At 37.2% G+C, this 124598-nt stretch overlaps 5 protein-coding genes across 7 annotated transcripts; 2 read left to right on the forward strand and 3 right to left on the reverse strand.

The window, feature by feature from the left end:
• Positions 1 to 412: 412 nt before the first annotated feature.
• LOC306863131 (transforming growth factor beta activator LRRC33-like) lies at positions 413 to 4816 on the reverse strand. Of its 2 annotated transcripts, XM_079406332.1 has the most exons (4): positions 4728 to 4816; positions 4318 to 4531; positions 3101 to 3221; positions 413 to 2600 (listed from the first exon to the last, which is right to left on the reverse strand). In XM_079406332.1, the coding sequence occupies exons 3-4, from the start codon at positions 3206 to 3208 to the stop codon at positions 660 to 662; spliced, it is 2049 nt and encodes a 682-aa protein (XP_079262458.1). In that variant the 5' UTR covers positions 3209 to 3221; positions 4318 to 4531; positions 4728 to 4816; the 3' UTR covers positions 413 to 659. The 2 variants fall into 2 exon arrangements, with proteins under 2 accessions (XP_079262458.1, XP_079262457.1); XM_079406331.1 differs by having other exon boundaries at positions 4318 to 4741.
• A 1748-nt stretch (positions 4817 to 6564) lies between these two features.
• Positions 6565 to 13876, reverse strand: LOC306863002 (F-box/SPRY domain-containing protein 1-like). Its single transcript, XM_079406137.1, has 3 exons — positions 13141 to 13876; positions 11497 to 11853; positions 6565 to 7449 (listed from the first exon to the last, which is right to left on the reverse strand). The coding sequence occupies exons 1-3, from the start codon at positions 13471 to 13473 to the stop codon at positions 7264 to 7266; spliced, it is 876 nt and encodes a 291-aa protein (XP_079262263.1). The 5' UTR covers positions 13474 to 13876; the 3' UTR covers positions 6565 to 7263.
• A 1839-nt stretch (positions 13877 to 15715) lies between these two features.
• Positions 15716 to 60525, forward strand: arhgap29a (Rho GTPase activating protein 29a). Of its 2 annotated transcripts, XM_079406497.1 has the most exons (23): positions 15716 to 15820; positions 17282 to 17654; positions 37331 to 37474; positions 41432 to 41528; positions 42591 to 42663; positions 43015 to 43075; positions 43727 to 43873; positions 46338 to 46402; positions 46552 to 46662; positions 46740 to 46820; positions 47643 to 47813; positions 49015 to 49152; positions 49479 to 49669; positions 53852 to 54024; positions 55260 to 55388; positions 55688 to 55786; positions 55944 to 56107; positions 56247 to 56435; positions 56535 to 56672; positions 57141 to 57373; positions 57534 to 57849; positions 58271 to 58382; positions 58466 to 60525. In XM_079406497.1, the coding sequence occupies exons 2-23, from the start codon at positions 17372 to 17374 to the stop codon at positions 59416 to 59418; spliced, it is 4068 nt and encodes a 1355-aa protein (XP_079262623.1). In that variant the 5' UTR covers positions 15716 to 15820; positions 17282 to 17371; the 3' UTR covers positions 59419 to 60525. The 2 variants fall into 2 exon arrangements, with proteins under 2 accessions (XP_079262623.1, XP_079262624.1); XM_079406498.1 differs by lacking the exons at positions 15716 to 15820; positions 17282 to 17654; positions 37331 to 37474 and adding an exon at positions 40283 to 40558.
• A 726-nt stretch (positions 60526 to 61251) lies between these two features.
• Positions 61252 to 101572, forward strand: LOC306863667 (retinal-specific phospholipid-transporting ATPase ABCA4-like). Its single transcript, XM_079407175.1, has 51 exons — positions 61252 to 61389; positions 62671 to 62783; positions 62995 to 63088; positions 63739 to 63880; positions 63964 to 64103; positions 64891 to 65018; positions 68369 to 68566; positions 71119 to 71208; positions 72594 to 72834; positions 72932 to 73071; positions 74242 to 74358; positions 74470 to 74667; positions 75486 to 75691; positions 75777 to 75953; positions 76154 to 76376; positions 77495 to 77716; positions 77873 to 78077; positions 78159 to 78239; positions 78312 to 78527; positions 85578 to 85682; positions 86926 to 87103; positions 87187 to 87318; positions 87423 to 87562; positions 87709 to 87846; positions 88600 to 88790; positions 88870 to 88969; positions 89048 to 89253; positions 89374 to 89428; positions 90409 to 90584; positions 90703 to 90827; positions 90921 to 91019; positions 91104 to 91293; positions 91370 to 91464; positions 91551 to 91583; positions 91685 to 91790; positions 91921 to 91995; positions 92088 to 92257; positions 92395 to 92572; positions 93596 to 93711; positions 94258 to 94405; positions 94567 to 94690; positions 95355 to 95484; positions 95566 to 95686; positions 95769 to 95831; positions 95912 to 96018; positions 96894 to 97035; positions 97123 to 97257; positions 97335 to 97438; positions 100096 to 100188; positions 100315 to 100564; positions 100892 to 101572. The coding sequence occupies exons 2-51, from the start codon at positions 62718 to 62720 to the stop codon at positions 101006 to 101008; spliced, it is 7026 nt and encodes a 2341-aa protein (XP_079263301.1). The 5' UTR covers positions 61252 to 61389; positions 62671 to 62717; the 3' UTR covers positions 101009 to 101572.
• On the reverse strand, positions 101241 to 107374 carry tecrl2a (trans-2,3-enoyl-CoA reductase-like 2a). Its single transcript, XM_079406178.1, has 13 exons — positions 107261 to 107374; positions 104879 to 104929; positions 104734 to 104785; positions 104420 to 104464; positions 103760 to 103863; positions 103578 to 103693; positions 103363 to 103468; positions 103081 to 103153; positions 102960 to 103003; positions 102752 to 102809; positions 102582 to 102670; positions 102449 to 102494; positions 101241 to 102206 (listed from the first exon to the last, which is right to left on the reverse strand). Exons 1-13 carry the CDS (start codon positions 107282 to 107284, stop codon positions 102079 to 102081), a joined length of 936 nt encoding a protein of 311 aa, XP_079262304.1. The 5' UTR covers positions 107285 to 107374; the 3' UTR covers positions 101241 to 102078.
• Between the last annotated feature and the right edge of the window lie 17224 nt (positions 107375 to 124598).

Here is a 124598-nt window from a genome sequence, read left to right on the forward strand (position 1 = left end):
TGTTCTTAAACATTCTCATAAAGTTGAGAAAACATTTTAGAACAACATTCTCAAAATGTTCTTATGATGTTATTTGTTCTTGTATGTTCCAAAAAACATTTTTGTAACCTTTAAATAACACTGACAAGACTGGTCATTTTAACATCCTAAGAATATTAAAGATAAACATTCAAATGACATATTTTGGGTGAAAAATGGGGGGCGAAGGTTAACAGGTTAAATTACGTCATAATCACAACAAGAAAACATTTCAACATTATAGAAACATTTAAAAACAATGTTCCCTTAACATTTTCATAACGTGACTTAATTAGGTTAACTTTTAATTACCTATGATATTGAAATTGCTTTAGATCAAGCTTTTGCCAAACGAATAAATGCATGACTGAAAGTATAATTGCAACTTTTGTTATAAAAGGAAACATTTCTTTCACATTTACAAACCATCCAGCAGCCAAACACTTTTCATGCATTTTAATGATGATAAAATGAAATACATTCACGTTTACAGACCAATGTGGCCTAAATCTTTCACATTAATCTCATATTTCTCTTCCGTTATGTCCAGCTGTCTGAAAGTAGCAACCTTTAAGAGCATATTTACCATGTTAGCCCCTTATATTACAGAGACATTCATTAGTTTTACAATAGCATGCTTCTCAATAAGGAGCCGGCCTCCAGCATCTCTTTTTAATGGCGCGAGGCAACATTCTTGGCTTAAAGGTGAGCATGTAAATGACGGATATACCCATGATGGAAACACTAACTGTTACAAAGAGCAGAATGTACCAAACAACAGACTCCTCATTGCTGGAACCACCACAGTGGATGGTGTCAAAAAGCATGACCTTGTGACGCCTGTGGTTTAAATCCAAGCATGTAATTTCTGAGAGATCTACAATACTGATGCCTTTATTCTCCACGAAGGTCTTGTACCAGTCTAAATGGCAACAGTTGAAGGCATTTCCATTCATATAAACAGTCTGCAGTCCTTGAGCTAACATGCCAGCATGTTGGGACGGGATGGTTGTCAACATGTTATCCCTCAAGTCCAGAAGCTTTAGGTTTAATGCCATTACAGATTCGGGAAGTTCTGGTAGTGAGTTTCTACAGATGTTTAAAGACTTCAAATGGCTATACGGAGAGAAGTCAAAAGCTTGAAGACCGGTATTACCAAGTCCCAAGTGCTGCAAAGTGTTTGCGAGACCTTCCAGAGATTCCTGTTTGAGGTTTAGGTCTGGATTGTTTGAGAGTTCGAGATGGGTTAGTGGCGTGCCCTTGAACGTTAAAGATGGGATGTTCTGAATGCTACAACCGGCAAGATAGAGTTGTTTTAGGGAAACAATGTTGGACCACACAACACATCCAGAGGAACTTGGCAAATAACATACGTCCACAGTGTTGTGACTGAGATCTAATGTGCGAAGTTTCGGTAGACTAGCAAAAATCCTAGTTGGAAGGTTCTGAAGGTCATTTGTACTCAGATTGAGATGTGTGAGATTGTTCAGCTCGCTAATGGAGCGTTGGCTTGCTTTCAGCTCAGCTAACCTGTTTCGGCTAACGTCCAGTTCATAGAGGTTGACTGGTAGAGCTTCGGGTGTCAAACTGAAGGACTGTAAACAGTTACTTCTCAGCCTCAGCCAGTAAAGATGTGGCATCTGTTGAATGAATCCTTGGGGGAAGTAGTTCACCTTGTTTTCACTCAGGTCCAGGAGCTCAACTGAGGAAAGATCACCGTGAAGGTTCTCATTCCAGAGCTCTACTGTGATGCTGCTTATATTTTGCCCCAAGTTGTAGTACTCAACACTAGTGGTCCAGTTTGAAGATGTGTAATTTGATAAGTGCTGGTAAAAACCGACTTGATTATTGGACAACAGCAAAGTTCTTATTCGGTTTTTAACTGGAAGGAATGGAAAGAACAACAAATGGTTGTCAGACAGATCCAAAGTCTCCAGCTGAAAGGTCTCAGTCAAATTTTGATTGGTTATGAACCATTCAATGGAATTGTGGCTGGCGTTTAGGACCAGCAGTTGGGTCATTTCAAAGTTGACCAAACAAGGTAAGCAGTTGAAGGCCAGGTTCAACCTCTGGAGTTTTTTCATATGATCAAACGCTCCATCGATCTCAAACAACAAGTTTCTCTCGACGTTCAGCTCCCTAAGCTGATGAAGGTTTCTGAATGTTGACTCATCAAGCCTCAGCATGGCATTCCGGGACAAGTATAGAGACTCAAGGGAGGACAGATTCTGTACCAGCAGAGACACCATGTCCTCTGAGAGGCCATTACCTGAAAGATCAAGGGTCTTTAGTTGGGACAGAGAGCTTAAGGACTGGGCCAACTGCTTGTGTCCATAGTAAAGCTCATTGTTGGCTAAATTGAGGTTTTCTAAAAGAGGCGATTCAGAGAACACACTCTCTTCCACCGTCTTTAACAGATTGTTCACACAGCTGAATGTCCGTAGAAGAGGATACCTGGAGAAACAACCATCTTGAAGATTTAACAGACGGTTCTTGTTTAAGAAGATTTCCTCAGTTTGACGTGGTAAATGATCTGGTACGGCAGAGAGCTGACAGCTGTTGCACAGAGCTGTGCTTTGGATCTTGAGATGTGGAAGAGAGACAAAAAAGAGAAGGAAAGACCGATTTAGATTATTCTTACACACAATGGAAAAAAATTTAAATAGTATCATAATATGATTAATAATTTCCATTAAAGGTCATTTCACTTGCTAAGCCCATGGAGAACAACAAAAATAGACAAACAAGCAAATTTAGCCCACTTGTGGTTTGCTGATTAAACTTCATAATAATCAAGTAACCTAAAAATGTCCTTCGTGTGGTAACATCTAAATTAAATGGTTTTGTTCAATTTAAAAGAACTTAATCTACCTGAATACATCAGGTTACACCACAAGTAATAGCTTGTTAAGGTAACAATTGTAACATCATACTTTAAGATTTAGTATTTTGAATACATTTTCTGTTTAAAAACTACTATGTAATTTGCTTAAGCAATATGCTTAGTTCCCTTCCAGAGAATTATCATGCGCATCAGTGTTCATCTAGATGTATTTGTACAGTCTTCTCTTTTCTCACATACCAGCCAGCAGGGGAAGACCTGCGGATGACCTGAGACTGAAAGCAGGACCACCAGTAGCGGCACCACTCCGTGACAGAGCACGATGGACAGGCGATCGAACACCAGCATCTTAACATGACCACTGTGATGAAGTAATAAAACAATTGTACATTAATATTTATATTAAAGATTTGATATTATATATATATATATATTTTTTTTAATTATTATACTTTTTTATGTTAATACACTGTTACAAGAACACTTTACAGCATCCATGTAAGGGTGAATAATTATTCTTGGAGTTCTTAAAACATTATTTTGTGGATCTGCTTGAAATTACACATTGCTGTTACAGTTTAATTTCATTTTTATAACATATCAGTACACAGAAACTGTAATATAAACTTTAAATTAATCTCAAATCCTTTAGACACTAAAATAGTTTCTTAAGACACTTAATTTCCAATTTATATTTCATAACAGAAATTACTTTGACACTTAGAGGTCTACGTGTGGCAGGGACTGCAGAAATTTGTGGCTACACCTAACATGAATCTACTTGAGCCAACTGTGATACAGGTTATAAATCAGATCGGTTAGGCACGTTCTGTCACAGTCATTAATCGATATACAGTGGGCCTAAAAACATTTGGACACTTATGTCAAACTTAAAAAATTTATTAATGTCACTGCATTATCAAAATACCAAACCAATTGGTATTTATTCAAAATAAAGATTCACTTCGAACTTAAAAAAAAATAAAAAAAAATAGTAAAAATGTATTTTTAAATATTTTTTCAAAGATAAGTTTTAAATAATATAAAAACATTATATATAGAGTACAGAACTGAAGTTAAGTCTAAAAGGTCATCATTTGAGAGATCTAAAAAGTCATTTACTTGTACTGTAGATGCATGGGCTTGATATTTAATTACATTTCTTTCTTTTTTGACCTTTTAAAGTGTGACCTACAAGTCCAAATACTTTTGGGTCCACTGTATGCATGAAAGGTCATATGCATCAAAATCCTGCAAGCAGTTATATGTTCGATCACCACTAAAATTGATCATATTGCGCCCTTGAGTAAGATAGGACAGGTGACTATCCTTGTAATGAGTGCACTGAAAGTCATATTGAATGAAAGATAAACCAAAATACAAGCTGCTATTAAACATTCACCCTGTCCGTTTCATATTTACACACAATCTCATGTGGGTATAACATGCGCACTTACCCCAGTGGTCAGGATCGCACCCTCCGCTCCTCTGTGAAGTTCACAGAAGACCATTACAACGGTTTGTGGGGAGGTTCTGTTGGCTTGGTCTCTCCTGAGATGCAAAGTGCTTGGCATCTGCATCTCTGCAATGTCTTTAGTAATTGCGGAAGCAAGCAAGCAACGGAAACGCAGTCACATGAAGGCAGCCAAGATCATAAATTTCACACGCACGCTGCAGGGTCAGAAATATGCAAGTTAAATATGTAAAAATCGACCACATCCCACAACAGCAAAAGTATTTCGGTTTCAGTACACTAACGAGCAGGAGAATGAGCATGAAGGACATTTAATGGCTCTTACATAAAAAAAGAAGGAAATAAAAATGAGGAAAAATATTGATGTGATAACCGCTTGAGGTGCAAAAGTACCTGTAAAAGTGTATGTTGCACAAACATTTCAAACTTATTTCTGTCTTGTTCAGTAGACCACAAACCTACCAAGTGAACACACCCAAAGTACCCACTACTGGTTTCACACATCAGATACTACTCAAGAGGAAACCACCAAGAGCTCACACCCTTCCTGCTAGAAAGATGCAGGCCCATCATTTCTGCTCGTTGAAACTGTCGCATTCTTCTCACAAGCTGTGCTATTGTGAAAACGTGTGAAAACGCATGCCACATTGCTTCATTTACAAGCACGTCTCTGCTGATAGCCAGCAACCTAAAAGTGATCAGTTTGTGCACGAACACAATTATTTTCATGACAGTTATATCTCTGCACATCTTATTTTAATTCCCCTGCAGTAGCCTGCATTGCATAGCAAAAATAAAGATGCACGGATTATATTACTGCATATTCCGTGAATAATCACCATGTGAAATCTAATTCGGTCAAACGTGACCTGTTTTAAAGACGTAAACAAATGTGGTATAAAGTGCTGCATGCACTAAAATCTTGTAGGTTCACATAAATAAGACACATCAAGTGCTGAAAATTATGACATTTGTGCTTGCTCGTGTAAAACTCGATGCTAGCATGTGGTTCCCACACCATGGTGTTCCTAAGCGGTTTTTAGTGCGCTTCTATGTGGTTGCTAAGGTGTTGAACCTTTCTTAGTGCAGTGGTGTTTTTACTGTGTTGCTAAGGTGATCCTAGTCATTTTTAGTGTGCTCCTATGTGGTTTTTAAGGTGGTGATTTGTTTTTAGTGCAGTAGTGTTTTTAGTGTGTTGCTCTAGTCATTTTTAGTGTGCTTCCTTGTTGAGTCGTTTTTAGTGCAGTAGTGCTTTTTAGTGCATTGCTAAGGTGATCCTAGTCGTTTCTTTTAGTGCGGTAGTGCTGATGCTGTCAGGGGTCCCAGAACGGAGCACGATTTTATCTGATGTTGATGATATGATGAATATGATATTGAGGGGGCCTGGAAATCATAGCTGCTCCCCTGGATGCTGTGCCCTTGTGTCATTTTAGTGTGTTGCTATGCAGCTGCTAAGGTGTTTTAATTTTCTTTATGTATCTGTGCAGTTGCTAGGGTGTTTCTTGGTCAGAAGTGTCCAAACTTGGTCCTAGAGGGCCACTGTCCTGCAGAGTCTAGCTCCATCTTGCTTCAACTCACTTTCCTGGAAGTTTCTATTATGCCTAGTAAAACCTAGTCTTGCGTAGCTAGACCTTCAGACTGACGGCAGAAGGTCTGCGAACCTTGGCTGCTTTGAATTTCCAAGTACTGTTCAAGAGGCCATATGACTGACAGGTAAAGCAACCAATCACATTTCATTTTGTGCAGCCTCATGTTTAGGGGCATGGAAATGTCGCCACAATTACAGACCGGTGTGTAAAACTCTTGGACGTATTTTAAAGTGACTATGCCGCAAACTTTACATATTTCATATACTTTTGAAATTTCATAAAATGTGTAAAAATGCCAATAGAGTTATAATATTTAATAATTTACTTTTCCAGGTCTATCAATCTCAATTTTAGGCAACTAAAAATTAGGCTACTTTACATATTTCCAGATTTTCTGTTCACTGCAGTTTCTTTCTTTCTTTCATTTTTTATTTAATAAAAAAATAAAAAAAGAAAGAAGTGACATCAACCATTGTTTTGCCTTGTGGAGGAACTTATGATGACGGATGCCACCTTGTGGTGAAATAAGAACAACTCTGGACTTTTCATGAATTCCTAGATACCAAATATGATAGACTATTATACTACCAGATTAAATCAATCCACATTAAGGGCAACAATAGAACAGGCTGAGATACGTTCACAGTCTGGCACAATTTAGAGTTTATTTGGAGTCTCCATAACCTCAGTTATAGCAAAGATAGACCTCAATAAATAAATACTATACACTTCTACATCACAGTTAAGATGTACAGTAACAAACGGAATAACAACATACTACCATTGCCTGTCCTGAAAAATAATAATAAAAAACAGAGGAAGAGACTGGTATACTGCATGCAGATAACTGCTTTGGAAAAAACAATAAGATATCAGTACATTATTTTGGCATGTTTACATCATGTCATTTACCTACACGTAAATTTGTTTTTGTGCGTGTAAGCTTGAGCCGTCCTCGTACTCATACAGTAGCTGCTTATTCCATGCGTTGTGTTATAAAATGTTTGTAATGAATTAGAAAACTTTGCCACTTGTCTTTTCTAGTTTGGCTTCATGTTTTAGCATTTCATAAAATAGAGCAGCTGCTCTCTGTGCGATTTCATAAATTAGATTAAAACCAGATTTAAAAAAATGTCCCAGGTCTTCAAAAAAGATTAAAAGCAAATAGATGTTCAACTGAAATCCGCAGATGTGTGTGTTGGACATCCATCAACAAGCCCGCCACCAACCACCAGTTTCCCCATTTTTTAGTCCAGATGTGAAAAGCCAAAAGTCTTATCTATGTCAAGCAGCAGCTCCCATGATGCTCTCTGGTTCTAATAGTGGCACCAAGATCCTACTTATCCATCCAGGGGTCTTCCCAGATACACCATAGTCACTTCAGTGTTCCCATAGACGGCCGACACAGCTGGAAACAGGCATGTTTTGGGCAGCCCTCGAAATGCCACTCCAAGGAACTCAAAACCTCGCTCAAACGCTAGTGTCTTATCATCCATGTCCAGGATTACACGTATTCTCTCCCCGATCTGGAAAACAAATACAAACATAATATAGAGATACACCTTTTTTTTTTTTTTAAGGAAAAACTCATCGTTTACTCTTCCTCCTGTTGTTCCAAACTTTATATGCGAGTATTTTTCCCATCAAAAGGAGACGAGAAAAGCAGACACAAAAGGAAATATTTTGAAGATTCTTCACACTGTTTATCCCCAAACTAAATTTTAAAGCACACACACACACACACACACACACACACACACACACATGTTGGTTTTTGTGGTTTATGGGGACTCTCCATAGGCGTAATGGTTTTTATACTGAACAAACTGTGTGTGCTATTGCCCTACACCAACCCTACACCTAAACTTAGCCCTCACAGGAGACTTTGTGCATTTTTAGATTTTCAAAAAAACACCATTTAGTATGTTTTTTAAGCCTTTTGAATTACGGGGACATAGGCAGTGTCCTAATAAACTACCTTCATATTGTAATACCTCTGTCATACCCATGTCATAATACAAATTTGTGTCCTCAGAAACCACATAAACATGCACACACACACACACACACACAAAAGGGATTTCAAACATGATTTAATATTTTGAGTCAATTTTAGAACACATAATTTTCATGATTCTCTGTGAATTTGTTATTTTCAGAATGACTTAAAGTCATTTTAAAAAAATTGTGTGAGATGTAGTATATGGCCAGTTCGTCTCTGTAACCATATACAAAGTTGGGAAGTGATGCCTAGTGTTTTAAAATCTATTTTGATTTTAAAAATTGTGTCACGTATTCTAGCCTCTATAGGCTTTATTGTAAGTCTCCTGCAGCAATACAATGCCTTTGTACAAACAACAATTAGAAATTTTAGATTAGAGCTTTGAGACAGGTTCTCATCAAATAATTAATATTTTAGCCAGTTCCTGACATAACGTTAAAGAACAGCTTAGAAAGACTTGGAATATATGGTGTTTTCTTTCCATTTTTGAAGCTTGAAAACTGTGGTCACTATAAATATTGTTGTATGGAATGCACATAGAGCTGCACTAAAAGTATTCAAAATATCTCCTTTAACTAAAAAGATAAGAGCAAAAATAATGGGTTTAGAAAATCACATTTTTCACCTTACTCCACCCCAAAATGAAAATTTTGCCATTAATCACTTACCCTTGTGTCGTTCCAAACCCGTAAAAGCTTCGTTCGTCTTCGGAACACAATTTAAGATATTTTTGATGCATTCTGACAGCTGTTTGACGCTCCCATAGACAGCAATGTAATTAACACGATCAGCGTCCAGAAACTTAGCTAGGAGATGGCTATGTGACATCAAGGGTTCAACCGTAATTTTACGAAGCTACGAGAATACTTTTTGTATGCAAAGAAAACAAAAATAACGACTTTATTCAACAGTTTGTCTCCTCTACGTCATCGTAGCACCATTTTGGAGAGTATCCGCTGGATGCAAACTGCATACGCTCTTCTGTGTCAGCCGCATACTGGATGCACTGTTTTCGTTCAAATCAAAGCGTAAATATACGTAGAAGACGTATCCGCGCGGTGTGGCTGACACAGAAGAGCGTACGCATTTCGCGTCCAGCGGATACTCTCCAAAATGGCACTACGCCGACGTAGAGGAGACAAACGGTTGAATAAAATCGTTATTTTTGTTTTCTTTGCATACAAAAAGTATTCTCGTAGCTTCGTAAAATTACGGTTGAACCCTTGATGTCAAATAGATTATTTTACCGATCTCCTAGCTTTGTTTCTGGACATGGATCGTGTTAATTACATTGCTGTCTATGGGAGGGTCAACGAGCTGTCAGAATGCATAAAAAAATATCTTAAATTGTGTTCCGAAGACGAACAAAGCTTTTACGGGTTTGGAATGACAGGGGGGTAAGTGATTAATGACAAATTTTTCATTTTGGGGTGGAGAATCCCTTTAAAAATACTGTCTGACATCGTTTCCTCAACTTCATGTCATTGCACTTTCTTCTGTGAAACACAAGAATGTTTGAATATTTCAGCTATTTTCAATATACTTTTGACAAAAATAATCCAATAAGGATATACAGGTAGCGTAAAACTCATTCATATGACTAGGCTGGTATATTGTGAGTTACTTTGTATGATAAACAGAAATTCTCAATTTCAAGTAAAATCAAAACATTGATCAATTCACACATACAGAAGTTGTGACACTATATAGACCAGGGATCCTCAAATCTGGGGCCTGTATCATGAAGCCGGATTAGCTGGCTAGCCAGGTAAGTTTCAGTTTAGTTTGCACCAATCCTGGGTTTTAGGTACCATGAAAGTGGCTTGGCTTTTAGCTGCTTTCATTGCCATAGTAACTTGCACTGCACAGCTAACCTGCTCCAGGGCAGGTTATGTTCTGGGTTAGAGATCTGAAACTGAAATTGGACCAATCAGATATGAGCAAAGTGACACATGTCTGAAACACAAAAAAAGTCACTCCCCCAGTTTCTCTTCCTACAAATTAAAGGTCACTATGAAAGTACCTTAAAAAAAAATACAATAAAATTGTCTGGCTTTAAATTACAATTACAATTTACATATGATTTATATAATTATAATATGATTTATATTATTATTATTCCATTACACACAATTTAGTTTAACAATTATTATAAAGCATATATTTTAAATGAATATTAACATATACAGATCATATGTAATATAAATAAGGAGTAAAATCAACAGATAACACTTTAAAAATGGCTACATGTGACCTTACATGTTTGAGTCTCTATCAGTATACAGTGCCCTCCAAAGGTATTGGAACAGTGAAGACAAAATTGCTCTGTTGGCTGTGGAGTCAAGACATTTACAAATATGATTAAAAGTGCTGAACTTCTTAGCTGGTAAAACATCTATGTGTTGAATCACCCAATAATAAAACGTGACATTCTGTAGTTTTGTCTCTATTCATGTTTTAATCATATTTGTAAATGTCTTGACTCCACAGCCAACAGAGCAATTTTGTCTTTACTGTTTCCAATACTTTTGGAGGGCACTGTATATTGTCAACTATATAGAACTAACTTCACAAGTTTCACTTGTGACTGCACTGATAGAGCAAAATAATTTCCTTAATTTGTCCTCTTTCATGGACAAGTACTTCAGTGGAAATGCGTTTAAATTCCTCATATTCTTTAATCTCTTAACCTTTAACAAAAGAGTTTTGAATCTCCCTGGCTCTCTCGCGAGAAGTGAATCACACTTGCTCTGTGTTGTGATTGGCTGTTCGCCGCTGATGTCACACATTCATGTGCACGCGCGCCATTATCTCAGGATTAAGCCTGAGTTGACAGAGAAAGTTAATGATCAGCTTCATGGTACCAACAAAGCCAGATTGGAGTGGTTTGGTTTTGTCAACTCAAAACTTATCCTATAACTCTGAATTTGTTCATCTACCATCATGGTACAGGCCTTTGGACCATTCCTGCAGAGTTTAGCTCTAACCCTAATCAAACACACCTGAGCATGCTAATCAGAGTCTTCAAGATCATTAGAAAATCACAGGTAGGTGAGTTTGATCAGGGTTGGAGCTAAACTCTGCAGCAGATTGGACCTTCAGGGAAAGATTTGAGGAACCCTGATATAGACTATGTACTATGTTTTCTACTATAGTGTATGGATTTTACAAGGACATTTTGTCATCGAGCATCGGAGTCTTATATTGTAAAGTTATCTTTGACGCGGAGTGTCCAACATTTCACACTTGGTCTTTTCAGTTATTTAAATGCATCATCCGGGTATTTAAAATGCATGTTTTCTTTTTAGAACTTTCAGTAAGAACAATTACACTATTTATACTACAAAATGCCATAGAATAGTGCATAAATATGCAAACTGGGATGCACCTAGAGGCTATATCAAAAAGGCGACAAACCTAAAGCATTTTCTCTTGTGTTTTACAGAAGAAAGTCAGTCAAACAGGTTTGGAATGACATGAGGGTGAGTAAATGATGACATATCACTTATCCCTCGGAATAAGTTTGTAATGGCACGATTTTTACATATAGTACATTCTCCAGCTCTGCTACCTGGTATTTTGGTGCGTTGTTGCACTGGGGGAAGTTGCCGTTGACCTCTCCGTTGTGAAGTAGGTTATTATCTACTAGATTCCATCCCCAGCTCTGGTCATCGCTGCCTAGAAGCGCCACATAGCCCTGGCACTGCATGGGAGCCCTCTTGGTCGCGATGCCGATCACCGCCACCGTGCCAAGAGGACCTTCCCACCAGATCTCCCAGGCATGCCGGCCTTCCAAGAAGCCGATCTTCCCACGGGCACCATCGGTGCTTTGGGCGATGGGGTTACGGTGCAGGGTGAACCCATTTTTCTTGATAAATACATTCCTGGAGCAGTCATTGGAGCTCAGAGCGTGCTGGAAAGACTTCAGCTGAGGACAGAAGAAAATGAAAATTACTCCAAACTTACATCCAATAAAATTTTACCTAGAACGAGATTGTAATATTATGATTCCACACTCTCTCTATATACTGGGATATAACGATATGATACACAATAATGGGTTTACAATGATAGCATATCACAATATTTTAAACAACATTAAAAATGTAAACTTAAATTCAAGTAACAGATTTATTTCCAAAACATTAACAATTTTCAATCATTTTCTTTGATGTACATACAAAACACACACATATGCGACCCTGGACCACAAAACCAGTCTTAAGTAGCTGACATATATTTGTAGGAAAAGCCAAATGTGTCAAAATGATCGATTTTTCTTTTATGCCAAAAATCATTAGGATGTTAAGTAAAGATTCTGTTACATGAAGATATTTTGTAAATTTCCAACTGTAAAGATATTAAAACTTAATTTCTGATTAGTAATATGCATGGCTAAGAACTTCATTTGGACAGCTTTAAAGGCAATTTTCTCAATATTTAGATTTTTTGCTCCCTTAATATTGGCCAATATCTCTCGGCCAAATATTGCCCTATCCTAACAAACCATACATCAGTGGAAAGCTTATTTATTCAGCTTTAATATGTATAAATCTAAACTTAGAAAAATTAACCCTTATGACTGGTTTTGTGGTCCCGGATCACAAATATACCATATACATAAAAAAAAGCACAATACCATGGTTTATTTATTTGGTTGTTTTATGCCATATCAGCATCTATTCTAGTGTCACGAACAGGGCAAAACAACTTAAACATAGGTAAATAAATTATTAAACATATTTAGCAGTACCACACATGTTCAAAACACCATGGTAAATGTCCAAGACACTGTAGTACCTTCATAGTTTTTGTAGGTGTGATGATAAATCTTTCATTTTGATATGACCAGTTAATCCAAGACTTTAATAATGCAGTAATTTATATGGAAATGACCAATTTTCTGTATCTTTGTGTCCATAAATTGCAGGCAAGCAGTATTTACAAATGACGTCATACATTGGAGCCCATTAGCACTGTTCTGACGGTCACCTACTAACATAACATAACTGTATTCAAAAATACGTGTTGTAAATACTATTACTCGAAACATAACAGCAATTAATACCACAGTTCAAAATCTAGCCTTTAAAAAAATAAATAAATAAATAAAATTAAATTCCCGTTGACACGATGCATGATTAAGTACTGCATTGTCGATTATATTAGTTAAATGAATGACACATTAACATGAACTATTTTTTAATAATCTTACTTTTGCTTTATATGAAGACAGGTTGCAGAGGATATCAGAGCGCAGCGATTCTTCACTGATCGAGCGGGCGCACAGACTCCGCCACACCTCGCTGTTTTCATCCGCCAGACAGCTGTACCAGTGCCAGCACACGAGCGAGCAGTTCATGAGATCCGGCAGCTCCAGATAGGACAATATATGCTCGAGAACTCGGCTGGGTAACCGGCCCGCGATGCCCGACCCTCCGCCTAATAATGCGGCAGAACCGGCGCCCGACGAGGAGGAGCAGCAGCCCGCGGCGGCAGCGCCCAGCCCCGCAGACTGCGCCCCTCCACCGGCCCCTGCGCCAGACATGTCAAACTCCTCCGCTGAACGCAACCGTTTTTACAACCGCACAGCCGGTCAGAACCCCACCGCGGTCCCGTGAAGCGCGTTGGTCTGACACATCTCCCGGTGTTATTGCCGTTGCGGCCAAATGGATCAGAATCTAAGCTATGTGACTATTGTAAAGGTCCTGGACGGCGTGCGGCTAACAAATCCGAGCTCAATAATCAGCATGGATTGTGCGAAAGTATATCATTCAATTAAGACGCTTTATAAATTAATAATAATTATCCACATATAAAACACGCTGTAAAGCGGCAAACGGGCTACTCTTTCTGTTTCTGTTTCACATTAATGATGATTCGTGATTGAATCGTTCTTGTGAGTCGGATTTTTTCAGAGAGTTGATTGAACTGGTCCACAAAACCGGTCTGAATGATTCACTCTCGAGCTGACTCGTTGAATTGACTCTTTTGAACATGTTCGACTCGTAGCAGTGTTCCAGGTTAACACGGACCGATGAGTGAACCATTTGGAGTGAACCGAGGATTTGACCAATGGATCGAAAGGTAAATTAGCAAAAAAAATAAATAAATATATATATATATATATATATATATATATATATATATATATATATATATATATATATATATATATATAAAATGATTGTATGACTGTGACGTTATATTCAAATTATATTTAAGTTTGAAATTATTTGTACTAACAGTTGAATTTTTTAACAGTTCGTTGAAACGAGTTGTTTGAAAGAACCAATTCGCGGAAATGAATCTATCATTCCTATTTTGTGTTATACACGTCTTTAAGGACCTAGATCACGTATGCAAGGGAGGGGGAAATGCGACGTTACAGGAAAGACCACTAGAGAGCGCCGTTTACTCTAGAATACTAGTATAGCCTAAGTATTAAAAATAAACAATTATAATGTAAATTCACATTTTCGACACAAATTATACATTAAAATTTTTATTTAATCGCTTGTTTAAAATCTGCTTTTGATATTTTACTAGCTTTTGCTGAACATTTACTATTTAAAATGAATAAAAGTTTAACTCACATAAACCTAATAAGGCTCATTAGTTTATTAGAAAAAAAGAAAAGAAAAATATCACATTTATGGTTTATGTAATACATGCCTCCAGTCTGTTTCTCAGAAAAACAGCAGCTGGGATTTGTAATTATTTTACTTCCTAAATGGCCCATTATTAATTATTAAATATTATTAAACCTTCAGGGTTATTTAGTGGCTTGAAATAGCAAGGACTAATGATGTAATTTATTCTTAACACTTAAAAAAAGAGAAGATTTCCTGAAATTCTCTGATGTTGTATAGAATATATGTTTTTTCCATCTTGGTTATGCATCTGTCAGTCTGACAGTTTTCTGCATGATTCACTGCTGCTGCTTGAATGCTGTCAGGCCTGATGGATCATTAGCTCTAACAGGGGAAGGTAGTGAATGCATATATTTTCCCCAGAAGAAGAAAATTATATCAGGCAGCATGGCTCAGCATTGCTCTGCCACATCCTCTGAATTAGCCAACATCTAGTACAATGAGTTTGTTTCTGCATAAAAGATTTTAATATTAATATTTTGAACTTGTAAATTCCATGTTTTCATTGTTCTGTGAAACTGGCTGTCAGGCCGGATTGACTGGTTGACTGGATATGATGTATGCTGCTTTATGTAAATCACCACCACTGTATGCTTGGGGGAATGACAGTATTAGTGTTAATCAACTGTATTGACTATAAATAAGGGAGTAAATCATTTCAATTGTTCCGTCTCCTGCATTGCTTCTGTTTTTTGTTTTTGTTTTCTGTTATTTTAGTGTGGTTAATTATGCAAAATAAGCCAATGCTTATAATTTATGTATTACTGTTAACTAAAACTAAAACCATAAAAAAAAAAAAAATTGTTACTTGAAATAAAATAAACATGAACTCAAATACAATAAAATATAAACAACTTAAACTTCCCTAGTGATTCGTGATGACATGAAATGACCTAAATATGACCTGTAAATTCTGGAAAATTCATCTTAAGGCATTATTTTATATATTCTAAAAGAATAGAAGTCGTGTTTATCTATATCCCTTCCATAGTGCACGTACACCTGTTGTTAGTGGGTGGAGACGGAGACCCCGCCTCTCTTCCCACCGGGGCCAATCAAAAGTTAGAAAGCTGATTGAGGGCGGGGCGAAGCCAAGCGGAATGTGAAGCGCACATAGACAGCATTATTTCGGTTTACAGGACATAAACGGTAGAGCGGACCGGGGATTAAGCGGTATTTCGGATATATTGGGGTTTCCAGTGTACATGCATCTCTGTGCAATGATCGAGATATGCTCCTGAAGTGAGTATGCATGTCTTAATTTCATATTTGATATGACTGAATTGCTTAAATGGTGGGATTTTGATTAAATCTACGTTTGTTTGAAACACTACTTCTGTAGGTGAATTGCTTCAATGCGTGTATGTGTATAAATGATGTGTTGTTTTGGAATGGACTTAATAAGAGCCTTTTGACATTGGGTTCAGTCTGTGTTAGAATTAACTCGTTTGAGGTGTTTGTTTTACCCTTTCAATGCATCTTTATTTTACTTAGACTGTGGTATTTACATTTCAGTTTTTGCACTTAAGGGGTGGATTTGGTACAAATTGTGGTGATGTGGATTTGTCATGTGTGTTTGATGTTTTGGAGGAGATGCTTTAGACTTGTTAACAGCAAGCTATCTTCCAGTCAATTCATGTTTCTCTAAAAATAAATTTATTGTTTCTAAATTAAAATGCTCAAATAGGGACCTTTTTGGCAGTGGCACAAACCAACTTAATATTAATTACATTTCTGATCTTTAAACTGTCATTCTACTCCTCCTTTACTTCTCATTTCCATCATAAGCAATTAGAAACCTTTTTAGGAGAAATTCAGTTGTTCAAACAATTGGTGTGACGGTAATAACAGGATTAAACAGTTCAACACCAGTTCTGCAAAATTGCAAGGCAATTGTTTTTTCATAATTTTTCATTTGTCTGGGTAAATGTTAGTCATGTTTCTGTAAAGTTCTAACTTTATTTTCATTATATAATTAGGAATGTTTTTGATATTGGACTTTCTTAATATAGAATGACTTGTTATTGCTTGGCTGGTTTGGTGGAAAAATAGATGTTTGGAATTCTAACTTGTTCTACAAACCTTGTTTAATCCCTATTTTCTTATGAATAACAACAAGGCACAGCTTTATTTACAATTCACAGTGTGAGTTCTTTCAAAAATGACAAAAATCCTTAACAAAGATAAAATGAGATACTTCATCTTTAATCTGAGGTTAGTAGCATTCCTAAAAACATTTTATTTTGAGCAAAGTAAAGACACTGGGATTGTGTTTACCTGCATTTTTAATTTATAAAAAGAGCACTTAATATGAAGAACGCAAGTCTAATATGTGAAACAATACAGCCTGATGGAGACATGATAGGGTTAGTGGTTTAAAGTGAAATGAAGACTTTTCCCAAGCTTTGCCTCAGGTCACAGTCAAGTTATGCCTTTGAATTCCTGGTTTGCTTGTAATTATAATATCCCCATCTCAAAGTATATCCATATCCCTTTAAGTCTGTTTGAAGGTTTCTTTATTTGAGATGTAAATCACTGTTGAGACTCAGTGAAGGCTAAACCAATTTGGTGTGTAAGACATCCCTATTAGAGCACATCTTAAATTTCCCCCGTGTGTATGTGTGGTAAAGTCCAACAAATAGAAGTGTTCTTGTCTTTAAACATTAGAGGTTTAACCATACGTTGACTGCATTGTGCACACAGGACCAACTGTCATTGGTGAGGAAACTCTTGAAATCTGAGAGTCTCCAGGGAACGTTGCGCTGGGATCCGTTCAAACTGGCTGCAGCTGGGATGTTTGCTGCCGGGATACTGCAGCAAAGCAGCGGAGGACTGAACAAGCGATCGCTGGGAATGGCACGGCTTCCCAGCTCCCACTTTTTCCCCCTCTCTTCGGGCTCAGGGTCGTGGGGTTTGGGCCGACCGACGAAGAGTGGCTCTCTGAGCTCCATCAGCTCGGGGTCGGACAGCATGGACATGGCGGGTGCCAATCCCGACTACATCATGCAGCTGGTCAACGAAGTTCGGAGGTTTGCAGACGTGCTGCTCCACCTCAAGGAAGCTTTTAACACCAAAGGTAAGAGTGAGACCGCACAGGGCTGGTGAAAAGAGCTTGTTGTTGCTGTCATAGTTTCAACCTGTTGTGAGTCAATGTTAGCCTTGGTCTTACAGTCACTAACCTCTCGTTATCTTTTTTTGATAATGCCAAGGGAAAGTTTATTTGCCATTGACACTGAATTCAATTAATTGCCAGCAATCTTAAACAAAGATAAAGTCACAGTCGGAAATGGCTTTCTCTTTATTTAGAAAGGTTAGTCGTTTATGATTTGCAATTTTTTTTGGAGCAAAGGATTAATTCTTAATTAAATTGTGTTATATAATCCAAATGTAAAATATATATATTGAGGCCTATTGTATAAGTATATGTATGTATGTATATACTGTGCTTGAAGTGGGCCGGTACGCACTTCTATATTTTAGCGTTTGGAGTACCTGCACTTTTTTGTGCGTACTGGCACTTCTGACTTTTGCCGGTACTCAGAGTAAAATCGTCAGGGTCTGGGTGATTAGGCTATAAGTTATGATTAGAAATTATATGATTAGAAATTATATAGAAACTATGTAAATCACACTACCCAGGTGGGATCACCTCTCATCTCGTCCAATCACGTGAATGAACGCCAGCAGATTCGATCTACTTCATTGTGTGGTGCGCGAGAGCATGTCAGGTGGAGGCGCGCGGAGGAGCAGAATAATAGTTAATTATTGATTACTAATTTGAATCAGTACTTTATAACGAAAATCATATCTTAAAATGAAAAGAGGCAGGCTTTTGCAATCACATCATTATAAACCGTAAGCTCCTGGAACGTCCAAGGATCCAGTGAACGAATTCAAACAGTAAACTCAAAACAGCGCTAATGCAGATTTTATCAGCGATTACGGAGAGAATAGTGACTTACACTATCGGGTGAGTACCAGCACTTCTTTTTTTCCACTTCAAGCACTGTAATATGTACTGTATATGTGTATATATATATATATATATATATATGTATATGTGTGCGTGTGTGTGTGTGTGTGTATGTGTGTATAGTATGTTTATGTATATGTACATTTAAAATATATGCTTATATAGATGTTATGTTTATATAACTTAAGTTTTGTGTACTAATATCATATACTATATATAAACAATATATATATATATATATATATATATATTAACATAAGGTAATAAATAAAAAATGCCTTGCTTCTTTTTCGAAATAAAATATAGACAGTCATTTCTGACTATGACTTATGTTTAAGATATATACTGTATACAGACAAACAGAAAATAATATTTTATTTCCTGTTTGTATATATATATATATATATATATATATATATATATATATATATATATATATATATGTGTGTGTATATGTATGTATGTATTTATGTGTGTGTGTGTATATTATACACTTTTTTTTTTTTTTTTGTGTCAATAAATGGAATTATTAAAAAACAAAACTTTTGTTTGTTTTCAAACAGGTTTCCAAGTTACTCCCCCATCAGCAATTGGCCAGACAAACAGATAAGCCCCACCCCCAAACCCATGCCATTGGTTAAGCCATTGTTACTGTATTATGACCACAAAAATAAAATTTAATTAAAAAATATTTATAAACGTTGTGGGGGAATCGATAATGGCTTATTAAAATATTAAAATGGCTACTTGGCTGTGAAAAAAATTTGAAAATCATAACATCTTTGATTTTGGGAGTATTTGATCAAATAATGCTCTATTTCATTATTAATTGGCTTTTCCTCTGTACTCTGTAATCTTAAGTGAAGTGTTTTAAAACAGCAAGAAATGTTTTTATAATAGAGGAGTGAATGAAGATTAACAGAATGATTGCTCTTGCATGTGCGATTACTGCATTCCCAAGGCAATGCCGTCCGGGTCCGTTTGGATCGGATCCAGTGCGCTAATCCTTGCCTTTGATTGAGAGTTCCTTAATAAGGAGAGGATGGAGGGGTGGCTTGTGTGTATGTGGTGGGGGGTGTTTCCAGCCTCCCATTGTGTCTGTGCCATGTTTTCTAGGGTCTGTAGGAATCTCTCCTTTTGTTCGGCGGGTTGATGGAGGGTCCTTGACCCCAGCTGGGTTGGAGAGTAACTCTGAGAGCTGCCAGTGTGTGACCGGTGCTTTTGGCCTCCAGGTCTCTCCTTCCCGCAGCTTTGGACCTTGAACTGTAGGAACACCAGACCTGAGAGCGAGGGTGTTACTCTCCCAATCACTGAAGACTTACAAACTATGTGTCAGTCTTACATTGTTGTCATAGTTCTGAAAGTGTGGCGCTTTACAAATCCGTCTCGGGCGTGGAATCTTTCCGTAGAGTGACCTTATTAAAGATCTGAAAAAGACCACTGCCAAAACAGTTGCACTTTTAAGGAGGAGAGGTTAACGGTTAAACACGTGTGTAACATTTCTGAAAAGATCCCTTTGTGTGTCTCTCTTGGTGGTACATATCGGTAGGAATTATGTAAATAAGCTTAGTAACACACTAACATATGAGTCATGGTGCAGCGCTTTTGCTGTATTCGGCTGACATTCAGCTAAATGCAGGAAAGGAGACTAATTGGACAGGAAGCTGAATCTGAGAGAGTGCTGAGAACTCAAGAGCCTCCTTTCCATGGAAAAGTGCAAATAAACAGTAAATCACTACTTTGTAAACTGCAGCAGATGTTTGTGTCGTCACTGAAATGCTGTTGTGAGTGTGAATTTATTAAAACTTTGTAGTATGTACTTAAAACGTTTTGACCGTGTTCTGCTTTTTGATTAATATACGAGTATAATATCATATCATATAATATCATATCATATCATATATCATATCATATCATATCATATCAATGTTTTCAGCCTTTTGATAAATAAATTTTTTATTATATATATATATATATATATATATATATATATATATATATATATATATATATATATATATATATAAATATCTATGTATATATATATATATATATATATATATATATATATATATATTCGTTTTTTTAAATATATATATATATTTCTTAGTTTATTTAAATTGATATATATGATATTTATATTAACGATATTAATATTCAAATGTATATATACTGTAAATGTGTAATATGTAATACTATACATATTATTTTTAGCCTTTTGACAAATGAATATATTAATACTTATGTTTATATCATATTTAAAGCAATGATAAATATAAATATAATATGATATAATATTTAGAGAATATTCATTGAATCAAATTGTTCAAAAAGCAGCGACCTAGTTTTCAGAAAACTTAATGGCCAAATTGTTACAATTATTAATTATTAAATTATTAATGCATTAAAATCGCTTTGAAATTCACACCGCTGGTTCATTTTATATCACCGACAAAATAATTTCGAATATAATGTAAATATTCTATGCATCACCCAGCTCTACTTTAATTTATAAAAGCAGCACACATCTTTACAATTCATCATATTTCTTCCACAGCCACTGATTTATACACAAATCGCACTTCAGATGTCCATTTAAATGAAGAAATACTCCAAGTTTCCATTCACAAGCGGCTCTTGAGCCTTGTTTACACTGGTGTACGTAGGAAATGATCATTATGTGGCCGGTATCTGGGTGATTAGTGTTTTGCATCAGCGCACATCTTCAAAGTGGTAATTGTTGGTAGTGAACTAGGTGGGGCTGAAGCAGTGCATAAAAGAGCTTGTTGGGAATCAGTTGCACTGCTGTGATTGAAAGTGATTTAGATCCTTTCAGTTTATGGCTGTATTGTCTCTGCAGTGCGTGGCTGCAGAAAGACACCCCTAATTTCTCAAAGCCTTCAGGAAAAGAAACCATGGAGCCATTATTACAGTGCAATATTTCGGCCCATTACAAAACAGCTGCTTTATTCACATGCGCTGATGTGAAGGCGACTTCCTTTGTCTCTCGTCCTTAGATTTGTTCTTCGAGCAAACTGGCAGCTTCTGGCAATGAGTCGACTTTCCCATGCAAGAATAGCAAGAACCTTGAGATCCCTCCTTAGGGAGTAGTGGTCTGCTATAGTAGGAATTCATTTTTTTTCTATCTGAAGTCAAGCATGTCACCTTAAATGGCAATTATTGAACAGCAGCTCTCATAGACAGCGCAATTAAGAGACTGAGGCTTGCCACTATATTTTATGATCAGCTTTTAATAGTTTTTATGGGTTTGAATCAAGAAAAAACTTCTTGATGGCTTGTTTTCACATCGTTCCCAGTTATGAGGTCTAGACAGCATCCATAAAGATGTCTTCACAATGAGAGGGATTTTTGAGTATCTTGAAAAGGTTGTGACATTGCCCGGGGGCCACACATGATGGACATGTTGGTAATTGGATTGGATTATTTTGCGGTCTGCGCTAGCCTGGGACATAACTGGAAGTTTGGGCTCTGAACTCAGAGGTCGGTATTGAAGCATGCAGTTTAATGTGGGGGGTGGAGAGTTTTTTGTTTTTAAACTTATTTTAAAGATTAAGAAATTAGATACTGATTTGATGTGTTGATATATGTTGTGTGGAGTTTTTTTTTGTTAGATTTTGTGACACAATTTAAGATGCACAATACATATCAGTACTATACCCTTTAACAGCAGATTTTATTTAAATTTTTTCTTCTTTAAAAAATCAGCTAACTTTGAATTTTGTGAATTGTGATTGTGAATGCTAGTTTGAATAAGTTTTCCCTATTCTTACATTGCTGTCAAGTAATGCTCTCTTAAAGTTTATCATTAAAACATTAATACTTTAATAACACTGTTAAATACAGTAAATATCAAGATAAATATCAATTTTCCATATTGTACATTACATTGTTATTATGTTGCCTCTAATGTTTTGTCGTCAGTATGGGTTTCTCTCAGTTTTTGACAAATAAATATATTTACATAACAATAATATAATATACATTATTATATTTTATGACATATTTCAGCCTTTTGAATTTTTTCATTAATATTGTTAATTATTTATGAATTATTATTATTAAATTATATACAGATAATATTTCAATATATAGAAAATATTTAAACATTTTATGTATTTAAAAATATATAATTTTCATTTCTTATTTATTTAAAACATAATATTACAGAATTTTATTTTTGGCCATTTATCAGCCATACAAATAAAATAATTAGTGGTTTATTGGTATCGGACAGAGTGTTTATTTGACATGATTTGTGAAAAAAACATGCATACCTCTTAAAATATGCCATACTTCTCTATTCGACTACCATAATTTTGGATTTCACAGTTTATTTGTGTCAAACATAGTATACTCTAACTATAAAAGCATGTCAGGTGGCATTTACAGAGCATCCATTGTTGCACTGACCTCTTGTCTTACATTTTGAGACCGGTGTCTTTGATTTTCTGAGCTGATCAGGTGTTGCGTTTGTCCCATGGGCGACTCATTCAAGCAGCAGGATGGTTGGCATGTGTCAGCTATTTTGGAGATGAAAAACAAGACGGCCTGTAATTAATACTGCCCCATTCACTGAGGGAAATAAAGTGTGTAAGGTTCACTGCTCTCTTTATGATGTTTTAGAGATCCTCCATTCACGCTTGCTCATTTCTGACGGGAACCACAGCAAGCTTTTTGTCTTTTGGATAATCATTTGGAAAGTGCTGTGTGAATACACAATTTCAAGTTTCATTTGTTTAGAAGGCATCACTTATATTGCAATTATACACAACTGTCTGGTGTGCTGGGAAATTGACACAACCACCCTCACACAGACCAGAATCCGCTGCTATTGGCTGACGGGTGAAACCTGTTATTCCGAAGCGCAAAATAGAGTTTATGTTTATCAGTCCACAAACTGCTTTAGTCGCCCTAAAGTCTATGTGAACTCAAGGCTTCTCAGAGCAGAGATTTGTTTATTAGCAGCTCCCAAGGGACAGTAAATAGTTTCTATTCTCCCCAAGTGCAGGATGGGTAAATAATCAAATGGTCATTTATATAATTTCCTTCATATTTCAAATGCTTTGGGTTGCTTTATAGCTCACAGATTTTCCGAAGTCTTAAAACTGTTCCGTTTTCCCGCAAACAATAAACAGTTATATCAACTTTAGGAGAATCGATTAATCACAACTCACATACTCAGTATTGTGTGGTTCCTGTTTGATTGTGCTGGTGTAACCTTGAGAGCACCAGCCTGGTGTATTTTTAACTGTTAAATCAATATTGACCCTCTCCTGGTCGGCCATTACCGCAGTCTGGGCTCATCATTTTGATAGGGGTGGGAAACGCAGACCTCTCCTCTCCCATCCCCCCCACATACTCTGCATTCCTCCAGAACAAACGCTCACTTGTTGCTTTAGTGTCTTAGATCAACAGTTGCTGAATGTTGGACACTTTGGACAAAAAGAAGCGGCGTGAAACATTGACATTGCTACTGTCCTGTCCTAGGACAGTGACTTTACAGTCCATTATAATGATTAGAAATGTTTGAAGTCAAAGAAAAAAATTGTTTGCCTTTGTAATAATCAAAATGTGCTGGGGTTGTCACTGAGGCCATACAGACTATTGGATAACCAACAGCCAAATAGCATTTTAGCATGGCATAGAGCATGACACTAGCATCTATATCCATGGCAAGCCTTGTTAGAAGGAATGCATGAATTGATCAAATGTATACTTGAAATGCAATGTAAGTCACTTTGGATAACAGATACAGCTCTGCAAGATACATAAATATAAAAATAATGATATTTATAATATAAGTATAATTTAATACTTTTGTGTTTATTAATAGTTATTGCGTATTTATTAATATTTAGAATTTGCTTTTATTTTTTCAAATTTTAGTTTAATTTTAGGGCTGTCAAATCTTTTAATCGCGATTAATCATATCCAAAATAAAGGCTTGTGTTTACATATTCAGTGTGTGAGTACTGTGTATATATATGTATGTATATATATATGTGTATACATGCAGTGGTGTGAAAAAGTGTTGGCCCCCTTCCTGATTTTTTTTTTTTTTTTTTTGCATGTTTGTCACACTTTAATGTTTCAGATCATCAAACAAATTTAAATATTAATAAAAGATAACACAAGTAAAAACAACATGCAGTTTTTGAATGAAGTTTTTTATTATGAAGGGAAAACAAAATCCAAACCCACATGGCCCTGTGTGAAAAAGTGCTTGCCCCCTAAACCTAATAACTGGTTGGGCCACCCTTAGCAGCAACAACTGCAATCAAGCGTTTGCGATAACTTGCAATGAGTCTGTTACAGCGCTGTGGAGGAATTTTGGCCCACTCATCTTGGCAGAATTGTTGTGATTCAGCCACATTTTGATGCTGAGTGAGATTAGACCCCTCTTCATCCCCAGTGGCACCACATTGTGCTCCAGCCTGCTGTGCATGGGGGGCTTCCTCTGATCGGCTAAAACTGATTTTCTGGCCCCCATTGTGAGATGATTTGGGGGCTGGTGACCCACACCGTTTGCCCTATGAACGTCGACCTTCAAATACAGGCGTGAGGGTCCACATACACCATACACATTTGCTGCTTTGATCCAGAAGAGATTTCAGATGTGTTTAGAGTAGTCCTAGGAAACATAGCTCAACCATTCATTCATTCTGAGTGAATAATGATTAGTTGTAGCACAGCTGATTTTATGTCGTGAGTCATGAGAGTGAGTGCTTTACATTTAAAGTGAGTCATAGCTGCCTCTTAAGTGTTTGGCTGCATAAATCTTTCAGTATTCTCGATGAGTCATGATGTAAAAGGAGTAAAAGGAGCGCAAAATGGTCATTTTCACAGTATTCCTGCATTGTGTTTGGTAATGTGTAACTTGTTGGGTGCTGATAGCTTCTCACCAGGTGTTTCACAGCACCATCATTTGTCACATGTCACTGTGAGTAATTCCTGGTATCGAGCCATGAATGTTTTTAGGATTACGGTTTCTTTCTTTCCCATGTGATACTCTCTAACTGGCACAGTTATATTGCATCCATTTCATCCATGTTATATGAATCAATGAGAAATACAACTTCTCTTTGTCCCACTGTGAAGTTTTATGGGAAAATGTCTATGCACCAGGCCCTCTGAGAAAACCAATATGCTGTTTTAGAGATCATCCATTGTGAAATTCTAGCCTAAATTTAGCCGCACACTGTCATTTCAGTGGCTCGTTCTGGCATTTTAATGCAGCTGTGATCCAGCTGTACTTCTGGTAAATGGCCGATCTCCTCTTATATGGTGTAGACACCAGTCAGTTCTCTAATAAAGATTCCTTCAAGGGCCGCTTTGAAGATATTCTTGTTCAAAGGCACTCGTAAATTAGTCCAGATCATCTTTGAAGATCACATTACACTTTCTTGTTTCATTAAAAGTAGAGTTAGGGCTAGGAATCTTGTTTAGAAGATGTTCTATTCCATATACATATACATACACACACAGCAGTTTAAAACATCAGTCCAACTCTTTTGTTCATTTCTCTTAGACTTCAGTGCTTATCTATAGTGAAGCCTGTTCAGAATTGTTGAATGTAGGGCAAGGTGACATATTCATTCCTACCCTGCAAAACACAGAGAACAATAGATAAGACACAAGTGTGCGTTTTCAGGGCTGGCTGTACCAGTGTACATGTGTGGGCTGTGGATAGCCGTTTACTGCCTGGTCTGTGCTGATTTGTGGAGTTTTAACAGTTAGACCCTGAAACAAGATTTGTAGGCTATTTATTTTTTTATTTTTCTCGTTCTGATCCTGAATTGAGTTTTGTAGCCCACTCGTTACGCTTTGAATTTTTCCAGCTGCAGATTTACAGTGATTTGTTTTCTTAGTGTGGATTAGTTATAGGACAGGATTCCTGAGGAAATTGTTAAACTAATTGGCCCTCATAATGTAACAGGCATTAATTCGTAATTATCTGTATAATTATTTTTTATTTTATTTCATTTAACTTTTATTTTAACATTTGTTATTTTATTTTATTTTATTTTATTTAAGAGATTGCATTAGATTACAGCAAAGAATTTGCCATTTAAGAGCATGATTTCTGACCCATTTTTCCACCTCTATTCCACCTAAATTTCATACCTGATGGCCCTAACTAATTGGCCCTCATGATGTAACAGGCATTAATTTGTGTCATCTTCATAACTGTATCTAGAATTATGGAATGATATCTGCTCCCTCCTGAACTTGTTTATTTCATTTCATTTTTCTTTTAGGCATTGCATTCGATTACAGCAAAGACTTTGAGCCATTTTTCCACCTCTATTGACTTCCTCATCTTAACTATGTAAATTTCTCTTCAACTATTCATCTCAAAATGAATAATTCCTTATTCAAAAAGTCTACACAATTTAAGGAATAAAAAACTAACTAAAAACTAAAACCAATAGTCTCCAGGCTAAATGTATTTTTGTAGTTTATGGGTTTATGCATTTGTATTTTTTGAAACAGAAGCTCCAGAGAGAAGCAAATGCTGAAAGAGTTCAGATTAATCCAAAATCTTAAACATAAGGAGCTCTGGAATGAGGAGAGTTTATAACAGGAAGTCAAGTTTGGAGGGAACTGTAAGATAGTCAAACATAGGGCACAAAGGAATGTTAAACAATTGTTGAGAAACTGAAATGATAATGTTGGTCAGTGGTAACAAGACACCACATCTGAGGGTCCCAGTAGCTTTGTCTTCTATCTCCAAACCAACCTAGCAAATATGGTCTACAGATTAACCCTAATACTATACAACCCCCAATCAAGCCCACTGCTCTGGATTAGCAACTTCAATCCAAGGTGGTAAATTTATCCTGTAGATAAGATTAAATTGGCCCTGGATTAAAATAGTCTGGAAAGCGGTAGATTTAATGTGCCCCCCAACTACTTACCCTCAATAATGTCAGGATTGTATTATTTCCCCCCGCTCTCCTACACAAGCGCACACACACATGAGGGGTTCTAGCGTAGCTTTGCAAGACCATATAGGCCAGTCCACTTGATTTGACTCAAATCCTGTTTTCGAGCAATGGGTTCCTGGTTCAAGATGAGTGGTTGAAGATTAATTGGCCCCTGTTTTGCATCTGAGGCCTGAGCCCTGGAAAGCCCATCAAAGAGACACAGCTTCATGTTGAGAGGGGAAACCCTGTCCATGGCTTATCCTTGGCGGAGCAACGGCTGTCTGGTTTTTTTAAGACAGAATGACATTTTTATGTGTTTCTCAGAATAAGGAAATGCATACAAGTTTGGAACGTCATGAGGGGGAGTAAGGGTGACAGAAATGTCATTTTGACACAAATGTATTGATGTTTGCACACAAATGTAGTGCACGTTTAGGTAATAGACACATAATGACAATAGCATTTAATATCCTTGTCCCGCTTTCTATCCACATCTGGCACACTGCATAAAAATGCTGGATGAATACAGCAAGATGCAAATAAAATGTCCAAAATGTGCAAATGGAACACATTTACCGAATAAACTGAATAAAATAATTAAATTAAGGAATAATTTGTCAGATGATTTACTATTATGACCTGCCAGAACTGTTGTGCCAGATATAAATCGCCAATTGTTAGCAAACACGAGGTTCATAAACATTGTAAACATTTTGTCTGTTCACTCTAAACCTCAAGCAATTTTATTATATAAAATAATTATTGCATTTATGAATTTTAAAATGGTTAAATTTAAAAATAAAAAATTACGAAAAAAAAGCCCCAGTGGTTTCCCCAGTTAGGTGTCAATTTGTCACATTTTGGAATGGCGTTTTGCATAATTCAGCATAAATTGAAATCTGCAATTTAAATCAATACATAGTTATTCACATTAAACTTGACTTTTTAACAGTATGTTATAATATATAATGTAAATTATATGCCATTTTTAGAGGATGAAACAAGTAATCTGTTTAGTATCTTGTTTGGAATACGACTTTTCTGGCACATTTCTGTAGATTATGAAAATTAGGACCTCTGTGAAGCTTTTTGGAAATTTAGTTATTGACTTCAAACTTGATTTTATAATCATACATTATGCCATTTTTAGAGGATGAAGCATGTAAACTGTTTAGTGTCTTGTTGAATATGATTTTTTTCTGGCAGATTTCTATAGATTATGGTAATTAGGACCTCTGTGAAGCTTTTTTACTCTGCTTGACTTTTGACGGACCCCAGCCTCCTTCATTTTTTCTGTTCTCTACCTTCTGGATGTCAGGTTTGGCCGGCCTGAGATGAGTCACAGTAATCCACATGGAGAGCACTGGACTCTCTCTGTGCTCTGGTCAGCGTTGCTCTGTGGGAGATTTTCAGTCGTGTTGAATGCAGCATAGCTGGAATTCTGTGGTTTAATTCTCCTCATAAACGTGGGGAACAGGAGGGAGTGGTGGCTGTGTTTTTTCCCGCTCTCTGAGTGATCGACAGCTGTGTGGACGAATGAAAGAAACAAGCGCATTCCTGTCTCCACGCGAGGCGACTGATTTATATGCAGCAGGAAACTCTGGAGGATAAATACTTGGGAGTATTTGATGCGAGTGAAGATATTATGGTTTGCCAAAATGAATGGATATAGCAAATAACGTTTTCCTGTTTCACAATCAGCTGTCTTTCAGTCCCTCGATAAGTGATTCAAAATCAGTTGTGGAGATTCAAAAAAGTGGAGTGTTTAAGACTCCTCAACAATCAAGACATATCTGTGCCCTGATTACTAATGAACCTTGATGAATAATGAAACCTTTTTGTTTTAGTCATAGTTTTCGTGCTTTGACAAAAACATCCTTTAAATTTAGTCCATATGAAAATCAGGTTATATGCATTAATTTTAATCAGTTGTATTGCATTTTTAGTCAATAAAATAACTTTTTAGTGTGCAAGAGTGCAAAATATTCAAACATTTATGTTTCCAACATGTTTCATATGCACATTTAAACAAATATTCAAGCTCATGCAGCTCAAGTAGGTCAGTTCTTGACATTTTAAACTATGATTAGATTATTCGAAACAATCACACTATTTATAGATTTTTCTTCTTCATAAACCATCGTTATTGCATTATCAGTATCTTTTTTTATTCATATTTTTGTCAACAGTATGTTTTGAATTTATTTGAATGATTTATTTGATCATGATGCACATTTTTGAACTCCTCTTCATTATCCTTAACAAAATCACCAGTCATTTTCTTGACGAGATTAAGGCTGATTTATTTGCTAATTCATTTATGAGATATTTCATTTACAGTGGCGAATGGTCTACCTGCAGAGCATTCTCAAAGTCCCGTTTGACCTCCGAGGCATGTCTATGCGAGTATGTGTGTGTGCATACAAGAGGCTCCTTTAAGCATTGGCCCTTTGTGTGCAGTCATGGGAAAGAGTGGATGAAAGGTGGATCAGCAGGGTACTTTGAGGCAGGGGGAGATGCTAAACGCAAAAGGCCCCTTTACCGTGGAGCATGTAATATCCTGATCCCAGGAGCTTCCCTATCACAGGGAGGACCTGGCCCACCTACCTCAACAGAAAGTGCCCCGGGGTGGGCCGTAAGTGCTGAGGAATGCATTAGACTGTCCACTCTGGCAGCTCTGGTCAAAAGGGCATGTTAAAGGCTAAGTAGTCAGATTTTTACCAAGTCTTTTGACTTTAAAACATAAAGGAAGCATGCAATCAAAGATGTTGATCACCAAATTACTGACTCCTACACTCTGGAGCTGATTGTAATGCTGTTGACCCCTGATCAGATGATGCAGACAATTACCATAATGAGTCTTCTTGCTAGTCTTTGTGTTGACTTTTCAAGCAGGTGGGTGTTGTACATACTGCGACACCATTTTCAATGCTATAATAGCGTATTTTATAATCTTTATGAAGTGGGGTTCACATTTAAGACTATAAGCTCTTTAACATTTGATTAGGACTCAGCATTCATTTACACTGGACCTGGACCAGAAAGCCCTGCCAGCCATCTCTCATATTCTGAAGCTTTATTATTACATTGTTCTCACAATAAGTCATGTATGATTGAGCAGCGTTGGGGTCACAAGAATGTTGCAAATTCATATTCTCTTTGTCTATTTTTTTTTTTTTTTTATTAATTTCAGCAGAAACCACTTATTCTTAAGAAGTTGATTAAAATTGTGATTAACATTTTTTACAACTATTATTAGATTATCAGTATTGGGTAATACATAATTTTTTTATATTACATTTTTGTGCAAGCACATTGATTGATTATTTTCAAATTAAATGATTATAATTATATTTTTATTATATTATATTTAATTATTATACTTTAATTTAAAAATAATTAATTGTTAAAAATTAATTTAAACATTTAGATTTAATTTGCCATAATTTAATAATCGGTTATTTAAAAAAAAAAAAAAAATTTTTTAGCAAATCTCAAAATAATAATATATGCTTATTTATATTGCATATTATAATGCTGTAATGCATAAATTCACTTATAGATTTTTAAAACAATTCATTTAAGTTTTTATTTGATTTTTTTTTTCATTTATTTAGGCAATTTTTGTAAAAAAAAAGTGATTTTAACAGTAAAAGAATGTAAAAATGCTACAGTATAAACCTGTTAATTGGTTAATGGTATGTTAACAGTATGCAATATATAACTAATTGCATTTAATGTAATTTTACAGTAAAATACTGTTCAAATTTGGAAGGTTTTATGGAAGTGAAAAAGAAAAGGCCTCCTACTAGGTTTTGAAGAACATCGTCTTCTCAGGATGAACCTTGACTGCTGTAATTATTTGGTAGTTGTTATGTGTGTACACGTGTGGCCCCTCTTTTCCCACTCCTACACTTGACGAGGCCTTGCCATCCTGGAATGCTGGGTTTCCATGACGCAAACAGGACAAAAATGTGCCAAAGGCTCTATGAGTCCAGGGTGGGTTTGCAGGGCGGTTTTATTCCTAGAAGCACACATCACCCAGGTCTTAACCTAGGTGTTTAGATCCAGAAAAACATTCCCAACTTCCCCCTTCCTTCGCTCTTCTGTGCTCTGTAGAGTCCACAGTCCCATCTTTCGCTTCTAAAAGCCTCCTAGATTTATTGTTCCATAAATGCCTCTTGCTGCAGGCCCCAAAGAAGACAGCCCCACTGTTTGCAAATGGCCCCCGGAGACAAAAGGAAGGTTCCCCCAATCAGAAGGGCTTTTCTTGTCCCGCTGAAAGCTCGCTCTTGATTAAACAAGGTTTCCCGTTATCACCGGTGAGGGGTCTTTTCCCTGCTATATTAATCTGTTGGTGAGTGATCGTGTTTGGCCCCGGTGAGAACAAACTCAGTGCTATTGTAACCATCCCGAACAGGGAAGCACAGGGTTAAAATCATCAACTTCCCATCCTTTCCGCTGTTTCAGTGTTCAGTTGTGCTAATTGGTTGTTTTTTAGGACCGGCCCAAATGAGCAGGGAGCCATTTAAAGTGTTTGATGGCCCTGGGTCTTGTGGCCTCTATTCTCTCTGTTCAGCCACACCGAACAGAACTGAACCCCCCGTCCTTTCGGGATGCGTGACCGTGTGTGCATGTGAATGGGAGCGCTGTGTGGGGATGGGGCCTGGCTTTGTGTTTGTGTTATTGTCATTCAAAATGTAATGTCTTTAAAAGAGGGTTTTTAATTTGACCCCCACCAATTAAGAGATTTAGGCTTGGGCTGGCCGTTACCTTTGACCCACCTGCTTATTATACTCTGCGTCTTCACATCATGGTGTGAAATCCTCTTGAGCTCCTTCTGTTTCTCCGTATATCTCCCTGTTCACTTTCATTCTCTCTTCACAAGATTGTTTCTCTTGATAGTAAAGTAAAAAAGATAATTGTTGCCAAACTGATGGAGGATTTCTTTTGGTAAATGTTCTCGGTCTGACACGCAAGCTTAATATAGCAAGGAACTTTCTGGGTTACACATTTTGCAGACTAGTAGAGCTGTTACAGCATTGTGGTGATTAAGTATATACTTAGTTGGCTAGTTAGTCCCATATTCAGCGCTGAGGTCTTGAGTTTTCTCTCCTGAGCAAAACAGGGATGTGCAGTGTTTAGAATTGATTTGAGAATTAAAAATCTGTAATTTTTAACTAGAAAAGGAAAATTTGTCAAGACAAGCTTATATAGACATGGATAGATAGATAGATAGATAGATAGATAGATAGATAGATAGATAGATAGATAGATAGATAGATAGATAGATAGATAGATAGATAGATAGATGGTGAATTGATGGATAAATAATAGATTTGTCTATTTACTTATTTTTTTCGTTTCAGCAGAAACCACTCATTCTTTAAAAGTTGATTAAAAATTGTGATGCACATATTTTCAATGTATTATTATTATTATTTAAATAATATAATTGCATATAATATATATAAAAGATAGATGGGTAAATAGAAATGGATATGTTTAATAATAATAATAATAATTGTATATGATTTTATATACAATTTTATATAATATAATTTATGTAATATATATATATATATATATACACACACACAGACACAGTCCTGGCCCTTGGTAAATATGATCAAAGAAGGCTGTGAAAATTAATCTGCATTATTAATCCTTTTGATCTTTTATAAAAAAAAAATCACAAAAATCTAAACTTTCATTAATAAGGATTTAAAATGGGGGGAAATATCATTATGAAATAAATGTTTTTCTCTAATATACATTGGCCACAATTAATGGCACCGTTTTATTCAATACTTTTTGAAACCTCCATTTGCCAGTTTAACAGCTCTAAATGTTCTCCTATAATGCCTGATGAGGTTAGAGAACACCTGACAAGAGATCAGAGACCATTCCTTCATCCAGAATCACTCCCAGCTCCATGATGGTGCTTCTTCTCTTCAGTTCACTTCACTCATTTTCTACAGGGTTCAGGTCAGAGGACTGGAATGGCCATAGCAGAAGCTTGGTTTTGTGTTCAGTGACCCATTTTTGTGTTGTTTTTGAGGTTTGTGTTTGGATTATTTTACGGTTGGAAGATCCAAACATGGCCCATTATAAGATTTCTAACTGAGTCAGTCACTTGCCATGTGTCTAAACAAGATGTCCAGGACCTCCAGCAGAAATATAGGCCCACAACATCAAAAATACAGCAGTATATTTCATCGTACACATGGGGTACTTTTTATCCCTGTGTTCACCAAACCAATCTTGAGTGTTTGCTGCTAAAAAGGTCATTTTTTAGTTTCATCTGACCTTAGAAGCCAGTCCCATTTGAAGTTCCAGTCGTGTCTGATTTTTCTTGAGACCCTCCCAAACAACATGTGGTGATGTAGGTGCTGTTTTACCATTTTTTTTTTTAAGGTTTTCTGACCCCGAGACTCAACTATTTTAAAGTTAAAGTTAAAGTAACATTAATCCTCTGAGTCTGCCTCTTCAGCGGCTCAGATGTCGGGAGGAAATGACGACTGCTATATTCATTATTACATCCAACAACAAAACACCTCAATCACTTAATCTGAGACATCTTGTCTTCCCCTGCACCGGAGCTGACGCAATGGCGGACAGCTCTCAGCTCACTCAGGGCGGGTCTAATGTAAGACGCTAGTGTCAATCAACTCTCATGGGAGGGGTCTGTACAGAACTACATCATTCTGACTGGAATCTCAGAACAGCCTGATTTGAGAAAAAAAGGGATTTAAAAAAAAACACTGGGTGGATTTTTATCATTATATGATGGATGTGTACACACACTTCCAACACACATTTATGTTCAAACAACTTATAATGTGAATTTTGCATCCGATGACCCCTTTAAATTTTTCTAAATTGCAGTTAGGTAAATTGAGCCTTCTGTCATTTTAATTAATTTTCCTGAGGTCAAAATGATCAAAACTTATTATATTCCAAAAATGTCTTCAGACATTTTCAGTATAAATAGTATTGTTCCTCAGATACACATAAAACACTCTCTATAGAGACCTCATTGACTCATTTAACTGTAGATGATTTAACTAGGAAAGCATGGTGACTTCACCATCACCTAGAATAACTGCTCTCCCACAGCTCAGAGTAAGACATATAGCTGTAGCAGAACACATCCTGCACACTCCCACATGCAATAACCTCATCAGATGTGTAATAGCACTCACGGCGAGGGGTCTCTGGGGTTGGCCTTTCTCGAACAGGAGGGGAGCTAGTGAAGATTGGTTGCAGAAGATTGAAACAAAAGCTTGGTTCAGTTCTCATAAGAGAGCACCAGGTTATCTCATCAGGAAGTGGTTATGCATGACACTTGATGAAGATGAATGAGTGCTTAAGCTACAGGACAGTGGCAGACCTGCTGTTCATGCTGGTAAGAGCAGCAGGGGTGAACGTCAATGTTATGTAGATATGTCACTCTATGAGCTTGGCATGTTGATTCATGCAGTGGGTAGTATAATTGATCAAGTTTAAATGAAGTTAATTTAAACTTCATTCTCTTTTCTATTGCAGATTTATATTTTTTACATTTATTCTTTAGTCTTTCACAATGTAGATTATCATGTTGTGACACCTAACCTGACATGTAGCTTGACAAATAAGCTTGAATTATTTTTTTTTAGAATGCTGTAGAAGTAGCAGATATTACTGACCATTTAATGGTTATTGGCTGTAACATGAAAATGATCGTCCCTTATTTCAACAGTGGTGCATCACTGATGTATGATGAGAAAATTGTTTTCCTATGACTCCTCTTGCATAACTGTAATGTGGTCAGACAGCGTTGGATCTCTGAGGCCAGAAAGCAGCTGTCATTTCCATGGTAGTCACCATCCACGGCAGCATTAGTTCCACCGCGGGCTCTTTTTGTTGCTTTACGGAAAAGAGATGGAGCGAAAAAAAAGGGTAGAGGGGGTAAAGTCTCCCTGATCCCCTTTTCCATGCGCCGGGTAATCCAGAGGCCACCGTCAGCACAAATGTGGCTTTGATAGCCGGGAGAGGGTGCGACTGAACACGGTGCCCCTGAATGTGTTTATGGGTAAGCGAGTGTGTGGGTTTGTGTTTGTGTGTAGTTGCAAATCTAGGGGGAAACGGGTCAAAAGAAGCTGTATGGAAAGAAGGCCCCATGTGGGAAGTTCAGTTTGAATGTGTCTGGAAAGTAGACAGCACTCGTGTTTGGTTGTCCTGGGAGTGCTTGGACTGACCAGACAGCAGGCTGAAATTACATAATGAAAGAAGATGAATCAGAAATGGTTATATTTCAAGCACTGAATCATTCGGAGGTAATGAGATGTTGTGACGTTGATGTAGTGATCAGACAGGTACATGCTATTGTGTTGATGCAGACCACAGGTTCCTAATCTAAACAAAAGGTTCATTCAGAATGAGTTTAAGCTCTTCCTCCATCAGGTCATGTTAAGTGTTTGATGGCTTGTTTGTTGGCATCAGGTGTCAAAATGGCACATGATGATGATTATTGTGTTACTTAAGCTGAACTTACAGTAGATGTCTGGTATTTGCACTTTATTTGTTTGTATAGTGTGTCCTCTCAGAACATTTAGTTTGCTAAAAAACATCATTATTATTATCGCTCATATCGCTCAAGTTATAAATTTGAACAAATAGTAACACTTTAGGGAAAACATTCACTGTAAACTAAGAGTTTCCTTCAATTTAGCTAACATATTGATAGTAAGTAAGGGGTTAATGGGATAGCTCACCAAAATATTACATTTCTGTCATCATTTACTCACCCTCATGTCGTGCCAAACCTGTATGAGTTTCTTTTTTCTGTTGAACAACAGAAGATATTTTGAAGAATGTTGGTAACCAAACCAACTGACTTACATCATTTGTGTTTTGCAGTACTATGTAAGTCAGTGGCTACTAGCAACTGTTTTGTTGCCAACATTTTTCAAAATATCTTATTTTGTGTTCAACATAAAAAAAAAAGAAAGTCATACAGGTTTGAAACAACATGAGGGTGACGAGGGTAAATGATGACAGAAATTAAAATTTTTTGGTGAAATGTCCCTTTAATGGATTTAGAATATAGTTATATTATATATTTCAGAATAAGGCATTAATATGTGCTTTATAAGTACTAATAAACAGCCAATATGCTTGTTATATGCATGCTAGTAAGCAACTAGTTAATAGTGAATAGTGTTCCCTAATCTAAAGTGGTACCGAACAAACACCTAACTTTAAAGGGATGAAAATGAAAATTCTGTCATTAATTACTCACCCTCGTGTCGTTCCAAACCCGTAAGACTTCCGTTCATCTTCAGAACACAAATTAAGATATTTTTGATGATTTCAGAGAACTCTCTGACCCTCGTATAGACAGCAAGGATACTACCACGGTCAAGGTCCAGAAACGTAGCAAGGATATTGTTAAAATAATCCATGTGACATCAGCGGTTCAACCGTAATTTTACGAAGCTACGAGAATACTTTTTTGTGCGCAAAGAATACAAAAATAACAACTTTATTCATCAATTCATCTCCTCCGTGTCACCTTCGCACCATTTTGGAGAGTATCCACTGAACGTAAACTACGTCTGCTGTTCTGTCAGCAGCACCACGCGGAAACGTTGTTTTCCTTCAGATCAAAGCATCAACAACTTAAACAACGTATCCACTTGGTGCTGCTGACACAGAACAGCATACGTTGTTTACGTTCAGTGGATACTCTCCAAAATGACTCTCCAATATGAAACTGTGGTGTGTAATAGTCCTACACCACTTATACTTGTTTTTCCTGACTGTGGTGCTTCCGTCTGTGTGTTTCAGATCACCAGGACTGTCTGCACCAGGTGGTTCACGAGCGTCTGGGAGAGCTGTTGCGTGTATTAAAAGCTGTGATTTCCAAACATCACTCCCTGAATTCAGTGGAGATCCTCAGCGCGGCCGGGACCCTCATCGCAAAGGTCAAAGGTAAAGCATTGTCTCACTCGCCGCCTTTGACTTTAATATGACACAGTGAAGAAGAATGAGGGAGAGACACTTATTCACTTGAAATCTTGTTCCTCAAACTCCCATCCTTATTTTGCACTCGAGATTGAATCCAAATTGTTACTAGTAATGATAAACCCAAAATTGCTAGAGATAATTTTCCAGCAATGTGCACAAAGCTCTCTGAGATGCATGCAAAAATCAGATCTTTCAAAAAGAGACATTGTTTCTCAAGCTTCTCACAGGGCTGACATTGGAAAAGCAGAACAATGCATGTCTGCAAGTCTGTGTGTTTGTTTGTGTGTGTGTGTGTGTGGGGGGGGGGGGGGGGGGCAAATGCTTGCTTGGAGTACAATGTTCTTGTCAGTGTAGAGGAATCCCATTTCACTCGGTTCCACGGTGAGAGATTAGCATCTCCATGCATGGCGTGGCTTCACTTGGCTTGTGGACAAGAATCTCAGAAGTATCTGCATAGCATCTAAACTCTTTTTTTTGTGAGTGTTTTGATTATGCTGTCTTAGAAGCTACTTAGTTGGATATTTTATTATCTAAATCAAAGACACTTTAAGTGTTGCTTATGCATGTAGTATGCATGTACTTTTTGGGCGCATGCATATGTGTCAGTATTAATTGCATAGACAAATATTAATTTAACCACATTTTCTGGTATGTGTAGCGTCAGAGATGTTAATATTTTCAGTGTTGAAATGGCTGCGGGTTCTCACTTGTTAACACAAACAGAAGCAGGACTTGGTAAATGGCGGGTCTTGGTTTGTTATGTGGTCACTTTACTTACACTCTGCACTGTTATTGGGAACTGAAGCTAAATGCCTTGCTTGGTTTTGACAGTTGGGCTCATAGTGGGTCATGTGATGTTTCTGTATATACATCTCCAAATCTTTTGGTTTCCTCTTTCTAAATAGTTATGCTGCTATGCGTACCTTTTGGTTTTCCTCTTTTTGTGCAGCTAGAGAGTTTTCTCTGTGTAATTCATTTCACTTAAATTTTGCTGGTTCTAGCATACATACATTTTTTGCATGTGTGCATAAATAGTAAAATGTGCAATATCAACATATTGGCAGCATCTTAAACTTTACATATTTATGAATGTATAGGAATGCTTTGAGGTAATATCATATCATTATCAGAATATTAAATTAATAGACTTATTTAGATTTTATTGATGTAATTTCTGTTTATTGTAAGTATAATAAATTATAAGAATTAAAAGATTATATTATATTATATTATATTATATTATATTATATTTGGAAAAAAGTTTCTGGTTTTGAAAATCCTGTCAAAGAATTTAAAAAATGTGTGTACTTTTATTATTATATTATATTATTATAAATTATTGATTTAATTTATAAGTAAATTATGCATTTTAAAAGCCCCAGTATGTCTCAGTGTTTCACTGATGAAGTTTCTCCACAATTTACTTATATGACAATGTTGTGGAAGTTTGTTTTTTTAATATCCTGTCTATTATATTATATTATATTATATTTTGTACTTTTGCACACATTGATACTGTATGTTTTTGTGTTTATTCAAATGTACAAAAAAACCTTTTCTAAATCAATGCACAGTTCTACCACTAGAGGGGCAAAATGCTTATAATATTTCCTTCTCTTTCCAATCTCTCTCTCTGATACACACACTGAAACTTTTGTAATGTGACGCTTGAATAATCAGTGTTCTAGCTCTGTGGCTCGGAGATTAGAATAAGAGAAAGTTGAATATCCGGATCGGGGAGCTCCAAGCATGATAAGAACTTCACTGTGGAGTTTGAACAGGCCTGAGTCTCTCATGTTCAGCCCGGCACATGCGTCCGCTGCAGAAATGTGACACTGACCCTCCTGGCTGGGCCTCAGGATGAGATAGGGACCAGCAGGAGTTTAGGCAAACCTTCACAGAGACTCTAGGGAGGACTGCGGTCCAGAATGTTATGTGAACATCGCAATACAAACTCCCCAAAAGCCGAATATCCTGATGCGAAGATATGTGATGATGTTGACAAACCTTGTGCAACGTGCCCTTGATGATTTTAGCGCTCAGCGTATCGTCCTGTTCTGAGGAAATAAAAATAAAGCTTGTTTTCTTGAACTAAAGCCACGCGGAGGTTTTTCACCTTGCACTTTTCATCCTGCATCGTTGTTACGCAAGAACTTTCAGGCTTTCTCATGCACGTATTGTATTTGAAAAGTAATTTAAGTTTCTCTGTGGTAGGGGGTCTCTCATGGGCTGCCAACAAAAGGGGGTGTGTTTGTTCCCATCAGCCCTGTTCTTCTTTACCTCTCATCACCTACATCCCTCAGGGAAACTCCAAACGCCCTTCATTAGGACCTTTTGACTAAGTACTGCTCTCCTACTTCCCAGAGCCTACAGAGACGAATCCATCGAATTCTTCTTCACACCCAGGTGCATTTTTAACCACCTCTAATGTGAGGACGTGTCAGTGTCATCCTTATCTGAACAGATAGGTCTGGTATCTTCTGTGGGAAACATTCAAACTGGGTCTCCAGGGTCTCAATGTTTGGTGTCATCCATGTTTTATCAGTTCCTCCCTCTAGATTTAGAGGCAAAATTGATTAGCAAGCCTCACTGGTGCCTGATTTCCCAGAGAGAAGGGGGAAAAACGTGAAAAAACAATGCCATTTTTGCTTGATGATGTAACTTCCACGTTTGGATTGTGTGTGGACGGTAAGGGCTGCCATTGTGTTCTTGCGAGCTTCAGGATGTCCTGTTGGGGAGGGGTATGTGGAGGGACGAGAGGACGTGAAGACCAGACAGAACTTCGTAAACGGTGGTAGAAGGACCTTCTGAATCACGTACGCTTGGGAAACTAAAAACGTTTTTTGGAGGATCACAAAGGGTCAAGAAGATCAGCCTGACTGCCTTGGTTTTTCCATTTAGTCCAGGATTGTCTTCAAGCAAAGTTTGTTGGAGAATTTTGAGGAAAGATCTTTAAATTTTTCCCGGAAACTATTAAATCTCGACTTTTCATCTTTTTTTTCCTGGCGGTTTGTTTTTATGCTAACTGGATGGGAAGTGTGGTGATCGGTAAGTGTTCGCTTCAAGGAACTGTTTTGTGTCTTGAAGGGAAGTTCTTTGTTTGCTTTTTAGCCACACTACGATTTTAATAAGGGTTTTTGAAAGTTCCTGAAGCTTTTCAGTTGAATGGGACCAGAATGCCAAACTGAGATTAATGATTCAGTGGTTAGTTAGTAGAGTTTAAACCAGTGGTGACCAGATGGAAAGGGAAACTATGTATATAACAGATTAAATATGCTGGAATGAGGTACCTGGACATCTACTGGCCTTCTTTCTCTTCATAAATCTTTGTTCGCCTACTTTTGGAGGGTGTGTTGGGGTGGATTTGGAGGCAAGGGGGGAGGGTGTTGAAATAGGAATGGCGTCAGTGGTTTTGTCGAGGTCTGCTACTTGTTTATTTTCACAGTGTTTATTATTGGAGTTGATTGTAGCTTATTTACACTGCTGTTAAGTTCCTCCCCATCTTTACCAGTCCAGTGTTTGGACTCAGGAAGCCAAGTTTTCTTTAGATTGCAGACTGAGCTGCAATGTTACTACCAGTCTTTGAGTAGAATTTGACTTGTATATTTTTATGTAGAACGTGCCTGGAAAATTAGATGGAAACTGAGTATAATTTAGCTAGAAATTTTTAAATGTTTAAGGGATTATTATTATTATTATTAATGAATATTATTAATTTTGTTTTTATTATTATTATTATTATTACAGCATATGTAATTAATAATAACTACACGCATAGAAAGACTTTACATAATACAATCAATACATTATATAATCAATGTATATTTATTTGTTTTAGTAACCATGTAATAAGCAAGAAAATGTATTTTAACATTTTCATATCAAACATTTATTTTTCCTTATCTTCTCTCATCTTTACAGGTGTGAACTTCAAGGAAGTGAATGAAGACAATAAGCAGACACTATTCTCCGAGATCTACACTTCCATAGATACATTGGCCTTCACATTTGGCAATGTGTAAGTGCGGCACGGTTGTTTCATTATGTTACTGTAAATTAATTGCTTCGTCATGAAACCTAATCTGATTAGTCATTAAAAAAAAACATCTGAAACATCTGCACACAGGATAGCGACCTCCCTGAGTCAGCAAGTTGAATGTGTGTTCAGCTCATGTCTGTTTTATAAGATAACACGGACTCTGTGTGGTTTAGGTGTTGCTTGTTGTTTTTAATGTCAGGAGTGCTCACGATGGTGTGTGTGAGTCATTAGCTTTGTTCCAAACCCTGTTGAACTTCAGCTTTTTAATGCATCATACACAAAAGCTGTTTCAAATGGAAACTTAATGACACTTCCTAAGATATCTTGTTTTTGGAAAAATTCCAAGAGAGAATTGCATTATTTGCAAGGATTATTAATATTGCTTATTATTTCATTCAGTACTGAAAAGATTCCTAAAAATAATTCAGGGTCAAATCAAATGTATGATTGTACAGAATATTTGTGTATGCTATGTATATTTAATGTGTATAAGAGCACTGCAGTGTTAGCTTAGCAACATGCTAACAGCAAACCCTGTTGGAATTAAGTTCTGTGCTAATTTTAATCGCTATATCTTTGAGTTTCTGTGTATGTAAAGTATTGCTAATCCAAATTCCAAAACATTTGTGAGGTTTCATGATGGTTAGGGCTGTTCACAGAATGTATTTTTGCATTTTACTGCACTGTTTTTCCATTGTTTTTCTGCACTAAACAGGTGTGTTTAACTGTTGTGCGTGCATCTTTTGCAGTGTAAATCACGGCACGCAAGTTAAAAGTAGCTTGACTATTATAAAAGGCTTTTTTTTTACTATTTTTAGTAGGTCTGTATTAAAGAGTAGGAGTATTGCAGTGTTAGCTTAGCTAACAATGTTCCAAATCACTCACTTACAAGGTTCCATGACTGTTAGGATGCTTAATTAGAAGGCAGCTACCTATGTGAGCAGAAGATAGCAGAGTATCGTGCTAGATTTTGGAACAGAGCTGTTTTGCTGCGTGTGTGTTGTTTTAATGCTGAATAAGTTTTTGTCTTGTCTTCCTCAGAGTGTCTGACTTCCTTATGGGAGATGTAGAGAACGGCTCAGCCTCGGGGCTTCCTCAGGCCCGCAGGAGCAGGGTGAGATTTCCCGCTATTTCCTCCTCATCATACACTTTAAAGCAGTCCGATCATCAGGTGGTTGAAAGCCACGTCAGAGTCTGAAGGCTGTGGCCTCTTTCTGCACTGTAGTGATGCAAACTCAGTAAAGAAAAATAGAAACAAGGCCTGTTTTGGAGAAGAGCGCTCTTCCTGTTTGGACCACCCTTGTGATATATCTCATGGAAAAACCCAGTGACATTTTGTCATTGTGATTTGACTGAATGCTCTCAGATAAAGCAGATATGGAAGATAAAACGTGTTTCCTTTTCTGTCTTAGATTGTTTGCTCGTTAGGTTGTCTTTTTATTGTCTCGTGTGTCTTTTATTTTAGTCTTCTGAAAATCTGACAGTGGAGTCTGGTGGATGTGGACCGGAAAAAGATGACCCTCCAGGTGAGAGTGAATCCATCTTACTTTATAAAGAATTCTATCTAAGAAATCTATCTATCTATAACTTGCCTTTGAAACATTTTATTTTATTTTATTTTATTTCTCTGCCACTAAAACAAATTAATTTTTTACCTGATGTTTCCAAGCTTTCTTGGTACAACTCCTCCTGTCCAGCCCACTTTTCATGATCCATTTGATTTCTGATGGATAAAATTAAGTTTGTTTTTTTTCCTCATTCAATATACTGTTTCACTTGGAAAAATGTCACATTACGGAAATAAAAACAGTGGCAAAGGTTTGAATTTAGCAGCACTTTTTATACAGATCACACCCACGTAAATACACATATCAAACAGCTTGTTCTCAGATCAGATTTCACTGATCGTTCTCAGCATGTGTGAATAAGCTCTTGGCTCACACATTTGCTGTCACTTTAAATCCTTGCAGGGCTGCTTAATGCCAATCCACTCTAATACAGCCCCAAGGTCAGTAAACACTTTCCTTCTGTCACTCATACACACTCACTCATACGCAAGCACCCTGCCCCTGGTGTAAAAACACTCATGTCTGGGGTGGGCTTGCTGGGATCCATTCGCCAGGCCCTGCCGCTCACCCTTACTGATGTGTTTGACTGTGTATCTGTCCTCTTCGCAGGTCCCTCTCCGCCCGTGCGGGTGGAGGAGATGGACGGAGCTTTGCTCCGCAGTGACAGCGGGGTGGAGTCGGCCCTGCTCTATGCCAAAGCCTGGTCAAAATACACCAAGGAACTTCTGGCTTGGGTGGACAAACGGCTTAATATGGGTGAGTAGAGCATGTTGAGGGAGTTAGGGAATTAATTGTCTATCAAATTACAGTCATGTTTTTTTTTTCTGTTTTATTGGACAAGTTGAAAATGTGGTATGAAAACTTATAATTGAATATTTAAGTTGGGTATAAGCTCTGCAATCAAGTTAATCAGCTAGCAGTGTGCTATCAAACTAAAACAAACGTTTACAAGAAATTCTTAATTTCACATTCTGTAGGTTTGATTATATATTACTATGCGTAACATATGCATTGGTTATGGTAATATAATTCAGATGACATACACTACCATTCAGAAGTCGGTAAGATTTTTCAATGTTAAAAAAAAGTCTTATGCTTACCTTAAGGCTACATTCATTTGATGGAAAAAAACCACTAAAACCATAATAGTGTGAAATATTATTACTACTAAAAATATGTTGTATATTTTAATATATTTTAAAATGTTATTTATTTCAGTGATGCTAAGCTGAATTTTCAGCAGGCGGTACAGTCTTCAGTGTCACATGATCCTTCAGAAATCATTCTAATATGCTGATTTGGTGCTCAAGAGACTATTATTATTATCAATGTTAAAAATAGTTGTGCTGCTTTGTATTTTTGTGAAAACTGTGATGTATTTTATTTTCATTCTTTAAATCATTCTTTTAAAACAAGAGCATTTTTTTAATGACAAATTGAAAAATAACAGTAAGGCCAATTCCTTTATTTTTGCTGTAGACTGTAAACATTTGGGTTTGACATCAAAAGATGAATATTGGATGAGAGACTAACAGTTCAGCTTTTATTTATAGGTATTTTCATCTGGATCTGATACACAACTTAGAAGATAGCACCTTTTGTTTGAACCCACCCATTTTTCATGTTACCAAAAGTATTGGAACATGTGACTGACAGGTGTGTTTTGTTGCCCTGGTGTGTCCTATTAATGGATTATTCAAACAATAAATAGCCCTGAATATCTGCGCTCAGTTTCAGATCCGTGCAGACTGCATTTATAGTTAGTTAGACGTGTAACCAACATGAAAACCAGAGAGGTGTCTATGGGTGAAAAACGAGCAATTGTGAAGCTGAGAGAAGATGAAAACTCAATCAAACCATTGCACAAACACAATAGCAAGTACAACCATCTGGAATCTCCTGAGGAAGAAAGAAAACACTGGTGGACTAAGTAACACACCTCAAACGGGTAGATCAAGGAAAACATCTGCAGTTGATGACAAAAACATTGTGACAGCTGTAAAGAAAGACCCTAAAACAACTGTTAGTGACATCAGCAACAACCTCCAGAGGGCAGGAGTGAAGGTGTCACAATCTACTGTTCGCAGAAGACTTCATGAACAAAAGTACAGAGGCTACACCAGAAGATGCAAACCACTCATTAGTAAGAAGAATAGCAGACGAGCCTCAAAAATTCTGGGACAAGGTTTTATGGACCAAAGTGATGGAAAGGCTAAAGTTTGGAGAAAGAAAGGATCTGATCCCAAACATACAAGCTCATCTAAACACAGTGCACACAGGTGTACATTATAGTACATATTACACAAGTAATGTAATGGCTTGGGCTTTCATCGCTTCTTCTGGGACAGGCTCATTAATCTCCGTTAATGATGTAACACATGATGGCAGCAGCAAAATTAACTCAGAAGTCTACAGAAATATTTTGTCTGACAATTTACAGAAAGATTCAACCAAACTGATCGGGAGATCCTTCATCATGCAGCAAGATAATGACCCAAAACATAGTGCCAAAACAACAAAGGAGTTCATCAGGGGCAAGAAGTGGAAGGTTTTAGACTGGCCAAGTCAATCTCCTCACTTAAACCCTGTAGAGTATGCATTTTACCTGCTAAAGAAGAGACTGAAGGGTGTAACCCCCCAAAACTGAAAGAGGCTGCGGTGAAAGCCTGGAAAAGCATCACAAAAGAAGAAAGCAAAAGTTTGGTGATGTCAATGGGTCACAGGCTTGATGCAGTTATTGAAAGCAAAGGATTTCCAACTAAATATTAAGTCTTTTTCACTTTATTCTATGTTAATTCTATCTGTTCCAATACTTTTGGTAACATGAAAAATGGGTGGGTTAAAAAAAAAAGGTGCTATCTTCTAAATTGTGTATCAGATCCAGATGAAAATACCTGTAAATAAAAGCTGAAATGTTAGTCTCTCATCCCATATTCATATTTTGATGTCAAACCCAAATGTTTTCAGTCTACAGCAAAAATAAAGGAATTGGCCTTACTGTTCAAATACTTTCGGAGGGCACTGTATATACTAATAGCAAATAAAACACACAAATTGCTGAAATTTATTTTACACAAAAACTTCTATCCATTCATAATTTACTGAGAGTAACAACTTAAATTAAAATTAAAATTAAATAATTTTGTTGGTTGGAAAACTGTATAATTGCCCTTACAATCCACGATTCCATCTTAACCATATCCTTCGCTTTTATTCCCAGACATTGAGTGTGCAAAGAGCTACGCCAAGATGGCTGAATCTGCAAAGGCGCTGGCGTCTCAACAGGTCGATATTTCTGATATGATATGCACTTCATAAAAGTACAATGCAACCTACACATTTCCATTCTGAGGCTATACAATTATTTTCTAAATATATGATGGTGCTATCAAAGCTTTTTATCTGCTTATTCAATGCCATGTGGTTTATTTCAGGAGCACATGCCATTCCGGGATATTTACATCTCTGCCTTCAAGAACGATATTGAATACAGCCAGTTGATCATGCAAACCACAGCTGCTCTACAGGCCAACAAATTCATGCAGGTACGACTACTATTCCATGTTTTGATTCTAATCTTAAGTGTTGATTGTGTAACTGATTAATAGTGTTTGCTTTCTAGCCTCTGCAAGCTCGAAAGAATGAGCTGGATAAGTTGAGAAAGGAGGTGAAGGAACAATGGCAGAGAGAGCAGAAGAAAATGGTGGGTAGATTTTAATGCAGTCTGTCAAAAGTAGTATTTGCAAAATACGTCGTTCACCAAAAGGTCTCTTCTGAAAGCCGAGCTGGCTGAGCTGTCAGGCTGTGTGTTGTTCAGATTCTCCTGCTGATCTAATAGGCACTCAGTGTTAGCAGTAATTACATCAGATTCAATTGCAGAGACTTCGTTCTGTTAGTTTACAGACATGTCTTTGTGTGAGGTATTTATAAGCAGCTGTTTTGCTCCAAAGCATGACTTATTGCTGAGAAGGGAACAAACTAAGTTTAAGGTAGTGCTTATGTGCACCTACGCTCTGAAGTGTGAGTGTTTGTGTTCTAGTGCCTCTGAATGGTCATTGAGTATGTACTTCCTCTAGAGTGTATTTGTATGATTTGATAATTATATAAATGTGTTGTGCTATGGATTTGTATATGTGCAGATTTGTATGTGTGAAGCTTTTTATTATAATTAGTCCACTTCAAATATTTTTTGCACACAAAATAGCTGTAATATATCATTTTAAAGTCAAAATGGAATCTGATTTTACCCTTTATTATTTATTATTATTATTTATTTCAGTTTCAGTTTTGGTTATTTTATTATATTAAGTTAAACTAAATGAAAATGAGAACTATCTGAAAAAAAATGTGTAATTCTTTTTTCATATTTTGTTATAATTCAGGTAACGAATATTTCATTTTATGGTTTTAGTTTGAGCTTAATGTTTTTCTTATATTAAACAGACTCCTTTAAGATTTCTCTGTTTAAATAACTGCTTTTATGATTGGCTAATCATGTGGATGTGTTTATATTGTGTGTTTCCAGCATGAAGCAGACAGTGCGCTGAAGAAGGCCCGGTTTCTGCAGGCACAGAGGCAGGAAGAGTACGAGAAAGCCTGCTGCTTCACCAATCGAGTGGAGGAGGAACAGATCGGATCGGCGGGAGGAAAACAGCTGGAGAAGAGACGCAAACTGGAGGAGGAGGCTCTGCAGAAGGTCAGACACAGATGCAACACACACCACATTCCTTAACACAACCGTTGCTTTATTCAAGACTTGACGATTGAGAAAATTGCAAGACTTGATGATTGCCACACTTTACTGTCATGCATATCTAAATATGTGTAACTTGATAAAAGTAGTGATGCAACTGATGTGATGTTTCAGAAGTGTAAACGTATCTGGGCTGTTCTGAAAATAGCTTAACTCTTCCATTTGCAAGCCATTTTTCTTCAAATAGTGGTGTAGTGTGGTAATAAATTGCTTTTTTGTGTCACGTTGTATCATTGGGAAGTCCAGTTCATTTTAGAGAGTGAATAATTTAAACTGAAATAAACCATTTTTAGAGTTGCTTCCAAATGATTTACTGATTGCTTTAAATTAGAAGTTTATAAAACTTCTTTTTTGTAGCTGTGCTTTACCTGTAAGTTTGATTCATTTATGTGAATTAGGGAGGTTTTTCTTGTATAAGTTGTACATTTAACGTATTTTAATTATAGTAATTTTGTTATGCTTTTGTTTTTTTTATTAGTTTATTATATAGCTTAATTTTTTTTATTTCAATTTTAGTAATTTAGTACTGCAACTTAAATGTTTTAATTAAATTAAATAAATTGCATTACAGTCAGTTGTCAACAGTTTTTGTTTTTTAAGTTTATGTTTTGTATTTTATATATATATATATATATATATATATATATATATATATATATATATATATATATATATAATAGCTTTTTTATTTATCAGTTTACAAATGTTTTATTTAACAATAACAATGCTGAATCTCATTTATGTTTTCACCCTAGGTTAACATTAAGATTCTTTTTCTTTAGTATTATTAAATACAGCTCTATTTTTAAAAAATGTATTATAAAAATTGTTGGTCATATGATTAAAAACATTAATTATTTTATAAATGTAATATATAATATTATAAACTAACATCCCAAAAAGTACTGTCATTGTTAAAAAAATATATATTTGTATTTAGTATAGCTACGACTTTTCCTAAACTATACTACTGTAGTCACAACTATAATTTAACTATAAATTAGTCTCTTTTGGCTAAACAAACTAGTTTCAAATGTACTGTCTGCTGTAAATAATATGTTGTTTTATGACAAAAAAAAGAAATGAGAGGAAGAGGAAGTATCCTGGTCTAAATATAAATGCGTTTGTATTTGTCTGTTTTTAGGCAGAGGAAGCCCAAGAACATTATAAGCAGTGCATCACAGATGTCGGGGTGAAGAGAGTGGACCTGGCCAACACCAAGAGCGAGATTCTTACTCAGATACGAGAGCTTGTGTTTCAGTGCGACCTGACCCTGAAAGCAGTGAGTAATAATGTACACGCACACACAGTTCGATAAAATCTAACTTATTACTGGTCATTCAGACAAAACAGGCACACCTGGGCTCCTTAGGGTGGAGTGTATTGGTTGACCTCACTTTAACAAAGTGACCTCAGGCTGCAGATTATATTTCACAATGTATTAACCAGGAATGTTCAAGTAATAAATCACATATCCTTTAAACTGTTAATTTGAAAACAGAATTCTGTAAAACAGAATTACTTGAAGCTAATATTTTGTGCAGTTACAGTGAGGTGTTTGTTTCAGAGGCCTGATTTGATAATGATCATTTATTTTCTTGTTTGCAGGTGACAGTGAACTGGTTTCAGATGCAGCAGGCACAGGTAGTTTCCCTGCCTGTGAATTTCCAGACGCTATGCGAGAACGCTAAACTGTACGAACCGGGTCTGTGTTACACTGAATTTGTGAAGGGTCTTCCTTCTGACAGGACCAGGGTGGAATCGTTCTCCTTTGAAATCTCTGGGACACAGAACACTGGGTAGGTTTATATCACTATCCATAACTTTTTCCTAGCTCAGGACATTCCCACCAAGATGAGAATCCAGGAAAATCTATGTTTTGGAATCACTATGCCAAGTTCTGCTTCTCAAAACTGGCAACAGCATGCGTGTTTTTTCCAGATCTTTGACTTTTAAATCACAGAGTGATGGAGAAAGAGAGAGAGAAAATGAATTGTGTTGGTGAGAATGTCACACAATTGTATGGTCGCCCTCAGGTCTTCCTGAGGAAATGGCTGCGGTCAGGGTATAGAGGGATACAGGGAACGGGACAGGAGTGAAGGGAGGAATGTTTCTATTTATCAGATCTCATGTCCACACACACGAATCCGAGTTGTTGTTTTGGGGACCATATTTCAGAGCAGCCTCTTTAAAAACACTCCTCTTACTCCTGAAACGAAACTCAAAAGCAGTCCAGTCAAAACACCCACGTTCTAACATGAGGTTCTTTTTTATTCGTGGCTTGGTGAGTGATTTAGGCCTTTTGTTTCGAACTGTTAAGAGGGTTTACTGAAAAAGGTGGTGAAAACTAAATTTCATCAGTCTCTCTCTCTTAAACACATACAGTGCCCTCCAAAAGTATTGGAACAGTAAAGACAAAATTGCTCTGTTGGCAGTGGAGTCACTTTACTGATGACTTAATGTATGATGACAGTAGCAGAATGAATTTGGAAGGGTACAAAACCATCTTGCCTACCAATATTCAAGAAAATGCCACCAGATTCATTGGGAAGTGCTTCATATTGCATCAGGACAATGACCCAAAACACCCTGCCAGTTCAGTCAAGGAATTTATAAGGGCAAAGAAATGTAAAGTCTTAGATTGCCCAAGTCAATCTCCAGATTTAGACATGAATTTCCCCAGCTGAAGAGGAGAGTAAAGGCAGAAACTCCCCAAAACAAGCAACAATTGGAATTGGCTGCATTAAAGGCTGGGAAAAGCATTTCAAAGGATGAGACCAAGAGTCTGGTGATGTCTATGGGTCACAGACTCACTGCTGTGATTGTGCACAAGGGATCTGCAACTAAATAATAGCTTTTAATCTTTTATATCTGCCTTATGTTCAACTGTCCCAATACTTATGGAGGGCACTATGCAAACAAAACTGTTAAATGTCTATAAAAAGCAACCTAAAAAGCAAACATTAGTTGAAATGCCTGTGGACAAGCATCATTTGTATGCAGACATCTCATAAGCAGCACATCTCACTGGTGTTATTGTTAACTAAAACCATTAAAATCATTCCATTATATACATTATAATATGTGATATAATTTTATCAAGTAGTATAAAGTATTTAACATATTAATTAGGGCCGGGACTCGATTAAAAAAATTAATCTAATTAATTAGAGGCTTTGTAATTAATTAATCGAAATTAATCGCATTTTAATCGCATATAAATATTTGACCTGAGAACAGTGAGAAGTACGTTTTTTTATATGGATTTTTAAATTTCCCATCCACAGGGCCAACCAAAGCGGTCTCATCAGCTTCTTTGTCCATGTTCACTGTGGTTTGTTTTTGGCTGTTTCTCAATATGCGTTCTTCAGCGATCTTGCGTCCTTGTGTTCTCGTTCTACGTCATCATTAACCGTCGAAGTTCAGTTCCAATTCTCAAGAATGCAAGTACAGAGGATGCATGAAAGTGCCCGGATATGTTCTTGAAACTGAGGATGCATCGAGTGCAGACTTGAGAGAATCAGCCTTTAGAAATCCCAGAAAACGCTGTGGGTGGCCGGTGTACGGAAGCCTGTAAGCTTTAAAGTCGCTCTCACAAATACTTAACGGCTCTTCAAGTTGAAAGTAAATATTTATCGTTTTGTTTTAGTTAATTTTAATAAAGTTATAAGACCCGGAGAAAGTCTGCATTTTTATTGGCATATTAAAATGAATCTTAACAGTAAAACATATAACGCTCTAAAATAAAACAATACAATTATATGAAAGTAATATCTATAATAGTATGAAATGTTTTAATAAGTTATGACATTTTGTAATATTTATTGTTCATTGGTCGCTGCTTATGCTGAGACTATGCGTCAGTTAAGCAAGAACGCAGTACATCTCAGTTCTCATAAGTGTGCGTTCTGTGTTCTCGCGTCCTTCCGAGTTCGTTCTTCCAAGGCATAGATATATATACTGACTAGATGTCGCCTTGGGCCTCTAAGCATACGTCAACATCGCCGCCATCTTGGGTCGGGGATCTGAAGGAAGCGCCAAAGTTTCTCGGCATTCAGATCAAGCCGGACTTTTGTGCTGTAGTAGATATTTTCATGAACTGGATGTTTTCAAAGAATGGTTAACCTGTTTTATACTGTAGCCTAATCATTTAATAAGCTGTTGTAAATACTGGAAGATGTTTTCACACTACGTACGCACGTTGTGTTTGTTTTTGTGTTATATAACCATTTTACGCTGGGTCATTGTATTGCGGCTTGCTGATGTACATAATAAACCAGTACAATTCAAATGTTTTAATTAACATGAATTTTTAAGTATGGATATCACACCATTGTAGCCATTTTGTGTGCAGTAGACTAGGCTAAGGTAAGTAATAGTTAATTTTAAGTTCACTGAAGTGGAAGAATAATAAACTTACACCTAGTTTTGAAGTAGATTAATATCAAACGCTTCAATTTTCTCTGGACTCGATCATAAATACATGTCTGTCAGTTGTAACAAACCAAAAAACTAAGAAAAATCATTTGAGATTTGGACGATTTATGATGATTTAATTTCTGCCTAGATGCAGATGTTAGGTTCCCCATCCTAACATTCTGAGGTCTGTTGGTCAGGAAGTCCATAATTGTTTTTTTCCCGCTTTGTTTGTTTAACTCGTGCCTTTATTAATTTAAATTTTGCTCTATTATTTATTTATATTTTATATATACTTTATATTATTCATGTTTTTTTCATATCACGATCAGCATCCTTGTAATTGTTTTGTGCATTGTAGAACAAATTAATTAGTTATGTAGGTGTGTCTAAGTATTGTATTGTATATGATATATCACATATTTATGATAGAACATAGATTAATTATTTTACTTATATCATATAAGTAAAATAATTAATCTATGTTCTATCATAAATATATGTCTGACATTTATAATAAACCAATTTATATATAACATTTATAATAAACCAAACGGCTTGAAAATCGGTTGAAAATTAAGCAAATTAAGGTGATTTTAATCGTTGATAGTTCTCTGCCAATGTTAACTAATGCAGAGTAGACGCGGCTTCCCCCGACCCAAGATGGCGGCCGCGCTGACGCATCGTTCCTATGGACAGCAGCGTCAGAGGTGACATCTAGTCTATGCTTCCAAGGAAGCTTGGCAAGACCGGTCTCCACGAGAACGCAAGTCCGTTCTTTCCGTTCTTGGAATTCTGAACGCTAGTTGGTGCTCCAGTATAATCGGTCCGCCGAAACTCATCCAGTGAGAAACGTTCCGCGGTGCAAAAATAAGTGCGATTAAAATGCGTTAAAAAAATTTAACGCGTTATTTTTGTGTAATTAATTAATCTAAATTAACGCGTTAAAGTCCCGGCCCTAATATTAATATTAATATTTGTGTTGTTATTATTAACTAAAATTGTTAATTTTTGTTATTTCAAATAAAGCTGAAATTAAATACAATATAAATATTAGATGGTAATGCTAAACCTAAAGAATAATTAAAGAAATCTAAAAATTTGTAGTTAAATAGAAAAAAGCATGTAAACAATGACTAAAACCTAGACTAAAATTAAAAGGAAAACTGAAAATAAATAAAATAAAAGCTAATAAATATGAATAAATTCTATAAAAGTATGTACAGTAAATAATACTAAAATAACAGTGATTGATATATATTTTGGCAACACTTTAGATTAGGGAACCTATTCACTGTTAACTAGCTGCTTATAATCATGATATTACTAGCATATTGGCTGTTTTATTATTGGCAGTAAACAGTAAAACTGTTAGTTAATAGTGAATATGTTCCTTAATCTGAAGTCTTACCATATTTTTTAACCATTCCAACATTATTGAAGCATTTTAATAGCCACAATCAATATAGTCGACTATGTTCTTTCTCATATCAGGTTTGGGGTAAGCTGTCAAAACTAGTCCAAACTGGTTCTAATTGGTTTTCTGAAATACTATGTTCATGCAGGTTGCCCCTCTCAAAGCGAGTGATGAATAGCAGTCACTCTACCCAAGTTCACTTGTCTCAGGTGTCTCTCACACCTGGAGACTTCCTGAGCGCAGACGAGGTGGAGAGTCACGTTCAAGCACGCTCCGGAAAGATGACAGACGGACGCTCGAACAGCAGTACAGATATTCAAGGTAGCGCATCAAACATCCTCTTTACTAGTGAACAAATGTTCCTTAAAAGTGCAGTGAGATCCAGTGAGGCTGCATCACTGCGGGGTTTGGCTGACTTCCCTGGAATGCTAAAAGTGAATCAGTCCCTCAGGATGTGCCCTCGTTTATCTCTTTCATTAAAAAGTTAGTTCTTTTCACTGATGACAGATCAAACCTCCACTCTGAGATATGCCTGTCAGACCTGCTTTTAGCAGAGATCAATTGGACACATTAGTGTTTTAAGACTTCTCATTAAGGTTTACGAGAATGTGGAAGAAGAAAGGGCAGAGGAAGTGGCTGGCAGATACACATGCAGCAGTGAACTCATAATCTGTGGAGATGTTCTTGACTCTCATTTTCTATTTCCTGAATCAACTTATCCTATTTAATGTTAGGGCTGGGTATCAATACTGATTCAATTTATTTTTGATTAACTGGGTCTAGATTCAGTTGAATTCTGATTTAAATTTGATTTGATTCAATTCATTTGGGTTCGTTTCAGTTATAATGTGCATTTTGCATACAGTACACATGAAGGAAATCCTCTATCCGCTAATACTGTAACTTTTACAGTGAACCCTTTCAAACTAATTGAAACATAGTAACTTTAACTAAACTTTTTAATTAAAATATCCAGTTCGTAAGAGTCAGGGGTTGTTTTTTTTTTCAGAAATTGGGCTAAATTGGTACATTATGTGGTCATGATTTACTAAAAGGAACCAGTTCATAAAAGTAATTTGTTTTGGGAATCTGCCTATTACTGTAATGCTGCTTTAAGGCCTTCTGTGAAAAGAATCTGTCCGTAAGAGTCATTTGTTTCAGGCATCACTGTACACTGGTAAGGCTCATTTGTTTCAGGAATCAGGTAAACTATATATTTATGATTCAATACAAATGCACATTTGTTTCAGAAGTCAGACTGCACTGGTATACTATATGTTTATGATTTACTAAAAGGAACCAGTTCATAAGAGGCATTTGTTTTGGGAATCTGCCTATTACTGCTTTGACTCCTTCTGTAAGAAGAACCTGTTCATAAGAGTCATTTGTTTCAGGCATCACTGTAAACTGGTACACTATATGGTTATGTTTCACTAGAAATGAACTGCGTCATATAAGAGTCATTTGTTCTTGAATCAATACTTTAATCAGTATACATTAAAGCAGAACTTGTGTATTCAGATAAAAGTTTCTGAATGTTACATTGTGTTCGATAGCTCTGAGGATCCAAGGTCCATTCCGGATCTGGAGGACCAGCAGTCAGGGTGGAGGCATGTGCAGTGACTCTGAGAGCGCTGGAGGAAGCAGTGAATCTCGCTCTATGGACTCCCCTACAGCAAGCCCAGGTACAGCAACACTCACTCTTACTCTTATGAATCTCTTTTTGCTTGAGGCCATTCAAAAGCAAGTCAGTAAGACTTTTTCAAAGAAATTAATAAATTTATTCAGCAATGAAGCAATGAAAAATTTCTATATTACAACTTTGAGCTTTCTATTCATCAAGGAATACTGAAAAATTCCATCACGGGTTCCACAAAAATATATGATTTCAACATTAATAATAAGACTGCTTTTTACAATAATCCATTTGTAATAATTGTAAAAAAAAAAAAAAAAAAAACGATCCCTTTCTGCCATTTTCCAGGTGATTTTAAGAGAAGGCTTCCCAGAACCCCATCCACAGGCACCATGTCTTCAGCAGATGATCTGGATGAGAGAGAACCACCATCTCCTTCAGATAATGGTGAAGTTTTGTACATTGAATAATACTTCCAAACATGCTCTCTCTGGCTGTTTGACATTGCTTTCATATTGCACAGAATGTCATCCAAGCATGCTGACAGTCTACTAGAATAGTTGCTGGAAATATTTTTCAAAGTCCTAAACATTTTTTTTTTTAGGTCTGAGCGAAATGATAACGGAGGCAGCCTGCTCACCTGGACCCTTCCGCAACACGCAGATGTCTAAAGCGGCGCAGACACACAAGCTGAGGAAGCTCCGTGCACCATCGAAGTGCAGGGAGTGTGATAGTCTTGTGGTATTTCACGGTGCTGAATGCGAGGAAGTGAGTTCTTACACACACTATTACATTATTATTTGTAAGATAATGTTTTTGCTGCAAATGCCATTTCATGCTTTAAAGGTGAAATATAATTCATGGGGATTTACTTATGCCATCTAATCTTCATCCATGTTGTTTTCAGTGTTCTCTTGCTTGTCATAAGAAGTGTTTGGAGACTCTTGCCATCCAGTGTGGGCATAAAAAGCTACAGGGAAAACTGCATCTGTTTGCTATCGACTTTGCTCAGGCAGCCAAGAACAGCCCTGATGGAATCCCCTTCATCATCAAAAAATGCACCTCGGAGATCGAAAACAGAGCTCTGAACATCAAGGTGTGTACTTCCTCTTTATGTCTTATGCGTTTCCTGGAGGATATGAATTGTAAATGCTGAGCAAGACTGAAAGGAGATGTTTTGTTGTTTTTTAAAAAGGGAATTTACCGTGTTAACGGTGCCAAATCTCGGGTGGAGAAGCTTTGTCAGGCCTTTGAGAATGGCAAAGACCTGGTGGAGCTTTCGGATCTCTACCCTCACGATATCAGCAACGTCCTCAAACTCTACCTACGACAGGTGTCTGTCAAACTTATCTTTACAAATATTTTTTTTGTAAAATGTATTATTATTAGCAATTATTCAATTTTATTATTTAAGAAACTTTTTTTAAAAGTTGATTATTAGCCCTTTTATTTTATTTATTTATTAATTTTAGGGCTGTCAAACCGATTAATCGCGATTAATCGCATCCAGCATAAAAGTTTGTGTTTGCATAATATATGTATATACAAGTTTTATTTCTTAAATTTAACATGTATGTACACACATACTGTATATTATATAAACTCAAACTTTTATTTACGATGCGATTAATTGCGATTAATCGATTTGACAGCCCTAATTTATTTGTGATTATTAGCCCTGCTGTTTTGTAGTTTTTATTTATTTTTTTATTTTTTTTATAAAAAATGATTTATTTATAAAATAAAGTAAAAATGATTGCATTTTTTTAAATAATAAAAATGATCATTTTAAACCCCTCAGCTCCCAGAGCCCCTGATTCTTTTCCGATACTATAATGACTTCATCGGATTGGCCAAAGAGAGTCAGAGTATAATTGTTGATGAGGTAGAGGCGTCAAGAGGAAGTCCCACCTCCGACAGCCCTCAGATCAGCGTAGAGCTCAACCGGGTCCTCTTCAAGATTAAAGATCTGCTACGTCAGCTTCCTTTAGCCCACTACAAAACCCTACAGTTCCTTATTCAGCACTTGCACAGGTGTTTGACTCCCACACAGACACAAACAAACACAAATATGGAAATCTGTCATGTTATTTATGCATTTATTCTAACCAAACACTGTTAACTACTAAATGCTGTGTTTTAATAAGATTATCAATGCTAACAGCATCAGAAAACACACGTTTCTTTTTAATAGGGTGACAGAAAGGGCAGATGAGAACAAGATGACTGCCAGTAATCTAGGCATCATCTTTGGTCCCACACTGATCAAGCCCCGACAGGCAGATGCAGAGGTCTCCCTGTCCTCTCTGGTGGACTACCCCTACCAGGCTTTGATCGTGGAGCTTTTGATCCGCCATTATGAGATGATCTTCGACACTTCCCTGAGTCCTCTTCCACCTTCCTCACCTGTAGCAGAGAGCTCTCCACTCCCCATCAAATCACGCTTCACCCCACAGGAGAAGGAGCAACAGCTTAACCGGCATTCAAAGTCCCTGGTGGACATTAAGGAGGTGAGGTTGTTTGTTGATATTTATGATGATAATAGGTGAAAATATTGTTTTATAAATAATTCATAAATATACTTTATAGCTTGCTATCCTACTGGAAAGTCCTTAAAACCAGCTTTTAATAGGTTTCAAACTGGTCCAACCTTGTCATTACCTGGTCAAGATGTTTGTTTTGCTGGTTGGACCATCTTGATCAAGCTAGTTAGGACTGGTTAGAACCAGCTTTGACCAGTAACAGTTGGGTTCCTTGTGGTACAGTCCTATCCACCATGCCTAATGAAAACCAAGTCCACCAACTAGTTTTTCCAGCAGAAAAGATCAAACCAAATCTTGGAAGTCTACCAAAATAAAATAAAATAAAATAAACTGTATCTACTTATCGGAAACTAATTCATATTTTTGCCTTTGTTTCATTGTCTCACAGCAACAGCCAAAAGCTAAGATGTATAAAAGATACTCCTCCGTAATACCTTCTACACACCTGATGGATGAGGTGAAAGAGGGGAAGATAAGGTCTGACAAAGACTTCGCTGCAGGTAAGTGTTGTTTTTCTTAGCTTAAATCCCATATAGTGATTATCGAACAACCAAACTTCAACTTTTCTCTTCTTTACATGCAGTTTGCGATACAGTGGATATCAACAAGTTCCTATCGTCAAGCGTTCCTGAAATGCGAAACTCGCCCGGTCTCAGCCGGCGTAACCATGTCACTCGAGTTCAACTACGGCCTCCGAGACCCAAGCTGACCTCTCGACCAATCAGCATGCCGGCCGAGCAGCTCCTCAACCTTGCCAAAGTGGATGAATGTAACGTGAAGAACGCCGTAGAGCAGGATGACAACCACGGTCAAGATCCCGTCATCGAGGAGGTGTCCGAAGAGGAGAAGCCCAAGTCCAGAGCGGGAAACCATTACAGGAAATCTTACATCGATACGCAGACGCTACGGCGGACGTGGGACAAGCAATATAAGCATCATGACATCACTCTGAAGACTGTTGTGACCGTTGCTGATTCCAGAACCAAGGACGCCAACGTTCATACTACTTCTCTCACGTCTTCGTTTTTCTCAGAACACACCAAAACCCCCAACACCCTTCTTTCTAACAGACCCTACACCATTGCTGTGAGGCCTGGGCAGACTTTGCGTAGGGAAGGAAATGTTAACGAATACTGCCCGTTTCCCACAGCCTTCAGGCCCCCCAGAACTCTGCAGCCTCCTCCTGGAACGTTCTACAAACCTCCAGGTAGCCGAACCAAATCATTAACAGAGGTTGAACTTAAGACTATTAGAGCAACCGCAAACAGCACTGAGGAAGAAGAGGAGGATGATGACGACGATGAGGAGGAAGGGTTTGGGGTGGAAGTCTCGGTTGATGAGCCTGAGCCAGATTTGGATCCAGAACCATCGCCAGAGCCAGATGCCCACAATACAGAGTCAGACCAACTTCCACTCCCACAGTCTCCCAGCTCTAGTCCAGAGGAGCTCGGACAAAACGAGACCAAACCTGTATACCAGAGACTCAGATCGCGGCGTATGCAGGATCTTGAACATAGGGAGGCTCATTTTGTTTGAGTACGATACGGTGAATGGGGAACAACCGGGAACATTATCCCGGGAAGAGGGGATGCGTATTGGGTCCAGGGAGACTGTGTCTCAGACCCGTGAATTTTAGCGACGACCCCGTTTTGGATATGTGGAAACTTTCTATAACTGTGAAGAGATCCAAGGACGTTATATATATCTATATATTAATATATTTCACATGTCCTGTTTGTAATAATCAAACAAACCCCTTGGACAAGAATTTACATAGTATGCACTTAATGTTTTTTACTTTATCACATTACTTGTGCACCAATGCAAGGTTAAACAACCCGTTTTTGCATTATAACTCCAGAACGTCACTGTCGCTGTGCAATTTCATTTACACTGTATATGGATTGTTTTTGTTTAAAAATTATATAAATTTATATTCTGTGTATTTCTGTATTTTATGTTTTACTCCAAAACCAAATTGACCATGCTGTTACAGTTGAGTATCGTCACTTTATTATAATCATAAAATGCACTTATTAGACTTTGGAACCACATGTATTTTTTTTATTTTTTTTTTGCTACTGAATTGTTGAACTACATGCAGTGTTAATTTTGCTATTCAAGAACAACAGACAGATGTACAAAGGTATTTTTTATTTTTGTCATTTCTTTCTTTTTTTATACAGAAATGTTTATATTATTGTGTTTAGTCTGTTAATAGAGAGTTTTCAGAAATGCATTTTGGCCCACATAGCCTACTGTATTCAGTGTTCATATAATATTGTAACAGTTTGCCCAAAGGTTTTTTTTTTTTCTTCTTTTTTATTATTATTTTTAATGGTTCATATCAACAACAATGTGTCAATATACCCAAAACAAGCAAGTCAAGCCAAAGCAAGTGCCTTCGTTTATGAGAGTCCACTGACTGGTTGTCCAATACAAATTAGCTGGTCTAAACCACATATTAGTCCAGTTTAAGACTCAATCAGTGTCTTTTGTAAATGGCACTCATGTATCTGATGTGATAATAGAAACTGATATAAAAGCATTTTTAATATGTTTTACCTTTCTTCAAGTGTAAAAACAGGTACATGTGAGAATACACACTTGTAACTTATTAAAACCACAGCTGATGTCATATTTGATTTCATGTTTTTACTTGAAATTGTCCTGATCTGCTTCTCAGATTGTGCTACCCTTATGTGCAAAAAAAAAAGAAGCATTTTAAAGCCCTATTCCTAAATTTGACCTATATTCCTTACTACATCACATATTAAAATTAAAATGTGTAAATGACAAATATGATTATTGTTACATAAATAATTGTTTAAATATGATTAGCATAACTTATTATTGGTTGTTTATGCCTCATTTATTATCATGGTAGTGCGTCCTGATATTACGCATCATTAGGTAAATAGAATTTTATATTAAAAAAATTATAATTGTATATAATATTTCATGCAAATATGTTGTAATGTTAAAGGTACTTCATTCTGAGAACATATATGTAAATAAATAAATAAATAAAATGCTAGGACTAAACTATGGCCAGATATGCATTGTAATGTTTTGAGAGTTTTTGCATAAATTAATATTGTTATGTGTGGCGGCCATTGAGGCATGTTGTCACAAAAGGAAATGTCTTTTTTCCTGGACAATGTCTGTGAGAATAACCCTTTCTTTCTTTCTTTCTTTCTTTCTGGTAGCCTTTGTTAATTTGTGACGACTTGCCCCGGTCTCCAACATATATTGCATATTCACCACTAATAATAAATGAGATTGAATTTATAAGACTTCATATTCGCCTCCAATTGGCTGTTAGTTACGTCACAGGTCCAATGAAGCATAGACTGGGCTCAGAGCATTGGCTCTTTCACTGGTGAAAGGAGCTTAAATCAATCAGATTAGAAACCTCTTTGTGTCTGTTGCAAACCTGCAGTCGATTGAGTAAGACGGTCATGAGCTTCAGCAGATGTAAGCATAAAAGACTGTTCTTCACCTGAGGTGAGTTCTTCCAGTTTAATTATGTTTTACATGTGTCTTTTAGTCGTTTCCGAATGAATGGTGATTGGGTGTTACATAAAGGAGCATTCAGGCCTGTTACGTAAGAGAACTGTGTTTGTCTCTGATATGCTGAACCGTATTGACAGCCCACACAATTCATTACTTGTCTCATGATTGGTCTTATGATCTGTCCAGATACACTTTTAACTCTCGTTTCTTAGTCTATGCATTTATTTTGCACCTTTCTGAGGGATAGAAATCAGAAAATGATCCTACATGGCTATAGGTTTATATTTGCCCTATTGCTGTTGGGTTGCTCACTTGGGTTTGTGAGGCACTATTTTCTGTAAGACTGCTTTGAAACAGTATGTATGAAGTCTTGCATGAGGTCTTATGGATTCTTAGGTTGGGATTAGACCACTGGTGCATCTGACTCAAACATATCTTAAAACGAATGCAAAAGTCACTTTTACATATTGCTTGAACATAAATGTGTGTTGGCATTTTTTTAATCCTTATAAATAATATCCCCTTTCTCAAATCAAGCCGTTCTCAGATGCTTGGCTGTGTGACGCCACACAGACCCAGGCCCCTCCCACGATTGTTGATTGACACAGGTGTTTTACCTTAGACCCGCCCTGAGTGAGCTGTCATCAGTCCGCCATTGTTTTGACACCGGAGCAGGTGTAGACAAGAATGTCTTCTCAGCGATTGAGGTGTTTTGTTGTTGGATGTAATAATGAACATAGCAGTGGTCATTTACTCCTGATATCTGAGCTGCTGAAGACGCAGAGGATTACTTTAGTTTTTGAAGGGAATGCGCCCCCCGATCTACCTAAAATCCTTTATGTTCATGCAAATCATTCATGATCCAGCCTCACCTACTGAAGAAGCGAGTATAAGGTTCTTTTGTGAATCTTTGCAAATCGCCTTTCCTAATAACTTGCTAGTTAACAAGTTCCGCGGCTAAAGTAAACAGTACAGCTCATCAACCCACAGAATAGAATGGCGGGGTGAGCAGAGCTCATTAGCATTTAAAGGGAAATGCAACAAAACTGGTTGCTATGAAAAGAGCTGATTTTGACAAGGTAAAAAGGGTGTTTTTTACACTACCATTGAGAAATTGTAACCAAAGTACGTTATAGACTTTTCATTAAAACCATAAAAATTCATATCAACTTGTGGAAAATGGGCATCCAATGACCCCTTTATAATAATCAGATATACAACCATGCTGAAATGTTTGACATGAACTGTGCATGAGGGTTTGGTTTTGTCCAGGTAGGGCACCTGTACGTGACCCCCTGTGGGGGTGAAGAGTAGCAGTCATGGGAACCAACAGCCAGGTGCAGCTGCTCCTCTGGAAAAACTGGACTGTCCGCAAGAGACAGAAGGTGAAAAGTTCAGCTTGTTTCCTCGTGATATGTATAAGAAATCTAGAAAATTACTGCATTTCACTGAGTAAAAGCAAATTCCAAGCATCGAATATGGGTTAAGATTTTGTTCTAGGACTCAAACAGCTTCATGTGGTTTTGTACAGTATACCTATTAACAAAAAGGATCTGTTTACTGCTTTGTAATGTATTTCCTGCATTTTCACCCCAGACGCGGCTCTTTATGGAGATTATGTGGCCTGTGGTGCTATTCATTGGACTGGTTTGGCTGAGAAGAGCGAACCCCCTTTACCGCCAACATGAATGTATGGATGCCTGAAAATTATTTTAATTGTTATAATTAAATATATTTGTAATAATTTTATTTTCTTAAAAAAAATAAAATCTACAGATATTAATTAGTAAATGTAGTTCATGTTTTTGTGCATTTTTTATTAAGAAAAATAAATATATATATTTATATACTTTAATTTTAATACATAAAATTAATTAATTGTATTTATTTGAGATAATTTTAAGTAAAAATAAGTCAATTATTATATATTTTAAAATAATTATTTTTATAATATTTATACATTTCATATAATTTAATATCTTTAAATAGATTTTGAATTATTTTATTTTATGTTATTATTACTATTATTACTTTTATATTTATTTATTTATTTATTTATTTATTTATGTTATATTATTTATACATAATTATTATTATTACTACTACTGTTATAGCATTCATATATATATATATATATATATAATTTGTATTGTGTGTTTATATATATATATATATATATACTGTATATATATTATATAAATGGATATTTATATTAAAGTCATTACTTATACACAATATTTCCAGTGTCATATTCAAAGAGCAGCAGCTCCCACTGATGTTGGCTGTTTGTGATGCATATGCTCCTTTGTTGGCAATAATAACCAATTTTCTCGACCTCAGGTCACTTCCCAAACAAAGCCATGCCCTCCACTGGCATCCTTCCATGGATCCAAGGGATCTTCTGCAATGCCAACAACCCCTGTTTCCAGTACCCAACCCGTGGAGAGTCTCCAGGCCTGGTGTCCAACTACAACAACTCAATGTGAGTTGATTTGCATGTACAAACAGTGCAGATGAACTAGTCCTCCATCGCTCTAATACATACACTCACTCCTCTCTGTTCAGACTGGCTCGGTTTTGGGCAGACGCACAGGAGCTGCTGTTTGAAGATACAGAATTTCTGCAGATGGGACGATTATGGCAGGAACTCGTGGCCATGAGCAACTTCATGGACGCCCTCCGGACCAATCCCGAACTGATCGCGGGTCAGCAAACCTCACGTCACCTCAGTTTCCCAGCCATTCCTTCACTGTTTTCACCACTCCCTCAGATTATATCACATGCTCAATCTGCCTTGAAGAGGTCCTTTCATGGGGAATGCTAAGAGGCTTATGCTCCTTCCATACTATTATTTTTAGAGAAAGCACTTCCATTTGTTTACATCTTTACGGGACACACAAATAGAAGTTGTCTGGGTTTGAATCAGCCATTCCTACGCTGATAGCCCTAATGGGCCTGTCCTCGCTAGTAAAACAAACGCTTGTGGTCATCATGTGAAATGTGATTGATTGTCCTCTGGTGATTGACTGCATAAGTAGGATTGTCTAGAGCATTATGGTAAAAACCTTTGGTTCCTGGCAGAAGAACCTGTCTTAAGCTCAGTCCTACTTGCAGCAGGTTGCATTCGAAGTGTTTATAGCTCTGTGACCCTTGAGAAAAAAGGCCCATGACTTGGTTTTTGTGTCGTGTGAAAGCGACTCTGGCTCCTCTAGGTTCCTGGCACTGATTCACACCAGAATCTCTCTCCTCTTTCACCCCCTCTACTCAGTTTCTTTTAAAAATAAGCATAGAAAGAGCGATATCTTGGCCAAATTTCAGCAGGCCATGGATGCGTGGAATACCAGAGCTGTTCGTCTCATCTGAATAATTGTCATGCTGCTGAAATCCTTCCAGCTGAGCATCTCTTAAGTGTTGAAGTGTAGCATTCTTTCATCTTATTGAAATTCTTCGCTCTGGCATCCTGTTCACACATTTTGTTCATTTCATCTGCAGGTCGAGGTGTGAAAGTGGAGGATATTTTGAAGGACGATGAAACTCTCACTTCATACCTGCTCAGAGATGTTACCCTCACAGAATCTGTGGTAGATCAGCTGGTCCATTCACAGATCCGCCCTGAACAGGTGACCTATGCTGGTTTATAATTATTAGAACCAGCAAAATCTAATTTTCCCTATTAAGTCCACTTACAATCCTGTCAATAAAAGCACAGAATATTTGTAATTGATTTTCCAAAAATTAGTTCTTGATGAGTTTTTTTTTTTTTTTTTACATTTTAACTAGAAAGCAGGGGGCTGTTTTTCTAGTTAAAATGTGAGAGATTTTATTTATCAGTATTACTTAATATATTGGATATTTAATTGTGCAAGTTCATTTCACCGTATTTTTACGTAATGATTATCTTTGTCAGCATTTAACAGTGGTTCTCAACCTTTTTGAGTTGAAGGCCTCAAATGTTCAACACAATATTTGAAGGCATACGATATTTCTTCTGATATCTCTGCTGTAAATAGGACAATGCTGTTAATTTTAAACTTTTTATTAAGAGAATCTATCAAATTTATATTAATACTATATGAAATAATTTATTTTATGGTTAAAGATTCTAATTCTGTAATGTTTTTCAATAAAAATAACAGTTCTTGAGGTGAAAAAGAAATATTCATATTAATTTTATTTTTTCTTAATTTTCTTTTTTGTGTGATTTTAAGTTTTAATTAATAACACTGTTAATTGATCTTTAGAAAAATAAATAATGATTTATTTGAGTTTTTTAATGTTTTAATGTAATTCAATAAGTTTTAATTTTGATAAAAAAAATAAATAAATAAAATTTCAATTACATTTTTTATTTAGTTTAATTTAAATTTATTTATACCAAATCGTTGTAAATTTATTAAGGCAAAAACAAATACAATTTTATTATATATTACATGAAAATAATAATTGTCTCTTATTATCTGTATTTCCCAAAATTGTAATATCGGTGCATCCTTAATTAGCACTATTTACAGTAAGTCTCTGAGATCTCAGAGAGGTCGCTGACCCGAAGCAGCCTGTTTTGTGATTGTCTAATTAAGTCGTGAATGATAAGCAGATTGACTTGGTCACTGAGACAAAAATTAATCTGCTTTCTATGCATGTAAATAGACTTTGTTGGTGGACATGAATGTCTCTGTTTGAGACTGAGAGAATCTTGGCCGGTTCTCAAGTGCCTGTTTGTTCAGCATCAGACTGCATGTTTGGGTTTCTCAGCTCTCGTACAGACCCTTTGTGATGTATATATTTGTCCTCCCAGGCCCCTGCAAGTAATCAGACCCCCAACCTAAGGCAGAACGACTCTGGCCAAACCTGGCCCCCATGTTACCCAGCCCGAGATTCTTGGTGGGTTTATTTTTCAGTGCGAACAAAGCATGGATGGTGGTTTGCACGAGACCACGTCTCCTTTGATCTTGAGGGCAGCGTTGAGGAGGTGGTCCAGAGGAAGTGATAGTACACAAGAACATCAGGGTCCGAGTCACTTTCATATGGAAATGTAGGGAGAGGAATGCAAGGCATTTTGAAGGCTTTCTCAGAGGTGCTGCCAGTCAGCCAGCAGGGGCGTACAGAGGAAGATGGAATGTTCTGGTTGGATAAGTCCTTAGCTACTAATGAAACCGAGAAAGAGAGAGGAACACGGGGAGAAAGAAAGCTGGATGCATGAAGCTGGAGGTTTTCCAGTTGGGTTTTTGCACACTGATTTGGAGTCATGGCTTGCATCCATGTTTCATCCCATTATGCATCTCATTGCTGTGGCAAAGAGACTCGTTTATGTTTTAAAACATAATTTCTCAGGAAGGGAAATATATAAATATTAAATATGTACACTACCATTCAAAAGTTTGGAATCTGAAGGCTTTATGTTTGGAAAGAAGGCTTACCAATATTAATAATATTTATTTTATTATTTATGTCTGCATTAATTTGATCAAAAATACAGTAATATTTTAATAATATTTATTTTATTATTTATTTATGTCTGCATTAATTTGATCAAAAATACAGTAATTACTCTGTTTACTGTATTTTTGATCATTATTATTATTATTGTGAAATATCATTACAATTTAAAACAACTGTTATCTATTTTAATACATTTATAAATGTTATTTATTCCTGTGATATAAAGCTGAATTTTCAGCATCTTTACTCCAGCCTTCATGTCACATGATCTTTCAGAAATCATTCAAATATGATTTGGTGCTCAATAAATATTTCTTATTATTTTCAGTGTTGAAACAGTTGTTCTGCTTAATATTTTTATGGAAACCATGATATTTTCAGGATTCTTTGATAAATAGAAAGTGAATAGAAAGCATTTATTTGAAAAAAAAAATATTTACTGTCATTTTTGATAAATTTAATGTGTCCTTGCTGAATAAAAACATATATATATATATATATATATATATATATATATATATATATATTCCTGATGCCAATTTTTTGAATGCTATAATTTTGTTCTTATTCAAATTATTTCCAAATCAAAATTTCTCAGTTAAAACATTTGTTATGTTATCTATGTTCTATTGTGAATAAAATATTGGTTCATGTGATTTGAAAGTCTTTTAGTTTTCATTTTATTCAAATTTTAAAAAGTCCCAACATTTCCGGAATTTGGGTTGTAGGCCTATAATATATGACATCTACTGTATATATTACACGCATACAGATGGTGGATAATTTAAAAGCATATGGATTATGTAAATTTGTATGTCGTACTGTATACACAGCAGATATTATATTGTCTAATGGTAGCAGGCAGCAACACCTCAAAAGTGTTTTTTCGTGATTTACGACGATGGCTAAAGGTGTTCCAGGATGTCTTGGGATGTTAATAATTTCCTCCAGTTTTGTTGGCGTCCTCTTTTGTGCCCCTTCCTTGAGTTGAAATGCTATTCCACAGGGAACCTGATGGTATTCTTTTAAAGATGTTTGATGAAGGTTGAACAGGTTTGCGTCTTGCTGACTAACTGCATTTGTGTGTTTTGATTTTAAAGCTGTGTGCGTATTTTACGCAATGTGAGGAAAATTAGCACATTTTCAAACCTGCTGGTAAAACATGTTAGCATTGCTAATGCTAATATATCTTTCTAGGGCCACCATAAAATTAGCCTTGATGCTAATAACATTGGTGTCTCTTTTGGCTGCTAGTGTATTCAGTCATGAGATTAAGTCAGTGTAAGTGTTGCTAAAAACAACAATACTAAAGGATTATAGCAATTTATTGGTATTTTAGGTTTGGTATTTATTTTATATCAACTCTAGACTGATGTGTGATGTTTTATAAATCACTCTTTACTGTCTATTTTTTTACATTTTACCACTGCTGAGTGTTTAAGTCCGACTCAGACTGACACAACAGCATTAACTCCCCTCACCTCTTAATCTTTTCATTCTGTTTTTCACTGTCTGTCACTCTCTCTCTCAGTTTGCATATGGAGTTCCTGATCTCCGTCTGAAGGACATCGCCTGCAGTCAGACACTTCTTGAGCGTTTCCTTATTTTCCCGAGCCGTTGGGGCCTGTATGCCGTGCGCAATGCCATGTGTGTTCTCACCCCGCAGCGTCTTCAGATCATTGAGGACAAATTCTATGCCAATCTTGATTTCTTCAAACTTTTCCGCTTGGTTAGTCCACTCATACACTCAAAAAGCACTTATAATATCTGTAAATGTTGGAAATGGGTTTGGGTGTAGAGGAAGTGCTGACACAGATAGCTATGCCAACTATGAGGGAGGTCATAAGAGCTCTTGTTTTGGGTGGAAGCAACAAAGAATTATGGGTCAGAATTTAGTATGCACTGAAAAGAATGACTATTTACTGACTCATGTCGTTTTAAACCTGTATGACTTTCTTTTTTCTGTGGGACACAAAAGAAGATACAGTATTTTGAAGAATGTTGTTAACCAAACAGTTTGGGTTCCCTTTGACTTCGACTAAATGGACAAAAAATACAATGTGAACCAGAACTGTTTGGTAATCAACATTCTTTAAAATGTCTTAATGTGTGTTCAACAGATGAAAGAAAGTCATACAGGTTTGGAGCTATGGCAGAATTGACATTTTTTGGTCAACTGAACGATTTTTGCGTAAAAAACAGTCAGTGGACTTTGCAAAATGCAAGGTCTAGAGACACATTTTAAAAGATGAATTTTAATTTGAGCAGCATGTTTTAAAAACAGTTTTTTTGCAAAATGTATAAGATGTTGCAAAAGACATAAAATGCAAATATGTTCGTCTAGTGCATGTTTGCATAGAAAGACTGTGCAAAAGCAGTAAAGTGCAGTGCAAAAACAGCTTCCTTAAGCCTGCATTAATTTCCATGCAGGTCTTGTCTGGTTTATGATGGTCTAGCATGTTGATCACCAGCAAAACAATGCTGGTCAAGCTGATTGACTAAGGACATTTTGGCCTTGGTGATGGGGTTACTTTATGCTTAATTTATATAAAAAAAAAGTTTTTTAATCTTATAGTTGGGCTTATATACTGTAAATATTATATTTGTATTTACATTTGTAAGTGAAACAAATGTAAAAAAAATATTAATGATTTATTGTGGCATTTTGTTAACATTTTATTATTCAAAATTCTGTATTTGTAAGTAACACTAAAAACAGGAAGACTAGTGATTAATTATAGCATTTTATTATCATTTATTATTCCAAATTCAGTCATTTGTAAATGAAACTGCAAACAGACAGATTGATGATAGCAACAGTAAGTGTTCATTTTTGTACTTCCTGTTTGATGAAAGCTCCTGAACTTTTGTAGAGTTAGTAACAAAATCCTACACACCCTTCCTGGTTGTTCTTGGTAGTTTATGGTTTCAGAATGAGTGTGGGGAGAGGACAGAGGGGCGTTAGCCTGAGTCACCCGATCAGTGTTAGTGGAGCGAACTGACTTGGCCTATTTCAGTAATGAGATTACAGTCAAACACACGTCTGCTGGACTAAACCCTGTGAGAGCTTTAAAGAATAATACACAGATATTTACATGAACACATTAATGTGGATTCATTTGGTTGACTCTTTTATCCAAAGCCACTGTTATTACACAATGACTCTGTTTTTGTTGGAATGTCAGTCATATAAAACACTGATGGCTGGAACAATATAAAACATGTTAGAAGTCAGTTCTTTAGTCTGATAGGAAGGATGTCTCATAATGATGTTTTATTAACAAAGTTCGGGAGGAGCACGTTCAGATAATTAATCTAATTAACACGAGAGGAGCACAATCAGTAATCAACCCACTTAACAAGATTAAAGGAGTGTATATATACACAGCATACTTATCTCTGTTCATTGGCAGTTTTCCAGCATCCCTCCGCTACCCCTTCTCCGCACTTACAACTATTCCTGGCCAAAATTCAGAGCTTGGAGCCCTCCCATTGGACAGCAAGCTAAATTGATTTCGACAGAGTTTAAAATGTTAATACAATTTAATATGTGGCATTTATTTTATACATATATTTTAGACATAAATGTAACCAAAATACCATTTTTCTTGAGAATTCTCTTGTTCTATTATTATTATTTTTATTATTGTATTTATTATTCAGTTACTATTTATTTATTATTGCTTGTATTCACTTGCAAAAATCTGACTGAAGTGAATTTTGTTACTTAACCCTGTAAAGTCCAACATATTAAATAATAGTATAAAAAATATTCCATCAGTAATTTTTTCCATTTTATGGAATAGTTTATTGAAATTTACATAATTAAAAAAAAGAAAAATGTTTGCAAATGACTGTTACACCATATGTAAATAAATATTCCTTAAGAGCCTGATGTATCATATTTGATATTTACATTTTAACATATTGTTTCTAAAAACAAAAACGCATACATAATCAAGTAAACCTAAGTTGCTCAGTCCAGTAAGTGTTCATCTTAAAATGTTACGTTTCCTTTATAATAATCAATCAAAAAAGAGGGACATTTTTTAAAATGATACTAAAAAGCTTTTCATTTGCTAAAAAATTTGACTTGCTGTTGACTGACAAAACATTGGAAACAATGATAATTTGTCTTTCCAAAAAATCCTAAAAACTTGCCTGCAATGTCATTAGGACTGTATATCAATCTGTATATAATGTACTGTATATCTATCCATCTATGCCATCAACCTTGACTAATATAGATGGTCTGATTTCCTTCTCTCTTCTCTTTCCCAGCTTCCTCGGGTTCTTGATAACTACTCCAATGGACTCAACCTGCACTTTTGGGCCCAACTTCTACCTGCCGTTTCTGAGAAGTTAAAAGCGGTACGTGAGGCCCTCTAAAAGTTTAGCTGTATTTTTAGCGATCAGGAAATCACGGTTTCCTCTGCCTGGCTTTTTACGCAAGCATACGGATATGGAGATATCATTCCTGTGTCTGCGGAAACCTAATTCCAGCTGCTTCTCAATCAGATTATAAACCTGAGGTTCATATGTGGTTAGTTTACCGGTGAGGGCATTTTGTACCCTGCTGAAACGCCTCACAGACAGTACAGTAGACGTCAATGTGTGATGGTTAAATGTTGTCAGTGTGCCTGCAGCTCTACAGTGAGGGACTTCCTGTTGGTGTCTTTTGTCTGAGAGGGACCTCGACGCCAGTTATTCATTTTCCGAATTCCTTTTCCATCATGTTCTCCATGCCGTGGGCCAGATGTGCCGAGACCAACGTGATGAAAAACTCTAGGACCTTACAGTCTCCTGTTTCCAAAAATATTCCCTGTTATTAACTTGTGCGGAAACAAATATGCATTTTGCAGAACTTGTTGGCTTTTTTTATGAATCTGACGTTCTCTAGACGCTGTTCATGCAGTACATGAGTGAACTGCCCTAATGAATCAAACGGATTTCTGAACAATTTCACAATATACCGTTTGTCCAATTAGATCAAAAGAGTGATTAATTCGTGAACTTTACTTTTCTGAAGTTTTTTTTGTTTGTTTTTAATGACTTTTAACCAGTTCTGTCAAGTGTAACCTGACTCATTTTGTGGACTGAAGGAATTAACATGGTACAAAATGCATTATTTCCTGAAAAAGTTCAGTTATTTTTTGTTCATTTCATACAGACAGTGACATTTGCACAAAATTCTTAATCAAAAATGATTTTGTGCACAAAATTCCCTTGATTTCACATACACAAGTGTGAATGGGCTTTCCATTTCATGGATGAAAAGTACATTTAAAAAAACAGGAACCCTTTTGAAGACAACTATGTACATATAATGTCACATTATGTCGAAGACATGCATATTTAATTGGAAGAATGTCCATTTTAAAATGTATACAGAAAACATTTTAAGGACAAAATTGCTTTTTGGGGGCCACAAAATGCCATTGTAAATGAATGCATAGTCCCAAGGTATTTTTTAGTGAATGTATTAACTATGGACATGTTCTCCATGTTCCAAGTTTGACAACCATTAAATGATCATAATTTTGAATAGTGTATCTAATTTTGTGCCAAACATTTTTGTGTAATTCGACATAGTGCTTCAAAACAGAAATAAAACATTAAGTAATGCAATGACTTTCATGCAATAAATGTGACTAAAGCATCTCAATAATTTTTGGGGACACAATATTCTGAAAACCTATGTTGAAATCATGTTTTTAGAAAATTAAAGACATTAAAAACTTTTTTTTTCTCAACAGCTGTTTGAAAGACCTAGCTCTCAAGACCTGTTGCAAGTGGTTTCTCCACTGCTTCAGTCCCATGATTCCCCATCTTTCAGCCAACTCATGGCCACCACCTCCAGCTTATTCTGTGGCTACACGGAAGGGGCCTTTTCCAGGGTCACCTCCTTCAACTGGTACGAGGATAACAACTACAAAGCCTTTTTGGGAATCAACAGCACACGGGGAGAGGGGAAGTACAACTATGATCACACGGCCAGTGAGTACCGTACTGTACGAACACTTCAGACTGATGAAGAGGATAAGCGAAGAAGAGAAATGTTCTTGTGTTTCTTATAACTCCATATCTCTTTCAGCTCCGTTCTGTAATGACCTCATGAAGGATTTGGAGTCCAATCCGGTCACAAGGATTGTGTGGAGTTCAGTCAAGCCTTTCCTGATGGGCAAAATCCTGTACGCTCCCGATTCCCCTGCTGTCAGACAGATCATTAAAAACGTAAGAGAAAAAGCTCTTCTTTGACCACACGCACACCTGGAACAACAGCAGATGAGTGTATTAATGCAACGGCTAATCTCGCTCCGGCCTGTCAGATAAATCAGCACATTGCTGCAGACAGCTCAGCGGGTTAGCCAGAGGGGAAATGACGCAGGTCTAACGGGTTCCCAGAAGCTACATGTCTTTTTGCTTCAGAACATATACGACCCAGCTGACTGGCTTTTGCTCCCCTAAATTCTTATGTAAGCAGGACTGCAGGTTTTTCGGCTGGGTGCTTTGTAAATGAGTTTCTTCTCTTGACACTAATAGTGAACCCTTAGCATCCCTGTGGCTCAAAAATTTGAGAATAGTTTTAGCTGATCAACTATACCTTATGTAAACCGCTTTGGATAAGTAGTCGCTTTTATGTATTGCAAATATATATATATATATATATATATATATATATATATATATATATATATATATATATATATATATATATATATATATATTTATATATATATATATATATATTTTTTTTTTTCATGTTCTTATCCATGGCAACTTACAGCATTGTAATTTTACTTACAGGGTTAGTCAGACTTGAGCAATTCTAGAAGCATTTTGATCAAGGCCACAATGGTGTTATAAATCAAATGTAAAGGGGTTTGAACCTACAACTTTTCATGTACAGTACTAGCTCAGATATTTTAACCACTAAGCCATACTGTCTCTCTAATGTAATCTGCAGCTCTGTGTGAATCTTTCCCTTGTTCATCTAACAATTAGAAAAGTGGAAGCAAAAAAAAAAGTGAAAGAGCGATATAGAGTGAGAAGGAGAGTAAGGAAGGAGGTAAGGCCTTTGCCCCTGGGAGGGAGCTCCGGTGTGGACATGCTTGCCCTGGGCAATGGGCCATGGCTGTGGTCCCATCAGATCAGCTTTAGAGGGCTTCAGTTTCTCTGTTTATGCAGAAAGGCTTTCAGTGGGACTGTGTAAACTTCTCCTGGTGGGAATTCAGTCATTCTGTGGTCAAACTCAAAGCAGTTGCCACCACCTGAGCATTGTTCTGTCTTTATTGTTACTGTGCCATTGAATGCTTAACAAACAGATTATTTCAGTTGTTCTCACCTACGTTTATTTGAATGCATCTGAACTTTGTAAGTTTGTGTATTTGTGTGTTTATCCAGGCAAACACTACCTTTGAGGAGTTAGAAAGACTTAGGAACATGGGTCGGGCTTGGGAGGAGGTGGGCCCACAGGTGTGGAGCTTCTTTCAGGATGGTGTACAGATGAACATGCTTCTGGTAAATACTGTCTCTTTTCTTTGAAAAGACGGCACCAATACATGAGATTTTTAGTGCAATATTTCATGCAAGGTTTCATTCAGTTCCATAATATTGTGCTTTATATTTCAGGACTCCATCAGAAATCCCACAGTGATGGATTATATCAACAAAGGCCTCAAAGACACTCCATTCACTGGCCAACACATCCTCAACTTCCTGTACAAAGGCCCTGAGGAGGATCGAGATCTGGACATGCCTAATTTTGACTGGCGGAATATCTTTAACCTGACTGACCAAGTTATTCGCATTATAAACCGATATGGAGAGGTATCACTCATGCATACAAAAGCATACATCTGCTTGAATTAGTTTGCAGTATACAGTATATAGTACATTTTTAGAACAATCATCAAGTCAGACTTTCCAAATTCACTTGTCATTTAGTCCTTCAAAAGAGACACAGATCTGCTTAGAAGCTGTAGGGTGAAAAGCAAGCGGTCACTCTCAGCCAGCTCTGCCTCTCTGATGTCAAGAACAAAAAAAAGCGTTTGATTTCTCACTGAGAGTTTGCCAGTGTGGGAGAGCTCTTTAATGCTAGAGTTCAATGCTGAATGCCTTCAATACAAATCAGGGTGAGCTTAAGGCAGCCTGTGCCAGCGAGAGCAGGACCTCTGCTATCTAAACCGTGTCTTTTAGTCTTTGTCTCTATCTCAGCTAGCAGCTCTTGAGGAGTGACAGACAAACCCAACGAATGAGTCCAATTCGATACAGCTGTCAGTCTACTCGGCCTACACAAAGAGAAAGCACAGGCTGGTTTATGGCAGTGCACACCGGCCACATGGAGAACAATGCCTCCAAGATCTCAAATAGACTCCCACCATCTTTTGCCAAGCTCAAAACAAATTAACAGCAAACAATTCAATTAAGTCTTTATGGATAGTAGTATTGTGCTGAATTCTGATGCAGATCTAAAACTGATCTCGATTCAGTTTGACTGTCCAGCACTGAACTGTCAAGTAAACGTGATCTTATTAGTAATTTTCCATTAGGTTCATCCAGGAATATTGAATTCATGGAGTTAATAGGTTGATTTTGTTTGTAATCAGTTATAAATCCAATCTCTTATATGTCCCCTGTATTTACAGTGTCTAGTCCTGGACAAGTTTTCTGCCATTTCTGATGAGGACCAGTTGACCCATCGAGCCTTGGACCTTCTTGGAGAGAGCAAGTTTTGGGCAGGGCTGGTATTTGTTGACATGTACTCCTGGACCACCAAGGTGCCCCATCATGTTAAATTCAAGATCCGCATGGACATTGATGTCGTGGAGCGAACTAACAAGATCAAAGACAGGTCTGTCTGTAACCAGTGCTGAGCCATTCCTCAGATCTTGATTTTCCTTGCATTTATTTCACTACATATCCTCTTCTATGATCAGATACTGGGATCCAGGGCCTAGGGCTGATCCCATGGATGATTTGCGGTATATATGGGGAGGATTTGCCTACCTGCAGGACATGATAGAACATGGAATAATAAAGACCCACACAGGGAAGGTATGGCCTTTAGGAGTCTACCTGCAGCAGATGCCCTATCCCTGCTATGTGGATGATCTGTGAGTATCACACTCAGTAATTTTAACATTTATAGATAGGGATGAATGATGTATCTCTAGACCATATTGGTATCTGACAGAATTTGAATATTGTTGCATCCATGTTTTATGCACATCAATTTTTTTTTTTTTTTCTTTTTTCAATGTTCAATCATATCAATGATCTGTTTTCTTCTCCTCATTGACGACACATGCTACAGCTTCATGCTCACTCTGAATCGCTGCTTTCCGATCTTCATGGTGTTGGCCTGGGTCTATTCTGTCTCTATGACAGTGAAGAGCATTGTGCTGGAGAAGGAGATGAGATTGAAAGAGACTCTGAAGGCCATGGGCGTCACTAACCGTGTGCTCTGGTGCACATGGTTCATCGACACCTTCTTCATGATGGCCTCCAGCACAGCCCTGCTTACTCTTATTATCATGGTAAGAGATGGTGTCCAAAACCCCCCAAAACCAGCAAGCAAGACCAACTAATACCAGTAAAACAGTGTTTTTGTTTTTGGTTAAATAACAAATGGTTGTAAAATATCATTTTAAGTTGCTTTCAACTACAGTGTGAGCAAAATTGTCAAATTGCAAGATTTTCTAATTTCAGATTACTATACTGACCTCTTGTGGCGACCATCATAATTGACATGTGACGATATACTAGTTCAGACATTTCTATTTCAAATGCTGTTCTTTTTAACTTGCCATTCATCAAAGAATCTTGAAAAACAAATACCACAATTTCCACAAAAATATTAGGCAACTAGCTGTTTTCAACATTGATAATAACACATTTATTGAGCAGTAAATCAGCATATTAGAATGATATATCAGAATCAGAATCAGAAAGAGCTTTATTGCCAAGAGTGTTTGCACACACAAGGAATTTGTCTTGGTGTTATGAGCTTCCAGTACAGAAAGTACAAACATAGTGCAGACAACATATAATTAAGGTGATAAAGAACACTAATGAAGAGAATATACAATAATTAAGAATAACAATAGTAATAAAAATAAAAATATACAGAAAAGAGACATATGAAGGATCATGTGACACTTAAGACAAAACTAGAGTTAATCAAGTTAATCAAAGTTAATCAAGACTAAGTTTGAAGCTGGCTTGAAAAAGCTTTATCTGAAAATTTAAAGTTTTATGATTGCTGGAGTAAAAACAAACAAACAAACAAAAAAAAAACCCAGCCAGTGACATGTTTCTAGCATTGTTTTAATATGTAGCTAACATGCGTTAGTTAGCATGTTAGCCACATATTTAAAACTTTAACATGTTTGAGATAATGTTAGCATATATTCGCATGTTTCAGCTCATTAATAACAACTTTTAGCACATTGCTAGTTTTAATACAATGAATGCTAACATGTTTTATTACAATGCTAGTATGTTTTTAGCATGTTTCATTACGTTTCTTGAAAGTTTAAGCTTAACAGGACAAGTTAATGTTTGGTTTCAAAACCAGCAGAGTAATCTCTAATAGTGGATCGGTAGGCTAAAATACTTGTAAAGAGTATAAAAGAACATCTTTGTTTTCTCACAGGGAGGAAAAGTGCTGAACTACAGCAATCCCATCATCCTCTTCCTATTCCTGCTCACTTTCACCACAGCAACCATCATGCAGTGCTTCCTCATGAGTGTGTTTTTCAACAAGGCTAACCTGGCAGCAGCCTGCAGTGGAATCATTTACTTCACCCTGTACCTGCCGCACATAGTCTGCTTCGCCTGGCAGGACGGCATCACCAAAGATATGAAAATCATGGCGGTATGTCACATGATAACACTTCCCTGTACAATCTGAACAAATTATATACAAAACTTCTTATAAAGGTTATAAATTTGATAATGCAATACACTTTCATTAAGAAAACTCATACTTATATGTGATTTTCTGCATCTAAAATTGTTTATTGTGCATCAGAGTTTGATGTCCCAGGTGGCTTTTGGGTTTGGGACGGAGTACCTGTCCCGTTATGAGGAGCAGGGTCTCGGTTTGCAGTGGGATAATATCCAAACCAGCCTTTTGGAAGGGGATGAGTTCTCCTTTCTCATCTCAATTATTATGATGGTATTGGATACAGTCCTTTATGGTGTTCTCGCATGGTACCTCGATAATGTCTTCCCAGGTAAACTACTGTATATTCAAGTTTATTTGATAAAACAAATACAGTGGATCATAATGACATTAAACTTGTGTTTATCAACAGGCCAGTATGGTATTGGTCGGCCTTTTTACTTTCCAATCCAGCCTTCTTATTGGTTAAACCGACCTGAGCCTCTAAAACAAGGTGAGTGAATTTTTGGCTTATTATAAGTGATGGCATCAGTTTTTTTTGATTGGCTAATCTTTCTTTACACAGTTCCTGGAAAGCCAGCAGTGGAGAAACCTGCTTTTGATAATCTGGTGAACCACACTGATGACAAGGCCAAGAACCACACAGCACCCGAAAAACCTCCGGAGCTGCCACGGTCCTGCAAACATGGAGACATACGGGAGAAACTAGAGAAAGAGAAAGAACTAAATAAGGTTGATGAAGAGGAGACAACCAACAAGAGCGTGAGCACAGACTCCTCAGGTGTGTTGTAAATGCTACTGAGAAAAACACAATTTAAACCAGCCTAAGGTAGGTTGCTGGTCTTATCTTGTTTTTCAGGCCTTGTCTGCCTGGTTTGGTGAAGTCTAGGTCAGCTAATCCATAAAAACTGACCAGCTAAACACCAGCTGGTTCTGCTGGTTATTGCTGTTGTTGTAAATTATTGTTGCTGCTGCTGCAAATAACTGGCTACTGCCAAAACATATGGCGATACGGTGATGTGAATATTTAAGACATACTGCTGCTGCACAAATAGCATGTTAACCCGTAGCAGATCTATACAGGTGGAGCTGGGGAAGGTGGAGGCTTTCAGAGGAACTCTGAAAGTGTGCTGCGAACTGCTCTAGTGAATGCTAACCAGCCATTTAAATGTAAAGCAGTAATTCATTGGCTGCATTTGTAACATGAACCAATCAGCTTGTGCCAAGTAGTTTAACTTTGTGAATATCAACAATTAGCGTTAATGACCTATCAGCCTGCGCCATCTAGATTTTCATGACAGAACTTGGCATTTTAGTCAGTCTGAGAGACCATTTTAAATGTTCAAGCCAGCTGGTTTTAGCAGTTTGTTTCAGCGTGGAACTGCTAAATCAACTCAGGTTTACCACCTTTATTTACAATGTATAGTGCTTTATAAAATGCTAATTGTTTCAAAGCAGCTTCACAGTAATAAACAAGAAAACAACAGAATCAGTGATGCAAACTTCATCAAATATAAAGCACATTCAAATTCCGCTCTTAAGCAACTTATTCAGTTCAAGTCAGTTCAGTGTTAATTCAACTCGGTTCAATAATTGGCAAAATTAATTATTAAATGTAACAAATTTAATTCAGTTATTAAGCAACTCTACAGAAGACAATAGAATCATTATTCAGCTTAGTTTTATTCAAGTTTTGTTCTCATCTGATAGTGTCAGTGCCAAATCAATAACATACCAAACAAGCCAAAGGCGACAATAGCAAGGAACCAAATCTCCATCAGGTGACAGAAATGGAGAAAAAAAAAAACACCTTTGGAGAAATCAGGCTCAATTACTTACTTGTAAATTCAGATGTATTGTGGGTGAAGTGGGTGAATATTTCTTTTAAAATAGCAGGGATCCACTGGGCTTTATTATCTATAAGGGGAAACCTTTCATTCTACAGCATTTCGTAAAGGAACCTATTACAACAAACAGGAAGGTGGTGCTTCTCTTCTTACTCCTGGAAAAGATCCCATCAGATGTATTCAAAGAGCTAACCAGGCTTATCTGCTTGACTAGAGCGCAGGAATCCAGCAGGTTTCTTGGCTTTGAACTGATGGAGCCCCATGGGAGTATTTACTGCAGTCTTAGTTTCACTGGCGTTATCCATCAGCTCTTGCCAGTGCTCTGTCTTAAGTTCAAGCGCACAGTATAAGGTGGTGCCAGGCATGTGTGCTCGAGCACACATGTACACTAGTATAATCACACATGATGCACAATCACACCTCTGTCTGTGCCCTTTGTGGGAAGCCGGTGGCCTTGTGTCTGTTTGCATGGGTGGCAGGTTGGAATGCTGGTTTCTGTTTGTCTTATTGCCGGTTAATGGATATTAGAGATGTTAGAGATGTTTATTCCATCACTGTGACAATGACATTCCTTTCATCTCACAAATAATTTTTTTTTACCACGGTAGCCATGGTTTCAAACAAAATAATCATTACTGAAGGTTTTTATTTTTTTTTACCCATTTTATTACTTATTTTATATAAATAATATTTAATATTTTATTTTTTATTTTATTTTATATATTTAATATATTTGTATTTTTGTTCTCTCTATATATTTTTTTATTTTATGAATTTAATATATTATTTTATTTCTAGTATATTTAATATATTCATTTTAATTTATACAGTTATATTTATACAATATTTCTATATCTCCTTCTCACTCTATAAATTGATTTAATATATCGACATAAATGTTTTTATTTTATATATTTAATATATTATTTATTTTTATTTTATTTGTATTTGTATTTTTATTTTATTTTTATTCTCTCTCTCTCTCTCTAATATATATATATATACACATAAGTACATTTTATTTTATATTTAAATATATTATTTATTTTATACAGTATACACACAGTATTTAAATTATATATATATATATATATATATATATATATATGATTTTTTTTAAAGAAATATTTGTAATATCTACACATGTCAGTGAACCACCTGACATTGAGTTCATCAAACAACAGTGGTGAGTGGTAAGTTAAGTCAGTATCATTCATCAGTCACGGTGAGTAATGGCTTCTTCTCCTGCTATTGTTGTTTGCACTGTTTGCCACATGTACAGTTTATCTCTCTCTGTCAGCAGCAAGGGATTCACATGTGATAAACGCTGGGAAATAGTTAGGCTGACAGAGAAGGTTTTAGAACTAGAGACACGCCTCCAAACTTTAGTTGAGGACAGTAAGAATGTGAGGGCTGTAGGTACTGCTTTGGATGCGACTAGCTCAGGGAGTCCTGTACATTGTTCGGTTCCGGTATTAGAGCCTGTGCAGCAGGGCAACTGTGAGGCGGCCTTGTCGCGGGTCAAAACACCACTCTTCCGTTCCAATCAGAACATCAAACAGGTTCTCCCCACTCATTGAAGTGACATACTGCCAAGTATGGTGACCCATATTCGGAATTCGTGCTCTGCATTTAACCCATCCAACGTGCACACACACAGCAGTGAACACACACACACCGTGAACACACACCCGGAGCAGTGGGCAGCCATTTATGCTGCAGCGCCCGGGGAGCAGTTGGGGGTTCGGTGCCTTGCTCAAGGGCACCTCAGTCATGGTATTGAGGGTGGAGAGAGCGCTGGACATTGACGCACCCACTGAGAAACCTGATGAAAGTGCTCTAGATATTGGCGATTCTATTGTACAAAATGTGAAAACAGAGACACCAGCCACCATAGTCCATTGTTTACCGGGAGACAGAGAGCCTGACATCTTGGCAAATTTAAAAGTGCTGGCTAATGCTAAACGTAAATTCAGTAAGATTGTTATCCACGTCGGCGCAAATGATGTTCGACTTCACCAGTCGGCGATCACTAAATATAATGTTAAAGAGGTGTGTGAACTTGCAAGTACGATGTCAGACACTGTAATATGCTCTGGTCCACTCCCTGCTTACCGTGGCGATGAGATTCATAGCAGACTGTCGTCACTCAATGGCTGGATGTCTAAGTGGTGCCTGCAGAATAACATAGGTTTTATAGACAATTGGACGAGTTTCTGGGGCAGACCTGACCTGTTGAAAAGAGATGGTCTTCATCCCTCCTGGGGTGGTGCCGCTTTTCTCTCTAGAAATATGGCACATAGTCTTAGAGTTTGTACTTGACTAACTGGGGCCCAGGTCAGGAAGCAGACAGACTGGCTAAACCGACCGTCTACCTAGATATCACACTATACAGACTGCGTCTGTTCCCCGAACTAGAAAATACAAAAAACGTCCAAACCATTATTTATGAGTAACAACTAAATTGATGTTCAACAAATGAAAAATGTATGTAACACAGAGAAACAAATGATAAAGCTTGGCTTATTGAATATCAGGTCCCTTTCTACGAAAGCGCTTTTTGTAAATGATATGATCTCTGATCATAAACTAGATGTGCTCTGTTTGACAGAAACCTGGCTTAAACCAGATGAATACATTATTTTAAACGAGTCTACCCCCCAGGATTACTGTTATAAAAATGAGCCGCATCCAAAAGGCAAAGGGGGATGTGTTGCTACAATTTATAGCAATATTTTCAGTATTTCTCAGAAGACAGGCTTTAAGTATAACTCCTTTGAAGTAATGGTGCTTCATATAACATTATCTAGAGAAAAAAGTATTAATGATAAATCCCCTGTGATGTTTGTACTGGCTACTGTATACAAGCCACCAGGGCACCATACAGATTTATTAAATAATTTGGTGATTTTCTATCAGAGTTAGTGCTGGCTACAGATAAAGTCTTAATTGTGAGCGATTTTAATATCCACATTAACAATGAAAAAGATGCATTAGGATCAGCATTCATAGACATTCTGAACTCTATCGGGGTTAGACAACACATGTCAGGACCTATACTCATTGTCAATTTAATACTGTCACATGCATGGATGTTAATGGTGTTGAAATTCTGCAGCAAAGCCATGATATAGCAGATCTAGTCTTGTGTAAACTTCATATAGCTAAAGCTGTAAATTCAACTCCTTATAAAATATGGTAGAACCATCACTTACAGCACAGCGGTAATGACTTTATGGACTATTTTACTTCCAAAATCGACATTATTAGAGATCAAATTGCAGCCGTCAGCTATAGTATCGCATCAGATAGTGCACTATAGATCTCCTGAGGAACAATTCCACTCATTCACTACTATAGGAGAGGAAGAATTGTATAAACTTGTTAAATCAGCTAAACCAGCAACATGTATGTTAGACCCTACTCCATCTAAGGGTGCTTTCACACCTGCCTCATTTAGTTTGGTTGAATTGCACTAGAGTTCGTTTTCCCTCTTAGTGCGGTTCGTTTGGGCAGGTGAGAATGCAGCAATCGCACTCGGGTGCGCAACAAAAGCGGACCAAACAAGCGTACCGAGACCTCCTTGAAGAGGTGGTCTCGGCACGCTTTCAAACGAACCCTGGAGCGGTTTGTTTCTAGTGAGAATGTGATCCGACCTCAAACAGACTCAACTGCAAAAAGAACTGCACATTTTTGGACTAAACCAGCTGCCGTAGTCAGCTGCGCTGTGCATTATGGGATGAGGAAGTGTTTGTTGACAGTTTGCAGTTTAGCATGGCAGGTCGTTTACTTCCGGGAGCACCATTGGAATTTTCCTGTAGGCTCTTTCTGACCAATCGAAATGCAGTTTAGGGAATGCGTTCAAAGACACATCTAGCCAACAAGTGAAGCGGATGTTGTCATGTGACTGCATTTTGGTTCGTTTCAGCTGGTTCGGACCAGAGCAAACAGTGTGGTGTGAATAGGAACCAAAACGGCTAAAAATAGCTACAATGTATAATTTTTTACCTTTGGTCCAGACCCAATGAACCGAACTACAGATGTGAAAGTACCCTAAGCTACTAAAACAGGTGCTTCCAGAAGTCATAGATCCTCTTTTGGCTATTATTAATTCATCATTGTCATTAGGATATGTCCCCAAAACCTTTAAATTGGCTGTTATTAAGTCTCTCATTAAAAATCCACAACTTGACCCCAAAGATCTAGTTAATTACAGACCGATCGCGAATCTCGCTTTTCTGTCAAAGATACTAGAAAAGGTAGTATCCTCACAATTATAGTATATTCCTTCTTAGAGAAAAATTATATCTGTGAGGATTTGCAGTCAGGATTTAGACCAGCTCATAGTACTGAGACTGCTCTCATTAGAGTTACAAATGACCTGCTCTCATCATCTGATCGTGGTTGTATCTCTCTATTAGTGCTACTGGATCTTAGCGCTGCGTTCGACACTATTGATCACAACGTTCTTTTGAATAGACTAGAAAACTTTGTTGGCATTAGTGGAAGTGCATTAGCATGGTTTAAATCGTACTTATCTGACCGCCATCAGTTTGTAGCAGTGAATGAAGAGGTATCATATCAATCACAAGTGCAGTATGGAGTACCTCAAGGCTCAGTACTAGGGCATTACTTTTCATGCTTTACATGTTACCCTTGGGAAATATCATCAGGAAACACAGGCTTACTTAGCCTTCACTGTTATGCTGATGATACTCAGCTATATATTTCTTTGCGGCCCGGTGAAACACACCAAATTGAGAAACTTATGGAATGCATAGTCGATATAAAAAACTGGATGACGAGTAATTTCTTACTGCTAAATTCTGGAAAAACAGAGGTGTTGATTATCGGACCTAAAACCCCCAAAAGTAATAACCTAGAACACTGTCTAACACTTGATGGCTGCTCTGTCGATTCTTCATCATCAGTCAGGAACCTAGGCGTGCTATTTGATAGCAATCTCTCCTTTGACAGCCACGTTTCTAGCATTTGTAAAACTGCATTTTTACATCTTAAAAATATATCTAAACAGAGACCTATGCTCTCAATGTCAAATGCAGAAATGTTAATTCATGCATTTATGACCTCAAGGTTAGATTATTGTAATGCTTTACTGGGTGGTTAATCACAAATATAGTGTAATGACATTCCATTACTCCTTTAATACATTTAATACACGTCTACATTAATATAATACATTTGATATAAATACCCCACATTTCTGCCACAATACCATGGTGCAGTTAATGTTACTACAGTAAATCCATGGTAAATGATGGCGATTGGTAGATTGAAAAGCCTTCTGACTGTATCGTTACACACAGTGTTTGTCAGCGCTGTTTTATCTGGATTTAAACTAGTTTATATCAGTTGACTGATATCGACTAATACTAGTTTATACCAGTCATTTGTGTTCTTCGCTGAATTCAAGCGCTTCTCACTGGATCTCACAGTGCTGTTTAATGGTTGCGTGATCGGTGAGTAAACACATCTGCTCTAGTCAGCTCGCTCTGGCGCGGTTCAAATGAGTAGCACTGTTTTGTTCCGCTTTCCCTGCATAAACATTACATTGAATGTTTATCGAACTTGTTTTATCGAGGAAAATTATATCACTATAATCATAGCTAGCGTTTTATCGCCCAGCCCTACCTCAAAGTATATCTGCTCCCGTGCCCCCGCTGTGAACGCTGGCGCCCCCCAGGTTGGGAACCACTCTTCTATTTAGCGCCCAAACTCTGGAACAATCTACCTAACACTGTTCGGGAGGCAGACGCACTCTGTTTGCCTAGATTATTGCAATTCACTTTATTATGGTGTTTCTCAGTCTTCTCTCTCCCGTCTTCAGCTAGTGCAAAATGCAGCTGCTAGACTTCTTTCTGGTACCCACAAGTATAAGCCAGTAACCCCTATTTTATCGGCATTGCACTGGTTATCCATCAAATATAGAATTTATTTTAAAATTCTTCTATTTGTGTTTAAAGCCCTCAACAATTTGGCCCCTCAGTACCTGACAGACCTGCTTCGTCCATACACCCCATCTAGAACATTGAGATCTAGTGATCTCTGTCTACTCATCGTGCCTAGATGTAGACTTAAAAAACGAGGTGATTGCGCTTTTGCGACTGCAGGTCCGAAACTCTGAAATAGTCTACCTCTTCATATCAGACTAGCCCCCTCTATTTCTGCTTTTAAGTCTGCTCTAAAGACATCTCTCTTCTCTCTAGCTTTCAGTACCCCTTGATCATTGGTTGAATTGTTGTTTTGTTAGTGCTGTGTTTTAAATTTGATAGTCTTGTTGTATCCATCTTCTGTGTTTTTTATTCTACTCTGTACAGCACTTTGGTTGTTTTTAAATGTGCTTTACAAATAAATATTGTATTGTATTGTACTCTGTCAGTTTAAATCTAGATGAAAGACCCATCTCTTTAAACTGGCGTACACATAACACACTAATACGCTTCTAATATTCAAATACGTTAAAGGATTGTTAGGCTGCATTAATTAGGTCAACTGGAACCGGGAACACTTCCCATAACACACAATGTACTTGTTACATCGTAAGAAGATTGACATCTACTCTAATATTAGTCTGTTTCTTTCTTATTCCGAGGTCACCATAGCCACTCGATCCAGTGTGTATCCAGCCCAGATGGTCACTGCAGTCACCAGATCCAGTCCGTATGCAGATCAAATGGTGGATCAGCACCTAGAGACGACCTCTACAGCCCTGAACGTCAGCGGAGACCAGGACACCTAGATGAGCCACGGAAACAGATCTCCAGTGAGGACCCCGTCACCTAGACAGCTGTCGGGAAAAGACCACTGGAACCAGTTGAGCCCTTACAATCTGACTTTGCTGCAGTTGGAACAAACTGCTGGTTCGTCTGGCCAGAGGAGAACTGGCCCCCCGACTGAGCCTGGTTTCTCCCAAGGTTTTTTTCCCCATTCTGTCACCGATGGAGTTTTGGTTCCTTGCCGCTGTCACCTCTGGCTTGCTTAGCTGGGGACACTTAATTTCCAGAGATATCGTCGACCTGATTGCACAGATACTATTTAAACGGAACTGAGCTGGGCGATGACATCACTGAATTCAATAATGAAATGCCTTTAACTGAAAATTGAGTGTTTAATCTTGTCATTTTACATTATTGACACACTATTTTCCTATTTTGATATTGTGCAGTTGCTTTGACACAATTTGTATTGTTAAAAGTGCTATATAAATAAAGGTGATTGACTTGACTTGACATTATTGGATGTCATAGGAATCTCAGATGTTTCATTAACATTCTGTATAATAACTTTCCTATTTCTGATTCTTGTCTCCAGGGAGGCTCTTTTTCGAGCCTGAGCCATCAGGTTTGGTGGTTGGAGTTTGTGTGAAGAACCTATATAAGATGTTCAGCGGCAGCTCTAGACCTGCTGTGGATGGTCTGAGTATCACCTTCTACGAGGGTCAGATCACTGCTTTCCTTGGCCACAACGGTGCAGGAAAAACCACTACCATGTATGTATCCAAAACCCAGTGAAATGGATCTTTGTTTGTCTATGGGAATGTTATACATAGAAGTTTTCTCCTCTCTCCCACAGGTCTATTCTCACTGGCATGTTCCCTCCAACCTCTGGCACAGCATATATTTACGGGAAAGACATCCGAACTGATATGGATGCCATTCGTAAATCTCTGGGAATGTGCCCCCAACATAACATCATCTTTCACCAGTTTGTAAACTCCTCATGTGGTTCACTTTGAAGGATGTTGATTCACCTGCTAAAATAATATCTGTCAGAATGCCAATTTGTTTTGATCTCCCTTTCTTCTGCAGTATGACGGTAGCAGAGCACATCTTGTTTTACTCTCTGCTGAAGGGTCGGCCATTACCTGAGGCCCAGCTAGAGGTGGAAAATATGCTGGAAGATCTTGGTCTCCCTCACAAGAGAAACGAGGAGGCACAAAACCTGTCAGGTTAGATCATAAATACCTCTTTAATAATACTTTTTTTGTGCAGGCCGAACTCAATTCTGTTTATTCTGCCAAACTTTTCAGTAAAAAGACTGAAAAATGACAGAGATTTGTGAGAAATGACAAGAGGATGTTGTCTTCCTATGTAGGTGGTATGCAGAGGAAGCTTTCCGTTGCCATGGCTTTTGTTGGAGGTGCTAAAGTGGTGTTTCTGGATGAGCCCACATCAGGAGTGGATCCGTATTCCAGACGCTCTATCTGGGACCTTCTGCTGAAATACCGCGCTGGTACACATTCCTGGGAAATGTTTATCAAAGAGGATAATTCATATTCCTCCGCTACCTAATCATACATCCATCATTTTTTTATATTTAGTACTTTTCATATATATATATATATATATATATATATATATATATATATATATATATATATATATATATATATATATATATATATATATATATCCGAACAATTTTTATATATTAATATAAACATCCATATATCTGTCTAAAAAGTTGAATTTTATTATTTTATGTAATATGTTATTTTATTTATTTTTAAATATATATTTTATTTTATATAAATAAATATACAGCATGTCTACTAAATTGCATTTTATTATATGTATTTAGAATATTCTATTTATTTATTTGTTTTTATTTTATATCCATCCATATATCTGTGTAATACATTTATTTATTTCATAATTTTGTTTTTATATATTTTATATCTGTCTATCCATCCATCCATCCATATGTAGTATCTGTTTATTAAACTGACTTTTTAAAATGTAATATATTTATTTATTTTAAAATATATTTTATATAAATATGTCAGACATTAGTTATTAAAAATGATATTTTAGATAATCCATTTATGTAATATATGTTTTTATATATAAAATACATGTTTTTAGTATATATATAAAATATTTTTAGATATTTATTTATTATATTTCCATCCATCCATCCATCTATACATCCATTTCTACTCTAAGTAGAGTTGTAAAAGTATGTGTATCTGTGTGTGTTATTCAGGTCGAACAGTGATCTTGTCCACACACCACATGGATGAAGCTGACCTGCTAAGTGACCGTGTGGCCATCATCTCTCAGGGTCGTCTTTACTGCTGCGGCTCTCCTCTCTTCCTGAAGAACTGCCTGGGCGCTGGTTTCTACCTCACTCTGGTGCGGCGCATTAAAGAACAGCCATCCCATGTCAGAAAGGAGGTGAGACGTTTACCATCTATTACAAAGAGTACATAAAACAGCTAGACTCATAAGGTTGCTCTGGTTCTTGCAGGATCAGTGTGACTGTACTGAGGACTGCTCCTGTAAGTGCTCACTCTGTACCAAATTTAAAGAGAGCACTGGAGAGCAGCCCAGAGTTACAGAAAGACAGATGGAAGGTAAAACGTTCATATTGCATGTTAATATTAGACCAAATATTGCAAATATCATAATTTAGGATGTATCCCACTCTTCAGGGGACATTGACAGCATCACAGCCCTCGTTCACCATCACGTCCCAGAGGCCAGGCTTATAGAGGTGATAGGGCAGGAGCTGACCTTTCTATTGCCCAGCCGGTGCTTCAAGCATCGTTCTTACGCCAGCCTGTTCAGAGAGCTGGAGGAGACGCTGGCAGACATGGGGCTGAGCAGTTTTGGAGTGTCAGACACTTCACTGGAGGAGGTCACTCTTTATTTTATTTTTAATTTAATTTTGCAGTAAGGGATCAACATTTTTACAAAGCACCATCATTTTGCTTTTGTACATGTACAATTCAAGCTTTGCCTCTTTTGTGTCCTGTAGATATTTCTGAAAGTCACAGCTGATGGAGAGGCTGCTCACATCAACCCTACGCCTGGTACGATTTCAGTCTACTATTTGTCATTCAATCTCAGATGTACAGATTTTATGTATATGTATCAGTTTATGCTGCTTGTGAGTGTTGTATGTTGTGATTGTGAGGTCTGTTTTTGTGGTTGAACCCCTTAGACATCAAAGTTCTGCAACAGAAATCTCTTGCGAGTCTATATAGAGAGAACACAGTCAAAGTGACTATAGAAGAAGGTGATGACCAACTTAGCTTTGTCAGGCTTATAATGCTTCATCCCAGCTAAATCTGCCTGCTAAAACACAGTTAAAGGACACAACAAAGAGATATTCTCGAAACATACCACTAGACAATAAATAGTGCTAAATGCTAAATAGTGCATATGGTGCTGGTTAACCCTGTGATGCATGAATACACACACACACACACACACACACACACACACACACACACACACACACACAATAAATTAAACATATATGACAAAATCATCTGTTGAACAGATGTGTTACTCATATTATATCTTTTATGAAAAAATGACTCGGAAATATTATAGTTATTTAAAAATAATTTGTGATTATAAAAATTAATGCATCAGAAGGTTAAGCTTGCTTTTTATAGCTATAGTTATTTTTTTCAAAATAGTCACTGAAAATTTGTTATAATGATATGTTGCCCAAGATAATTATGGTAAATCTTCACTTGGACTTTTTGAGATTCTGTATAAGCCAAAAACTGTGACTGCTTGGCTGAATAATGGTATTTAGCACCCCTGTATTTTTATTTATTTATTATTTGCATATTTTTGCATTTCATTCAAGTAAACAGTGTAAATAAATGTAATTTTTTTTCAAATTATGTTTTGTCTATATGCTACCATTAAATTGTACCAGCATTATACTGTAAAAGCCTCACTGTTCTCACTGGAAAACCCAAACATTATACCAAAACATAAAAATAATGAAAATAATTTGGTTCTAGATTTTGACTGCGTTTGATCCTGTGTGTAGATACAGACAGGCTGGTGTATGCTAACGGCCAAACAAACTCTGGAAGTTCAACCAGCAAAGATGGCAGAGGATCCCATCAGGTGAAGGGAATCTTTCTGGTCTTGAAACAGTTTTTTGCTCTTGTCATAAAGAGGTTTCATCACACCACACGTTCCGGCAAAGACTTTCTCGCCCAGGTCAGAATAACAGCATTGCTTTGGAAACTTGTTGCTGTGCAACATCAGTAATGAAGTCCATAGGGTTTGGTTAAAAAATGACCGTTTTTATGATGCCCACTGGTATTTTCTTCCTCAGATTGTGTTGCCTGCTAGTTTTGTCCTTGTTTCTCTGATGTTCACGCTGATTGTTCCTCCGTTTGGCGAATACCCCAGCCTTACTCTAAGCCCATGGATGTACGGCCGACAGTTCACTTTCTTCAGGTACAGTACATTTATGCTGGAACAGAATTAGTTTATTTATTCACTCTATAGTTAACTAAGCAGTTAAAACAATTTTTTAATGTCTTTTTTCAGTAATGAACAAATGCAAAGCCCAGATATGAGGTATTTTGGTGAGGTTCTTTTAAACAGACCTGGATTTGGGACTCGCTGTATGGTGGATGAACCTCTAGTGTATGTGTACATGCATTCTAACGATATTAAAGAATATCCAAAGGTGTTTCTCCTGCTTACCATGCCCATTTTTGTTTCCCACAGAGACTATCCATGTAATAACATAACCACAGAGTGGGAGATGCCCCTTGTGAACCCATCGCTCATTGAGATGCTGGGTAACCCAGAATGGACAGACATCAGTCCGTCTCCCAGCTGCCAGTGCAGCACACCCAATAAACTCACCATGTTACCTGTGTGTCCAGAAGGTGCTGGAGGTCTTCCTCCTCCCCAGGTTTGTCTCTCAGCTATAGATATGACACTATAAAGTCTTTAAAATGGTGTATAGTGATGTGTTTTCTGCATTTCAGAGGATTCAGTCCACTGGTGACGTGTTGACGGATTTAACCGGCAGGAACATCTCTGATTATTTGGTGAAGACCTACACAAACTTAATACGGACAAGGTATTATGGCCCATTTGTGACTAATCATTCATTAACTTGTTCTTATGTTTCCAGGAATTCATCTTATTTGTGTTTTTGTTGTACAGCTTGAAGAGCAAGTACTGGGTGAATGAACAGAGGTATGGGTGTCTTAAACATAAGTAGAAAATACAACGACTCCACCTTGTGGACACTTTCTGTGATCTAAGTATGTGGAAGAATGATGGTCTCTTTTCTTCAGGTATGGTGGCATTTCTGTCGGAGGACTACTTCCTGTTCTTAATGTGGATCCTAAAACCATCCAGAATGCAGCTGCTCAGTTAGGACGCCTGCTTAATGTCACAGGGGTAACTGTTCTGGTTGTTTTCACTGTGAATTGATGTAATCAAAGCAAAGTAATGAATACAAATTACTTTTCGTTTTTATAATATCATTTTAAAAAATTAAAATTGTTTTAACTGTTGTGATCATTTACAGGGCAGATACTCAAAGCTTACTTTGCAGGAGCTTGGGACTTTCTTGAGATATATGGAAACTGAAAACAATGTCAAGGTAAAATTTCTTTCAGCTTCACTTCCTGTCACAGTTTACTGAGCTCGGCTCGTCCCATTCAAGATAAATAACCCATTTGTTATCTCCTCTAGGTGTGGTTCAATAACAAAGGCTGGCACGCTATGGTGGCCTTCATGAACGTGGCGAATAATGCCATCCTTCGAGCAAACCTGCCTCCTGGAGCCAATTTAAATGAGTACGGCATCACAGCCATCAATCATCCACTAAACCTGACTAAGGAACAGCTGTCGGAGGTCACAGTGTGAGTGTAATGCTGATAGTACTTTAAACAGTTGTTTTACTTGCAAATCAGTCTCAGTAGAGCTTTTTATGCATGAAAAAAGTTATGTAAGTGTCCTTCTCTTTGTGTAAGTATTGTTTACTTATACATTCTTTCAGACTGACCACTTCGGTGGATGCCGTGGTAGCTATCTGTGTGATTTTTGCCATGTCCTTCGTACCAGCCAGTTTTGTACTGTATCTGATCCAGGAGAGAGTGACACAGGCCAAACACCTGCAGTTTGTGAGTGGGGTCAGTCCTCTGGTGTACTGGATTGCTAACTTCTTCTGGGACATGGTTAGTATAACGACTCTACAACCAACCATAACATTGCCACTGGCCTTACAAAAAAAAAAAAAGGAAATAAAAAGTAAAAATAAAATAAAACTTAAATTAAATTTGTTAAAGATTTATTTTTAGCAATGTAATTCTATATTTGCTAGAAATAATTAGCATTTTTCATTAAATGTTATGTTATGAACCGCTTTATTTGTTAATTGAATTACATTATTAATAAAAAAAAAGGAATTTAAAAAAAAATATAACTGAGCCCACAAATATTTTTTATTACTTTTTTGCTTTTTAACAATGATAGATAGATATATATATATATATATATATATATATATATATATATATATATATATATATATATATATATATATATATATATATATATATATATATATATATATATATATATATATATATATATATATATATATACATTCCTCATTAAACATTTAAACAGTATGTTCTTTACCATTTTACTATTTAAAACTTTTGTTCATTAAATTCAATTATTTAACTTATTTTTTTCTTAAAAAAAAGAAAATATGTAACAAGCTGGAAATTATACCACCATAAATGTCATGCCATAAATTTAGAAACACACTTTACCAAAAAATACTATGCAAAACATTATTGATTGGTTTATAGTTTTCTTGCTTATGCTTTTAGACTATCACAAATAATTTTTGCAATTAAAAAAATCCTCTGTTAGCCAGCTAGAAAACATTTTCTTGGTGATAAATCAGCACAATTTGCAACTACATCCTTATTGTTGAGCCCTGGATAATTAATAGTAATCATAAATTAAATACTAATGAAGCAGAAGCATGTTGTTTTGACGAGTAAGGCCTTTTATAGTGCCTAATAAATATAGAATAAATATATAGAGTAAGTGTATTTATTCTATAGCATTGTCTTGCGTTCTCTGAAATGGTCTTATAATTCAGTTTTGCTGTTGTCCTGTCCCCAATTGTAAGTCGCTTTGGATAAAAGCGTCTGCAAAATGACTAAATGTAAATGTCTTTTCAGATAAACTACGCTGTCAGCGCAGCGATGGTTGTGGGGATTTTTATTGCATTTGACAAAAAATGCTACACCTCGCCTGGCAACTTGCAAGCCCTGATAGCTCTGCTGATGCTTTATGGGTAATGTAAAAATATATGTCATCTTTCATTCATCCTTTTACATTTCCTTTAGCAGAACTACATTTCTGTATATGTGGATATGATATGTGGGTCACAATCCAAAAGCACTCTTTATAAAAAGGTCACCCTCAGTAGCTTTAACAGTACATAGAGATGAGAGAGATGAAGGGTCGTAAGTAGACCCCACTGAAAGGTTTGAAGGGTGATTTGTCAGTGTCTTATTCACGCTGCCATTTCCCAGAGTAGATACTTGGCCCTCGATCATATCAGCAGTGCAATCGAGATCCAAATGTCTCTCAGACTCTCCTCAGCTCAGTGAGTCTTCTAGTGTGAATCCAAACCAGACACTCCAGCACAAACCCCTTATTCTGAAGATAAAAGTCGTTTTGTTTCTGATAAGAAAGCATATCTTGACAGAATCAGAATTATTCATGCATTCAAAGAAAGAAGTGGAAAATGTATCTGAAGATAAAAATGCAGTCTCTATAAATCTGACCTGTATGAATATTTTACAATATCCTAATCTGCCTTTTTCCTATGAAATAGTTGGTCGGTGACTCCCATGATGTATCCGATGTCATATGTATTTAACGTGCCCAGCACAGCATACGTCTCTCTGTCCTGCATCAACCTCTTCATTGGCATCAACAGCAGTGCCATCACATTTATATTAGACCTGTTTGACAGTACAGAGGTAAAACATCCCAGCCTTGACTTTATTGAAGTGAATATTTTTCCCCATTTTCCACTAATATCATCATTAGAATTTCAATCATGTTCTAAATGCACTAGTTCAGGCCAAAAGTTCAAGTGTAAACCTGACATTTCATCCTCCATCTGTCTCTACTTTTGCAGGCTCTGTATAAGTGTAACCAGGTGCTGAAGAAAGCTCTACTTGTCTTTCCTCACTTCTGTTTGGGCCGCGGGCTCATTGACATGGCAATGAACCGGGCCGTGATGGACGTGTATGCACGCTTTGGTGAGTCCTGCTTCTGTCCCCACCTCACATTTCGATTGGTCGTATTGAGGCTGCCACGAGCAACCCTTACTTACAAACTTACAAAGCAGCACATTAACATCCACCCAGAACACCCTAGCAGCTGCATAGCAATATCCTAGCAGTCAGCCAGAACACTCTAGCACCAACCCAAAATTCCCTAGGAACACCCTAATAACCACCCAGAATACTCTAGCTGTGAAAAGCAACACACTAGCTAGCAGCTATTCAGAACAGCAACTACATAGCGATGCCCTAGCAACCACTCAAAGCACAATAGAAACGGCTTTGTAACACCCTAATAACCATCCAGAAAATCCTAGCAACTCCCTGGCAACCACCCAGAACACTCTAGCTTTGAAAAGCAACACACTAGAAACTATCCAGAACAGAAACTGCATAGCAATGCCCTAGCAACCACTCAGAGCACAATGGAAACTGCTTGGCAACACACTAACAACAACCCAGAATACCCTAACAACACCCTAGCAACCACCCAGAACACCCTAATAACTGCATAAGAACACAACTGAACATAACTGCAAAGCCGCATAACGAAATAATTTACATAATTTATAGTTGATTCTAAAGATGTAAATGTTGGTGAATTCTTGTGAGGTTCATGCACATAAAATGTGTGTCTCAGGTGAGGACTTCAGTTTGGATCCCTTCAGTTGGGACTTTGTGGGAAAGAATGTGACGTTCATGGTGATAGAGGGGTTTGTTTATTTCATCCTGAATGTTCTGATACAGTACCGATTCTTCCTGGATCACTGGTGAGAAGAAGTACATTCAGATGAGTCTCTCCAGTGGAAATGTTGTGTCTCCATATACATATATGCTGTCTCTTTCTACAGGATGTCAGATTTTAAGAAGCCGCCAATAACTGATGAAGATATGGATGTGGCCAAAGAGAGAGAGAAGGTTTACAAAGGAGGAAGCTCTAGTGACATCCTCCAGATAAAAGACCTATCAAAGGCAAGTCTGTCCACTTTATACTGGTGCATGATGGGTAATGTTTCACACAACAGAGATCATGAGTGTGTATTTATCTCTATAGACGTATACTGGAACGATTAGGCCAGCGGTTGACAGGATATGTGTAGGAGTGTCACCAGGAGAGGTAATCAATAGAGACATTTGAGACACTTTGTTGTGTTAAGATCACCATGCGCTTTGCATAAACTTTCCTGCCCCCCACAGTGCTTTGGACTTCTGGGTGTGAATGGTGCTGGGAAAACTACCACATTCAAAATGCTGACAGGAGATATAGATGTCACTTCAGGGGAAGCTGTTGTGACTGGTTACAGGTTTGTTTTGCATAGCACAACACTGTTATGGCTTTAGTGAAGATTCTCCCTTCAACAGGTGTTTGCTATCTTGGTAGTTTGCACAGACAGCGGTGCTTGCTACTCAGTTAGCTATCTGGCTAACAAACATTTTAGCTAATTATAGATAGAACTAAAGAGTGTGTACTGTGGTGCTTTAAAAACATTTTTCAGTTTGGTTAAACTTATGGTTCAACCAGCAGAGTGCAGCAGTGCCCATTCATTTGGCCTTGGTTCTGGAAGTATTTTTCCATATATTTTTTCATTTTGAAAAGCTGTTTGTTTAAGAGTTATAGGTTATGAACCAAATTAACCAGCAACAATGTTAATCACAACATTAAAAACTTTTATATGCAGCAAAAAAATACTTGAAAATCAGACAAAGTAGTTGACAGTGTAGAGCAGGGGTCAACAAACTTGATCCTGGAGGGCCTGTGTCCTGCAGAGTTTAGCTCCAACTTGCCTCAACACACCGCCCTGGAAGTTTCAAGTATACCTAAAACATTGATTAGCTGCTTCAGGTGTGTTTGACTCTGCAGGAGATTCATGGGAGTGGGTGGGTGATACGATTTGGTGCGATTTGCTTTATTTGATTCAATGAATGGTGTAGCTTTTTCAGCAGAATCATTAGTAATGTTGTTTTTAATAACTGCATAGCAATACCCTAACCGCCCATAACTCCCTACACAGCAACGCCCGAGCAACACCAATTTTTATGAAAACTGTTAGGAAACCATTGTTATTTTTACTCTTTTGTTTGGTGCTTCTAGTGATGTGGCAAATTACGCACTTTACACATGAATTTGGATTTCAACTCATTTTGTCATTAACTTGGTTGATTTCTTGTGATGCTCCAGCATTCTTACCAACATTCTGGACGTGCACCAGAACATGGGCTACTGCCCTCAGTTTGATGCCATAGATGATCTTCTAACAGGAAGAGAACATTTGCACTTATATGCTCGGCTCAGAGGAGTCCCGGAATCCGAGATCAGCAGAGTGAGACCATATTCCACTTTCTTATCTATTCTTATTTCTTTCTCTCTGAGGATTTCTGACAGAGACCTCTATCTCTCGTTGATGCAGGTGGCTGAATGGGGAATTCAGAAACTGGGTTTATTTGAGTATGCAGGCTGCACTGCCGGCACATACAGTGGTGGAAACAAACGTAAACTCTCAACAGCTATTGCAATGATTGGCTGTCCAGCTCTTCTGCTCCTGGTAAGAGCTTTTCTGTGCAATTTATCTCAGAATAAGATAAGGATTGTAACAAGTATGTTTTTTTTTTCCTGTGCCAGGATGAGCCAACCACAGGAATGGATCCTCACTCTCGGAGGTTCCTCTGGAACTCCATCATGAGTGTGATTCAGGGAGGCAGGGCAGTGGTCCTTACATCACACAGGCAAGAACTCGTCAACACGCATGCATTTTTATATACTGCTAAATTATAAATAATATATACTAACCTATTGAAGCCTGTTTTCACCATGGAATAAAAAAAGATGGTTGCAGCACACCCATCTTTTTTATCTCAGAATTCTAGATTGCTTTCTTGCAATTCCTAGTTTACATCGTGCAGTTGTGGTGGCTCTATATCCACCACAAAATAAAAAGGTAATCATAATTCTGACTTTTTACTAATTTGCACGAAAAAAGTCAGAATTATTTACATTTAGTCATTTAGCAGACGCTTTTATCCAAAGCGACTTAAAAATGAGGACAATAGAAGCAATCAAAACCAACAAAAGAGCAATAAAATGCAAATGCTATGACAAGTCTCGGTTAGCACAACGCAGCACATGTAGCAAGGTTTTTTTTATACAGTGCCCTCCAAAAGTATTGGAACAGTAAGGCCAATTCCTTTTTGTTTTTGCTGTAGACTGAAAACATTTGGGTTTGACATCAAAAGATGAATATGGGATGAGAGACTAACATTTCAGCTTTTATTTACAGGTATTTTCATCTGTATCTTATACACAATTTAGAAGATAGCACCTTTTGTTTGAACCCACCCATTTTTCATGATACCAAAAGTATTGGAACATATAGAATTAACATAGAATAAAGTGAAAAAGACTTAATATTTAGTTAGAAATCCTTTGCTTTCAATAACTGCATTAAGCCTGTGACCCATTGACATCACCAAACTTTTGCTTTCTTCTTTTGTGATGCTTTTCCAGGCTTTCACCGCAGCCTCTTTCAGTTTTGGGGGGTTACTCCCTTCAGTCTCTTCTTTAGCAGGTAAAATGCATACTCTACAGGGTTTAAGTGTGGATATTGACTTGGCCAGTCTAGAACCCTCCACTTCGTGCCCCTGATGAACTCCTTTGTTGTTTTGGCACTATGTTTTGGGTCATTATCTTGCTGCATGATGAAGGATCTCCCAATCAGTTTGGTTGAATCTTTCTGTAAATTGTCAGACAAAATATTTCTGTAGACTTCTGAGTTAATTTTGCTACTGCCATCATGTGTTCCATCATTAATGAAGATTAATGAGCCTGTCCCAGAAGAAGCGATGAAAGCCCAAGCCATTACATTACTTGTGTAATGTGTACTATAATGTACACCTGTGTGCACTGTGTTTAGATGAGCTTGTATGTTTGGGATCAGATCCTTTCTTTCTCCAAACTTTAGCCTTTCCATCACTTTGGTCCATAAAATCAGCCCATAAAACCTTGTCCCAGAATTTTTGAGGCTTGTCTGCTATTCTTCTTGCTAATGAGTGGTTTCCATCTTCTGGTGTAGCCTCTGTACTTTTGTTCATGAAGTCTTCTGCGAACAGTAGATTGTGACACCTTCACTCCTGCCCTCTGGAAGTTGTTGCTGATGTCACTAACAGTTGTTTTAGGGTCTTTCTTTACAGCTGTCACAATGTTTCTGTCATCAACTGCAGATGTTTTCCTTGATCTACCCGTTTGAGGTGTGTTACTTAGTCCACCAGTGTTTTCTTTCTTCCTCAGGAGATTCCAGATGGTTGTACTTGCTATTGCCAGTGTTTGTGCAATGGTTTGATTGATTTTTCATCTTCTCTCAGCTTCACAATTGCTCGTTTTTCACCCATAGACACCTCTCTGGTTTTCATGTTGGTTACACGTCTAACTAACTATAAATGCAGTCTGCACGGATCTGAAACTGAGCGCAGACATTCAGTGCTATTTATTGTTTGAATAATCCATTAATAGGACACACCAGGGCAACAAAACACACCTGTCAGTCACATGTTCCAATGAAAAATGGGTGGGTTCAAACAAAAGGTGCTATCTTCTAAGTTGTGTATCAGATCCAGACGAAAATACCTGTACATCTTTTGATGTCAAACTCAAATGTTTAGTCTACAGCAAAAATAAAGGAATTGGCCTTACTGTTCCAATACTTTTGGAGGGCACTGCGCATATATATATATATATATATATATATATATATATATATATATATATATATATACACATACACATACACATATACATATACACACACACTCATATATAATTATGATTACCTTTTTTATTTTGTGGTGTAGAGCCACCACAACTGCGTGATGTAAACTAGGAAATGCAGATTGAAAATTGTTAGAAATGGTCAAATCAAAATTGAGATAAATGTCCAAATTGTGAGAAAAAGTCAAAATTACCTTTTTTTTTTTTTTTCCTGTGGCTGAAACAGGCTTCCATATTAACCTACAATTTAAACTTAAGTGATTTTTGAGTATGGGAAAAAATGAGCCAATAATATCATAGCCTACTTTTTACAATCCTATCAAATCGATCTACAGTCCCACCTACATAATTCATTGTTTCATAATTTATTATTTGTGAGAATTGCTATTTCATGCTGTATATATACAGTATATTATGTATGTATATATATATATATATATATATATATATATATATATATATATATATATATATATATATATATATATATATATATATATATATATATATATATATATATATATATATATATATATATATATATATATATATATATACATACAGTATAGATAGATAGATATCTTTAAGGGAGTATAATATATAGTCTTTTTTTAATCCACAGCATGGAGGAATGTGAAGCTCTCTGCACACGACTGGCCATCATGGTGAACGGAACATTCAAGTGTCTTGGCACAATCCAGCACCTCAAATACAAGTAAAATCACAAATTTTCACTTATGTTCACATAAAAATTTTGAGTTGCACACATTTTCCACAGTCCAAAATCTTTTGTATTTGCATATCTATTCTCTGATCATCACTTTAATTTTTTTCACTGCAGATTTGGTGATGGATATGTGGTCACCATGAAAATCAGAGCAGCCAAAGGGGGCACAGTACCAGATCTGAACCCGGCCGAAGCATTTATGGAGAGCACATTTCCAGGCTGCATTCAGAGAGAGAAACACTATAATACTCTACAGTACGAGATCGCTTCTTCCTCCCTGGCCAAAATCTTCCAGCTAGTCTTGGCCAACAAGGAAATGCTGAATATCGAAGATTACTCAGTGTCCCAGACAACACTGGATCAGGTATTTCATATAGACCCTTTTGGCCTGGATCAACCTGTACCATTTAGATTTTTTTAATATTTGTCAGTATCTCCTTATGCGATACATTAAGCTTGGAAAATGTGTGACTCCCTTTATATTGTCCAAAACAAGCAGTATTTTTTGATACTCTCGCTCTCCTCCTAGACAAGCACAGAATAGAGGAGTCCAGGGTTAGATTGCCACAAGCATCTATCTATCTTGTGACCATCACCATTTTTTTTCCAAGCCAGCATGTGAAAAATGCACTTGAACAAGGGCATTTTGGCTATTTATGTAGTCTCGCTCTCTTTGTTTCACTCCCTGTAGGTGTTTGTGAATTTCGCAAAGCAGCAATCCGGAGAAGATGATGCCATTGTGCTGCACCCGAGGGCAGCCGGTGCCCGGCGGGACATGAGAGTCTTTCCAGTGAAAACGAAAGCTTGAAATCTTCACTGAAGAGGGTCATTTGAGCAGGTCAATTGGAGTCATCTGGCAGGGCGCTCAAAAGAGTCATAAAGAAGAGATGATTTTTTTTCTTCTTTACAAAACACTCAGTTTGAGACTTCTGAGCGTTTACACAGTAACGGCTTTGCACACCTTCTTTGCTTGGCCTTTTTTTAATAGAAATGCATCCGAACCACAACAAAATACAGACAAACTGGACTGAGTTAGTTTTATGAATACTGTAGCACTTTATTATGTCAATGTCACTTTTTTACAAAGAATTTTGTTTTAAAAACAAATCACATGATGCAATAGAGTTTATTGCAAAGGCTATTGCTATTGAAATGCATATTGCATTGTGATGCATTGCAAGTCATGGCTTTAATAATTCTTGCCAAGTTAGAAAAGTGTAGCAAACAAATGGTGTAATTAACCAAATGTTAAATGTTCAGTTTTGTAATTTGTTGACTAGAAATGGCTTGTAGCAAGGAACTGTACAAAGTTTTTTTTTGTTCTTTCTTTCTTGTAAAAATAATACTATTAAAAATGTTATTGCTCATTGTCCACCTTGTCAAGAATCAATACGATAACATTTCCATCAGCAATACAGTCTAGAAATATTTATTAAATGGTATCACTCAAAGTTGTTCTTTCATAACCATCTGAACGAGTTAGTTAGATTTCAAGTACCCCAAAATTTAAAATTTGTCTTCCTCTGTTTAAGAAAAACTCTTTTTTTTTCATGCTGAAGTAGTTGGTTTACAGAGGTATTTTGCACATGGATAGTTGTGGAAATGATTTAACCAACAGAAATATATAAACAGAAAATTCCTACAAATCTGCTTATTTAAATTCCCAAGTGGCATACCATTGTAAATACAACAATCTTCGACATCATCTTGCATGATTACCGTCGGATATTGTTGAAAAGCAGATTTAACTTCATAATCCTTCCCAGAGGGTGTCATAAATCAGCCTCATTTATATGCTGCTGTTCAGATGTGTCCTAGTTCTCTCAGTCGAAATCATAATGTCTCTGGATTTTGACCTGAAATTGGTGTATATGAATGTCAGAGGATGAAAGGGAGGATTGACATGCGGAGGTTTGGGTAGTCCTTAAACTGCCGGGTGTACGTTTTGTGTTTTCCTTTGGCCCAGATGGTCATTTGAATGAAACCTACAAATGTGAAGAGAGCCACTGCAAAAAAAAATAAAAAATAAAATATATATATAGATCACATATTGTTTTTTTCTAAATTAATAAATATTTTTTATTAATATTTTAACAAAATACCAATAGCAGAAAAATGTCAGTAAAAAAGGTAAATTAACAACTTTAATATATTTATATATTAAGATATTTTAAATAATATAGATATATTTTGTAGCTCAGTATATATATCATGTATGAAATCACAAAGTTTGATGGGAGTTGCTCACCTGGCACGCACTGGGTCATGATGGACAGGCCCACCCAAGCACCCACCTGATGAAACATTTAAGCAAAGAATTGATGAACAGTCAGAGGTAGTAGAAAGTGTTATATATTTGATTATGACAATGGTGCTGTTACCTCATATGTGTAGTTGGGACATGATACAAAGTAAAAGAGCCACGTAAAAGGGTTTTTAGATGGATGTGGGAATCTCCGACATTTTGCACCTTTAAACAACAACAAAAAACTGGGTCATACACAAGTATCCTGATCTGTTATGCCATAGAAATTTGACGTAATACACCCACCAACACATTTTAAACTGTTCAGTGACCAGTGGATGGAAAAATTACCTGCCTCACATAACTGAAATACAAACAATATACATCATGTTTGTTAATTTATCTTTAATACAGAATGTGGTCCATACATAATAGGTTATATTAGATTTTGAAAGTTGTACCAGAGGTTTGGACACCTATGTGGTATGTTTATTAAACCAGAAACATCACATACCACAAAGATAATTAGTGCATAGTTGACCTGTGTCTCTCCATATGCTGTAAAACATAAAAACAACTTTAATGTATTTTAAATTAGCATGATTATTAAATAGGTTTGTCTTGCTGGTACTCACATGGTGGTGTGTAAAGAGGATGGTTAATGTAGTATGCTAGCCAAGCTGCAAAACCCCAGTAATAAGCGCAATTCTGTGAATTCAAAGAATTAGCTTCAGCTTTGAGGACACACTTGTACTTTTCCTAATCATAATAGTATTGTTCAGTTTGTCAAATTGCTGAGAAAATAACTGAACTGTAGTAAAATACTGTTTTATTATCTTTCTGAAGTAGACAAATTACTTTTCAGACTAATTTTCATTTGACAGTAGCAAACCAGACCAGTGTGACCAAACACTCACCCTTATAATGGCTCTGAGAGGCATCGTGCCACTAGAAAATCGATGCACAAAGATTGTTTCAAATAGCCTCTTGATATAGTGGAAAGAGTGACAAGCACAAGCCAAACTGAAGAGAAAATAAAAACTGTTATTTACTCATTCTCCATGTCATTCGAAATAAATATGACTTTATTTCTTCCTTGGAGAACAAAAGGTCATTTTTTTGAAGAACTTACTTGACCACATGATGAGAGCTGGAGGTGAAGGTATATTTGTGGTTATAGATGTACGGGACGCGGACATAGAAGAGGAGATATATCAGAAGGGGCCCCATGTACTCCGCTAGAAAAACCTGCAGAGCAGTGATGTTTTTAAAGATTGTATGTTTGAAGAGTTACATTTTGCAAATCACTCTTACCATCGTCCATCCCAGTTGTGGGCCAAGGTCTCTGAAATACAAGATCGCTGAGGTCCCAACAGGCAGATTCTGCAGCACGTCATCATCTCTCAGTGCTTTTCCTTCTAAAAACCGAAAACTCAAAACTAGATTTATTACAGCTAGTGTTAAAGTTTTAGGTAAGTGTAGGTTTTGGTCCTGCTGCATCAAAGCCGCTCTTGACAGATAGCACTTATCTTGCTTTTTGAAACCTGAAAAATGCTGCCTTCAAAAGCGCTAGAGGTAGCAAGATATCATCTGAGAACATCCACAATGTTTGTGTAACATCCTGTCTACCATGTCTTCATCTGGTTAGTTTTTAAAAGCAGCATAGATGCATAATATTCCTCAATTCAGTGAGTGGGTTTAGCAATTGGTGGAAATGGAGCAGATGAAAGATTTTTTATGATTCCACTTCTACCCAAGAAATAAACAAGTCCTTAAATATTTTCTTGGTTATCTCTAAAAGCAACAGACCTGAGAAAAGCAACAGGACTGATATTTTAGCTGTAACACTGAAACACTCATGACGCAATGGACACAATCTTTTTTTTTTTTTTTTGTATAGATGTACTTCCGAGTGTATGGTTATAAAAAGTTATGACATTTTGATTAAATATAAAATGTGTTCCTCATACTCACTGGGGTCCAGCCTCAGGGCTTGTCTAGCTGGATACCATTTGGGATCTTACAGTGAGAAAGAAAACATATTATACAAATGATGTATCAAATACCAAGCTCTACCACCCACTGTCATAAAAAGAGGATAAATTAAACACTAAATATAAGAATGATATAGACACAAACATTATACTAAAAAGTAATATTTACATATGTTAAACATTAGCCAAACCAAATACAATTCGCCTGGCTGACGCACAGCTGAGGAAAAATATGACCAATTCATATCTGACTAGGTATCACAATATCACAAAGCCATGTGGGATAAAACTTACATGACTTATGAAACAAACTCTTAATGTCACCTACGCTTGAATGGGGTTCAACCTGCATTAAAAACAAAATAAAACAATATACCATTAAGTTTTGGCTGAGTGCAGCAGTCACTGTCATTGATTGTTAGAGGTAAAATCTGCTTACCTTGTCAAGAAAACAGAGCTGTTCTTTGGTTTTTGAGTCCAGAATTTCGACCTGGAAGATTAGAGTGAAAAATGCGTCAATAACTACACAGCACAGACACTATGAAGCATACTTACTTTTTAATTCAATCAACATAAATCAAGTTAATTTAGTGAAGGCCTGGCCTCAGGGTGAAGCTGCTCATCACTTCTCCCAGAATTTTCAGCTTCAGAGATGCATCACAAAACTCACAACTGAGGGATAACATCTTTAGCTGTTACATAGTTTCATATTAATAGGAAATAAGGAGAGTTTAGGAATAATTTGCAACATGTTTCCCCTTGAGTGATCGCAAAAGATGTGCTGTGAAGCGAATACCCAAACCTATTTCATTCTGACACAGTTTTCCAAGTGCATCCGAGAAGCTGATGAGCACCTAACAAGGGGGGTGCAGTCCAGGCTCTGTTTATATCGATCAGAGCTTCTGTTTTGACAGCTCTGTCGCTGTTTAGCTCATTGTAGTCACTTCATCAATCACCCCCCCAAACAAACACTGAATCTCCACTATCGTCTGTTTCTGATTAGTCTGAGCTCTGAATTCCAAGGATACATCTGTTTGCAGGGATCTTTTTAATCTTAATTAAAAGCCGTCAGTGGTGATCTACAGAGTACACGCTGTGAGTTGACTCTGCTGCAATTTGCCTTGAAAGCACTACATACTGTGGAGCTCAGCAGAGCTGTCAACCTGAAACTGCTCTTATACTGGCTAGTGTAATAATCGTCTAATGGACACACAGGATTAGTCTAATGCTCAATTTAAAGAAAGAATCCCAGTGGAGTGGTTGAGGTTATTCTGCAGATGGAGATGTCTGGGATCATTACTTGCGCATGTTGCACCTGATGCTGATCCTCTTGTCTAAATTCAACAGGGAGTTTTCTAAACTCTCACACTTTTATGGCAAATATTTGTTGAAAAGGCATCTATGTATTACATAAATTATATAAATAATTTATATTTTTATATTTGTGTGTAATAAGCAATAATATTCTATATAATAATAATATAATCTACAGATATGAATACACAAAAGTGACCCAAAAACACATTTTCGCTCTGCTTTTCTTATACAATGATATATGTGACTCCTTTATTGTCATACTCATGTATAAAGAAGACCATGCAGTAAAGTTGTCCTGTTTTTAATCAGGCAGAGTAATCAATAAAAGCACTCTCTGAGTGCTATTGACAGGACGTCCTGCCTCTGTTATACCCATCCCCCCAGTACTGTAAATACAGCAGTAATGATGAGGACTGTATCAGGCTCAAAACCTAACATAATTCTGTATCTGCACTGAATGATTGGTTTTATTCAAGGTTTTAAGTTCTTGTTTTCTTTGTTTACTTCTTGATGACAGAAAACGGTTTGGGACATTAGATTTGAATGTTTGATTTCTATACATTTAATTGTGAAGTTGTTTAATGTGTGTTAATCAATAGCACAGCAGTCTCTGGTGGTGTTACAGTAGGCAGTGGAAATGCCTGAGAGGGTTCATTAATCCTCCACAGATGACAGGCCTGCCGGTTATGTGCGGATTTATATTTACTTGTTTATGTTCAGCAAGCATAAAATTAAAGCAAACCGGCGTACGGCAAATTTGCTCTTACAATATGACACCCAACTGGAGGAAATGAGGACTGACTTGACAAATTTTCAGCAACATTAAAAAAAAATGCTGTGATTGGTTTTAAATACACTAACATATAGTAACATAGTTAATCACTTTTACTGTAACACATCCTTATGGTTAGACCATGGATTTGTGGAAATTCATATCATTAATACATATAATCATATATATAACTAATTCTGACAACTTAAATTATATACACATATATATATATATATATATATATATATATATATATATATATACATATACATATACATATACATATACATATATGTGTGTATATATATATATGTGTGTATATATATATGTGTGTATATATATATATATATATATATATATATATATATATATATATATATATATATATATATATATATATATATATATATATATTTTTTTTTTTTTTTTTTTTTTTTTACAATGTGTATGCATATATATTCTTTTTTTAAAAAAAAGAAAACACTTCTAACCCTTTTTAAAAAATTGTCAACAGATTAAAACAAGCAGTTTTTTTTTTCAAATTTAGCCATGTTCTCCTCTCTAAAGTATAGCTCAGTAAACACACATAGAATGAAGGAGCTCCTCTTCTCTGCCTTTTCACTGTGAGAATGTGGCTTTTTAGTCTTTTGAAACAGAATTCATTGCCCTCGACACCCAATGTTGAAAATTGTGCAAAAGCATTTAATCTTGTAAATTAACTTGATGCCTTACCTCAAAAAATATTGATCTGCTCATTCCGGGGCCCTCGTCTGACGTAATGTAAGGTCCCCCAGAGTTGGACAGGCTGCTCCGTCCTTTCCTGTGGTAATGCCAGTGCTAATTCTCCATTCCAACCCTCCTTCATCACTCTCCATCTCCCCTCCCACACTCATCCCCTCCTACTGCCTTTTTTTTCCTCGCCCTCTTTCTTTAATCTCTTGCCTTTTCTATCTGAAGAGATTCCTCAAACCTGTCTTAATCTGCAGTCTTGTCCTAGATGTGTCTACAGGCCCTTAAATTGTGAGTGAACTGTGTTTTAGATGAACACTAAAATAGAAATAAAAATATTATACATCAATCGGTCAGTCAGTTTGGAGCCCGTTTGAAAGGAGATCAATGCTTCTATACCTAAAAAAGCACTCCTCTGTCCATTGGGGCAAAAATAGAAAACACCCTCAGGAATGTGTTGTGATGTTCTGTCATCTTGAAAAAAGAAGAATGAAATGTAGAAGAGGGCAGTGTTTTGATCCCCCGTGTCATCTAAAGTGCTGTTACTGTGAATGATTGGGGAACAAAACATTCCTTTCCTTAATTTAAATCTGTAACTTGAGATTAAGGAGCCATATTGCAAGATGGTTTACATCAAATGCTGCAGCATTTTGTGTCAGACATAGCAAGAAATATGACCTTCTTGAAATCTGTAGATATTTGAAATTGTCTGCTCATCATCTCTAGTTTAGAAAGAGTAGTTTTACAGTACACTTGAATAGACAGACAGACAGACAGACAGACAGACAGACAGACAGATAAAAAAGGTCTGCCTCTATAGCTGCCAATGGGGCGTAAGCAGATTGTGTGAAAACTTAAGAATGTAATTGTAAGAATTCATACAAATTACCCACCATTCATACAAATTGCCATGAGATTGTGTTAGAACATAATCTCTTCAATGAGACATAAATAAAAAATAAATCATGCAAAAAAATTAAGGAACTCAAGGCACTAATATGGTGGAGATATAAATGACCTTACAAGGCTTAAAAAATAAACAGAAAAAAAAAAAAAAAAAGCATGATTATTTTGGACCTTAAAAGAGCATATAAGCAGCCAAAAAAAAGGGCGGGGGGATGACAGAAACTTTGCTGCATTTATTCCCAATTATTTCCACTTTCATCATGTGAAACGTTCCAGGTTTTACCAGTGTTTCACAGTTATAGCCTTTTCTGTCTTCGTTGTCAAGTGAGTCTAGTCACGTCAAGTGGCTTAGACACGGTGATTGAAGCTTGACTCTTTGTTCAAGAGTAGTGCAGAGGTAGAGGCAGAGGGCCCTTGGTCTCAGCCCAGCAAACTCGTGAGTGCAAAGCATGTATTCAGAAAGCTTCCAGCACTTCAGAGAGCTCACATATCTGCTGTGCTGGCCACATTCAGTATCCATGACAGCATCTGCTGCCATTCTGAAGAAACCCCAACCTCTGCTGCCTGCTGCTAACCACAGAAAGACAGATAGATCATTTTTATTCTTCAGGAGTCTCTAAGATTGTCCTCGAGGTCAGATTAGCTCTCCTATCATGATGGGGATCTTTTTCAAGTTTGCGGTTGCTCAGCCACACAGGCAAACCCCCCTCACAGAATTTCTGACCCAGCTGCCATTGAGTTGTGAAATTCAGATAAAGAGACTCTTTGAATTGCCAAAAGCACTCAGGCCACTTCAGGGAAGTCGGCTGACAGAGAGTTCCTCTTCAGCGTTCAAGGGCAAAATGAGCACACAAGTACAGCCCAGAGAGTGTTTGTTTGATAAAGGGCTGTGGAACAACTGCATGAGTGTCTCACTGACAAATTGCGTGAAATATGAAGGTATTAGTGGATTTACTAGAAACAAGGGAGATGAGCAGGAAAAGATATTTGATCACACTGTTTGAAATTAAAAAGGGCTTATTAAATTTGCCACTAGAGGGTGCTGTAATCTTGTTAAAGCATCTGTGATTGTTGACACCCTTTATCCGTGGAGGAACTTAGAAAGTGACCTTCTGAAGATATGCTGACCTAAGACATCTCTATATTATGTAGACCTATCAGTGAACATTTCTGTTGATTTCCGTGTCATGTTATGCTGGTGCATGACTAATTTGTTTAATTTTGAATGCACACTAGATGCTCTAATAAGCTAATCAGCCAAACACTGAACCCTTGGGTCCTTGACCTGTGGAGTCTTGTTGATGTTATGCAGTTTGAAATGAAGATTTAGGGCTTTAGTTGAAGGTTGAATTAATTATTTTTATTATTATTTTAGTCAACAAATTTGGTCTTGAACCTGCAACCCAACTTGATCTGCATTTTAAATGAATATTTTTTAATCATTTTTTCTGCTTGTTATCTGCTTAGCATCTCAAAAAAGCATCTCAAGGCATTGCCAATTTCAGTTGCCCAGGTATCGATTTTGATTTTAAATCTGTCCGGATCATCTTAAATAATTGACAACTCAATCCTGCAATGTAATAGTACATTTAAAGCCTGTAATAATGGTACTTTTATGAAGCCGACATTTTAATTTGAGCATTAAAATAATTCATTTCATTATTTTGAATAATGGCTATATTTGACATATGGAAAGACCATTTTCTCTGAGAGTTCAAGAAAAAAATTCAAATGTGCCATCTGTTATATACTTTTCAGCACTTGCTGTCTGTTTTGAGCATGTATTATGCTGGTGTTGCCTTGGGGTAATTTATGATATTTATGATGTATGATGGTGTTTGTTGTACCCCATGGATTTGTTGCATATCCATAAGGCTTCGTGTTCTTTGTTATTCCCTTTGATTTTGGTGAGATGTCTGCCGTCTCTTGCTCTGTTTTAATATCTGATAGGATTTCAATCTCGAGGCTTGTGGAGTGTCAGAGTTTTGTTTCACATCTCTCTAGTAATTTTGCCTCATACAGGCTTTATCTGAACTCACCAACACCTGTTCATTTGCTTCCCTCACCATCTGTCTGCTTTCCATTATGCCGTTTAAGATGGGTCATTAGAGAAAATCCATATAGATCTGAGGTGCTGAGTGTTTCCTGGTAGGTGCGTTTTGGCTGCAGTGGATGGAGCGCTAAATTAAATTTTCATGGAGGGCTTCAGGAAGGCTAATTGCTGCCTCATCTTAATGTCACCGAGACCGACGCGAATAAAAATAGCAGATATGGCATTAAAAGCAACCGTTGTGCTTCACGCCAGTTTCCCTTCGTCAGTACAAGGGACTTAACTTAATTTGTAAATTAATGTTATTGAGCTGGCACAGCAGGGAAATCCCTCTAGTGTGCCCGTTTTTAGGGAGCTTTTTATTGGACTCATTTATGTTCTCATTTTTTTTTTTTTTTTTTTGGGCTGTCCAAATGATTTGTTGTCTTCTTTTGTGCCTATGTTTGGCTGAAAAAGAGTACTGTCGATTGAATTTCATTTTTTTTTAGAGAGGATGTAAACAAACTTATTCAATATCCTCTCATTCCACAAAGTCATGTTAACGTCTCCATCTGTGAGAGGCCGCAGGCTCTAAACCATCTAACAATGCCACGTCTGTGTTTTCTAATACATAAGGACGTGCCTCACAGACCGACCTCCTTTCTTTTATTTGGCTTTGTCTGACAGAAACCCCAAATTCTGGCAAGTCTTTTGCAACTTTATAAATCATTTGCCTCTTAACCGACGTTCTTATTTCAGTAACTTGCATCAGCTAGACTTCCAGTGATTTATTACCCAATTACTCTGCCCGCACACCTTGTGTTTAAACTCTTGAATCTTTCCCAATCATTCGCGTCTGTTTTCGCGGTTTCACATATGAATGCTCGCAGGCATTTGGTCCTTTTGTGAGCGTGCTGAGCAATGGAAAAACCTGCGGCCCTCTATGGACGCCCCACCTTCTTCTGTGCACCTGCATTTGCATGCAAAGCGAGCAGTCGTGTGCTGCACTGAGGCATCCAGCGCTGTGAAATGTGTAGAGCGCTGTTGGTGTTTTGGTGGTGATCAGATTTATTGCCAGAGGCACCGGAGTCACAATACGATAAAACAGGGGTGGGTGACAGTCGGGGACACTGTGTGGCCATTAGCGTTTACATGCAGGCATATACCCCACACGATGAGGATGAAAAAATGGTGAGTCTAGTCAGCTGTACTCCTGTGTTCTAGCAAAAGCAAAGCCAGAAGGGCTCCGAAAGAGCTGCTGTTATGTGCATCTGCAGTTAAGAGAGCCATCATATCTCTTTGGGTCCGATTATCAAACCACACTTTCTTAGTGAGCCCTCAAGCAATTTAGAATTAAAAGCAAAACATTTAGATTTAAAAGCAAACTTTAGATTCCATACCATCAGAAATGAGACCGACAGAGAACATGTTCAGTTGAACACTATATAAAATGCATGCAAAAGAGGTTTTTTTTTGGATAATGGGCAGTTATGTCCGATGACGACGTAACTAGCAAAGCTAACTGTACTCATTCTATTTAAATATGCAGTGTATTTTTAAATCACATGATGTAATATCTTTTTACAATGAGCGCAGTATTCATTGGGCATATTTTATAAAATATTTTTTCACTAAATTCAACAAATAAAGCTACAAAAGGTAGAGTATATTCAAAACAGTTATATTTAAAAGCAGTTTAATTTCTTTAAATATTTCACTACAAAATAATAGACCAGAATTCTGCATGGATTTAAATGATATGATGGATCCTTTCATTTTTATATTCGTGACTTTACATTTTTAAAGGAATATTAGTTCACCTTTAAATAAAAATGTGATGGAAATATACTCGCCCTCAGGCCAGCCTGTAATAACCAAACTGATTAAGAACCAAACTGTAGATGAGTTTGGTTCTTAATCAGAACAAATTTGGAGAAATTAGTATTTTGGCCAGAAGTGACCGTTTCTTACAAACATGCAGCTTTTAATTGAGGATAATTGATGAAATGATGAAAATGATGAAATTGATGAAAAAGAGTCTTGTGGATTATTGTGATGTTTTTTTTTTTTCAGCTCTTTGGACACTCAATCTGACGGCACCCATTCACTGCAGAGCATCCATTGGTGAGCAATATTTCTCTAAATCTTCTCCGAAGAAGAATCAAACTCATCTACATTTGGTGAGTAAATTTTGGCTGAACTTTTCTTTTAACAAATTAAATATGTATTATAAACTGTATTTTATTGATTTAAACCATTTTCTACAAAATAAAAGGATTAAATGTAGACTCAAATAAATCGCTAATGGCATTTTTATGTGTATTAATTACACTCAATAATGTGCAAAACCAGGTTTTTCTTCTTGAAGCTAGAGAAGCCAGTGATCTGAGCACTCAAATGTGTGCATGCTTGATATTCTGTCTGATGTTTACAAGCCTAGTTTCATTCATTCATATTTTTGAATAGCGAGGGCTGAATGCATCATGTTCTATTTCTCTCCGTGGCCCATTTTCTGAGGCTCGGTCAGTCCCCACTCACTGTTTTATGATGAAGTCATTGTTTGTTCCAGCCTGGTCAACCATGACAGGCGAGCTCTTATTAAGAGCATGGCAGGATCCCTCAGTCAAAGCAAGAGAGACCTAGAGCTCTTCCACACCTGCTATGTCGGAGTAAATCATTGCTCCTGGCATATTGAATGTCTGGATGGGCTCCAGACTATCTCAGCTCGGTGGAGGTGGGGAACAGCCAGAGCTGTGTGCTGAATGAGAGAGATATAAGCAAATAACCACAGCTGAACTTAGCTATGCTAATCATTGGCAAAAGGAACGACAAGGCTGAAAAACAATAGAATACCAATTTGCTTACTGGGTGAATGTTTAGTGGCCCAAGTCACAGATAAAACACCCTTCAGACACCTCTGTGTTCATGGCAAGGTGTGCAGTAGTCATTCAGTGAAGTGAAGAAAAAAATATAAACCACTGCATGGTCAAAGCTTGCAGTCTTTATTAAATAACACAATGTATCAGCCAAAAACTGTCTGATCAACCAGCATATTTAAACTATTAACTAACCAAGCAGACTATGTTTAAGGTGTATTATCCATACAGAGATGTAGAAGGTGACCGACAGGTAGCCTTACAATGAGATATTAAAGTCGCAATGTAAAGTAAATAATGAGAGATATTTTCATCCATATTGTGACGTATGACGTATATCTGAGTAATATATATGTATATATATACATTGCCCTCCACTAATATTGGCACCCTTGATAAATATGACCAAAGGCGGCTGTGAAAATAAATCTGCATTGTTTATCCTTTTGATCTTTCACTCAAAAAATTCACAAAATTCTAACCTATTATTGAAGTAAAACTATTGAAAGAGGGGAGAAAATCTCATGATGAAATAAATGTTTTTGTCCTATGAATGTCGGACACAATTATTGGCACCCAGAAATTCTAATGAGTAAAATATCTCTGAAGCATATTTCCATTTAACACACCAGGGTGACTAGGAGCATGAAATTGTCCATCCATGACTTCCTGTTCCACAGGATTATAAAATATGACGAACACAAAAGCCAAATTCCCTTAATCATCCATCACAAGGAGTAAAATCTAAGAATATAGTTCTGATGTGCAGAACAAGATTGTTGAGCATCACAAAATAGAAAGTGGCTGTAAGAAAAGAGTTAAAGCATTGAAAATCCCCATTTCCACCATCAGGGCAATAATTAAGAGGTTCCAATCAACTAAAGATGTTAAAAATCTGCCTGGAAGAAGACGTGTCTATATCGTCCTAATGCACGGTGAGGAGGAGAGTTTGAGTGGCCAAAGACTCTCCAAGGATCACATCTGGAGAATTGTAGAGATTAGTTGAGGCTTGGCGTCAGAAACCTAAGAAAAAAAAGAAAATCAAACATCCCCTACATCACCACATGTTGTTCGGGAGGGTTTCAAGGAAAATTCTCCTCACTCATCCAAAAACGTCTCAGGTTACGTATGTAACCATGGTTCCCTGAAGGGAACGAGATGCTGCGTCGAAACACATATGGGAACGCCTTCAGCGTGACCAGGCTCTGAATATGATGTGTAATCAGTCAAACAAGGGCGAGGCGTCACGGGCAGGGTGACGTCACGACCAGGAAGCATATAAGCACGTGCGGCGGAGCCGGCTTCAGCTTCAAGTCATGAAGCAAGCGCTGGCAGGGATGCCGGAAGTGTGGCAACGCGACGCAGCGTCTCGTTCCCTTCAGGGAACCATGGTTACATACGTAACCTGAGACGTTCCCTTCCAGGAACTTCGAGCTGCGTCGAAACGCATATGGGAACGAGATACCAACGCCGCCAGACTGACAAGTCCCTGCCTGGTGTCAGGACGAAAGGACAGAGGAGCCAGGAGTGGCTCGGATGTCGAGGTCATAGAACCTGATGAAAGTCAGGGGCGTGGACCACCCAGCTGGGTTGCAGATGTCCTGCATGGAACACCTGCCCAGAAGGCCTTGGAGGCCGCCACACCTCGGGTTGAGTGCGCTCTGACTCCCACCGGCGGGGGGAGCTCAGAGGCCTCGTATGCCAAAGCCATGGCACCCACAATCCACCTACTAAGAGAGGGCTTCGTAGCAGGAAGACCCCTCCTAGGCGGACCATAGCACACGGGCAGCTGGTCCGACTTTCTCCACAGGGAGGACCTGTGGATGTATGCGTCTAGTGCTCGCACTGGACACATACGGTTGTGCTTCTCCTGGTCTGGCTCCCCGAAGGGAGGAGGACAGAAGGCCTGCAGTACGACCGGCTGTGGAACGACCGATGGGACCTTCGGAACATACCCCACGCGGGGGTAGAGGAATACTTTCGCCGAACCGGGCGCAAAGTGAATAGAGGCCGTAGTCAGGGCCTAAAGGTCACCCACTCTCCTCAGAGAGGTGATAGCCAATAAGAAAACGATCTTTATAGTGAGGAGTCTCTCAGTTATCTCCTGAATGGGCTGCAATGCACAGAGCCTCCAGAACCACAGCCAGGTCCCACGTAGGGACGCGAGATCGTACCGGAGGCCTCAGCCTCAGCGCACCGCGGAGGAAACGTGTAACTAGGGGGTGTCTACCCACTGACTGGCCACCAATAAGGGCGTGGTATGACGAAATAGCTGCCACGTAGACCTTAACAGTGGAACGGGTTACCCCTGCGGAGAAACAGGCCTGCAGGAACTCCAGTACTGGAGGAGGAGGCTGCGCCCGCCCAGCAGCCACCTGAGTTTCGCGCATTCCCTCTGCCCACCAAAGATGTTGTAAGCAGAGCAGGAGCCTTCAAAGGTGATGCCGTAGAGGGAGACAGATAGCTCGCAAGCGTCTGTTCAACCCGCGGCATCGCCGCATATCCGCGCTCATTCAGTTCCCGCGGGAACGAATGGCCGGGACGAAAAGATTTTACCCGCGATCTCGACACCTCGGTGAGGAGATCGGGGAAAACGGAAGGATCCTGTGTAAAAGTAGCTCCTCACACTGGGGCGAGAGAGGCGGCGAAACCTCGTCAACGCTCGTCACATCAACCTCCTCGGAGGAAGAGAGACGAAGCGTTGAGCCCTCGTCTCGGGGGGAAGAGACCGCTTCCGAACCGAGAGACGGGGCGCCAGATCAGGCGCGGGAGGAGATAGGGACATGCCCGTCTGACTCTCGCCAGCCAGATCAGCCTTTTTCTTTTTCCTTTTTTCTCTGCAAGCCCCGCGAGCGCAGCCGCCGCTCTGCCTTTTTTTTCTCTCTTTTTTACGGCAGAAGCGGGACCGGTTTATTTTTCTCTTTGTGCTTGTGCAAACACTGCAGCTTACAAAGCTCATAGTTATATCATATTGGGGCGACAGAGGCGGCGAAACCTCGTGAACGCTCGTCACATCAACCTCCTCAGAGGAAGAGAGACGAAGCATTGAGCCCTCGTCTCGGGGGAAGAGACCGCTTCCACACCGAGAGACTCGTCTCACACTCGCCAGCCAGATCAGCCTGCGAGCCCCACGAGTGCAGCCGCCGCTCTGCCTCGGCAGCAGCGGGACCGGCACCGCGTGGGGAGCTCGCGAAGGCTCCCTTCTGGAAGAGAGCCCTCCAGGTGCGGAGACCGATTCTGCGTGCTCCGCACCCAGGCAGACCACGCACAAATCGTGTGTGTCCTCGCTCGTGATATAGCGAGGGCAAGGATGCACACACGACTTAAAACGTGGTCTGAAAGCTTCACCCCTGAGCTTGCCCTTGGCTTTGGCATGATACTGAATGCTTTCCACTAAAAACTAGGACAAACAACAGTAAATAAGACTGACACACACAGAGCGCTTCGCTGAATGACAAAAAGCTGAAGCCGGCTCCGCCACACGTGCTTATATGCTTCCTGGTCGTGACGTCACCCCGCCCGTGACGCCTTGCCCTTGTTTGACTGATTACACATCATATTCAGAGCCTGGTCACGCTGAAGGCGTTCCCATATGCGTTTCGACGCAGCTCGAAGTTCCTGGAAGGGAACAAACTCCAGCAAATTCAGTTATCAGACACGACTGGAACTTCAAATGGCACTGGCTTCTATGGTCAGATGAAACTGAAAAAAAACAGCTTTTTGGCAGCAAACACTCAAGATGAGTTTAATACAAACAAAATCAAATCAAAACCTGACTGCCTCTGTTAGAAATCGTATAATGGGCCGTGTTTGGATCTTCCACCAGGACAACAAACCAAAACACACATCAAAATAAACACACCGGTCACCGAGCACAAAAATGAATCTTTTACCATGGCTGTCCCTGTCCTCTGTCCTGAACCCTACAGAAAATGAGTGAGGTGAACTGAAGAGAAGAAGTACTAACATAGAGCTGTGAATCTGAAGGATCTGGAGAGATTCTGTATGAATAAAATGGTCTCGGATCTCTTATCAGGTGTTCTCCAAACTCTTCAGGCATTATAAGAGAAAACTCAGAGCTGTTACCCTGGGAAAAGGACTTTGCAATAATTGGGTGCCAATAATTGTGGTCAACATGAGAAGATATATATAAAGTGCATTTTAAAGAATAATTTTATGTAGTATTTTTATTTGTTTTATTTGGCTCATATTCTGTATGTTTATTTTTTTTTGTTATATTCCATTGATTTATACTTCAAATTTATGTATTTTCCTTTTTATCCAAATTTGTTCAAAGTTGTATTTTTTATTTATACATTTAACATTTATTCTGTTTGAAATTATGTTCAAAAAGTATAGGCGATATTAATAGCAAGCACCACAAATAAAGTAAAATTAAACATATGCAGAAAAAAGTGATTGATAGTATGGCCACAATCACCTCACAGACACTTTGAGGCAAACATGGGCAAAGCAGGGAACTACATGAGACTGATGGAGGACAGCCTGACAGCTTGAGTTGTACTGACGTGTTTTTATGTTTGTTTCAAGAAAGACTTGCCTGTAGCTTTCGGTAAGCCTTCATCACCCTCTTGCTGGTGGTTACCATGGCACTAGCGCATTAGGTCAGGCCGGACCCACAGACCTTTCCTCTGAACACAGCAATCCCAGAGACCGTCTGATGAGAGATAAAATGACGAAAACAAATCAGATGAACAGCCGGCCGCTGCATTCCTTTTCATTTACTGCTTTTCTTTTGCTTCAGCAAAATAGACTTCAGATTAGGTTTATCTATTGTTGCAGAGAATGAACATCTAGTCCTTGAAATGCACCAGACTTTAAAAACATCTTACGTGATTAAGCATCTTTCATCTCTGCGGCCCATCTATCATGTCACAGGCTGTTTCTCTCGGTCGAGAAGCAAGATTACATGATGTTATTTACAAAGAAAGGTGCTCGATGAACCATGCGCTCGGTGACACATTCACATGTTCTTTTTCGTAGTGGAACAAAAAGTTAATTTGTTTAAAGTCTGCGTATAGATGGGAAAGTAATTACAGAGCCGAGGAACATTTTCCATGCCATACAGAGTGTTCACTAATGAAAAAACAGGTGAGTGACTCCGGTAATTAATTTCCAAGGAGACTGAATCAACATATGGAAATTATTGATGTTTATTTGAAGTCTTCCCATCTGCGGCACATTTATGATGATGCTTTATGGAGTTGGATGGGCTTTTTTATTTAACTTTTAAAAAATTTGCGTGTGTAATGCCATTCTAAAAATTAAGTACTTCAAAATATTTCAAAATGCTCTTAATCAGATTAGAGTTACTTTTTTATAGATTCCATACATATTATTCACACTGAAATTATTCATAAAATTATTCATACAATAATTATTAAATTATGCATATTCATAGTAAATTATTCATACTTTAATTGACCATAATTCTGCTTTTTTAAATTTTTTATTATCTCTTTTATACTTTTGGAAAGTCTTTTCATCAACTCGCAAACCCTCTGTAGTTCACTCATGATTTCATGATGTTGATAAAGAATGCAATATATTTTAGGACAAAAGTAATCATGTATATATATATATATATATATATATACATACACACTGTATATATATATATATATATTAATATAATTTAACAAAAAGTTGAACGCATATTTGAACTAAATAAAACAAATAAAATACTTTAACAAAAAACTCATCATGTCCAATTAAATACAGTGGCTGTAAGATCCATGAATAAATACAGTGACTATAAGATCCATGATTAGGCATGATACAGGCCAAACTTGCATTAGCACCGGTGTGTCTAGAGCATGTGCAAGTGACATTATAATTTTCAAAAGTTGCCAAACCAAGCACTAGACCATGACGACTGACTGATTGGCTCTTTTTGAGATGGGAACTGACCAACATACTGCATGCAAACGTGACCTTGGCCACCACATGTACATTAACACAATGCAATGTAAACAGTCAATCCACAAACAACACAGTCCTTGCACGAACATGCATGTCCATCTCCCTCTGTTGGAACAAGATAAGAGGTCAGGGCAAACAGTGATGGTCTTTTTGGAGCAGAGCTTTTTTTTTGTTTCATCTGACCTCAGACCAAGCAAATAAACCCTTCAATTTTCTTTTGGCTTTGGACTTGCCTGCATCTATTTGGAATCAACCAGTGTGGTGATGTCACATTTGCTCACATTTGCTCGCTGCTGAGAGTAATTATAGAGGCAGAAGAACCTCTGTATTGCAGATCAACCATGTGCGATAATAAATATCTTCAAGAAAAATGCATGTTCAGATTTAGTGGCTTTCTTGCATCTGAAACAATTATTTCCTGTTACTTGCAACATTTCTTTTGGCTTCTCTTAGCAATCTGTTTTTTTCTCTCCCTTGTTGGGACCTTGTTGTGGTCTCAGCTGAGTGAACCTCTTATTTGACTCATCCAGGAGAGTAATCAACAGGGGAGTGATGGGTTTGGAGTGAGACAGTTGCTGGCAGTGCACCTGGATGGAAGAGACGGGTGCTGGACTCATTCTCAATGACATTTTAAGCATCCCTTTATAGCAAACTGCCATTGTAAGTCAATGCCAAAGAGATGATAAGGGGATTGTGTGCAGTACAGCCAGCCAACTAGGTTCAACTGCCGTTTTTTTTTTTTTTTGGTAGTCTCATTACTGCAAGTTACACTATCCAGCATGAGTCTGTGGGCCAGATTTACTAACACATACTGGCAGTATTTACTAACGGCACAAAGTGAAAAATTAGCACTGAAAAGGTGTGGACGGACCTTATTGCATATGCATTTGTATCAGTTTCTACTGTGGCCCAGTATTGTGCAACACAATGGAAACAATGGATACAACACAGTGAAATTAGCATAACACAACAAAATTAGTCCATATGTGGCTATTTCGTTGTGTTGTGCGCTACCGGGCCACCGTAAGTTTCTATTTCAGATGCAAAATGTATTGAAAGGATAGTCTTTAAAAGAATCTCGCAACATAATTTACGAAGGTTTGCGTTAGTCAATTTACTGGTATTTGTGCCATAAGTTAATGCCCCCCAAAAAGCATGTCTTGATTAACAGCCTCTAATTTGCGCTGTTCTTGGTAGATTGCGTTGGTTATTAGAGAAATGATCTGGCTGCGTCCGTGTTCTTTAATGTCTTTTAATTGTTAGTACATTTAATCGTAGAACTTCCATTGGCTCTTTCATGGGATTATGCTCTCATGCAAATTTGACCAGTTTAGTAAATTTAGACCAACATCCCCATTCACCTGCTACATTAAGCAATATAGTGATCAGACATGCAATTACACAATAGTAACCACCAAAATAAATAATACTGGACATACATAAAACACTCAAAACATGTTTAAAAAGTTGTTTGCATTTTTTCCAACTCATTTTCTGTATAAAAACACAGCAATTTTTGAAACAACACTTGATCAAATGGTGTCTCTTTGATTGGAACTGATCATGTGGAATCTATTAATTTTCCAATTAAGTGCTGCACTCAGTCTGCCTTTTGATGCAAATGTGATGGTATTTACATTGTTCCCTCAATTTGCATTTATAGTGCTTCTCAGCCTGGATATACAAACATGTTTAGCACGTAGTTTTACTATTAGTTGACCAGCCATTCAAGCAGGTAAAAATGTAAAAATATATATATTTTCAGAAACACTCACCAACACCCTGAGAAGAGAAATCCATCCTAACAACTGAAGCTTCAAAAGGGAAGGATTCATTCACTCGGAACAGAAGGAAATAAAGTGGTGAAACTAAGATTTATGAGGACAATTTAATTTAAACTAGAATGTAAAATAACAGAATGATTCATTCTTTCTGAAAAGTGACACATCAAATTTATGTTGCATTCATTAGGAAGGCTGGGAATAAAATGTAATCAGTTTTCATTAAAACTGACACAACTTTCCTCCTTTATCCTGGAGGAGTCCAACAGTGCCACACCACACAGTATGGAATAGATTCATGTCACTATCTATGGGATTTTAATAGGACCTACATAAGAAACTGTTAAATTACACTAAATGAAATACATTTTGTATGCATGTATATGTCTTATGTTAAAAGACATAAATTAATGCATAATATAACTAAATATACTGTAATATGACATTAAGACGCCCATTGCCTGATTCTTCATTGACTGAGCATTGAGATATCAGATTATGCATCCTGTGATTCAATATTGATTTTTTCACTCTCTCAAATATGATAATTTCTCACTTCTAAAAGTCTACACCCCAAATTAAACACAGCTGTCATTTTCCAGGACTGTACGAATCAAAAATAACCTTTTGATGGACTTTTAAAACATAATATACCAGAGAAATGTGAACCTTTTGATTTCCATATTTCGCCTCCCTCAGAAACAGGTTCATTGAGTTGTATCAATAGTGATTGATTTGCCTGTGCCTTTTGTTTCATTTCAGTTACGAAACATCCTTTCTACACAGCACGCTTGAGGTGGGCACATTGATTTTATGCTTGCATTTTCGCCAACAGATGACCACAAATGATCTGAGAGTCACCCGCCGACTTGATTTATGTCAATCTTATGGCTCTTGATGTTGTTTCCCCGGTGAGTCTGTGTGGTGTTTTCACGACGGTAATCTCACATTCTAATCAGTAGCGGAAACCTCAAGGGTGAGGAACGTGGCCTGCTGGCATGCAAAGACAGATAAGGAACCACAATGATAAGGATAATAATTGGAATTTTTTGTGGAATATGCAGTAATTGGACATTGAGGGCGAGAATATTAATCTGAGACTGTTATTTTCGATGTGACCTGATTAGGCAGAAATGGACTGTGGAGTGGTGCTGATTGTACCGTGTCTTTCCCTTGCGTCTTTATTGAAATTCATGGCAGTGGAAAACCTTTCCCTCAGGCGCTTGCCTCTCTCCATTTCAAAGATTCTTCACAAAGATTTGATGTGCCTTTGTTGGGGGGGTGAAACCATAACACTTTACATTTCCTAACATAACACTGGGCGACACCAGCAGTGGAGGAAACATAAAGAATACCAATAACACAACGCTGGGGAGCTGTGCGAAACGAATCACACATACACACACACACACACACACACACACAAGAGAAATAACAGGTTACCGTGATTGATATGGAAATCAGTGGTGTTTTTTTAAAACTCTTTTCAATGTGAAATGAAATGCAGGCCACTGTTGATCTGCTGGTGAATTACTCTCGGCTTTAGTTTGGGCCAGAAAAGCAATGTTGGAATGCTTGCGTAGGGAAATAATCAAAGGCTGTTCAGTAAATACAGCTCTACATTTATAATGTGGTGAGATATTGAGTTTGAACATGTATCACGAGGCTTGGCTTTCATCTTTCTTTTGTTAAATTGTGTTGAATTCTCTCTAGAGCTGTTGGGATTTTGGGCTACAAGCAAATTATCAGTGTCATGAATGTACCTTCTAGGGCTGTGAATTTAACATGTTGATTTAGTGCAGTTGATTATACAAACAATTAAGAAAGAAAATAAAGGGAACCATACAAAAATCATCTAACAGAAACGAATAAAAAGTTCATGTTTAGCCATATATAATAATGTAATGTTTTTTCTTAATATGAGAGGTTTCTTTTTTTTCAACCCAATATTGCAAAAAAGACAAATATAGTAAATAAATAAATAAATGATGAATTGTGATAACTTTGTGGAAATGTTTCAACAGATTTTACATAACATGTAATTACGTTTTAAGTACGTTTTACAAGAAAATACTATTTCAGTCTTTCAAAAATTTCATGTCTAATTCACAATGTTACTTGCAATTTCTTTGTAATTAATTGCGAAATTTGTTTCTACGGCAATTTATTTTTCTTTTTTTTCAGTTAAGGCTACAAATATGTTTTAGTATTCACTGTTAGTGAATGAGACCCACTGATTTGTGTTGTTGTTTCAGCTATTCAATCTATTAATCTGCATATAATTGAACTAAAATAAATTTATTGACAACCTTAATATATAAAATCATGACTTAACCTGCAATGTCTGGTTATGCTGCATACAGTATGTAAGTCAATTGGCAATGATGTTTAGAACTTTAAAACCAGTGTGATTAAACTCATAATTGGCCAATTTTACAAAAAAAGCTAATTTCTTTAATCAAGAATCAAATCGACCATCAGATGTATTGTGTGATCTGAACTTCCTGCTGGGATATAAGCCTGCTGTTAAAGAAAAACATTTGAGACATAAAACGTCTAGCTGAACACTATCTGCCTTTTAATTGGTGGTTCAGAGGGCCAGAAAAGAAACTCCCTTGAGAAACAGCAGCACTTCAAGAAGTTTATGTCTTTCTAGTGAAGATCTGACACTCAAAAACATGAGACTCACACTGCAGCAGCCCTGCCATATTCAAATTCATTTGCATAATCACATAATCTTTCAGAATAAGACGAAAACCAGTTCAGCATTAAGGACAGATGCTATCAGCTCAAGCTACAGACAGATGTCTTAGATCAGTGTCGCAAACAGATGTCTTTTAGGAAAAGAGCAAAAGCCAGATTGGTGTTAGTTTTTTTCTTCTCATTATATAATTGACCCAGTGTTTCTAATCTGCGAGAAAACTCAATAAAATAAGAACGCTTTCTAAAAGTCAGAAGTTTGTTCCTCTTATCATGCAGTTTTCCTTGCGGCATTATTTTTCTTTTTAAACTCAGCCTTCATTTCTCGACTAGTTAGTGGAGAGAAAGCTTGAACAAATTACTTGGATGGAGAATAGATTTAAAGTGTGATTGCATTTCATCAAAAGATTGTGGGAATTCTGTGCTATTGATTTTTATTCAAACTCAGAGTTTAATTTTTGTGACTTTGGAGAGATCAGAATAATTTTCATGCGACTACGATTTGTTGTCTGAAAAAGTCCCAAGTAATGCTATAACTAAATGCCTAGATATGAATATTGCTCAATAATACTATAAAATAGTAAAGTGGAACTTTCTGTGAATTTAACATCTCTTTGTGACTATAATCTCATGGGATTCATATAAAAGGATTTGTGATTCTTCCACAGGCAAGTTTTTCCAGTAGGTTACAGAAAAAGGGGTAAAATGGGTCTAAATATATCTGTGAAAGGATGGAGAATAGAAATAGTATTGCATCCCACAGAGTTTCTCATTTTTTTCACACATTCTCTGGAATTTTAAATGAGTTTCAATGTGGAGCACAATACACATTGCCTTAACCACAACTGTCAGGTGACTGCGGAAGAGATCATGTGAATATCAGTCTTCATTGCATTTATCATCAGATAAAAAAAACATTATGAAAAAATTATATTCATATACTGTAGATATTGCTACACCGCTGAGCTATTAGTTTTATGCATTTGTAAAATAGGACACATTATAATGTGGTCCAAAAAATACCAAGCTCTAATGAACAATTTACGGACCCACAGGAAATTGTGTCTTCCTATTGCAGGGGTAAAAATGAAGGAAAATATTAATTT

This window comes from Barbus barbus (genome assembly GCF_936440315.1).
Source record: "Barbus barbus genome assembly, chromosome: 44".
Taxonomy (NCBI): Eukaryota; Metazoa; Chordata; class Actinopteri; order Cypriniformes; family Cyprinidae; genus Barbus; species Barbus barbus.

Coding starts and splice junctions, on each gene's coding strand:
- LOC306863131 (XM_079406332.1), bottom strand. CDS start 3,208: ATGCTGGTGTTCGATCGCCTGTCCATCGTGCTCTGTCACGGAGTGGTG. Junction 2,601..3,100: donor AGGTCTTCCCCTGCTGGCTG/GTATGTGAGAAA, acceptor CCACATCTCAAG/ATCCAAAGCACAGCTCTGTG.
- LOC306863002 (XM_079406137.1), bottom strand. CDS start 13,473: ATGTCTGGCGCAGGGGCCGGTGGAGGGGCGCAGTCTGCGGGGCTGGGC. Junction 11,854..13,140: donor TGTCTTCATATAAAGCAAAA/GTAAGATTATTA, acceptor TTCTGTCCTCAG/CTGAAGTCTTTCCAGCACGC. Junction 7,450..11,496: donor ACAACGCACCAAAATACCAG/GTAGCAGAGCTG, acceptor TTTGTTTTCCAG/ATCGGGGAGAGAATACGTGT.
- arhgap29a (XM_079406497.1), top strand. CDS start 17,372: ATGTTTGCTGCCGGGATACTGCAGCAAAGCAGCGGAGGACTGAACAAG. Junction 41,529..42,590: donor GCCTTCACATTTGGCAATGT/GTAAGTGCGGCA, acceptor TGTCTTCCTCAG/AGTGTCTGACTTCCTTATGG. Junction 57,374..57,533: donor CTTATTCAGCACTTGCACAG/GTGTTTGACTCC, acceptor TCTTTTTAATAG/GGTGACAGAAAGGGCAGATG.
- LOC306863667 (XM_079407175.1), top strand. CDS start 62,718: ATGGGAACCAACAGCCAGGTGCAGCTGCTCCTCTGGAAAAACTGGACT. Junction 88,970..89,047: donor TACAGAAAGACAGATGGAAG/GTAAAACGTTCA, acceptor CCCACTCTTCAG/GGGACATTGACAGCATCACA. Junction 100,565..100,891: donor CCCAGACAACACTGGATCAG/GTATTTCATATA, acceptor CACTCCCTGTAG/GTGTTTGTGAATTTCGCAAA.
- tecrl2a (XM_079406178.1), bottom strand. CDS start 107,284: ATGAGCAGATCAATATTTTTTGAG. Junction 104,465..104,733: donor GAGTTTGTTTCATAAGTCAT/GTAAGTTTTATC, acceptor TCTCACTGTAAG/ATCCCAAATGGTATCCAGCT. Junction 103,864..104,419: donor AGCCCTGAGGCTGGACCCCA/GTGAGTATGAGG, acceptor TTCGGTTTTTAG/AAGGAAAAGCACTGAGAGAT.